The sequence below is a fragment of the Triturus cristatus genome, chromosome 12 (genome assembly GCF_964204655.1).
Source record: "Triturus cristatus chromosome 12, aTriCri1.1, whole genome shotgun sequence".
Taxonomy (NCBI): domain Eukaryota; kingdom Metazoa; phylum Chordata; class Amphibia; order Caudata; family Salamandridae; genus Triturus; species Triturus cristatus.
Window position 1 is genome coordinate 269,007,193 of NC_140595.1, and position 144,179 is coordinate 269,151,371.

The following is a 144,179-nucleotide window of genomic DNA, read 5'->3' on the forward strand; positions in this document are numbered from 1 at the left end:
TGCAACACTGCCTCTGCTGGCCATGCAATATAACCTGCAGATGGAAAAGTCCACCGTTAGTCTATTATTAGAACTTGAATATTTTCAAACTAAAGACAACACTACCAAATAAAATTATTTTCATAAAGCTTTAATAATTAGTACAATAGAGTCTGTAATATTGTGAAATTTCAAAGTTCACTAAAAATTCTATTTTACATTTAATTTCAACCTAGCACACTTCTCTCAATCCTATGCCTCATTTGCTACCACTCTCTACACAACTCTAGCACCTATAGGAGGACGTAGATAGAAAGATCTCTTTACCAGCTAAGTGACAGCGAACCCTTCTCACTAGAATTCTTTTAGGTTATGGTACACCAATAGCAATTCAGTGATCTGGTAAGTTAAGGGAGGAAGGTTTATGCTACAGTTAATGGAAATAATAAAAACTACGAGTAACAGATTCTACCATCTTCATTTCAGCACATCCCTATCAGTTAACCAATATTGCTAACATCTTGAAAAGTTATATTTATGCGGAAGACCCCACTAAAAGGTCTTGAGAGCCATCAGATGTTATGAACTTCTATTATTGAGAGCAAAACGATTAAAAGCGAGTTTAACTTTCCATACAAATTGATAGAGGCATGCAGAAGGCGGATGAGTGATTTCTTTTTTATTTTTTTCGTCTCAGCAACACAGAGAGATTCTCCTCTGCAACACTGCCTCTGCTGGCCATGCAATATAACCTGCAGATGGAAAAGTCCACCGTTAGTCTATTATTAGAACTTGAATATTTTCAAACTAAAGACAACACTACCAAATAAAATTATTTTCATAAAGCTTTAATAATTAGTACAATAGAGTCTGTAATATTGTGAAATTTCAAAGTTCACTAAAAATTCTATTTTACATTTAATTTCAACCTAGCACACTTCTCTCAATCCTATGCCTCATTTGCTACCACTCTCTACACAACTCTAGCACCTATAGGAGGACGTAGATAGAAAGATCTCTTTACCAGCTAAGTGACAGCGAACCCTTCTCACTAGAATTCTTTTAGGTTATGGTACACCAATAGCAATTCAGTGATCTGGTAAGTTAAGGGAGGAAGGTTTATGCTACAGTTAATGGAAATAATAAAAACTACGAGTAACAGATTCTACCATCTTCATTTCAGCACATCCCTATCAGTTAACCAATATTGCTAACATCTTGAAAAGTTATATTTATGCGGAAGACCCCACTAAAAGGTCCTGAGAGCCATCAGATGTTATGAACTTCTATTATTGAGAGCAAAACGATTAAAAGCGAGTTTGACTTACCATATAAATTGATAGAGGCATGAAGAAGGCTGATGAGTTGGATTTCTTTTTTTTTTTCGTCTCAGCAACGCAGAGATATTCTCCTCTGCAACATTGCCTCTGCTGGCCATGCAATATAACCTGCAGATGGAAAAGTCCACCGTTAGTCTATTATTAGAACTTGAATATTTCCAAACTAAAGACAACACTACCAAATAAAATTATTTTCATAAAGCTTTAATAATTAGTACAATAGAGTCTGTAATATTGTGAAATTTCAAAGTTCACTAAAAATTCTATTTTACATTTAATTTCAACCTAGCACACTTCTCTCAATCCTATGCCTCATTTGCTACCACTCTCTACACAACTCTAGCACCTATAGGAGGACGTAGATAGAAAGATCTCTTTACCAGCTAAGTGACAGCGAACCCTTCTCACTAGAATTCTTTTAGGTTATGGTACACCAATAGCAATTCAGTGATCTGATAAGTTAAGGGAGGAAGGTTTATGCTACAGATAATGGAAATAATAAAAACTATGAGTAACAGATTCTAACATCTTCATTTCAGCACATCCCTATCAGTTAACCAATATTGCTAACATCTTGAAAAGTTATATTTATGCGGAAGACCCCACTAAAAGGTCTTGAGAGCCATCAGATGTTATGAACTTCTATTATTGAGAGCAAAACGATTAAAAGCGAGTTTAACTTACCATACAAATTGATAGAGGCATGCAGAAGGCTGATGAGTGATTTCTTTTTTATTTTTTTCGTCTCAGCAACGCAGAGATATTCTCCTCTGCAACATTGCCTCTGCTGGCCATGCAATATAACCTGCAGATGGAAAAGTCCACCGTTAGTCCATTATTAGAACTTGAATATTTCCAAACTAAAGACAACACTACCAAATAAAATTATTTTCATAAAGCTTTAATAATTAGTACAATAGAGTCTGTAATATTGTGAAATTTCAAAGTTCACTAAAAATTCTATTTTACATTTAATTTCAACCTAGCACACTTCTCTCAATCCTATGCCTCATTTGCTACCACTCTCTACACAACTCTAGCACCTATAGGAGGACGTAGATAGAAAGATCTCTTTACCAGCTAAGTGACAGCGAACCCTTCTCACTAGAATTCTTTTAGGTTATGGTACACCAATAGCAATTCAGTGATCTGGTAAGTTAAGGGAGGAAGGTTTATGCTACAGTTAATGGAAATAATAAAAACTACGAGTAACAGATTCTACCATCTTCATTTCAGCACATCCCTATCAGTTAACCAATATTGCTAACATCTTGAAAAGTTATATTTATGCGGAAGACCCCACTAAAAGGTCTTGAGAGCCATCAGATGTTATGAACTTCTATTATTGAGAGCAAAACGATTAAAAGCGAGTTTAACTTTCCATACAAATTGATAGAGGCATGCAGAAGGCGGATGAGTGATTTCTTTTTTATTTTTTTCGTCTCAGCAACACAGAGAGATTCTCCTCTGCAACACTGCCTCTGCTGGCCATGCAATCTAACCTGCAGATGGAAAAGTCCACCGTTAGTCTATTATTAGAACTTGAATATTTTCAAACTAAAGACAACACTACCAAATAAAATTATTTTCATAAAGCTTTAATAATTAGTACAATAGAGTCTGTAATATTGTGAAATTTCAAAGTTCACTAAAAATTCTATTTTACATTTAATTTCAACCTAGCACACTTCTCTCAATCCTATGCCTCATTTGCTACCACTCTCTACACAACTCTAGCACCTATAGGAGGACGTAGATAGAAAGATCTCTTTACCAGCTAAGTGACAGCGAACCCTTCTCACTAGAATTCTTTTAGGTTATGGTACACCAATAGCAATTCAGTGATCTGGTAAGTTAAGGGAGGAAGGTTTATGCTACAGTTAATGGAAATAATAAAAACTACGAGTAACAGATTCTACCATCTTCATTTCAGCACATCCCTATCAGTTAACCAATATTGCTAACATCTTGAAAAGTTATATTTATGCGGAAGACCCCACTAAAAGGTCCTGAGAGCCATCAGATGTTATGAACTTCTATTATTGAGAGCAAAACGATTAAAAGCGAGTTTGACTTACCATATAAATTGATAGAGGCATGAAGAAGGCTGATGAGTTGGATTTCTTTTTTTTTTTCGTCTCAGCAACGCAGAGATATTCTCCTCTGCAACATTGCCTCTGCTGGCCATGCAATATAACCTGCAGATGGAAAAGTCCACCGTTAGTCTATTATTAGAACTTGAATATTTCCAAACTAAAGACAACACTACCAAATAAAATTATTTTCATAAAGCTTTAATAATTAGTACAATAGAGTCTGTAATATTGTGAAATTTCAAAGTTCACTAAAAATTCTATTTTACATTTAATTTCAACCTAGCACACTTCTCTCAATCCTATGCCTCATTTGCTACCACTCTCTACACAACTCTAGCACCTATAGGAGGACGTAGATAGAAAGATCTCTTTACCAGCTAAGTGACAGCGAACCCTTCTCACTAGAATTCTTTTAGGTTATGGTACACCAATAGCAATTCAGTGATCTGATAAGTTAAGGGAGGAAGGTTTATGCTACAGATAATGGAAATAATAAAAACTATGAGTAACAGATTCTAACATCTTCATTTCAGCACATCCCTATCAGTTAACCAATATTGCTAACATCTTGAAAAGTTATATTTATGCGGAAGACCCCACTAAAAGGTCTTGAGAGCCATCAGATGTTATGAACTTCTATTATTGAGAGCAAAACGATTAAAAGCGAGATTGACTTACCATATAAATTGATAGAGGCATGAAGAAGGCTGATGAGTTGGATTTCTTTTTTTTTTCCGTCTCAGCAACGCAGAGATATTCTCCTCTGCAACATTGCCTCTGCTGGCCATGCAATATAACCTGCAGATGGAAAAGTCCACCGTTAGTCCATTATTAGAACTTGAATATTTCCAAACTAAAGACAACACTACCAAATAAAATTATTTTCATAAAGCTTTAATAATTAGTACAATAGAGTCTGTAATATTGTGAAAATTCAAAGTTCACTAAAAATTCTATTTTCCATTTTAATTTCAACCTAGCACACTTCTCTCAATCCTATGCCTCATTTGCTACCACTCTCTACACAACTCTAGCACCTATATGAGGACGTAGATAGAAAGATCTCTTTACCAGCTAAGTGACAGCGAACCCTTCTCACTAGAATTCTTTTAGGTTATGGTACACCAATAGCAATTCAGTGATCTGATAAGTTAAGGGAGGAAGGTTTATGCCACAGTTAATAGAAATAATAAAAACTATGAGTAACAGATTCTAACATCTTCATTTCAGCACATCCCTATCAGTTAACTAATATTGCTACCGTCTTGAAAAGTTATTTTTATGCGGAAGACCCCACTAAAAGGTCCTGAGAGCCATCAGATGTTATGAACTTCTATTATTGAGAGCAAAACGATTAAAAGCGAGTTTGACTTACCATATAAATTGATAGAGGCATGAAGAAGGCTGATGAGTGATTTCTTTTTTATTTTTTTCGTCTCAGCAACACAGAGAGATTCTCCTCTGCAACACTGCCTCTGCTGGCCATGCAATATAACCTGCAGATGGAAAAGTCCACCGTTAGTCTATTATTAGAACTTGAATATTTTCAAACTAAAGACAACACTACCAAATAAAATTATTTTCATAAAGCTTTAATAATTAGTACAATAGAGTCTGTAATATTGTGAAATTTCAAAGTTCACTAAAAATTCTATTTTACATTTAATTTCAACCTAGCACACTTCTCTCAATCCTATGCCTCATTTGCTACCACTCTCTACACAACTCTAGCACCTATAGGAGGACGTAGATAGAAAGATCTCTTTACCAGCTAAGTGACAGCGAACCCTTCTCACTAGAATTCTTTTAGGTTATGGTACACCAATAGCAATTCAGTGATCTGGTAAGTTAAGGGAGGAAGGTTTATGCTACAGTTAATGGAAATAATAAAAACTACGAGTAACAGATTCTACCATCTTCATTTCAGCACATCCCTATCAGTTAACCAATATTGCTAACATCTTGAAAAGTTATATTTATGCGGAAGACCCCACTAAAATGTCTTGAGAGCCATCAGATGTTATGAACTTCTATTATTGAGAGCAAAACGATTAAAAGCGAGTTTAACTTTCCATACAAATTGATAGAGGCATGCAGAAGGCGGATGAGTGATTTCTTTTTTATTTTTTTCGTCTCAGCAACACAGAGAGATTCTCCTCTGCAACACTGCCTCTGCTGGCCATGCAATATAACCTGCAGATGGAAAAGTCCACCGTTAGTCTATTATTAGAACTTGAATATTTTCAAACTAAAGACAACACTACCAAATAAAATTATTTTCATAAAGCTTTAATAATTAGTACAATAGAGTCTGTAATATTGTGAAATTTCAAAGTTCACTAAAAATTCTATTTTACATTTAATTTCAACCTAGCACACTTCTCTCAATCCTATGCCTCATTTGCTACCACTCTCTACACAACTCTAGCACCTATAGGAGGACGTAGATAGAAAGATCTCTTTACCAGCTAAGTGACAGCGAACCCTTCTCACTAGAATTCTTTTAGGTTATGGTACACCAATAGCAATTCAGTGATCTGGTAAGTTAAGGGAGGAAGGTTTATGCTACAGTTAATGGAAATAATAAAAACTACGAGTAACAGATTCTACCATCTTCATTTCAGCACATCCCTATCAGTTAACCAATATTGCTAACATCTTGAAAAGTTATATTTATGCGGAAGACCCCACTAAAAGGTCCTGAGAGCCATCAGATGTTATGAACTTCTATTATTGAGAGCAAAACGATTAAAAGCGAGTTTGACTTACCATATAAATTGATAGAGGCATGAAGAAGGCTGATGAGTTGGATTTCTTTTTTTTTTTCGTCTCAGCAACGCAGAGATATTCTCCTCTGCAACATTGCCTCTGCTGGCCATGCAATATAACCTGCAGATGGAAAAGTCCACCGTTAGTCTATTATTAGAACTTGAATATTTCCAAACTAAAGACAACACTACCAAATAAAATTATTTTCATAAAGCTTTAATAATTAGTACAATAGAGTCTGTAATATTGTGAAATTTCAAAGTTCACTAAAAATTCTATTTTACATTTAATTTCAACCTAGCACACTTCTCTCAATCCTATGCCTCATTTGCTACCACTCTCTACACAACTCTAGCACCTATAGGAGGACGTAGATAGAAAGATCTCTTTACCAGCTAAGTGACAGCGAACCCTTCTCACTAGAATTCTTTTAGGTTATGGTACACCAATAGCAATTCAGTGATCTGATAAGTTAAGGGAGGAAGGTTTATGCTACAGATAATGGAAATAATAAAAACTATGAGTAACAGATTCTAACATCTTCATTTCAGCACATCCCTATCAGTTAACCAATATTGCTAACATCTTGAAAAGTTATATTTATGCGGAAGACCCCACTAAAAGGTCTTGAGAGCCATCAGATGTTATGAACTTCTATTATTGAGAGCAAAACGATTAAAAGCGAGTTTAACTTACCATACAAATTGATAGAGGCATGCAGAAGGCTGATGAGTGATTTCTTTTTTATTTTTTTCGTCTCAGCAACGCAGAGATATTCTCCTCTGCAACATTGCCTCTGCTGGCCATGCAATATAACCTGCAGATGGAAAAGTCCACCGTTAGTCCATTATTAGAACTTGAATATTTCCAAACTAAAGACAACACTACCAAATAAAATTATTTTCATAAAGCTTTAATAATTAGTACAATAGAGTCTGTAATATTGTGAAAATTCAAAGTTCACTAAAAATTCTATTTTCCATTTTAATTTCAACCTAGCACACTTCTCTCAATCCTATGCCTCATTTGCTACCACTCTCTACACAACTCTAGCACCTATATGAGGACGTAGATAGAAAGATCTCTTTACCAGCTAAGTGACAGCGAACCCTTCTCACTAGAATTCTTTTAGGTTATGGTACACCAATAGCAATTCAGTGATCTGATAAGTTAAGGGAGGAAGGTTTATGCCACAGTTAATAGAAATAATAAAAACTATGAGTAACAGATTCTAACATCTTCATTTCAGCACATCCCTATCAGTTAACTAATATTGCTACCGTCTTGAAAAGTTATTTTTATGCGGAAGACCCCACTAAAAGGTCCTGAGAGCCATCAGATGTTATGAACTTCTATTATTGAGAGCAAAACGATTAAAAGCGAGTTTGACTTACCATATAAATTGATAGAGGCATGAAGAAGGCTGATGAGTGATTTCTTTTTTATTTTTTTCGTCTCAGCAACACAGAGAGATTCTCCTCTGCAACACTGCCTCTGCTGGCCATGCAATATAACCTGCAGATGGAAAAGTCCACCGTTAGTCTATTATTAGAACTTGAATATTTTCAAACTAAAGACAACACTACCAAATAAAATTATTTTCATAAAGCTTTAATAATTAGTACAATAGAGTCTGTAATATTGTGAAATTTCAAAGTTCACTAAAAATTCTATTTTACATTTAATTTCAACCTAGCACACTTCTCTCAATCCTATGCCTCATTTGCTACCACTCTCTACACAACTCTAGCACCTATAGGAGGACGTAGATAGAAAGATCTCTTTACCAGCTAAGTGACAGCGAACCCTTCTCACTAGAATTCTTTTAGGTTATGGTACACCAATAGCAATTCAGTGATCTGGTAAGTTAAGGGAGGAAGGTTTATGCTACAGTTAATGGAAATAATAAAAACTACGAGTAACAGATTCTACCATCTTCATTTCAGCACATCCCTATCAGTTAACCAATATTGCTAACATCTTGAAAAGTTATATTTATGCGGAAGACCCCACTAAAAGGTCTTGAGAGCCATCAGATGTTATGAACTTCTATTATTGAGAGCAAAACGATTAAAAGCGAGTTTAACTTTCCATACAAATTGATAGAGGCATGCAGAAGGCGGATGAGTGATTTCTTTTTTATTTTTTTCGTCTCAGCAACACAGAGAGATTCTCCTCTGCAACACTGCCTCTGCTGGCCATGCAATCTAACCTGCAGATGGAAAAGTCCACCGTTAGTCTATTATTAGAACTTGAATATTTTCAAACTAAAGACAACACTACCAAATAAAATTATTTTCATAAAGCTTTAATAATTAGTACAATAGAGTCTGTAATATTGTGAAATTTCAAAGTTCACTAAAAATTCTATTTTACATTTAATTTCAACCTAGCACACTTCTCTCAATCCTATGCCTCATTTGCTACCACTCTCTACACAACTCTAGCACCTATAGGAGGACGTAGATAGAAAGATCTCTTTACCAGCTAAGTGACAGCGAACCCTTCTCACTAGAATTCTTTTAGGTTATGGTACACCAATAGCAATTCAGTGATCTGGTAAGTTAAGGGAGGAAGGTTTATGCTACAGTTAATGGAAATAATAAAAACTACGAGTAACAGATTCTACCATCTTCATTTCAGCACATCCCTATCAGTTAACCAATATTGCTAACATCTTGAAAAGTTATATTTATGCGGAAGACCCCACTAAAAGGTCCTGAGAGCCATCAGATGTTATGAACTTCTATTATTGAGAGCAAAACGATTAAAAGCGAGTTTGACTTACCATATAAATTGATAGAGGCATGAAGAAGGCTGATGAGTTGGATTTCTTTTTTTTTTTCGTCTCAGCAACGCAGAGATATTCTCCTCTGCAACATTGCCTCTGCTGGCCATGCAATATAACCTGCAGATGGAAAAGTCCACCGTTAGTCTATTATTAGAACTTGAATATTTCCAAACTAAAGACAACACTACCAAATAAAATTATTTTCATAAAGCTTTAATAATTAGTACAATAGAGTCTGTAATATTGTGAAATTTCAAAGTTCACTAAAAATTCTATTTTACATTTAATTTCAACCTAGCACACTTCTCTCAATCCTATGCCTCATTTGCTACCACTCTCTACACAACTCTAGCACCTATAGGAGGACGTAGATAGAAAGATCTCTTTACCAGCTAAGTGACAGCGAACCCTTCTCACTAGAATTCTTTTAGGTTATGGTACACCAATAGCAATTCAGTGATCTGATAAGTTAAGGGAGGAAGGTTTATGCTACAGATAATGGAAATAATAAAAACTATGAGTAACAGATTCTAACATCTTCATTTCAGCACATCCCTATCAGTTAACCAATATTGCTAACATCTTGAAAAGTTATATTTATGCGGAAGACCCCACTAAAAGGTCTTGAGAGCCATCAGATGTTATGAACTTCTATTATTGAGAGCAAAACGATTAAAAGCGAGTTTAACTTACCATACAAATTGATAGAGGCATGCAGAAGGCTGATGAGTGATTTCTTTTTTATTTTTTTCGTCTCAGCAACGCAGAGATATTCTCCTCTGCAACATTGCCTCTGCTGGCCATGCAATATAACCTGCAGATGGAAAAGTCCACCGTTAGTCCATTATTAGAACTTGAATATTTCCAAACTAAAGACAACACTACCAAATAAAATTATTTTCATAAAGCTTTAATAATTAGTACAATAGAGTCTGTAATATTGTGAAAATTCAAAGTTCACTAAAAATTCTATTTTCCATTTTAATTTCAACCTAGCACACTTCTCTCAATCCTATGCCTCATTTGCTACCACTCTCTACACAACTCTAGCACCTATATGAGGACGTAGATAGAAAGATCTCTTTACCAGCTAAGTGACAGCGAACCCTTCTCACTAGAATTCTTTTAGGTTATGGTACACCAATAGCAATTCAGTGATCTGATAAGTTAAGGGAGGAAGGTTTATGCCACAGTTAATAGAAATAATAAAAACTATGAGTAACAGATTCTAACATCTTCATTTCAGCACATCCCTATCAGTTAACTAATATTGCTACCGTCTTGAAAAGTTATTTTTATGCGGAAGACCCCACTAAAAGGTCCTGAGAGCCATCAGATGTTATGAACTTCTATTATTGAGAGCAAAACGATTAAAAGCGAGTTTGACTTACCATATAAATTGATAGAGGCATGAAGAAGGCTGATGAGTGATTTCTTTTTTATTTTTTTCGTCTCAGCAACACAGAGAGATTCTCCTCTGCAACACTGCCTCTGCTGGCCATGCAATATAACCTGCAGATGGAAAAGTCCACCGTTAGTCTATTATTAGAACTTGAATATTTTCAAACTAAAGACAACACTACCAAATAAAATTATTTTCATAAAGCTTTAATAATTAGTACAATAGAGTCTGTAATATTGTGAAATTTCAAAGTTCACTAAAAATTCTATTTTACATTTAATTTCAACCTAGCACACTTCTCTCAATCCTATGCCTCATTTGCTACCACTCTCTACACAACTCTAGCACCTATAGGAGGACGTAGATAGAAAGATCTCTTTACCAGCTAAGTGACAGCGAACCCTTCTCACTAGAATTCTTTTAGGTTATGGTACACCAATAGCAATTCAGTGATCTGGTAAGTTAAGGGAGGAAGGTTTATGCTACAGTTAATGGAAATAATAAAAACTACGAGTAACAGATTCTACCATCTTCATTTCAGCACATCCCTATCAGTTAACCAATATTGCTAACATCTTGAAAAGTTATATTTATGCGGAAGACCCCACTAAAAGGTCTTGAGAGCCATCAGATGTTATGAACTTCTATTATTGAGAGCAAAACGATTAAAAGCGAGTTTAACTTTCCATACAAATTGATAGAGGCATGCAGAAGGCGGATGAGTGATTTCTTTTTTATTTTTTTCGTCTCAGCAACACAGAGAGATTCTCCTCTGCAACACTGCCTCTGCTGGCCATGCAATCTAACCTGCAGATGGAAAAGTCCACCGTTAGTCTATTATTAGAACTTGAATATTTTCAAACTAAAGACAACACTACCAAATAAAATTATTTTCATAAAGCTTTAATAATTAGTACAATAGAGTCTGTAATATTGTGAAATTTCAAAGTTCACTAAAAATTCTATTTTACATTTAATTTCAACCTAGCACACTTCTCTCAATCCTATGCCTCATTTGCTACCACTCTCTACACAACTCTAGCACCTATAGGAGGACGTAGATAGAAAGATCTCTTTACCAGCTAAGTGACAGCGAACCCTTCTCACTAGAATTCTTTTAGGTTATGGTACACCAATAGCAATTCAGTGATCTGGTAAGTTAAGGGAGGAAGGTTTATGCTACAGTTAATGGAAATAATAAAAACTACGAGTAACAGATTCTACCATCTTCATTTCAGCACATCCCTATCAGTTAACCAATATTGCTAACATCTTGAAAAGTTATATTTATGCGGAAGACCCCACTAAAAGGTCCTGAGAGCCATCAGATGTTATGAACTTCTATTATTGAGAGCAAAACGATTAAAAGCGAGTTTGACTTACCATATAAATTGATAGAGGCATGAAGAAGGCTGATGAGTTGGATTTCTTTTTTTTTTTCGTCTCAGCAACGCAGAGATATTCTCCTCTGCAACATTGCCTCTGCTGGCCATGCAATATAACCTGCAGATGGAAAAGTCCACCGTTAGTCTATTATTAGAACTTGAATATTTCCAAACTAAAGACAACACTACCAAATAAAATTATTTTCATAAAGCTTTAATAATTAGTACAATAGAGTCTGTAATATTGTGAAATTTCAAAGTTCACTAAAAATTCTATTTTACATTTAATTTCAACCTAGCACACTTCTCTCAATCCTATGCCTCATTTGCTACCACTCTCTACACAACTCTAGCACCTATAGGAGGACGTAGATAGAAAGATCTCTTTACCAGCTAAGTGACAGCGAACCCTTCTCACTAGAATTCTTTTAGGTTATGGTACACCAATAGCAATTCAGTGATCTGATAAGTTAAGGGAGGAAGGTTTATGCTACAGATAATGGAAATAATAAAAACTATGAGTAACAGATTCTAACATCTTCATTTCAGCACATCCCTATCAGTTAACCAATATTGCTAACATCTTGAAAAGTTATATTTATGCGGAAGACCCCACTAAAAGGTCTTGAGAGCCATCAGATGTTATGAACTTCTATTATTGAGAGCAAAACGATTAAAAGCGAGATTGACTTACCATATAAATTGATAGAGGCATGAAGAAGGCTGATGAGTTGGATTTCTTTTTTTTTTCCGTCTCAGCAACGCAGAGATATTCTCCTCTGCAACATTGCCTCTGCTGGCCATGCAATATAACCTGCAGATGGAAAAGTCCACCGTTAGTCCATTATTAGAACTTGAATATTTCCAAACTAAAGACAACACTACCAAATAAAATTATTTTCATAAAGCTTTAATAATTAGTACAATAGAGTCTGTAATATTGTGAAAATTCAAAGTTCACTAAAAATTCTATTTTCCATTTTAATTTCAACCTAGCACACTTCTCTCAATCCTATGCCTCATTTGCTACCACTCTCTACACAACTCTAGCACCTATATGAGGACGTAGATAGAAAGATCTCTTTACCAGCTAAGTGACAGCGAACCCTTCTCACTAGAATTCTTTTAGGTTATGGTACACCAATAGCAATTCAGTGATCTGGTAAGTTAAGGGAGGAAGGTTTATGCTACAGTTAATAGAAATAATAAAAACTATGAGTAACAGATTCTAACATCTTCATTTCAGCACATCCCTATCAGTTAACTAATATTGCTACCGTCTTGAAAAGTTATTTTTATGCGGAAGACCCCACTAAAAGGTCCTGAGAGCCATCAGATGTTATGAACTTCTATTATTGAGAGCAAAACGATTAAAAGCGAGTTTGACTTACCATATAAATTGATAGAGGCATGAAGAAGGCTGATGAGTTGGATTTCTTTTTTTTTTTCGTCTCAGCAACGCAGAGATATTCTCCTCTGCAACATTGCCTCTGCTGGCCATGCAATATAACCTGCAGATGGAAAAGTCCACCGTTAGTCTATTATTAGAACTTGAATATTTCCAAACTAAAGACAACACTACCAAATAAAATTATTTTCATAAAGCTTTAATAATTAGTACAATAGAGTCTGTAATATTGTGAAATTTCAAAGTTCACTAAAAATTCTATTTTACATTTAATTTCAACCTAGCACACTTCTCTCTATCCTATGCCTCATTTGCTACCACTCTCTACACAACTCTAGCACCTATAGGAGGACGTAGATAGAAAGATCTCTTTACCAGCTAAGTGACAGCGAACCCTTCTCACTAGAATTCTTTTAGGTTATGGTACACCAATAGCAATTCAGTGATCTGGTAAGTTAAGAGAGGAAGGTTTATGCTACAGTTAATGGAAATAATAAAAACTACGAGTAACAGATTCTACCATCTTCATTTCAGCACATCCCTATCAGTTAACCAATATTGCTAACATCTTGAAAAGTTATATTTATGCGGAAGACCCCACTAAAAGGTCCTGAGAGCCATCAGATGTTATGAACTTCTATTATTGAGAGCAAAACGATTAAAAGCGAGTTTAACTTTCCATACAAATTGATAGAGGCATGCAGAAGGCGGATGAGTGATTTCTTTTTTATTTTTTGTGTCTCAGCAACACAGAGAGATTCTCCTCTGCAACACTGCCTCTGCTGGCCATGCAATATAACCTGCAGATGGAAAAGTCCACCGTTAGTCTATTATTAGAACTTGAATATTTTCAAACTAAAGACAACACTACCAAATAAAATTATTTTCATAAAGCTTTAATAATTAGTACAATAGAGTCTGTAATATTGTGAAATTTCAAAGTTCACTAAAAATTCTATTTTACATTTAATTTCAACCTAGCACACTTCTCTCAATCCTATGCCTCATTTGCTACCACTCTCTACACAACTCTAGCACCTATAGGAGGACGTAGATAGAAAGATCTCTTTACCAGCTAAGTGACAGCGAACCCTTCTCACTAGAATTCTTTTAGGTTATGGTACACCAATAGCAATTCAGTGATCTGGTAAGTTAAGGGAGGAAGGTTTATGCTACAGTTAATGGAAATAATAAAAACTACGAGTAACAGATTCTACCATCTTCATTTCAGCACATCCCTATCAGTTAACCAATATTGCGAACATCTTGAAAAGTTATATTTATGCGGAAGACCCCACTAAAAGGTCCTGAGAGCCATCAGATGTTATGAACTTCTATTATTGAGAGCAAAACGATTAAAAGCGAGATTGACTTACCATATAAATTGATAGAGGCATGAAGAAGGCTGATGAGTTGGATTTCTTTTTTTTTTCCGTCTCAGCAACGCAGAGATATTCTCCTCTGCAACATTGCCTCTGCTGGCCATGCAATATAACCTGCAGATGGAAAAGTCCACCGTTAGTCCATTATTAGAACTTGAATATTTCCAAACTAAAGACAACACTACCAAATAAAATTATTTTCATAAAGCTTTAATAATTAGTACAATAGAGTCTGTAATATTGTGAAAATTCAAAGTTCACTAAAAATTCTATTTTTCATTTTAATTTCAACCTAGCACACTTCTCTCAATCCTATGCCTCATTTGCTACCACTCTCTACACAACTCTAGCACCTATATGAGGACGTAGATAGAAAGATCTCTTTACCAGCTAAGTGACAGCGAACCCTTCTCACTAGAATTCTTTTAGGTTATGGTACACCAATAGCAATTCAGTGATCTGGTAAGTTAAGGGAGGAAGGTTTATGCTACAGTTAATAGAAATAATAAAAACTATGAGTAACAGATTCTAACATCTTCATTTCAGCACATCCCTATCAGTTAACTAATATTGCTACCGTCTTGAAAAGTTATTTTTATGCGGAAGACCCCACTAAAAGGTCCTGAGAGCCATCAGATGTTATGAACTTCTATTATTGAGAGCAAAACGATTAAAAGCGAGTTTGACTTACCATATAAATTGATAGAGGCATGAAGAAGGCTGATGAGTTGGATTTCTTTTTTTTTTTCGTCTCAGCAACGCAGAGATATTCTCCTCTGCAACATTGCCTCTGCTGGCCATGCAATATAACCTGCAGATGGAAAAGTCCACCGTTAGTCTATTATTAGAACTTGAATATTTCCAAACTAAAGACAACACTACCAAATAAAATTATTTTCATAAAGCTTTAATAATTAGTACAATAGAGTCTGTAATATTGTGAAATTTCAAAGTTCACTAAAAATTCTATTTTACATTTAATTTCAACCTAGCACACTTCTCTCTATCCTATGCCTCATTTGCTACCACTCTCTACACAACTCTAGCACCTATAGGAGGACGTAGATAGAAAGATCTCTTTACCAGCTAAGTGACAGCGAACCCTTCTCACTAGAATTCTTTTAGGTTATGGTACACCAATAGCAATTCAGTGATCTGGTAAGTTAAGAGAGGAAGGTTTATGCTACAGTTAATGGAAATAATAAAAACTACGAGTAACAGATTCTACCATCTTCATTTCAGCACATCCCTATCAGTTAACCAATATTGCTAACATCTTGAAAAGTTATATTTATGCGGAAGACCCCACTAAAAGGTCCTGAGAGCCATCAGATGTTATGAACTTCTATTATTGAGAGCAAAACGATTAAAAGCGAGTTTGACTTACCATATAAATTGATAGAGGCATGAAGAAGGCTGATGAGTTGGATTTCTTTTTTTTTTTCGTCTCAGCAACGCAGAGATATTCTCCTCTGCAACATTGCCTCTGCTGGCCATGCAATATAACCTGCAGATGGAAAAGTCCACCGTTAGTCTATTATTAGAACTTGAATATTTCCAAACTAAAGACAACACTACCAAATAAAATTATTTTCATAAAGCTTTAATAATTAGTACAATAGAGTCTGTAATATTGTGAAATTTCAAAGTTCACTAAAAATTCTATTTTACATTTAATTTCAACCTAGCACACTTCTCTCAATCCTATGCCTCATTTGCTACCACTCTCTACACAACTCTAGCACCTATAGGAGGACGTAGATAGAAAGATCTCTTTACCAGCTAAGTGACAGCGAACCCTTCTCACTAGAATTCTTTTAGGTTATGGTACACCAATAGCAATTCAGTGATCTGATAAGTTAAGGGAGGAAGGTTTATGCTACAGTTAATGGAAATAATAAAAACTATGAGTAACAGATTCTAACATCTTCATTTCAGCACATCCCTATCAGTTAACCAATATTGCTAACATCTTGAAAAGTTATATTTATGCGGAAGACCCCACTAAAAGGTCTTGAGAGCCATCAGATGTTATGAACTTCTATTATTGAGAGCAAAACGATTAAAAGCGAGTTTAACTTTCCATACAAATTGATAGAGGCATGCAGAAGGCTGATGAGTGATTTCTTTATTTTTTTCGTCTCAGCAACACAGAGAGATTCTCCTCTGCAACACTGCCTCTGCTGGCCATGCAATATAACCTGCAGATGGAAAAGTCCACCGTTAGTCTATTATTAGAACTTGAATATTTTCAAACTAAAGACAACACTACCAAATAAAATTATTTTCATAAAGCTTTAATAATTAGTACAATAGAGTCTGTAATATTGTGAAATTTCAAAGTTCACTAAAAATTCTATTTTACATTTAATTTCAACCTAGCACACTTCTCTCAATCCTATGCCTCATTTGCTACCACTCTCTACACAACTCTAGCACCTATAGGAGGACGTAGATAGAAAGATCTCTTTACCAGCTAAGTGACAGCGAACCCTTCTCACTAGAATTCTTTTAGGTTATGGTACACCAATAGCAATTCAATGATCTGGTAAGTTAAGGGAGGAAGGTTTATGCTACAGTTAATGGAAATAATAAAAACTACGAGTAACAGATTCTACCATCTTCATTTCAGCACATCCCTATCAGTTAACCAATATTGCTAACATCTTGAAAAGTTATATTTATGCGGAAGACCCCACTAAAAGGTCTTGAGAGCCATCAGATGTTATGAACTTCTATTATTGAGAGCAAAACGATTAAAAGCGAGTTTAACTTTCCATACAAATTGATAGAGGCATGCAGAAGGCGGATGAGTGATTTCTTTTTTATTTTTTTCGTCTCAGCAACACAGAGAGATTCTCCTCTGCAACACTGCCTCTGCTGGCCATGCAATATAACCTGCAGATGGAAAAGTCCACCGTTAGTCTATTATTAGAACTTGAATATTTTCAAACTAAAGACAACACTACCAAATAAAATTATTTTCATAAAGCTTTAATAATTAGTACAATAGAGTCTGTAATATTGTGAAATTTCAAAGTTCACTAAAAATTCTATTTTACATTTAATTTCAACCTAGCACACTTCTCTCAATCCTATGCCTCATTTGCTACCACTCTCTACACAACTCTAGCACCTATAGGAGGACGTAGATAGAAAGATCTCTTTACCAGCTAAGTGACAGCGAACCCTTCTCACTAGAATTCTTTTAGGTTATGGTACACCAATAGCAATTCAGTGATCTGGTAAGTTAAGGGAGGAAGGTTTATGCTACAGTTAATGGAAATAATAAAAACTACGAGTAACAGATTCTACCATCTTCATTTCAGCACATCCCTATCAGTTAACCAATATTGCTAACATCTTGAAAAGTTATATTTATGCGGAAGACCCCACTAAAAGGTCCTGAGAGCCATCAGATGTTATGAACTTCTATTATTGAGAGCAAAACGATTAAAAGCGAGTTTGACTTACCATATAAATTGATAGAGGCATGAAGAAGGCTGATGAGTTGGATTTCTTTTTTTTTTTCGTCTCAGCAACGCAGAGATATTCTCCTCTGCAACATTGCCTCTGCTGGCCATGCAATATAACCTGCAGATGGAAAAGTCCACCGTTAGTCTATTATTAGAACTTGAATATTTCCAAACTAAAGACAACACTACCAAATAAAATTATTTTCATAAAGCTTTAATAATTAGTACAATAGAGTCTGTAATATTGTGAAAATTCAAAGTTCACTAAAAATTCTATTTTCCATTTTAATTTCAACCTAGCACACTTCTCTCAATCCTATGCCTCATTTGCTACCACTCTCTACACAACTCTAGCACCTATAGGAGGACGTAGATAGAAAGATCTCTTTACCAGCTAAGTGACAGCGAACCCTTCTCACTAGAATTCTTTTAGGTTATGGTACACCAATAGCAATTCAGTGATCTGGTAAGTTAAGAGAGGAAGGTTTATGCTACAGTTAATGGAAATAATAAAAACTACGAGTAACAGATTCTACCATCTTCATTTCAGCACATCCCTATCAGTTAACCAATATTGCTAACATCTTGAAAAGTTATATTTATGCGGAAGACCCCACTAAAAGGTCCTGAGAGCCATCAGATGTTATGAACTTCTATTATTGAGAGCAAAACGATTAAAAGCGAGTTTGACTTACCATATAAATTGATAGAGGCATGAAGAAGGCTGATGAGTTGGATTTCTTTTTTTTTTTCGTCTCAGCAACGCAGAGATATTCTCCTCTGCAACATTGCCTCTGCTGGCCATGCAATATAACCTGCAGATGGAAAAGTCCACCGTTAGTCTATTATTAGAACTTGAATATTTCCAAACTAAAGACAACACTACCAAATAAAATTATTTTCATAAAGCTTTAATAATTAGTACAATAGAGTCTGTAATATTGTGAAATTTCAAAGTTCACTAAAAATTCTATTTTACATTTAATTTCAACCTAGCACACTTCTCTCAATCCTATGCCTCATTTGCTACCACTCTCTACACAACTCTAGCACCTATAGGAGGACGTAGATAGAAAGATCTCTTTACCAGCTAAGTGACAGCGAACCCTTCTCACTAGAATTCTTTTAGGTTATGGTACACCAATAGCAATTCAGTGATCTGATAAGTTAAGGGAGGAAGGTTTATGCTACAGTTAATGGAAATAATAAAAACTATGAGTAACAGATTCTAACATCTTCATTTCAGCACATCCCTATCAGTTAACCAATATTGCTAACATCTTGAAAAGTTATATTTATGCGGAAGACCCCACTAAAAGGTCTTGAGAGCCATCAGATGTTATGAACTTCTATTATTGAGAGCAAAACGATTAAAAGCGAGTTTAACTTTCCATACAAATTGATAGAGGCATGCAGAAGGCTGATGAGTGATTTCTTTTTTATTTTTTTCGTCTCAGCAACACAGAGAGATTCTCCTCTGCAACACTGCCTCTGCTGGCCATGCAATATAACCTGCAGATGGAAAAGTCCACCGTTAGTCTATTATTAGAACTTGAATATTTTCAAACTAAAGACAACACTACCAAATAAAATTATTTTCATAAAGCTTTAATAATTAGTACAATAGAGTCTGTAATATTGTGAAATTTCAAAGTTCACTAAAAATTCTATTTTACATTTAATTTCAACCTAGCACACTTCTCTCAATCCTATGCCTCATTTGCTACCACTCTCTACACAACTCTAGCACCTATAGGAGGACGTAGATAGAAAGATCTCTTTACCAGCTAAGTGACAGCGAACCCTTCTCACTAGAATTCTTTTAGGTTATGGTACACCAATAGCAATTCAGTGATCTGGTAAGTTAAGGGAGGAAGGTTTATGCTACAGTTAATGGAAATAATAAAAACTACGAGTAACAGATTCTACCATCTTCATTTCAGCACATCCCTATCAGTTAACCAATATTGCTAACATCTTGAAAAGTTATATTTATGCGGAAGACCCCACTAAAAGGTCCTGAGAGCCATCAGATGTTATGAACTTCTATTATTGAGAGCAAAACGATTAAAAGCGAGTTTGACTTACCATATAAATTGATAGAGGCATGAAGAAGGCTGATGAGTTGGATTTCTTTTTTTTTTTCGTCTCAGCAACGCAGAGATATTCTCCTCTGCAACATTGCCTCTGCTGGCCATGCAATATAACCTGCAGATGGAAAAGTCCACCGTTAGTCTATTATTAGAACTTGAATATTTCCAAACTAAAGACAACACTACCAAATAAAATTATTTTCATAAAGCTTTAATAATTAGTACAATAGAGTCTGTAATATTGTGAAAATTCAAAGTTCACTAAAAATTCTATTTTCCATTTTAATTTCAACCTAGCACACTTCTCTCAATCCTATGCCTCATTTGCTACCACTCTCTACACAACTCTAGCACCTATATGAGGACGTAGATAGAAAGATCTCTTTACCAGCTAAGTGACAGCGAACCCTTCTCACTAGAATTCTTTTAGGTTATGGTACACCAATAGCAATTCAGTGATCTGGTAAGTTAAGGGAGGAAGGTTTATGCTACAGTTAATGGAAATAATAAAAACTACGAGTAACAGATTCTACCATCTTCATTTCAGCACATCCCTATCAGTTAACCAATATTGCTAACATCTTGAAAAGTTATATTTATGCGGAAGACCCCACTAAAAGGTCTTGAGAGCCATCAGATGTTATGAACTTCTATTATTGAGAGCAAAACGATTAAAAGCGAGATTGACTTACCATATAAATTGATAGAGGCATGAAGAAGGCTGATGAGTTGGATTTCTTTTTTTTTTCCGTCTCAGCAACGCAGAGATATTCTCCTCTGCAACATTGCCTCTGCTGGCCATGCAATATAACCTGCAGATGGAAAAGTCCACCGTTAGTCCATTATTAGAACTTGAATATTTCCAAACTAAAGACAACACTACCAAATAAAATTATTTTCATAAAGCTTTAATAATTAGTACAATAGAGTCTGTAATATTGTGAAAATTCAAAGTTCACTAAAAATTCTATTTTCCATTTTAATTTCAACCTAGCACACTTCTCTCAATCCTATGCCTCATTTGCTACCACTCTCTACACAACTCTAGCACCTATATGAGGACGTAGATAGAAAGATCTCTTTACCAGCTAAGTGACAGCGAACCCTTCTCACTAGAATTCTTTTAGGTTATGGTACACCAATAGCAATTCAGTGATCTGGTAAGTTAAGGGAGGAAGGTTTATGCTACAGTTAATAGAAATAATAAAAACTATGAGTAACAGATTCTAACATCTTCATTTCAGCACATCCCTATCAGTTAACTAATATTGCTAACATCTTGAAAAGTTATATTTATGCGGAAGACCCCACTAAAAGGTCTTGAGAGCCATCAGATGTTATGAACTTCTATTATTGAGAGCAAAACGATTAAAAGCGAGTTTAACTTTCCATACAAATTGATAGAGGCATGCAGAAGGCGGATGAGTGATTTCTTTTTTATTTTTTTCGTCTCAGCAACACAGAGAGATTCTCCTCTGCAACACTGCCTCTGCTGGCCATGCAATATAACCTGCAGATGGAAAAGTCCACCGTTAGTCTATTATTAGAACTTGAATATTTTCAAACTAAAGACAACACTACCAAATAAAATTATTTTCATAAAGCTTTAATAATTAGTACAATAGAGTCTGTAATATTGTGAAATTTCAAAGTTCACTAAAAATTCTATTTTACATTTAATTTCAACCTAGCACACTTCTCTCAATCCTATGCCTCATTTGCTACCACTCTCTACACAACTCTAGCACCTATAGGAGGACGTAGATAGAAAGATCTCTTTACCAGCTAAGTGACAGCGAACCCTTCTCACTAGAATTCTTTTAGGTTATGGTACACCAATAGCAATTCAGTGATCTGGTAAGTTAAGGGAGGAAGGTTTATGCTACAGTTAATGGAAATAATAAAAACTACGAGTAACAGATTCTACCATCTTCATTTCAGCACATCCCTATCAGTTAACCAATATTGCTAACATCTTGAAAAGTTATATTTATGCGGAAGACCCCACTAAAAGGTCCTGAGAGCCATCAGATGTTATGAACTTCTATTATTGAGAGCAAAACGATTAAAAGCGAGTTTGACTTACCATATAAATTGATAGAGGCATGAAGAAGGCTGATGAGTTGGATTTCTTTTTTTTTTTCGTCTCAGCAACGCAGAGATATTCTCCTCTGCAACATTGCCTCTGCTGGCCATGCAATATAACCTGCAGATGGAAAAGTCCACCGTTAGTCTATTATTAGAACTTGAATATTTCCAAACTAAAGACAACACTACCAAATAAAATTATTTTCATAAAGCTTTAATAATTAGTACAATAGAGTCTGTAATATTGTGAAAATTCAAAGTTCACTAAAAATTCTATTTTCCATTTTAATTTCAACCTAGCACACTTCTCTCAATCCTATGCCTCATTTGCTACCACTCTCTACACAACTCTAGCACCTATAGGAGGACGTAGATAGAAAGATCTCTTTACCAGCTAAGTGACAGCGAACCCTTCTCACTAGAATTCTTTTAGGTTATGGTACACCAATAGCAATTCAGTGATCTGGTAAGTTAAGAGAGGAAGGTTTATGCTACAGTTAATGGAAATAATAAAAACTACGAGTAACAGATTCTACCATCTTCATTTCAGCACATCCCTATCAGTTAACCAATATTGCTAACATCTTGAAAAGTTATATTTATGCGGAAGACCCCACTAAAAGGTCCTGAGAGCCATCAGATGTTATGAACTTCTATTATTGAGAGCAAAACGATTAAAAGCGAGTTTGACTTACCATATAAATTGATAGAGGCATGAAGAAGGCTGATGAGTTGGATTTCTTTTTTTTTTTCGTCTCAGCAACGCAGAGATATTCTCCTCTGCAACATTGCCTCTGCTGGCCATGCAATATAACCTGCAGATGGAAAAGTCCACCGTTAGTCTATTATTAGAACTTGAATATTTCCAAACTAAAGACAACACTACCAAATAAAATTATTTTCATAAAGCTTTAATAATTAGTACAATAGAGTCTGTAATATTGTGAAATTTCAAAGTTCACTAAAAATTCTATTTTACATTTAATTTCAACCTAGCACACTTCTCTCAATCCTATGCCTCATTTGCTACCACTCTCTACACAACTCTAGCACCTATAGGAGGACGTAGATAGAAAGATCTCTTTACCAGCTAAGTGACAGCGAACCCTTCTCACTAGAATTCTTTTAGGTTATGGTACACCAATAGCAATTCAGTGATCTGATAAGTTAAGGGAGGAAGGTTTATGCTACAGTTAATGGAAATAATAAAAACTATGAGTAACAGATTCTAACATCTTCATTTCAGCACATCCCTATCAGTTAACCAATATTGCTAACATCTTGAAAAGTTATATTTATGCGGAAGACCCCACTAAAAGGTCTTGAGAGCCATCAGATGTTATGAACTTCTATTATTGAGAGCAAAACGATTAAAAGCGAGTTTAACTTTCCATACAAATTGATAGAGGCATGCAGAAGGCTGATGAGTGATTTCTTTTTTATTTTTTTCGTCTCAGCAACACAGAGAGATTCTCCTCTGCAACACTGCCTCTGCTGGCCATGCAATATAACCTGCAGATGGAAAAGTCCACCGTTAGTCTATTATTAGAACTTGAATATTTTCAAACTAAAGACAACACTACCAAATAAAATTATTTTCATAAAGCTTTAATAATTAGTACAATAGAGTCTGTAATATTGTGAAATTTCAAAGTTCACTAAAAATTCTATTTTACATTTAATTTCAACCTAGCACACTTCTCTCAATCCTATGCCTCATTTGCTACCACTCTCTACACAACTCTAGCACCTATAGGAGGACGTAGATAGAAAGATCTCTTTACCAGCTAAGTGACAGCGAACCCTTCTCACTAGAATTCTTTTAGGTTATGGTACACCAATAGCAATTCAATGATCTGGTAAGTTAAGGGAGGAAGGTTTATGCTACAGTTAATGGAAATAATAAAAACTACGAGTAACAGATTCTACCATCTTCATTTCAGCACATCCCTATCAGTTAACCAATATTGCTAACATCTTGAAAAGTTATATTTATGCGGAAGACCCCACTAAAAGGTCTTGAGAGCCATCAGATGTTATGAACTTCTATTATTGAGAGCAAAACGATTAAAAGCGAGTTTAACTTTCCATACAAATTGATAGAGGCATGCAGAAGGCGGATGAGTGATTTCTTTTTTATTTTTTTCGTCTCAGCAACACAGAGAGATTCTCCTCTGCAACACTGCCTCTGCTGGCCATGCAATATAACCTGCAGATGGAAAAGTCCACCGTTAGTCTATTATTAGAACTTGAATATTTTCAAACTAAAGACAACACTACCAAATAAAATTATTTTCATAAAGCTTTAATAATTAGTACAATAGAGTCTGTAATATTGTGAAATTTCAAAGTTCACTAAAAATTCTATTTTACATTTAATTTCAACCTAGCACACTTCTCTCAATCCTATGCCTCATTTGCTACCACTCTCTACACAACTCTAGCACCTATAGGAGGACGTAGATAGAAAGATCTCTTTACCAGCTAAGTGACAGCGAACCCTTCTCACTAGAATTCTTTTAGGTTATGGTACACCAATAGCAATTCAGTGATCTGGTAAGTTAAGGGAGGAAGGTTTATGCTACAGTTAATGGAAATAATAAAAACTACGAGTAACAGATTCTACCATCTTCATTTCAGCACATCCCTATCAGTTAACCAATATTGCTAACATCTTGAAAAGTTATATTTATGCGGAAGACCCCACTAAAAGGTCCTGAGAGCCATCAGATGTTATGAACTTCTATTATTGAGAGCAAAACGATTAAAAGCGAGTTTGACTTACCATATAAATTGATAGAGGCATGAAGAAGGCTGATGAGTTGGATTTCTTTTTTTTTTTCGTCTCAGCAACGCAGAGATATTCTCCTCTGCAACATTGCCTCTGCTGGCCATGCAATATAACCTGCAGATGGAAAAGTCCACCGTTAGTCTATTATTAGAACTTGAATATTTCCAAACTAAAGACAACACTACCAAATAAAATTATTTTCATAAAGCTTTAATAATTAGTACAATAGAGTCTGTAATATTGTGAAAATTCAAAGTTCACTAAAAATTCTATTTTCCATTTTAATTTCAACCTAGCACACTTCTCTCAATCCTATGCCTCATTTGCTACCACTCTCTACACAACTCTAGCACCTATATGAGGACGTAGATAGAAAGATCTCTTTACCAGCTAAGTGACAGCGAACCCTTCTCACTAGAATTCTTTTAGGTTATGGTACACCAATAGCAATTCAGTGATCTGGTAAGTTAAGGGAGGAAGGTTTATGCTACAGTTAATGGAAATAATAAAAACTACGAGTAACAGATTCTACCATCTTCATTTCAGCACATCCCTATCAGTTAACCAATATTGCTAACATCTTGAAAAGTTATATTTATGCGGAAGACCCCACTAAAAGGTCTTGAGAGCCATCAGATGTTATGAACTTCTATTATTGAGAGCAAAACGATTAAAAGCGAGATTGACTTACCATATAAATTGATAGAGGCATGAAGAAGGCTGATGAGTTGGATTTCTTTTTTTTTTCCGTCTCAGCAACGCAGAGATATTCTCCTCTGCAACATTGCCTCTGCTGGCCATGCAATATAACCTGCAGATGGAAAAGTCCACCGTTAGTCCATTATTAGAACTTGAATATTTCCAAACTAAAGACAACACTACCAAATAAAATTATTTTCATAAAGCTTTAATAATTAGTACAATAGAGTCTGTAATATTGTGAAAATTCAAAGTTCACTAAAAATTCTATTTTCCATTTTAATTTCAACCTAGCACACTTCTCTCAATCCTATGCCTCATTTGCTACCACTCTCTACACAACTCTAGCACCTATATGAGGACGTAGATAGAAAGATCTCTTTACCAGCTAAGTGACAGCGAACCCTTCTCACTAGAATTCTTTTAGGTTATGGTACACCAATAGCAATTCAGTGATCTGGTAAGTTAAGGGAGGAAGGTTTATGCTACAGTTAATAGAAATAATAAAAACTATGAGTAACAGATTCTAACATCTTCATTTCAGCACATCCCTATCAGTTAACTAATATTGCTACCGTCTTGAAAAGTTATTTTTATGCGGAAGACCCCACTAAAAGGTCCTGAGAGCCATCAGATGTTATGAACTTCTATTATTGAGAGCAAAACGATTAAAAGCGAGTTTGACTTACCATATAAATTGATAGAGGCATGAAGAAGGCTGATGAGTTGGATTTCTTTTTTTTTTTCGTCTCAGCAACGCAGAGATATTCTCCTCTGCAACATTGCCTCTGCTGGCCATGCAATATAACCTGCAGATGGAAAAGTCCACCGTTAGTCTATTATTAGAACTTGAATATTTCCAAACTAAAGACAACACTACCAAATAAAATTATTTTCATAAAGCTTTAATAATTAGTACAATAGAGTCTGTAATATTGTGAAATTTCAAAGTTCACTAAAAATTCTATTTTACATTTAATTTCAACCTAGCACACTTCTCTCAATCCTATGCCTCATTTGCTACCACTCTCTACACAACTCTAGCACCTATAGGAGGACGTAGATAGAAAGATCTCTTTACCAGCTAAGTGACAGCGAACCCTTCTCACTAGAATTCTTTTAGGTTATGGTACACCAATAGCAATTCAGTGATCTGGTAAGTTAAGGGAGGAAGGTTTATGCTACAGTTAATGGAAATAATAAAAACTACGAGTAACAGATTCTACCATCTTCATTTCAGCACATCCCTATCAGTTAACCAATATTGCTAACATCTTGAAAAGTTATATTTATGCGGAAGACCCCACTAAAAGGTCCTGAGAGCCATCAGATGTTATGAACTTCTATTATTGAGAGCACAACGATTAAAAGCGAGTTTGACTTACCATATAAATTGATAGAGGCATGAAGAAGGCTGATGAGTTGGATTTCTTTTTTTTTTTCGTCTCAGCAACGCAGAGATATTCTCCTCTGCAACATTGCCTCTGCTGGCCATGCAATATAACCTGCAGATGGAAAAGTCCACCGTTAGTCTATTATTAGAACTTGAATATTTCCAAACTAAAGACAACACTACCAAATAAAATTATTTTCATAAAGCTTTAATAATTAGTACAATAGAGTCTGTAATATTGTGAAATTTCAAAGTTCACTAAAAATTCTATTTTACATTTAATTTCAACCTAGCACACTTCTCTCAATCCTATGCCTCATTTGCTACCACTCTCTACACAACTCTAGCACCTATAGGAGGACGTAGATAGAAAGATCTCTTTACCAGCTAAGTGACAGCGAACCCTTCTCACTAGAATTCTTTTAGGTTATGGTACACCAATAGCAATTCAGTGATCTGATAAGTTAAGGGAGGAAGGTTTATGCTACAGATAATGGAAATAATAAAAACTATGAGTAACAGATTCTAACATCTTCATTTCAGCACATCCCTATCAGTTAACCAATATTGCTAACATCTTGAAAAGTTATATTTATGCGGAAGACCCCACTAAAAGGTCTTGAGAGCCATCAGATGTTATGAACTTCTATTATTGAGAGCAAAACGATTAAAAGCGAGTTTAACTTACCATACAAATTGATAGAGGCATGCAGAAGGCTGATGAGTGATTTCTTTTTTATTTTTTTCGTCTCAGCAACGCAGAGATATTCTCCTCTGCAACATTGCCTCTGCTGGCCATGCAATATAACCTGCAGATGGAAAAGTCCACCGTTAGTCCATTATTAGAACTTGAATATTTTCAAACTAAAGACAACACTACCAAATAAAATTATTTTCATAAAGCTTTAATAATTAGTACAATAGAGTCTGTAATATTGTGAAATTTCAAAGTTCACTAAAAATTCTATTTTACATTTAATTTCAACCTAGCACACTTCTCTCAATCCTATGCCTCATTTGCTACCACTCTCTACACAACTCTAGCACCTATAGGAGGACGTAGATAGAAAGATCTCTTTACCAGCTAAGTGACAGCGAACCCTTCTCACTAGAATTCTTTTAGGTTATGGTACACCAATAGCAATTCAGTGATCTGGTAAGTTAAGGGAGGAAGGTTTATGCTACAGTTAATGGAAATAATAAAAACTACGAGTAACAGATTCTACCATCTTCATTTCAGCACATCCCTATCAGTTAACCAATATTGCTAACATCTTGAAAAGTTATATTTATGCGGAAGACCCCACTAAAAGGTCCTGAGAGCCATCAGATGTTATGAACTTCTATTATTGAGAGCAAAACGATTAAAAGCGAGTTTGACTTACCATATAAATTGATAGAGGCATGAAGAAGGCTGATGAGTTGGATTTCTTTTTTTTTTTCGTCTCAGCAACGCAGAGATATTCTCCTCTGCAACATTGCCTCTGCTGGCCATGCAATATAACCTGCAGATGGAAAAGTCCACCGTTAGTCTATTATTAGAACTTGAATATTTCCAAACTAAAGACAACACTACCAAATAAAATTATTTTCATAAAGCTTTAATAATTAGTACAATAGAGTCTGTAATATTGTGAAAATTCAAAGTTCACTAAAAATTCTATTTTCCATTTTAATTTCAACCTAGCACACTTCTCTCAATCCTATGCCTCATTTGCTACCACTCTCTACACAACTCTAGCACCTATATGAGGACGTAGATAGAAAGATCTCTTTACCAGCTAAGTGACAGCGAACCCTTCTCACTAGAATTCTTTTAGGTTATGGTACACCAATAGCAATTCAGTGATCTGGTAAGTTAAGGGAGGAAGGTTTATGCTACAGTTAATGGAAATAATAAAAACTACGAGTAACAGATTCTACCATCTTCATTTCAGCACATCCCTATCAGTTAACCAATATTGCTAACATCTTGAAAAGTTATATTTATGCGGAAGACCCCACTAAAAGGTCTTGAGAGCCATCAGATGTTATGAACTTCTATTATTGAGAGCAAAACGATTAAAAGCGAGATTGACTTACCATATAAATTGATAGAGGCATGAAGAAGGCTGATGAGTTGGATTTCTTTTTTTTTTCCGTCTCAGCAACGCAGAGATATTCTCCTCTGCAACATTGCCTCTGCTGGCCATGCAATATAACCTGCAGATGGAAAAGTCCACCGTTAGTCCATTATTAGAACTTGAATATTTCCAAACTAAAGACAACACTACCAAATAAAATTATTTTCATAAAGCTTTAATAATTAGTACAATAGAGTCTGTAATATTGTGAAAATTCAAAGTTCACTAAAAATTCTATTTTCCATTTTAATTTCAACCTAGCACACTTCTCTCAATCCTATGCCTCATTTGCTACCACTCTCTACACAACTCTAGCACCTATATGAGGACGTAGATAGAAAGATCTCTTTACCAGCTAAGTGACAGCGAACCCTTCTCACTAGAATTCTTTTAGGTTATGGTACACCAATAGCAATTCAGTGATCTGGTAAGTTAAGGGAGGAAGGTTTATGCTACAGTTAATAGAAATAATAAAAACTATGAGTAACAGATTCTAACATCTTCATTTCAGCACATCCCTATCAGTTAACTAATATTGCTACCGTCTTGAAAAGTTATTTTTATGCGGAAGACCCCACTAAAAGGTCCTGAGAGCCATCAGATGTTATGAACTTCTATTATTGAGAGCAAAACGATTAAAAGCGAGTTTGACTTACCATATAAATTGATAGAGGCATGAAGAAGGCTGATGAGTTGGATTTCTTTTTTTTTTTCGTCTCAGCAACGCAGAGATATTCTCCTCTGCAACATTGCCTCTGCTGGCCATGCAATATAACCTGCAGATGGAAAAGTCCACCGTTAGTCTATTATTAGAACTTGAATATTTCCAAACTAAAGACAACACTACCAAATAAAATTATTTTCATAAAGCTTTAATAATTAGTACAATAGAGTCTGTAATATTGTGAAATTTCAAAGTTCACTAAAAATTCTATTTTACATTTAATTTCAACCTAGCACACTTCTCTCAATCCTATGCCTCATTTGCTACCACTCTCTACACAACTCTAGCACCTATAGGAGGACGTAGATAGAAAGATCTCTTTACCAGCTAAGTGACAGCGAACCCTTCTCACTAGAATTCTTTTAGGTTATGGTACACCAATAGCAATTCAGTGATCTGGTAAGTTAAGGGAGGAAGGTTTATGCTACAGTTAATGGAAATAATAAAAACTACGAGTAACAGATTCTACCATCTTCATTTCAGCACATCCCTATCAGTTAACCAATATTGCTAACATCTTGAAAAGTTATATTTATGCGGAAGACCCCACTAAAAGGTCCTGAGAGCCATCAGATGTTATGAACTTCTATTATTGAGAGCACAACGATTAAAAGCGAGTTTGACTTACCATATAAATTGATAGAGGCATGAAGAAGGCTGATGAGTTGGATTTCTTTTTTTTTTTCGTCTCAGCAACGCAGAGATATTCTCCTCTGCAACATTGCCTCTGCTGGCCATGCAATATAACCTGCAGATGGAAAAGTCCACCGTTAGTCTATTATTAGAACTTGAATATTTCCAAACTAAAGACAACACTACCAAATAAAATTATTTTCATAAAGCTTTAATAATTAGTACAATAGAGTCTGTAATATTGTGAAATTTCAAAGTTCACTAAAAATTCTATTTTACATTTAATTTCAACCTAGCACACTTCTCTCAATCCTATGCCTCATTTGCTACCACTCTCTACACAACTCTAGCACCTATAGGAGGACGTAGATAGAAAGATCTCTTTACCAGCTAAGTGACAGCGAACCCTTCTCACTAGAATTCTTTTAGGTTATGGTACACCAATAGCAATTCAGTGATCTGATAAGTTAAGGGAGGAAGGTTTATGCTACAGATAATGGAAATAATAAAAACTATGAGTAACAGATTCTAACATCTTCATTTCAGCACATCCCTATCAGTTAACCAATATTGCTAACATCTTGAAAAGTTATATTTATGCGGAAGACCCCACTAAAAGGTCTTGAGAGCCATCAGATGTTATGAACTTCTATTATTGAGAGCAAAACGATTAAAAGCGAGTTTAACTTACCATACAAATTGATAGAGGCATGCAGAAGGCTGATGAGTGATTTCTTTTTTATTTTTTTCGTCTCAGCAACGCAGAGATATTCTCCTCTGCAACATTGCCTCTGCTGGCCATGCAATATAACCTGCAGATGGAAAAGTCCACCGTTAGTCCATTATTAGAACTTGAATATTTTCAAACTAAAGACAACACTACCAAATAAAATTATTTTCATAAAGCTTTAATAATTAGTACAATAGAGTCTGTAATATTGTGAAATTTCAAAGTTCACTAAAAATTCTATTTTACATTTAATTTCAACCTAGCACACTTCTCTCAATCCTATGCCTCATTTGCTACCACTCTCTACACAACTCTAGCACCTATAGGAGGACGTAGATAGAAAGATCTCTTTACCAGCTAAGTGACAGCGAACCCTTCTCACTAGAATTCTTTTAGGTTATGGTACACCAATAGCAATTCAGTGATCTGGTAAGTTAAGGGAGGAAGGTTTATGCTACAGTTAATGGAAATAATAAAAACTACGAGTAACAGATTCTACCATCTTCATTTCAGCACATCCCTATCAGTTAACCAATATTGCTAACATCTTGAAAAGTTATATTTATGCGGAAGACCCCACTAAAAGGTCCTGAGAGCCATCAGATGTTATGAACTTCTATTATTGAGAGCAAAACGATTAAAAGCGAGATTGACTTACCATATAAATTGATAGAGGCATGAAGAAGGCTGATGAGTTGGATTTCTTTTTTTTTTCCGTCTCAGCAACGCAGAGATATTCTCCTCTGCAACATTGCCTCTGCTGGCCATGCAATATAACCTGCAGATGGAAAAGTCCACCGTTAGTCCATTATTAGAACTTGAATATTTCCAAACTAAAGACAACACTACCAAATAAAATTATTTTCATAAAGCTTTAATAATTAGTACAATAGAGTCTGTAATATTGTGAAAATTCAAAGTTCACTAAAAATTCTATTTTTCATTTTAATTTCAACCTAGCACACTTCTCTCAATCCTATGCCTCATTTGCTACCACTCTCTACACAACTCTAGCACCTATATGAGGACGTAGATAGAAAGATCTCTTTACCAGCTAAGTGACAGCGAACCCTTCTCACTAGAATTCTTTTAGGTTATGGTACACCAATAGCAATTCAGTGATCTGGTAAGTTAAGGGAGGAAGGTTTATGCTACAGTTAATAGAAATAATAAAAACTATGAGTAACAGATTCTAACATCTTCATTTCAGCACATCCCTATCAGTTAACTAATATTGCTACCGTCTTGAAAAGTTATTTTTATGCGGAAGACCCCACTAAAAGGTCCTGAGAGCCATCAGATGTTATGAACTTCTATTATTGAGAGCAAAACGATTAAAAGCGAGTTTGACTTACCATATAAATTGATAGAGGCATGAAGAAGGCTGATGAGTTGGATTTCTTTTTTTTTTTCGTCTCAGCAACGCAGAGATATTCTCCTCTGCAACATTGCCTCTGCTGGCCATGCAATATAACCTGCAGATGGAAAAGTCCACCGTTAGTCTATTATTAGAACTTGAATATTTCCAAACTAAAGACAACACTACCAAATAAAATTATTTTCATAAAGCTTTAATAATTAGTACAATAGAGTCTGTAATATTGTGAAATTTCAAAGTTCACTAAAAATTCTATTTTACATTTAATTTCAACCTAGCACACTTCTCTCTATCCTATGCCTCATTTGCTACCACTCTCTACACAACTCTAGCACCTATAGGAGGACGTAGATAGAAAGATCTCTTTACCAGCTAAGTGACAGCGAACCCTTCTCACTAGAATTCTTTTAGGTTATGGTACACCAATAGCAATTCAGTGATCTGGTAAGTTAAGAGAGGAAGGTTTATGCTACAGTTAATGGAAATAATAAAAACTACGAGTAACAGATTCTACCATCTTCATTTCAGCACATCCCTATCAGTTAACCAATATTGCTAACATCTTGAAAAGTTATATTTATGCGGAAGACCCCACTAAAAGGTCCTGAGAGCCATCAGATGTTATGAACTTCTATTATTGAGAGCAAAACGATTAAAAGCGAGTTTGACTTACCATATAAATTGATAGAGGCATGAAGAAGGCTGATGAGTTGGATTTCTTTTTTTTTTTCGTCTCAGCAACGCAGAGATATTCTCCTCTGCAACATTGCCTCTGCTGGCCATGCAATATAACCTGCAGATGGAAAAGTCCACCGTTAGTCTATTATTAGAACTTGAATATTTTCAAACTAAAGACAACACTACCAAATAAAATTATTTTCATAAAGCTTTAATAATTAGTACAATAGAGTCTGTAATATTGTGAAATTTCAAAGTTCACTAAAAATTCTATTTTACATTTAATTTCAACCTAGCACACTTCTCTCAATCCTATGCCTCATTTGCTACCACTCTCTACACAACTCTAGCACCTATAGGAGGACGTAGATAGAAAGATCTCTTTACCAGCTAAGTGACAGCGAACCCTTCTCACTAGAATTCTTTTAGGTTATGGTACACCAATAGCAATTCAGTGATCTGGTAAGTTAAGGGAGGAAGGTTTATGCTACAGTTAATGGAAATAATAAAAACTACGAGTAACAGATTCTACCATCTTCATTTCAGCACATCCCTATCAGTTAACCAATATTGCTAACATCTTGAAAAGTTATATTTATGCGGAAGACCCCACTAAAAGGTCCTGAGAGCCATCAGATGTTATGAACTTCTATTATTGAGAGCAAAACGATTAAAAGCGAGTTTGACTTACCATATAAATTGATAGAGGCATGAAGAAGGCTGATGAGTTGGATTTCTTTTTTTTTTTCGTCTCAGCAACGCAGAGATATTCTCCTCTGCAACATTGCCTCTGCTGGCCATGCAATATAACCTGCAGATGGAAAAGTCCACCGTTAGTCTATTATTAGAACTTGAATATTTCCAAACTAAAGACAACACTACCAAATAAAATTATTTTCATAAAGCTTTAATAATTAGTACAATAGAGTCTGTAATATTGTGAAATTTCAAAGTTCACTAAAAATTCTATTTTACATTTAATTTCAACCTAGCACACTTCTCTCAATCCTATGCCTCATTTGCTACCACTCTCTACACAACTCTAGCACCTATAGGAGGACGTAGATAGAAAGATCTCTTTACCAGCTAAGTGACAGCGAACCCTTCTCACTAGAATTCTTTTAGGTTATGGTACACCAATAGCAATTCAGTGATCTGATAAGTTAAGGGAGGAAGGTTTATGCTACAGATAATGGAAATAATAAAAACTATGAGTAACAGATTCTAACATCTTCATTTCAGCACATCCCTATCAGTTAACCAATATTGCTAACATCTTGAAAAGTTATATTTATGCGGAAGACCCCACTAAAAGGTCTTGAGAGCCATCAGATGTTATGAACTTCTATTATTGAGAGCAAAACGATTAAAAGCGAGTTTAACTTACCATACAAATTGATAGAGGCATGCAGAAGGCTGATGAGTGATTTCTTTTTTATTTTTTTCGTCTCAGCAACGCAGAGATATTCTCCTCTGCAACATTGCCTCTGCTGGCCATGCAATATAACCTGCAGATGGAAAAGTCCACCGTTAGTCCATTATTAGAACTTGAATATTTCCAAACTAAAGACAACACTACCAAATAAAATTATTTTCATAAAGCTTTAATAATTAGTACAATAGAGTCTGTAATATTGTGAAAATTCAAAGTTCACTAAAAATTCTATTTTCCATTTTAATTTCAACCTAGCACACTTCTCTCAATCCTATGCCTCATTTGCTACCACTCTCTACACAACTCTAGCACCTATATGAGGACGTAGATAGAAAGATCTCTTTACCAGCTAAGTGACAGCGAACCCTTCTCACTAGAATTCTTTTAGGTTATGGTACACCAATAGCAATTCAGTGATCTGGTAAGTTAAGGGAGGAAGGTTTATGCTACAGTTAATGGAAATAATAAAAACTACGAGTAACAGATTCTACCATCTTCATTTCAGCACATCCCTATCAGTTAACCAATATTGCTAACATCTTGAAAAGTTATATTTATGCGGAAGACCCCACTAAAAGGTCTTGAGAGCCATCAGATGTTATGAACTTCTATTATTGAGAGCAAAACGATTAAAAGCGAGATTGACTTACCATATAAATTGATAGAGGCATGAAGAAGGCTGATGAGTTGGATTTCTTTTTTTTTTCCGTCTCAGCAACGCAGAGATATTCTCCTCTGCAACATTGCCTCTGCTGGCCATGCAATATAACCTGCAGATGGAAAAGTCCACCGTTAGTCCATTATTAGAACTTGAATATTTCCAAACTAAAGACAACACTACCAAATAAAATTATTTTCATAAAGCTTTAATAATTAGTACAATAGAGTCTGTAATATTGTGAAAATTCAAAGTTCACTAAAAATTCTATTTTCCATTTTAATTTCAACCTAGCACACTTCTCTCAGTCCTATGCCTCATTTGCTACCACTCTCTACACAACTCTAGCACCTATATGAGGACGTAGATAGAAAGATCTCTTTACCAGCTAAGTGACAGCGAACCCTTCTCACTAGAATTCTTTTAGGTTATGGTACACCAATAGCAATTCAGTGATCTGGTAAGTTAAGGGAGGAAGGTTTATGCTACAGTTAATAGAAATAATAAAAACTATGAGTAACAGATTCTAACATCTTCATTTCAGCACATCCCTATCAGTTAACTAATATTGCTACCGTCTTGAAAAGTTATTTTTATGCGGAAGACCCCACTAAAAGGTCCTGAGAGCCATCAGATGTTATGAACTTCTATTATTGAGAGCAAAACGATTAAAAGCGAGTTTGACTTACCATATAAATTGATAGAGGCATGAAGAAGGCTGATGAGTTGGATTTCTTTTTTTTTTTCGTCTCAGCAACGCAGAGATATTCTCCTCTGCAACATTGCCTCTGCTGGCCATGCAATATAACCTGCAGATGGAAAAGTCCACCGTTAGTCTATTATTAGAACTTGAATATTTCCAAACTAAAGACAACACTACCAAATAAAATTATTTTCATAAAGCTTTAATAATTAGTACAATAGAGTCTGTAATATTGTGAAATTTCAAAGTTCACTAAAAATTCTATTTTACATTTAATTTCAACCTAGCACACTTCTCTCAATCCTATGCCTCATTTGCTACCACTCTCTACACAACTCTAGCACCTATAGGAGGACGTAGATAGAAAGATCTCTTTACCAGCTAAGTGACAGCGAACCCTTCTCACTAGAATTCTTTTAGGTTATGGTACACCAATAGCAATTCAGTGATCTGGTAAGTTAAGGGAGGAAGGTTTATGCTACAGTTAATGGAAATAATAAAAACTACGAGTAACAGATTCTACCATCTTCATTTCAGCACATCCCTATCAGTTAACCAATATTGCTAACATCTTGAAAAGTTATATTTATGCGGAAGACCCCACTAAAAGGTCCTGAGAGCCATCAGATGTTATGAACTTCTATTATTGAGAGCAAAACGATTAAAAGCGAGTTTGACTTACCATATAAATTGATAGAGGCATGAAGAAGGCTGATGAGTTGGATTTCTTTTTTTTTTTCGTCTCAGCAACGCAGAGATATTCTCCTCTGCAACATTGCCTCTGCTGGCCATGCAATATAACCTGCAGATGGAAAAGTCCACCGTTAGTCTATTATTAGAACTTGAATATTTCCAAACTAAAGACAACACTACCAAATAAAATTATTTTCATAAAGCTTTAATAATTAGTACAATAGAGTCTGTAATATTGTGAAATTTCAAAGTTCACTAAAAATTCTATTTTACATTTAATTTCAACCTAGCACACTTCTCTCAATCCTATGCCTCATTTGCTACCACTCTCTACACAACTCTAGCACCTATAGGAGGACGTAGATAGAAAGATCTCTTTACCAGCTAAGTGACAGCGAACCCTTCTCACTAGAATTCTTTTAGGTTATGGTACACCAATAGCAATTCAGTGATCTGATAAGTTAAGGGAGGAAGGTTTATGCTACAGATAATGGAAATAATAAAAACTATGAGTAACAGATTCTAACATCTTCATTTCAGCACATCCCTATCAGTTAACCAATATTGCTAACATCTTGAAAAGTTATATTTATGCGGAAGACCCCACTAAAAGGTCTTGAGAGCCATCAGATGTTATGAACTTCTATTATTGAGAGCAAAACGATTAAAAGCGAGTTTAACTTACCATACAAATTGATAGAGGCATGCAGAAGGCTGATGAGTGATTTCTTTTTTATTTTTTTCGTCTCAGCAACGCAGAGATATTCTCCTCTGCAACATTGCCTCTGCTGGCCATGCAATATAACCTGCAGATGGAAAAGTCCACCGTTAGTCCATTATTAGAACTTGAATATTTCCAAACTAAAGACAACACTACCAAATAAAATTATTTTCATAAAGCTTTAATAATTAGTACAATAGAGTCTGTAATATTGTGAAAATTCAAAGTTCACTAAAAATTCTATTTTCCATTTTAATTTCAACCTAGCACACTTCTCTCAATCCTATGCCTCATTTGCTACCACTCTCTACACAACTCTAGCACCTATATGAGGACGTAGATAGAAAGATCTCTTTACCAGCTAAGTGACAGCGAACCCTTCTCACTAGAATTCTTTTAGGTTATGGTACACCAATAGCAATTCAGTGATCTGGTAAGTTAAGGGAGGAAGGTTTATGCTACAGTTAATGGAAATAATAAAAACTACGAGTAACAGATTCTACCATCTTCATTTCAGCACATCCCTATCAGTTAACCAATATTGCTAACATCTTGAAAAGTTATATTTATGCGGAAGACCCCACTAAAAGGTCTTGAGAGCCATCAGATGTTATGAACTTCTATTATTGAGAGCAAAACGATTAAAAGCGAGATTGACTTACCATATAAATTGATAGAGGCATGAAGAAGGCTGATGAGTTGGATTTCTTTTTTTTTTCCGTCTCAGCAACGCAGAGATATTCTCCTCTGCAACATTGCCTCTGCTGGCCATGCAATATAACCTGCAGATGGAAAAGTCCACCGTTAGTCCATTATTAGAACTTGAATATTTCCAAACTAAAGACAACACTACCAAATAAAATTATTTTCATAAAGCTTTAATAATTAGTACAATAGAGTCTGTAATATTGTGAAAATTCAAAGTTCACTAAAAATTCTATTTTCCATTTTAATTTCAACCTAGCACACTTCTCTCAATCCTATGCCTCATTTGCTACCACTCTCTACACAACTCTAGCACCTATATGAGGACGTAGATAGAAAGATCTCTTTACCAGCTAAGTGACAGCGAACCCTTCTCACTAGAATTCTTTTAGGTTATGGTACACCAATAGCAATTCAGTGATCTGGTAAGTTAAGGGAGGAAGGTTTATGCTACAGTTAATAGAAATAATAAAAACTATGAGTAACAGATTCTACCATCTTCATTTCAGCACATCCCTATCAGTTAACTAATATTGCTACCGTCTTGAAAAGTTATTTTTATGCGGAAGACCCCACTAAAAGGTCCTGAGAGCCATCAGATGTTATGAACTTCTATTATTGAGAGCAAAACGATTAAAAGCGAGTTTGACTTACCATATAAATTGATAGAGGCATGAAGAAGGCTGATGAGTTGGATTTCTTTTTTTTTTTCGTCTCAGCAACGCAGAGATATTCTCCTCTGCAACATTGCCTCTGCTGGCCATGCAATATAACCTGCAGATGGAAAAGTCCACCGTTAGTCCATTATTAGAACTTGAATATTTCCAAACTAAAGACAACACTACCAAATAAAATTATTTTCATAAAGCTTTAATAATTAGTACAATAGAGTCTGTAATATTGTGAAATTTCAAAGTTCACTAAAAATTCTATTTTACATTTAATTTCAACCTAGCACACTTCTCTCAATCCTATGCCTCATTTGCTACCACTCTCTACACAACTCTAGCACCTATAGGAGGACGTAGATAGAAAGATCTCTTTACCAGCTAAGTGACAGCGAACCCTTCTCACTAGAATTCTTTTAGGTTATGGTACACCAATAGCAATTCAGTGATCTGATAAGTTAAGGGAGGAAGGTTTATGCTACAGTTAATGGAAATAATAAAAACTATGAGTAACAGATTCTAACATCTTCATTTCAGCACATCCCTATCAGTTAACCAATATTGCTAACATCTTGAAAAGTTATATTTATGCGGAAGACCCCACTAAAAGGTCTTGAGAGCCATCAGATGTTATGAACTTCTATTATTGAGAGCAAAACGATTAAAAGCGAGTTTAACTTTCCATACAAATTGATAGAGGCATGCAGAAGGCTGATGAGTGATTTCTTTTTTATTTTTTTCGTCTCAGCAACACAGAGAGATTCTCCTCTGCAACACTGCCTCTGCTGGCCATGCAATATAACCTGCAGATGGAAAAGTCCACCGTTAGTCTATTATTAGAACTTGAATATTTTCAAACTAAAGACAACACTACCAAATAAAATTATTTTCATAAAGCTTTAATAATTAGTACAATAGAGTCTGTAATATTGTGAAATTTCAAAGTTCACTAAAAATTCTATTTTACATTTAATTTCAACCTAGCACACTTCTCTCAATCCTATGCCTCATTTGCTACCACTCTCTACACAACTCTAGCACCTATAGGAGGACGTAGATAGAAAGATCTCTTTACCAGCTAAGTGACAGCGAACCCTTCTCACTAGAATTCTTTTAGGTTATGGTACACCAATAGCAATTCAGTGATCTGGTAAGTTAAGGGAGGAAGGTTTATGCTACAGTTAATGGAAATAATAAAAACTACGAGTAACAGATTCTACCATCTTCATTTCAGCACATCCCTATCAGTTAACCAATATTGCTAACATCTTGAAAAGTTATATTTATGCGGAAGACCCCACTAAAAGGTCTTAAGAGCCATCAGATGTTATGAACTTCTATTATTGAGAGCAAAACGATTAAAAGCGAGTTTAACTTTCCATACAAATTGATAGAGGCATGCAGAAGGCGGATGAGTGATTTCTTTTTTATTTTTTTCGTCTCAGCAACACAGAGAGATTCTCCTCTGCAACACTGCCTCTGCTGGCCATGCAATATAACCTGCAGATGGAAAAGTCCACCGTTAGTCTATTATTAGAACTTGAATATTTTCAAACTAAAGACAACACTACCAAATAAAATTATTTTCATAAAGCTTTAATAATTAGTACAATAGAGTCTGTAATATTGTGAAATTTCAAAGTTCACTAAAAATTCTATTTTACATTTAATTTCAACCTAGCACACTTCTCTCAATCCTATGCCTCATTTGCTACCACTCTCTACACAACTCTAGCACCTATAGGAGGACGTAGATAGAAAGATCTCTTTACCAGCTAAGTGACAGCGAACCCTTCTCACTAGAATTCTTTTAGGTTATGGTACACCAATAGCAATTCAGTGATCTGGTAAGTTAAGGGAGGAAGGTTTATGCTACAGTTAATGGAAATAATAAAAACTACGAGTAACAGATTCTACCATCTTCATTTCAGCACATCCCTATCAGTTAACCAATATTGCTAACATCTTGAAAAGTTATATTTATGCGGAAGACCCCACTAAAAGGTCCTGAGAGCCATCAGATGTTATGAACTTCTATTATTGAGAGCAAAACGATTAAAAGCGAGTTTGACTTACCATATAAATTGATAGAGGCATGAAGAAGGCTGATGAGTTGGATTTCTTTTTTTTTTTCGTCTCAGCAACGCAGAGATATTCTCCTCTGCAACATTGCCTCTGCTGGCCATGCAATATAACCTGCAGATAGAAAAGTCCACCGTTAGTCTATTATTAGAACTTGAATATTTTCAAACTAAAGACAACACTACCAAATAAAATTATTTTCATAAAGCTTTAATAATTAGTACAATAGAGTCTGTAATATTGTGAAATTTCAAAGTTCACTAAAAATTCTATTTTACATTTAATTTCAACCTAGCACACTTCTCTCAATCCTATGCCTCATTTGCTACCACTCTCTACACAACTCTAGCACCTATAGGAGGACGTAGATAGAAAGATCTCTTTACCAGCTAAGTGACAGCGAACCCTTCTCACTAGAATTCTTTTAGGTTATGGTACACCAATAGCAATTCAGTGATCTGGTAAGTTAAGGGAGGAAGGTTTATGCTACAGTTAATGGAAATAATAAAAACTACGAGTAACAGATTCTACCATCTTCATTTCAGCACATCCCTATCAGTTAACCAATATTGCTAACATCTTGAAAAGTTATATTTATGCGGAAGACCCCACTAAAAGGTCCTGAGAGCCATCAGATGTTATGAACTTCTATTATTGAGAGCAAAACGATTAAAAGCGAGTTTGACTTACCATATAAATTGATAGAGGCATGAAGAAGGCTGATGAGTTGGATTTCTTTTTTTTTTTCGTCTCAGCAACGCAGAGATATTCTCCTCTGCAACATTGCCTCTGCTGGCCATGCAATATAACCTGCAGATGGAAAAGTCCACCGTTAGTCTATTATTAGAACTTGAATATTTCCAAACTAAAGACAACACTACCAAATAAAATTATTTTCATAAAGCTTTAATAATTAGTACAATAGAGTCTGTAATATTGTGAAATTTCAAAGTTCACTAAAAATTCTATTTTACATTTAATTTCAACCTAGCACACTTCTCTCAATCCTATGCCTCATTTGCTACCACTCTCTACACAACTCTAGCACCTATAGGAGGACGTAGATAGAAAGATCTCTTTACCAGCTAAGTGACAGCGAACCCTTCTCACTAGAATTCTTTTAGGTTATGGTACACCAATAGCAATTCAGTGATCTGGTAAGTTAAGGGAGGAAGGTTTATGCTACAGTTAATGGAAATAATAAAAACTACGAGTAACAGATTCTACCATCTTCATTTCAGCACATCCCTATCAGTTAACCAATATTGCTAACATCTTGAAAAGTTATATTTATGCGGAAGACCCCACTAAAAGGTCCTGAGAGCCATCAGATGTTATGAACTTCTATTATTGAGAGCAAAACGATTAAAAGCGAGTTTGACTTACCATATAAATTGATAGAGGCATGAAGAAGGCTGATGAGTTGGATTTCTTTTTTTTTTTCGTCTCAGCAACGCAGAGATATTCTCCTCTGCAACATTGCCTCTGCTGGCCATGCAATATAACCTGCAGATAGAAAAGTCCACCGTTAGTCTATTATTAGAACTTGAATATTTTCAAACTAAAGACAACACTACCAAATAAAATTATTTTCATAAAGCTTTAATAATTAGTACAATAGAGTCTGTAATATTGTGAAATTTCAAAGTTCACTAAAAATTCTATTTTACATTTAATTTCAACCTAGCACACTTCTCTCAATCCTATGCCTCATTTGCTACCACTCTCTACACAACTCTAGCACCTATAGGAGGACGTAGATAGAAAGATCTCTTTACCAGCTAAGTGACAGCGAACCCTTCTCACTAGAATTCTTTTAGGTTATGGTACACCAATAGCAATTCAGTGATCTGGTAAGTTAAGGGAGGAAGGTTTATGCTACAGTTAATGGAAATAATAAAAACTACGAGTAACAGATTCTACCATCTTCATTTCAGCACATCCCTATCAGTTAACCAATATTGCTAACATCTTGAAAAGTTATATTTATGCGGAAGACCCCACTAAATGGTCTTGAGAGCCATCAGATGTTATGAACTTCTATTATTGAGAGCAAAACGATTAAAAGCGAGTTTAACTTTCCATACAAATTGATAGAGGCATGCAGAAGGCGGATGAGTGATTTCTTTTTTATTTTTTTCGTCTCAGCAACACAGAGAGATTCTCCTCTGCAACACTGCCTCTGCTGGCCATGCAATATAACCTGCAGATGGAAAAGTCCACCGTTAGTCTATTATTAGAACTTGAATATTTTCAAACTAAAGACAACACTACCAAATAAAATTATTTTCATAAAGCTTTAATAATTAGTACAATAGAGTCTGTAATATTGTGAAATTTCAAAGTTCACTAAAAATTCTATTTTACATTTAATTTCAACCTAGCACACTTCTCTCAATCCTATGCCTCATTTGCTACCACTCTCTACACAACTCTAGCACCTATAGGAGGACGTAGATAGAAAGATCTCTTTACCAGCTAAGTGACAGCGAACCCTTCTCACTAGAATTCTTTTAGGTTATGGTACACCAATAGCAATTCAGTGATCTGGTAAGTTAAGGGAGGAAGGTTTATGCTACAGTTAATGGAAATAATAAAAACTACGAGTAACAGATTCTACCATCTTCATTTCAGCACATCCCTATCAGTTAACCAATATTGCTAACATCTTGAAAAGTTATATTTATGCGGAAGACCCCACTAAAAGGTCCTGAGAGCCATCAGATGTTATGAACTTCTATTATTGAGAGCAAAACGATTAAAAGCGAGTTTGACTTACCATATAAATTGATAGAGGCATGAAGAAGGCTGATGAGTTGGATTTCTTTTTTTTTTTCGTCTCAGCAACGCAGAGATATTCTCCTCTGCAACATTGCCTCTGCTGGCCATGCAATATAACCTGCAGATGGAAAAGTCCACCGTTAGTCTATTATTAGAACTTGAATATTTTCAAACTAAAGACAACACTACCAAATAAAATTATTTTCATAAAGCTTTAATAATTAGTACAATAGAGTCTGTAATATTGTGAAATTTCAAAGTTCACTAAAAATTCTATTTTACATTTAATTTCAACCTAGCACACTTCTCTCAATCCTATGCCTCATTTGCTACCACTCTCTACACAACTCTAGCACCTATAGGAGGACGTAGATAGAAAGATCTCTTTACCAGCTAAGTGACAGCGAACCCTTCTCACTAGAATTCTTTTAGGTTATGGTACACCAATAGCAATTCAGTGATCTGGTAAGTTAAGGGAGGAAGGTTTATGCTACAGTTAATGGAAATAATAAAAACTACGAGTAACAGATTCTACCATCTTCATTTCAGCACATCCCTATGAGTTAACCAATATTGCTAACATCTTGAAAAGTTATATTTATGCGGAAGACCCCACTAAAAGGTCCTGAGAGCCATCAGATGTTATGAACTTCTATTATTGAGAGCAAAACGATTAAAAGCGAGTTTGACTTACCATATAAATTGATAGAGGCATGAAGAAGGCTGATGAGTTGGATTTCTTTTTTTTTTTCGTCTCAGCAACGCAGAGATATTCTCCTCTGCAACATTGCCTCTGCTGGCCATGCAATATAACCTGCAGATGGAAAAGTCCACCGTTAGTCTATTATTAGAACTTGAATATTTCCAAACTAAAGACAACACTACCAAATAAAATTATTTTCATAAAGCTTTAATAATTAGTACAATAGAGTCTGTAATATTGTGAAATTTCAAAGTTCACTAAAAATTCTATTTTACATTTAATTTCAACCTAGCACACTTCTCTCAATCCTATGCCTCATTTGCTACCACTCTCTACACAACTCTAGCACCTATAGGAGGACGTAGATAGAAAGATCTCTTTACCAGCTAAGTGACAGCGAACCCTTCTCACTAGAATTCTTTTAGGTTATGGTACACCAATAGCAATTCAGTGATCTGGTAAGTTAAGGGAGGAAGGTTTATGCTACAGTTAATGGAAATAATAAAAACTACGAGTAACAGATTCTACCATCTTCATTTCAGCACATCCCTATCAGTTAACCAATATTGCTAACATCTTGAAAAGTTATATTTATGCGGAAGACCCCACTAAAAGGTCTTGAGAGCCATCAGATGTTATGAACTTCTATTATTGAGAGCAAAACGATTAAAAGCGAGTTTAACTTTCCATACAAATTGATAGAGGCATGCAGAAGGCGGATGAGTGATTTCTTTTTTATTTTTTTCGTCTCAGCAACACAGAGAGATTCTCCTCTGCAACACTGCCTCTGCTGGCCATGCAATATAACCTGCAGATGGAAAAGTCCACCGTTAGTCTATTATTAGAACTTGAATATTTTCAAACTAAAGACAACACTACCAAATAAAATTATTTTCATAAAGCTTTAATAATTAGTACAATAGAGTCTGTAATATTGTGAAATTTCAAAGTTCACTAAAAATTCTATTTTACATTTAATTTCAACCTAGCACACTTCTCTCAATCCTATGCCTCATTTGCTACCACTCTCTACACAACTCTAGCACCTATAGCAGGACGTAGATAGAAAGATCTCTTTACCAGCTAAGTGACAGCGAACCCTTCTCACTAGAATTCTTTTAGGTTATGGTACACCAATAGCAATTCAGTGATCTGGTAAGTTAAGGGAGGAAGGTTTATGCTACAGTTAATGGAAATAATAAAAACTACGAGTAACAGATTCTACCATCTTCATTTCAGCACATCCCTATCAGTTAACCAATATTGCTAACATCTTGAAAAGTTATATTTATGCGGAAGACCCCACTAAAAGGTCTTGAGAGCCATCAGATGTTATGAACTTCTATTATTGAGAGCAAAACGATTAAAAGCGAGTTTAACTTTCCATACAAATTGATAGAGGCATGCAGAAGGCGGATGAGTGATTTCTTTTTTATTTTTTTCATCTCAGCAACACAGAGAGATTCTCCTCTGCAACACTGCCTCTGCTGGCCATGCAATATAACCTGCAGATGGAAAAGTCCACCGTTAGTCTATTATTAGAACTTGAATATTTTCAAACTAAAGACAACACTACCAAATAAAATTATTTTCATAAAGCTTTAATAAATAGTACAATAGAGTCTGTAATATTGTGAAATTTCAAAGTTCACTAAAAATTCTATTTTACATTTAATTTCAACCTAGCACACTTCTCTCAATCCTATGCCTCATTTGCTACCACTCTCTACACAACTCTAGCACCTATAGGAGGACGTAGATAGAAAGATCTCTTTACCAGCTAAGTGACAGCGAACCCTTCTCACTAGAATTCTTTTAGGTTATGGTACACCAATAGCAATTCAGTGATCTGGTAAGTTAAGGGAGGAAGGTTTATGCTACAGTTAATGGAAATAATAAAAACTACGAGTAACAGATTCTACCATCTTCATTTCAGCACATCCCTATCAGTTAACCAATATTGCTAACATCTTGAAAAGTTATATTTATGCGGAAGACCCCACTAAAAGGTCCTGAGAGCCATCAGATGTTATGAACTTCTATTATTGAGAGCAAAACGATTAAAAGCGAGTTTGACTTACCATATAAATTGATAGAGGCATGAAGAAGGCTGATGAGTTGGATTTCTTTTTTTTTTTCGTCTCAGCAACGCAGAGATATTCTCCTCTGCAACATTGCCTCTGCTGGCCATGCAATATAACCTGCAGATGGAAAAGTCCACCGTTAGTCTATTATTAGAACTTGAATATTTCCAAACTAAAGACAACACTACCAAATAAAATTATTTTCATAAAGCTTTAATAATTAGTACAATAGAGTCTGTAATATTGTGAAATTTCAAAGTTCACTAAAAATTCTATTTTACATTTAATTTCAACCTAGCACACTTCTCTCAATCCTATGCCTCATTTGCTACCACTCTCTACACAACTCTAGCACCTATAGGAGGACGTAGATAGAAAGATCTCTTTACCAGCTAAGTGACAGCGAACCCTTCTCACTAGAATTCTTTTAGGTTATGGTACACCAATAGCAATTCAGTGATCTGATAAGTTAAGGGAGGAAGGTTTATGCTACAGATAATGGAAATAATAAAAACTATGAGTAACAGATTCTAACATCTTCATTTCAGCACATCCCTATCAGTTAACCAATATTGCTAACATCTTGAAAAGTTATATTTATGCGGAAGACCCCACTAAAAGGTCTTGAGAGCCATCAGATGTTATGAACTTCTATTATTGAGAGCAAAACGATTAAAAGCGAGATTGACTTACCATATAAATTGATAGAGGCATGAAGAAGGCTGATGAGTTGGATTTCTTTTTTTTTTCCGTCTCAGCAACGCAGAGATATTCTCCTCTGCAACATTGCCTCTGCTGGCCATGCAATATAACCTGCAGATGGAAAAGTCCACCGTTAGTCCATTATTAGAACTTGAATATTTCCAAACTAAAGACAACACTACCAAATAAAATTATTTTCATAAAGCTTTAATAATTAGTACAATAGAGTCTGTAATATTGTGAAAATTCAAAGTTCACTAAAAATTCTATTTTCCATTTTAATTTCAACCTAGCACACTTCTCTCAATCCTATGCCTCATTTGCTACCACTCTCTACACAACTCTAGCACCTATATGAGGACGTAGATAGAAAGATCTCTTTACCAGCTAAGTGACAGCGAACCCTTCTCACTAGAATTCTTTTAGGTTATGGTACACCAATAGCAATTCAGTGATCTGGTAAGTTAAGGGAGGAAGGTTTATGCTACAGTTAATAGAAATAATAAAAACTATGAGTAACAGATTCTAACATCTTCATTTCAGCACATCCCTATCAGTTAACTAATATTGCTACCGTCTTGAAAAGTTATTTTTATGCGGAAGACCCCACTAAAAGGTCCTGAGAGCCATCAGATGTTATGAACTTCTATTATTGAGAGCAAAACGATTAAAAGCGAGTTTGACTTACCATATAAATTGATAGAGGCATGAAGAAGGCTGATGAGTTGGATTTCTTTTTTTTTTTCGTCTCAGCAACGCAGAGATATTCTCCTCTGCAACATTGCCTCTGCTGGCCATGCAATATAACCTGCAGATGGAAAAGTCCACCGTTAGTCTATTATTAGAACTTGAATATTTCCAAACTAAAGACAACACTACCAAATAAAATTATTTTCATAAAGCTTTAATAATTAGTACAATAGAGTCTGTAATATTGTGAAATTTCAAAGTTCACTAAAAATTCTATTTTACATTTAATTTCAACCTAGCACACTTCTCTCTATCCTATGCCTCATTTGCTACCACTCTCTACACAACTCTAGCACCTATAGGAGGACGTAGATAGAAAGATCTCTTTACCAGCTAAGTGACAGCGAACCCTTCTCACTAGAATTCTTTTAGGTTATGGTACACCAATAGCAATTCAGTGATCTGGTAAGTTAAGAGAGGAAGGTTTATGCTACAGTTAATGGAAATAATAAAAACTACGAGTAACAGATTCTACCATCTTCATTTCAGCACATCCCTATCAGTTAACCAATATTGCTAACATCTTGAAAAGTTATATTTATGCGGAAGACCCCACTAAAAGGTCCTGAGAGCCATCAGATGTTATGAACTTCTATTATTGAGAGCAAAACGATTAAAAGCGAGTTTAACTTTCCATACAAATTGATAGAGGCATGCAGAAGGCGGATGAGTGATTTCTTTTTTTTTTTCGTCTCAGCAACGCAGAGATATTCTCCTCTGCAACATTGCCTCTGCTGGCCATGCAATATAACCTGCAGATGGAAAAGTCCACCGTTAGTCTATTATTAGAACTTGAATATTTCCAAACTAAAGACAACACTACCAAATAAAATTATTTTCATAAAGCTTTAATAATTAGTACAATAGAGTCTGTAATATTGTGAAATTTCAAAGTTCACTAAAAATTCTATTTTACATTTAATTTCAACCTAGCACACTTCTCTCAATCCTATGCCTCATTTGCTACCACTCTCTACACAACTCTAGCACCTATAGGAGGACGTAGATAGAAAGATCTCTTTACCAGCTAAGTGACAGCGAACCCTTCTCACTAGAATTCTTTTAGGTTATGGTACACCAATAGCAATTCAGTGATCTGATAAGTTAAGGGAGGAAGGTTTATGCTACAGATAATGGAAATAATAAAAACTATGAGTAACAGATTCTAACATCTTCATTTCAGCACATCCCTATCAGTTAACCAATATTGCTAACATCTTGAAAAGTTATATTTATGCGGAAGACCCCACTAAAAGGTCTTGAGAGCCATCAGATGTTATGAACTTCTATTATTGAGAGCAAAACGATTAAAAGCGAGATTGACTTACCATATAAATTGATAGAGGCATGAAGAAGGCTGATGAGTTGGATTTCTTTTTTTTTTCCGTCTCAGCAACGCAGAGATATTCTCCTCTGCAACATTGCCTCTGCTGGCCATGCAATATAACCTGCAGATGGAAAAGTCCACCGTTAGTCCATTATTAGAACTTGAATATTTCCAAACTAAAGACAACACTACCAAATAAAATTATTTTCATAAAGCTTTAATAATTAGTACAATAGAGTCTGTAATATTGTGAAATTTCAAAGTTCACTAAAAATTCTATTTTACATTTAATTTCAACCTAGCACACTTCTCTCAATCCTATGCCTCATTTGCTACCACTCTCTACACAACTCTAGCACCTATAGGAGGACGTAGATAGAAAGATCTCTTTACCAGCTAAGTGACAGCGAACCCTTCTCACTAGAATTCTTTTAGGTTATGGTACACCAATAGCAATTCAGTGATCTGGTAAGTTAAGGGAGGAAGGTTTATGCTACAGTTAATGGAAATAATAAAAACTATGAGTAACAGATTCTAACATCTTCATTTCAGCACATCCCTATCAGTTAACCAATATTGCTAACATCTTGAAAAGTTATATTTATGCGGAAGACCCCACTAAAAGGTCTTGAGAGCCATCAGATGTTATGAACTTCTATTATTGAGAGCAAAACGATTAAAAGCGAGATTGACTTACCATATAAATTGATAGAGGCATGAAGAAGGCTGATGAGTTGGATTTCTTTTTTTTTTCCGTCTCAGCAACGCAGAGATATTCTCCTCTGCAACATTGCCTCTGCTGGCCATGCAATATAACCTGCAGATGGAAAAGTCCACCGTTAGTCTATTATTAGAACTTGAATATTTCCAAACTAAAGACAACACTACCAAATAAAATTATTTTCATAAAGCTTTAATAATTAGTACAATAGAGTCTGTAATATTGTGAAATTTCAAAGTTCACTAAAAATTCTATTTTACATTTAATTTCAACCTAGCACACTTCTCTCAATCCTATGCCTCATTTGCTACCACTCTCTACACAACTCTAGCACCTATAGGAGGACGTAGATAGAAAGATCTCTTTACCAGCTAAGTGACAGCGAACCCTTCTCACTAGAATTCTTTTAGGTTATGGTACACCAATAGCAATTCAGTGATCTGATAAGTTAAGGGAGGAAGGTTTATGCTACAGATAATGGAAATAATAAAAACTATGAGTAACAGATTCTAACATCTTCATTTCAGCACATCCCTATCAGTTAACCAATATTGCTAACATCTTGAAAAGTTATATTTATGCGGAAGACCCCACTAAAAGGTCTTGAGAGCCATCAGATGTTATGAACTTCTATTATTGAGAGCAAAACGATTAAAAGCGAGATTGACTTACCATATAAATTGATAGAGGCATGAAGAAGGCTGATGAGTTGGATTTCTTTTTTTTTTCCGTCTCAGCAACGCAGAGATATTCTCCTCTGCAACATTGCCTCTGCTGGCCATGCAATATAACCTGCAGATGGAAAAGTCCACCGTTAGTCCATTATTAGAACTTGAATATTTCCAAACTAAAGACAACACTACCAAATAAAATTATTTTCATAAAGCTTTAATAATTAGTACAATAGAGTCTGTAATATTGTGAAAATTCAAAGTTCACTAAAAATTCTATTTTCCATTTTAATTTCAACCTAGCACACTTCTCTCAATCCTATGCCTCATTTGCTACCACTCTCTACACAACTCTAGCACCTATATGAGGACGTAGATAGAAAGATCTCTTTACCAGCTAAGTGACAGCGAACCCTTCTCACTAGAATTCTTTTAGGTTATGGTACACCAATAGCAATTCAGTGATCTGGTAAGTTAAGGGAGGAAGGTTTATGCTACAGTTAATAGAAATAATAAAAACTATGAGTAACAGATTCTAACATCTTCATTTCAGCACATCCCTATCAGTTAACTAATATTGCTACCGTCTTGAAAAGTTATTTTTATGCGGAAGACCCCACTAAAAGGTCCTGAGAGCCATCAGATGTTATGAACTTCTATTATTGAGAGCAAAACGATTAAAAGCGAGTTTGACTTACCATATAAATTGATAGAGGCATGAAGAAGGCTGATGAGTTGGATTTCTTTTTTTTTTTCGTCTCAGCAACGCAGAGATATTCTCCTCTGCAACATTGCCTCTGCTGGCCATGCAATATAACCTGCAGATGGAAAAGTCCACCGTTAGTCTATTATTAGAACTTGAATATTTCCAAACTAAAGACAACACTACCAAATAAAATTATTTTCATAAAGCTTTAATAATTAGTACAATAGAGTCTGTAATATTGTGAAATTTCAAAGTTCACTAAAAATTCTATTTTACATTTAATTTCAACCTAGCACACTTCTCTCTATCCTATGCCTCATTTGCTACCACTCTCTACACAACTCTAGCACCTATAGGAGGACGTAGATAGAAAGATCTCTTTACCAGCTAAGTGACAGCGAACCCTTCTCACTAGAATTCTTTTAGGTTATGGTACACCAATAGCAATTCAGTGATCTGGTAAGTTAAGAGAGGAAGGTTTATGCTACAGTTAATGGAAATAATAAAAACTACGAGTAACAGATTCTACCATCTTCATTTCAGCACATCCCTATCAGTTAACCAATATTGCTAACATCTTGAAAAGTTATATTTATGCGGAAGACCCCACTAAAAGGTCCTGAGAGCCATCAGATGTTATGAACTTCTATTATTGAGAGCAAAACGATTAAAAGCGAGTTTAACTTTCCATACAAATTGATAGAGGCATGCAGAAGGCGGATGAGTGATTTCTTTTTTTTTTTCGTCTCAGCAACGCAGAGATATTCTCCTCTGCAACATTGCCTCTGCTGGCCATGCAATATAACCTGCAGATGGAAAAGTCCACCGTTAGTCTATTATTAGAACTTGAATATTTCCAAACTAAAGACAACACTACCAAATAAAATTATTTTCATAAAGCTTTAATAATTAGTACAATAGAGTCTGTAATATTGTGAAATTTCAAAGTTCACTAAAAATTCTATTTTACATTTAATTTCAACCTAGCACACTTCTCTCAATCCTATGCCTCATTTGCTACCACTCTCTACACAACTCTAGCACCTATAGGAGGACGTAGATAGAAAGATCTCTTTACCAGCTAAGTGACAGCGAACCCTTCTCACTAGAATTCTTTTAGGTTATGGTACACCAATAGCAATTCAGTGATCTGATAAGTTAAGGGAGGAAGGTTTATGCTACAGATAATGGAAATAATAAAAACTATGAGTAACAGATTCTAACATCTTCATTTCAGCACATCCCTATCAGTTAACCAATATTGCTAACATCTTGAAAAGTTATATTTATGCGGAAGACCCCACTAAAAGGTCTTGAGAGCCATCAGATGTTATGAACTTCTATTATTGAGAGCAAAACGATTAAAAGCGAGATTGACTTACCATATAAATTGATAGAGGCATGAAGAAGGCTGATGAGTTGGATTTCTTTTTTTTTTCCGTCTCAGCAACGCAGAGATATTCTCCTCTGCAACATTGCCTCTGCTGGCCATGCAATATAACCTGCAGATGGAAAAGTCCACCGTTAGTCCATTATTAGAACTTGAATATTTCCAAACTAAAGACAACACTACCAAATAAAATTATTTTCATAAAGCTTTAATAATTAGTACAATAGAGTCTGTAATATTGTGAAATTTCAAAGTTCACTAAAAATTCTATTTTACATTTAATTTCAACCTAGCACACTTCTCTCAATCCTATGCCTCATTTGCTACCACTCTCTACACAACTCTAGCACCTATAGGAGGACGTAGATAGAAAGATCTCTTTACCAGCTAAGTGACAGCGAACCCTTCTCACTAGAATTCTTTTAGGTTATGGTACACCAATAGCAATTCAGTGATCTGGTAAGTTAAGGGAGGAAGGTTTATGCTACAGTTAATGGAAATAATAAAAACTATGAGTAACAGATTCTAACATCTTCATTTCAGCACATCCCTATCAGTTAACCAATATTGCTAACATCTTGAAAAGTTATATTTATGCGGAAGACCCCACTAAAAGGTCTTGAGAGCCATCAGATGTTATGAACTTCTATTATTGAGAGCAAAACGATTAAAAGCGAGATTGACTTACCATATAAATTGATAGAGGCATGAAGAAGGCTGATGAGTTGGATTTCTTTTTTTTTTCCGTCTCAGCAACGCAGAGATATTCTCCTCTGCAACATTGCCTCTGCTGGCCATGCAATATAACCTGCAGATGGAAAAGTCCACCGTTAGTCCATTATTAGAACTTGAATATTTCCAAACTAAAGACAACACTACCAAATAAAATTATTTTCATAAAGCTTTAATAATTAGTACAATAGAGTCTGTAATATTGTGAAAATTCAAAGTTCACTAAAAATTCTATTTTCCATTTTAATTTCAACCTAGCACACTTCTCTCAATCCTATGCCTCATTTGCTACCACTCTCTACACAACTCTAGCACCTATATGAGGACGTAGATAGAAAGATCTCTTTACCAGCTAAGTGACAGCGAACCCTTCTCACTAGAATTCTTTTAGGTTATGGTACACCAATAGCAATTCAGTGATCTGGTAAGTTAAGGGAGGAAGGTTTATGCTACAGTTAATAGAAATAATAAAAACTATGAGTAACAGATTCTAACATCTTCATTTCAGCACATCCCTATCAGTTAACTAATATTGCTACCGTCTTGAAAAGTTATTTTTATGCGGAAGACCCCACTAAAAGGTCCTGAGAGCCATCAGATGTTATGAACTTCTATTATTGAGAGCAAAACGATTAAAAGCGAGTTTGACTTACCATATAAATTGATAGAGGCATGAAGAAGGCTGATGAGTTGGATTTCTTTTTTTTTTTCGTCTCAGCAACGCAGAGATATTCTCCTCTGCAACATTGCCTCTGCTGGCCATGCAATATAACCTGCAGATGGAAAAGTCCACCGTTAGTCTATTATTAGAACTTGAATATTTCCAAACTAAAGACAACACTACCAAATAAAATTATTTTCATAAAGCTTTAATAATTAGTACAATAGAGTCTGTAATATTGTGAAATTTCAAAGTTCACTAAAAATTCTATTTTACATTTAATTTCAACCTAGCACACTTCTCTCAATCCTATGCCTCATTTGCTACCACTCTCTACACAACTCTAGCACCTATAGGAGGACGTAGATAGAAAGATCTCTTTACCAGCTAAGTGACAGCGAACCCTTCTCACTAGAATTCTTTTAGGTTATGGTACACCAATAGCAATTCAGTGATCTGGTAAGTTAAGGGAGGAAGGTTTATGCTACAGTTAATGGAAATAATAAAAACTACGAGTAACAGATTCTACCATCTTCATTTCAGCACATCCCTATCAGTTAACCAATATTGCTAACATCTTGAAAAGTTATATTTATGCGGAAGACCCCACTAAAAGGTCTTGAGAGCCATCAGATGTTATGAACTTCTATTATTGAGAGCAAAACGATTAAAAGCGAGTTTAACTTTCCATACAAATTGATAGAGGCATGCAGAAGGCGGATGAGTGATTTCTTTTTTATTTTTTTCATCTCAGCAACACAGAGAGATTCTCCTCTGCAACACTGCCTCTGCTGGCCATGCAATATAACCTGCAGATGGAAAAGTCCACCGTTAGTCTATTATTAGAACTTGAATATTTTCAAACTAAAGACAACACTACCAAATAAAATTATTTTCATAAAGCTTTAATAATTAGTACAATAGAGTCTGTAATATTGTGAAATTTCAAAGTTCACTAAAAATTCTATTTTACATTTAATTTCAACCTAGCACACTTCTCTCAATCCTATGCCTCATTTGCTACCACTCTCTACACAACTCTAGCACCTATAGGAGGACGTAGATAGAAAGATCTCTTTACCAGCTAAGTGACAGCGAACCCTTCTCACTAGAATTCTTTTAGGTTATGGTACACCAATAGCAATTCAGTGATCTGGTAAGTTAAGGGAGGAAGGTTTATGCTACAGTTAATGGAAATAATAAAAACTACGAGTAACAGATTCTACCATCTTCATTTCAGCACATCCCTATCAGTTAACCAATATTGCTAACATCTTGAAAAGTTATATTTATGCGGAAGACCCCACTAAAAGGTCCTGAGAGCCATCAGATGTTATGAACTTCTATTATTGAGAGCAAAACGATTAAAAGCGAGTTTGACTTACCATATAAATTGATAGAGGCATGAAGAAGGCTGATGAGTTGGATTTCTTTTTTTTTTTCGTCTCAGCAACGCAGAGATATTCTCCTCTGCAACATTGCCTCTGCTGGCCATGCAATATAACCTGCAGATGGAAAAGTCCACCGTTAGTCTATTATTAGAACTTGAATATTTCCAAACTAAAGACAACACTACCAAATAAAATTATTTTCATAAAGCTTTAATAATTAGTACAATAGAGTCTGTAATATTGTGAAATTTCAAAGTTCACTAAAAATTCTATTTTACATTTAATTTCAACCTAGCACACTTCTCTCAATCCTATGCCTCATTTGCTACCACTCTCTACACAACTCTAGCACCTATAGGAGGACGTAGATAGAAAGATCTCTTTACCAGCTAAGTGACAGCGAACCCTTCTCACTAGAATTCTTTTAGGTTATGGTACACCAATAGCAATTCAGTGATCTGATAAGTTAAGGGAGGAAGGTTTATGCTACAGATAATGGAAATAATAAAAACTATGAGTAACAGATTCTAACATCTTCATTTCAGCACATCCCTATCAGTTAACCAATATTGCTAACATCTTGAAAAGTTATATTTATGCGGAAGACCCCACTAAAAGGTCTTGAGAGCCATCAGATGTTATGAACTTCTATTATTGAGAGCAAAACGATTAAAAGCGAGATTGACTTACCATATAAATTGATAGAGGCATGAAGAAGGCTGATGAGTTGGATTTCTTTTTTTTTTCCGTCTCAGCAACGCAGAGATATTCTCCTCTGCAACATTGCCTCTGCTGGCCATGCAATATAACCTGCAGATGGAAAAGTCCACCGTTAGTCCATTATTAGAACTTGAATATTTCCAAACTAAAGACAACACTACCAAATAAAATTATTTTCATAAAGCTTTAATAATTAGTACAATAGAGTCTGTAATATTGTGAAAATTCAAAGTTCACTAAAAATTCTATTTTCCATTTTAATTTCAACCTAGCACACTTCTCTCAATCCTATGCCTCATTTGCTACCACTCTCTACACAACTCTAGCACCTATATGAGGACGTAGATAGAAAGATCTCTTTACCAGCTAAGTGACAGCGAACCCTTCTCACTAGAATTCTTTTAGGTTATGGTACACCAATAGCAATTCAGTGATCTGGTAAGTTAAGGGAGGAAGGTTTATGCTACAGTTAATAGAAATAATAAAAACTATGAGTAACAGATTCTAACATCTTCATTTCAGCACATCCCTATCAGTTAACTAATATTGCTACCGTCTTGAAAAGTTATTTTTATGCGGAAGACCCCACTAAAAGGTCCTGAGAGCCATCAGATGTTATGAACTTCTATTATTGAGAGCAAAACGATTAAAAGCGAGTTTGACTTACCATATAAATTGATAGAGGCATGAAGAAGGCTGATGAGTTGGATTTCTTTTTTTTTTTCGTCTCAGCAACGCAGAGATATTCTCCTCTGCAACATTGCCTCTGCTGGCCATGCAATATAACCTGCAGATGGAAAAGTCCACCGTTAGTCTATTATTAGAACTTGAATATTTCCAAACTAAAGACAACACTACCAAATAAAATTATTTTCATAAAGCTTTAATAATTAGTACAATAGAGTCTGTAATATTGTGAAATTTCAAAGTTCACTAAAAATTCTATTTTACATTTAATTTCAACCTAGCACACTTCTCTCTATCCTATGCCTCATTTGCTACCACTCTCTACACAACTCTAGCACCTATAGGAGGACGTAGATAGAAAGATCTCTTTACCAGCTAAGTGACAGCGAACCCTTCTCACTAGAATTCTTTTAGGTTATGGTACACCAATAGCAATTCAGTGATCTGGTAAGTTAAGAGAGGAAGGTTTATGCTACAGTTAATGGAAATAATAAAAACTACGAGTAACAGATTCTACCATCTTCATTTCAGCACATCCCTATCAGTTAACCAATATTGCTAACATCTTGAAAAGTTATATTTATGCGGAAGACCCCACTAAAAGGTCCTGAGAGCCATCAGATGTTATGAACTTCTATTATTGAGAGCAAAACGATTAAAAGCGAGTTTAACTTTCCATACAAATTGATAGAGGCATGCAGAAGGCGGATGAGTGATTTCTTTTTTTTTTTCGTCTCAGCAACGCAGAGATATTCTCCTCTGCAACATTGCCTCTGCTGGCCATGCAATATAACCTGCAGATGGAAAAGTCCACCGTTAGTCTATTATTAGAACTTGAATATTTCCAAACTAAAGACAACACTACCAAATAAAATTATTTTCATAAAGCTTTAATAATTAGTACAATAGAGTCTGTAATATTGTGAAATTTCAAAGTTCACTAAAAATTCTATTTTACATTTAATTTCAACCTAGCACACTTCTCTCAATCCTATGCCTCATTTGCTACCACTCTCTACACAACTCTAGCACCTATAGGAGGACGTAGATAGAAAGATCTCTTTACCAGCTAAGTGACAGCGAACCCTTCTCACTAGAATTCTTTTAGGTTATGGTACACCAATAGCAATTCAGTGATCTGATAAGTTAAGGGAGGAAGGTTTATGCTACAGATAATGGAAATAATAAAAACTATGAGTAACAGATTCTAACATCTTCATTTCAGCACATCCCTATCAGTTAACCAATATTGCTAACATCTTGAAAAGTTATATTTATGCGGAAGACCCCACTAAAAGGTCTTGAGAGCCATCAGATGTTATGAACTTCTATTATTGAGAGCAAAACGATTAAAAGCGAGATTGACTTACCATATAAATTGATAGAGGCATGAAGAAGGCTGATGAGTTGGATTTCTTTTTTTTTTCCGTCTCAGCAACGCAGAGATATTCTCCTCTGCAACATTGCCTCTGCTGGCCATGCAATATAACCTGCAGATGGAAAAGTCCACCGTTAGTCCATTATTAGAACTTGAATATTTCCAAACTAAAGACAACACTACCAAATAAAATTATTTTCATAAAGCTTTAATAATTAGTACAATAGAGTCTGTAATATTGTGAAAATTCAAAGTTCACTAAAAATTCTATTTTCCATTTTAATTTCAACCTAGCACACTTCTCTCAATCCTATGCCTCATTTGCTACCACTCTCTACACAACTCTAGCACCTATATGAGGACGTAGATAGAAAGATCTCTTTACCAGCTAAGTGACAGCGAACCCTTCTCACTAGAATTCTTTTAGGTTATGGTACACCAATAGCAATTCAGTGATCTGGTAAGTTAAGGGAGGAAGGTTTATGCTACAGTTAATAGAAATAATAAAAACTATGAGTAACAGATTCTAACATCTTCATTTCAGCACATCCCTATCAGTTAACTAATATTGCTACCGTCTTGAAAAGTTATTTTTATGCGGAAGACCCCACTAAAAGGTCCTGAGAGCCATCAGATGTTATGAACTTCTATTATTGAGAGCAAAACGATTAAAAGCGAGTTTGACTTACCATATAAATTGATAGAGGCATGCAGAAGGCGGATGAGTGATTTCTTTTTTATTTTTTTCGTCTCAGCAACACAGAGAGATTCTCCTCTGCAACACTGCCTCTGCTGGCCATGCAATATAACCTGCAGATGGAAAAGTCCACCGTTAGTCTATTATTAGAACTTGAATATTTTCAAACTAAAGACAACACTACCAAATAAAATTATTTTCATAAAGCTTTAATAATTAGTACAATAGAGTCTGTAATATTGTGAAATTTCAAAGTTCACTAAAAATTCTATTTTACATTTAATTTCAACCTAGCACACTTCTCTCAATCCTATGCCTCATTTGCTACCACTCTCTACACAACTCTAGCACCTATAGGAGGACGTAGATAGAAAGATCTCTTTACCAGCTAAGTGACAGCGAACCCTTCTCACTAGAATTCTTTTAGGTTATGGTACACCAATAGCAATTCAGTGATCTGGTAAGTTAAGGGAGGAAGGTTTATGCTACAGTTAATGGAAATAATAAAAACTATGAGTAACAGATTCTAACATCTTCATTTCAGCACATCCCTATCAGTTAACCAATATTGCTAACATCTTGAAAAGTTATATTTATGCGGAAGACCCCACTAAAAGGTCTTGAGAGCCATCAGATGTTATGAACTTCTATTATTGAGAGCAAAACGATTAAAAGCGAGATTGACTTACCATATAAATTGATAGAGGCATGAAGAAGGCTGATGAGTTGGATTTCTTTTTTTTTTCCGTCTCAGCAACGCAGAGATATTCTCCTCTGCAACATTGCCTCTGCTGGCCATGCAATATAACCTGCAGATGGAAAAGTCCACCGTTAGTCCATTATTAGAACTTGAATATTTCCAAACTAAAGACAACACTACCAAATAAAATTATTTTCATAAAGCTTTAATAATTAGTACAATAGAGTCTGTAATATTGTGAAAATTCAAAGTTCACTAAAAATTCTATTTTCCATTTTAATTTCAACCTAGCACACTTCTCTCAATCCTATGCCTCATTTGCTACCACTCTCTACACAACTCTAGCACCTATATGAGGACGTAGATAGAAAGATCTCTTTACCAGCTAAGTGACAGCGAACCCTTCTCACTAGAATTCTTTTAGGTTATGGTACACCAATAGCAATTCAGTGATCTGGTAAGTTAAGGGAGGAAGGTTTATGCTACAGTTAATAGAAATAATAAAAACTATGAGTAACAGATTCTAACATCTTCATTTCAGCACATCCCTATCAGTTAACTAATATTGCTACCGTCTTGAAAAGTTATTTTTATGCGGAAGACCCCACTAAAAGGTCCTGAGAGCCATCAGATGTTATGAACTTCTATTATTGAGAGCAAAACGATTAAAAGCGAGTTTGACTTACCATATAAATTGATAGAGGCATGAAGAAGGCTGATGAGTTGGATTTCTTTTTTTTTTTCGTCTCAGCAACGCAGAGATATTCTCCTCTGCAACATTGCCTCTGCTGGCCATGCAATATAACCTGCAGATGGAAAAGTCCACCGTTAGTCTATTATTAGAACTTGAATATTTCCAAACTAAAGACAACACTACCAAATAAAATTATTTTCATAAAGCTTTAATAATTAGTACAATAGAGTCTGTAATATTGTGAAATTTCAAAGTTCACTAAAAATTCTATTTTACATTTAATTTCAACCTAGCACACTTCTCTCTATCCTATGCCTCATTTGCTACCACTCTCTACACAACTCTAGCACCTATAGGAGGACGTAGATAGAAAGATCTCTTTACCAGCTAAGTGACAGCGAACCCTTCTCACTAGAATTCTTTTAGGTTATGGTACACCAATAGCAATTCAGTGATCTGGTAAGTTAAGAGAGGAAGGTTTATGCTACAGTTAATGGAAATAATAAAAACTACGAGTAACAGATTCTACCATCTTCATTTCAGCACATCCCTATCAGTTAACCAATATTGCTAACATCTTGAAAAGTTATATTTATGCGGAAGACCCCACTAAAAGGTCTTGAGAGCCATCAGATGTTATGAACTTCTATTATTGAGAGCAAAACGATTAAAAGCGAGTTTAACTTTCCATACAAATTGATAGAGGCATGCAGAAGGCGGATGAGTGATTTCTTTTTTATTTTTTTCGTCTCAGCAACACAGAGAGATTCTCCTCTGCAACACTGCCTCTGCTGGCCATGCAATATAACCTGCAGATGGAAAAGTCCACCGTTAGTCTATTATTAGAACTTGAATATTTTCAAACTAAAGACAACACTACCAAATAAAATTATTTTCATAAAGCTTTAATAATTAGTACAATAGAGTCTGTAATATTGTGAAATTTCAAAGTTCACTAAAAATTCTATTTTACATTTAATTTCAACCTAGCACACTTCTCTCAATCCTATGCCTCATTTGCTACCACTCTCTACACAACTCTAGCACCTATAGGAGGACGTAGATAGAAAGATCTCTTTACCAGCTAAGTGACAGCGAACCCTTCTCACTAGAATTCTTTTAGGTTATGGTACACCAATAGCAATTCAGTGATCTGGTAAGTTAAGGGAGGAAGGTTTATGCTACAGTTAATGGAAATAATAAAAACTACGAGTAACAGATTCTACCATCTTCATTTCAGCACATCCCTATCAGTTAACCAATATTGCTAACATCTTGAAAAGTTATATTTATGCGGAAGACCCCACTAAAAGGTCCTGAGAGCCATCAGATGTTATGAACTTCTATTATTGAGAGCAAAACGATTAAAAGCGAGTTTGACTTACCATATAAATTGATAGAGGCATGAAGAAGGCTGATGAGTTGGATTTCTTTTTTTTTTTCGTCTCAGCAACGCAGAGATATTCTTCTCTGCAACATTGCCTCTGCTGGCCATGCAATATAACCTGCAGATGGAAAAGTCCACCGTTAGTCTATTATTAGAACTTGAATATTTCCAAACTAAAGACAACACTACCAAATAAAATTATTTTCATAAAGCTTTAATAATTAGTACAATAGAGTCTGTAATATTGTGAAATTTCAAAGTTCACTAAAAATTCTATTTTACATTTAATTTCAACCTAGCACACTTCTCTCAATCCTATGCCTCATTTGCTACCACTCTCTACACAACTCTAGCACCTATAGGAGGACGTAGATAGAAAGATCTCTTTACCAGCTAAGTGACAGCGAACCCTTCTCACTAGAATTCTTTTAGGTTATGGTACACCAATAGCAATTCAATGATCTGGTAAGTTAAGGGAGGAAGGTTTATGCTACAGTTAATGGAAATAATAAAAACTACGAGTAACAGATTCTACCATCTTCATTTCAGCACATCCCTATCAGTTAACCAATATTGCTAACATCTTGAAAAGTTATATTTATGCGGAAGACCCCACTAAAAGGTCTTGAGAGCCATCAGATGTTATGAACTTCTATTATTGAGAGCAAAACGATTAAAAGCGAGTTTAACTTTCCATACAAATTGATAGAGGCATGCAGAAGGCGGATGAGTGATTTCTTTTTTATTTTTTTCGTCTCAGCAACACAGAGAGATTCTCCTCTGCAACACTGCCTCTGCTGGCCATGCAATATAACCTGCAGATGGAAAAGTCCACCGTTAGTCTATTATTAGAACTTGAATATTTTCAAACTAAAGACAACACTACCAAATAAAATTATTTTCATAAAGCTTTAATAATTAGTACAATAGAGTCTGTAATATTGTGAAATTTCAAAGTTCACTAAAAATTCTATTTTACATTTAATTTCAACCTAGCACACTTCTCTCAATCCTATGCCTCATTTGCTACCACTCTCTACACAACTCTAGCACCTATAGGAGGACGTAGATAGAAAGATCTCTTTACCAGCTAAGTGACAGCGAACCCTTCTCACTAGAATTCTTTTAGGTTATGGTACACCAATAGCAATTCAGTGATCTGGTAAGTTAAGGGAGGAAGGTTTATGCTACAGTTAATGGAAATAATAAAAACTACGAGTAACAGATTCTACCATCTTCATTTCAGCACATCCCTATCAGTTAACCAATATTGCTAACATCTTGAAAAGTTATATTTATGCGGAAGACCCCACTAAAAGGTCCTGAGAGCCATCAGATGTTATGAACTTCTATTATTGAGAGCAAAACGATTAAAAGCGAGTTTGACTTACCATATAAATTGATAGAGGCATGAAGAAGGCTGATGAGTTGGATTTCTTTTTTTTTTTCGTCTCAGCAACGCAGAGATATTCTTCTCTGCAACATTGCCTCTGCTGGCCATGCAATATAACCTGCAGATGGAAAAGTCCACCGTTAGTCTATTATTAGAACTTGAATATTTCCAAACTAAAGACAACACTACCAAATAAAATTATTTTCATAAAGCTTTAATAATTAGTACAATAGAGTCTGTAATATTGTGAAATTTCAAAGTTCACTAAAAATTCTATTTTACATTTAATTTCAACCTAGCACACTTCTCTCAATCCTATGCCTCATTTGCTACCACTCTCTACACAACTCTAGCACCTATAGGAGGACGTAGATAGAAAGATCTCTTTACCAGCTAAGTGACAGCGAACCCTTCTCACTAGAATTCTTTTAGGTTATGGTACACCAATAGCAATTCAGTGATCTGATAAGTTAAGGGAGGAAGGTTTATGCTACAGATAATGGAAATAATAAAAACTATGAGTAACAGATTCTAACATCTTCATTTCAGCACATCCCTATCAGTTAACCAATATTGCTAACATCTTGAAAAGTTATATTTATGCGGAAGACCCCACTAAAAGGTCTTGAGAGCCATCAGATGTTATGAACTTCTATTATTGAGAGCAAAACGATTAAAAGCGAGTTTAACTTACCATACAAATTGATAGAGGCATGCAGAAGGCTGATGAGTGATTTCTTTTTTATTTTTTTCGTCTCAGCAACGCAGAGATATTCTCCTCTGCAACATTGCCTCTGCTGGCCATGCAATATAACCTGCAGATGGAAAAGTCCACCGTTAGTCCATTATTAGAACTTGAATATTTCCAAACTAAAGACAACACTACCAAATAAAATTATTTTCATAAAGCTTTAATAATTAGTACAATAGAGTCTGTAATATTGTGAAATTTCAAAGTTCACTAAAAATTCTATTTTACATTTAATTTCAACCTAGCACACTTCTCTCAATCCTATGCCTCATTTGCTACCACTCTCTACACAACTCTAGCACCTATAGGAGGACGTAGATAGAAAGATCTCTTTACCAGCTAAGTGACAGCGAACCCTTCTCACTAGAATTCTTTTAGGTTATGGTACACCAATAGCAATTCAGTGATCTGGTAAGTTAAGGGAGGAAGGTTTATGCTACAGTTAATGGAAATAATAAAAACTACGAGTAACAGATTCTACCATCTTCATTTCAGCACATCCCTATCAGTTAACCAATATTGCTAACATCTTGAAAAGTTATATTTATGCGGAAGACCCCACTAAAAGGTCCTGAGAGCCATCAGATGTTATGAACTTCTATTATTGAGAGCAAAACGATTAAAAGCGAGTTTGACTTACCATATAAATTGATAGAGGCATGAAGAAGGCTGATGAGTTGGATTTCTTTTTTTTTTTCGTCTCAGCAACGCAGAGATATTCTCCTCTGCAACATTGCCTCTGCTGGCCATGCAATATAACCTGCAGATGGAAAAGTCCACCGTTAGTCTATTATTAGAACTTGAATATTTCCAAACTAAAGACAACACTACCAAATAAAATTATTTTCATAAAGCTTTAATAATTAGTACAATAGAGTCTGTAATATTGTGAAATTTCAAAGTTCACTAAAAATTCTATTTTACATTTAATTTCAACCTAGCACACTTCTCTCAATCCTATGCCTCATTTGCTACCACTCTCTACACAACTCTAGCACCTATAGGAGGACGTAGATAGAAAGATCTCTTTACCAGCTAAGTGACAGCGAACCCTTCTCACTAGAATTCTTTTAGGTTATGGTACACCAATAGCAATTCAGTGATCTGATAAGTTAAGGGAGGAAGGTTTATGCTACAGATAATGGAAATAATAAAAACTATGAGTAACAGATTCTAACATCTTCATTTCAGCACATCCCTATCAGTTAACCAATATTGCTAACATCTTGAAAAGTTATATTTATGCGGAAGACCCCACTAAAAGGTCTTGAGAGCCATCAGATGTTATGAACTTCTATTATTGAGAGCAAAACGATTAAAAGCGAGTTTAACTTACCATACAAATTGATAGAGGCATGCAGAAGGCTGATGAGTGATTTCTTTTTTATTTTTTTCGTCTCAGCAACGCAGAGATATTCTCCTCTGCAACATTGCCTCTGCTGGCCATGCAATATAACCTGCAGATGGAAAAGTCCACCGTTAGTCCATTATTAGAACTTGAATATTTCCAAACTAAAGACAACACTACCAAATAAAATTATTTTCATAAAGCTTTAATAATTAGTACAATAGAGTCTGTAATATTGTGAAAATTCAAAGTTCACTAAAAATTCTATTTTCCATTTTAATTTCAACCTAGCACACTTCTCTCAATCCTATGCCTCATTTGCTACCACTCTCTACACAACTCTAGCACCTATATGAGGACGTAGATAGAAAGATCTCTTTACCAGCTAAGTGACAGCGAACCCTTCTCACTAGAATTCTTTTAGGTTATGGTACACCAATAGCAATTCAGTGATCTGGTAAGTTAAGGGAGGAAGGTTTATGCTACAGTTAATGGAAATAATAAAAACTACGAGTAACAGATTCTACCATCTTCATTTCAGCACATCCCTATCAGTTAACCAATATTGCTAACATCTTGAAAAGTTATATTTATGCGGAAGACCCCACTAAAAGGTCTTGAGAGCCATCAGATGTTATGAACTTCTATTATTGAGAGCAAAACGATTAAAAGCGAGATTGACTTACCATATAAATTGATAGAGGCATGAAGAAGGCTGATGAGTTGGATTTCTTTTTTTTTTCCGTCTCAGCAACGCAGAGATATTCTCCTCTGCAACATTGCCTCTGCTGGCCATGCAATATAACCTGCAGATGGAAAAGTCCACCGTTAGTCCATTATTAGAACTTGAATATTTCCAAACTAAAGACAACACTACCAAATAAAATTATTTTCATAAAGCTTTAATAATTAGTACAATAGAGTCTGTAATATTGTGAAAATTCAAAGTTCACTAAAAATTCTATTTTCCATTTTAATTTCAACCTAGCACACTTCTCTCAATCCTATGCCTCATTTGCTACCACTCTCTACACAACTCTAGCACCTATAGGAGGACGTAGATAGAAAGATCTCTTTACCAGCTAAGTGACAGCGAACCCTTCTCAGTAGAATTCTTTTAGGTTATGGTACACCAATAGCAATTCAATGATCTGGTAAGTTAAGGGAGGAAGGTTTATGCTACAGTTAATGGAAATAATAAAAACTACGAGTAACAGATTCTACCATCTTCATTTCAGCACATCCCTATCAGTTAACCAATATTGCTAACATCTTGAAAAGTTATATTTATGCGGAAGACCCCACTAAAAGGTCTTGAGAGCCATCAGATGTTATGAACTTCTATTATTGAGAGCAAAACGATTAAAAGCGAGTTTAACTTTCCATACAAATTGATAGAGGCATGCAGAAGGCGGATGAGTGATTTCTTTTTTATTTTTTTCGTCTCAGCAACACAGAGAGATTCTCCTCTGCAACACTGCCTCTGCTGGCCATGCAATATAACCTGCAGATGGAAAAGTCCACCGTTAGTCTATTATTAGAACTTGAATATTTTCAAACTAAAGACAACACTACCAAATAAAATTATTTTCATAAAGCTTTAATAATTAGTACAATAGAGTCTGTAATATTGTGAAATTTCAAAGTTCACTAAAAATTCTATTTTACATTTAATTTCAACCTAGCACACTTCTCTCAATCCTATGCCTCATTTGCTACCACTCTCTACACAACTCTAGCACCTATAGGAGGACGTAGATAGAAAGATCTCTTTACCAGCTAAGTGACAGCGAACCCTTCTCACTAGAATTCTTTTAGGTTATGGTACACCAATAGCAATTCAGTGATCTGGTAAGTTAAGGGAGGAAGGTTTATGCTACAGTTAATGGAAATAATAAAAACTACGAGTAACAGATTCTACCATCTTCATTTCAGCACATCCCTATCAGTTAACCAATATTGCTAACATCTTGAAAAGTTATATTTATGCGGAAGACCCCACTAAAAGGTCCTGAGAGCCATCAGATGTTATGAACTTCTATTATTGAGAGCAAAACGATTAAAAGCGAGTTTGACTTACCATATAAATTGATAGAGGCATGAAGAAGGCTGATGAGTTGGATTTCTTTTTTTTTTTCGTCTCAGCAACGCAGAGATATTCTTCTCTGCAACATTGCCTCTGCTGGCCATGCAATATAACCTGCAGATGGAAAAGTCCACCGTTAGTCTATTATTAGAACTTGAATATTTCCAAACTAAAGACAACACTACCAAATAAAATTATTTTCATAAAGCTTTAATAATTAGTACAATAGAGTCTGTAATATTGTGAAATTTCAAAGTTCACTAAAAATTCTATTTTACATTTAATTTCAACCTAGCACACTTCTCTCAATCCTATGCCTCATTTGCTACCACTCTCTACACAACTCTAGCACCTATAGGAGGACGTAGATAGAAAGATCTCTTTACCAGCTAAGTGACAGCGAACCCTTCTCACTAGAATTCTTTTAGGTTATGGTACACCAATAGCAATTCAATGATCTGGTAAGTTAAGGGAGGAAGGTTTATGCTACAGTTAATGGAAATAATAAAAACTACGAGTAACAGATTCTACCATCTTCATTTCAGCACATCCCTATCAGTTAACCAATATTGCTAACATCTTGAAAAGTTATATTTATGCGGAAGACCCCACTAAAAGGTCTTGAGAGCCATCAGATGTTATGAACTTCTATTATTGAGAGCAAAACGATTAAAAGCGAGATTGACTTACCATATAAATTGATAGAGGCATGAAGAAGGCTGATGAGTTGGATTTCTTTTTTTTTTCCGTCTCAGCAACGCAGAGATATTCTCCTCTGCAACATTGCCTCTGCTGGCCATGCAATATAACCTGCAGATGGAAAAGTCCACCGTTAGTCCATTATTAGAACTTGAATATTTCCAAACTAAAGACAACACTACCAAATAAAATTATTTTCATAAAGCTTTAATAATTAGTACAATAGAGTCTGTAATATTGTGAAAATTCAAAGTTCACTAAAAATTCTATTTTCCATTTTAATTTCAACCTAGCACACTTCTCTCAATCCTATGCCTCATTTGCTACCACTCTCTACACAACTCTAGCACCTATAGGAGGACGTAGATAGAAAGATCTCTTTACCAGCTAAGTGACAGCGAACCCTTCTCACTAGAATTCTTTTAGGTTATGGTACACCAATAGCAATTCAATGATCTGGTAAGTTAAGGGAGGAAGGTTTATGCTACAGTTAATGGAAATAATAAAAACTACGAGTAACAGATTCTACCATCTTCATTTCAGCACATCCCTATCAGTTAACCAATATTGCTAACATCTTGAAAAGTTATATTTATGCGGAAGACCCCACTAAAAGGTCTTGAGAGCCATCAGATGTTATGAACTTCTATTATTGAGAGCAAAACGATTAAAAGCGAGTTTAACTTTCCATACAAATTGATAGAGGCATGCAGAAGGCGGATGAGTGATTTCTTTTTTATTTTTTTCGTCTCAGCAACACAGAGAGATTCTCCTCTGCAACACTGCCTCTGCTGGCCATGCAATATAACCTGCAGATGGAAAAGTCCACCGTTAGTCTATTATTAGAACTTGAATATTTTCAAACTAAAGACAACACTACCAAATAAAATTATTTTCATAAAGCTTTAATAATTAGTACAATAGAGTCTGTAATATTGTGAAATTTCAAAGTTCACTAAAAATTCTATTTTACATTTAATTTCAACCTAGCACACTTCTCTCAATCCTATGCCTCATTTGCTACCACTCTCTACACAACTCTAGCACCTATAGGAGGACGTAGATAGAAAGATCTCTTTACCAGCTAAGTGACAGCGAACCCTTCTCACTAGAATTCTTTTAGGTTATGGTACACCAATAGCAATTCAGTGATCTGGTAAGTTAAGGGAGGAAGGTTTATGCTACAGTTAATGGAAATAATAAAAACTACGAGTAACAGATTCTACCATCTTCATTTCAGCACATCCCTATCAGTTAACCAATATTGCTAACATCTTGAAAAGTTATATTTATGCGGAAGACCCCACTAAAAGGTCCTGAGAGCCATCAGATGTTATGAACTTCTATTATTGAGAGCAAAACGATTAAAAGCGAGTTTGACTTACCATATAAATTGATAGAGGCATGAAGAAGGCTGATGAGTTGGATTTCTTTTTTTTTTTCGTCTCAGCAACGCAGAGATATTCTTCTCTGCAACATTGCCTCTGCTGGCCATGCAATATAACCTGCAGATGGAAAAGTCCACCGTTAGTCTATTATTAGAACTTGAATATTTCCAAACTAAAGACAACACTACCAAATAAAATTATTTTCATAAAGCTTTAATAATTAGTACAATAGAGTCTGTAATATTGTGAAATTTCAAAGTTCACTAAAAATTCTATTTTACATTTAATTTCAACCTAGCACACTTCTCTCAATCCTATGCCTCATTTGCTACCACTCTCTACACAACTCTAGCACCTATAGGAGGACGTAGATAGAAAGATCTCTTTACCAGCTAAGTGACAGCGAACCCTTCTCACTAGAATTCTTTTAGGTTATGGTACACCAATAGCAATTCAGTGATCTGATAAGTTAAGGGAGGAAGGTTTATGCTACAGATAATGGAAATAATAAAAACTATGAGTAACAGATTCTAACATCTTCATTTCAGCACATCCCTATCAGTTAACCAATATTGCTAACATCTTGAAAAGTTATATTTATGCGGAAGACCCCACTAAAAGGTCTTGAGAGCCATCAGATGTTATGAACTTCTATTATTGAGAGCAAAACGATTAAAAGCGAGTTTAACTTACCATACAAATTGATAGAGGCATGCAGAAGGCTGATGAGTGATTTCTTTTTTATTTTTTTCGTCTCAGCAACGCAGAGATATTCTCCTCTGCAACATTGCCTCTGCTGGCCATGCAATATAACCTGCAGATGGAAAAGTCCACCGTTAGTCCATTATTAGAACTTGAATATTTCCAAACTAAAGACAACACTACCAAATAAAATTATTTTCATAAAGCTTTAATAATTAGTACAATAGAGTCTGTAATATTGTGAAATTTCAAAGTTCACTAAAAATTCTATTTTACATTTAATTTCAACCTAGCACACTTCTCTCAATCCTATGCCTCATTTGCTACCACTCTCTACACAACTCTAGCACCTATAGGAGGACGTAGATAGAAAGATCTCTTTACCAGCTAAGTGACAGCGAACCCTTCTCACTAGAATTCTTTTAGGTTATGGTACACCAATAGCAATTCAGTGATCTGGTAAGTTAAGGGAGGAAGGTTTATGCTACAGTTAATGGAAATAATAAAAACTACGAGTAACAGATTCTACCATCTTCATTTCAGCACATCCCTATCAGTTAACCAATATTGCTAACATCTTGAAAAGTTATATTTATGCGGAAGACCCCACTAAAAGGTCCTGAGAGCCATCGGATGTTATGAACTTCTATTATTGAGAGCAAAACGATTAAAAGCGAGTTTGACTTACCATATAAATTGATAGAGGCATGAAGAAGGCTGATGAGTTGGATTTCTTTTTTTTTTTCGTCTCAGCAACGCAGAGATATTCTCCTCTGCAACATTGCCTCTGCTGGCCATGCAATATAACCTGCAGATGGAAAAGTCCACCGTTAGTCTATTATTAGAACTTGAATATTTCCAAACTAAAGACAACACTACCAAATAAAATTATTTTCATAAAGCTTTAATAATTAGTACAATAGAGTCTGTAATATTGTGAAATTTCAAAGTTCACTAAAAATTCTATTTTACATTTAATTTCAACCTAGCACACTTCTCTCAATCCTATGCCTCATTTGCTACCACTCTCTACACAACTCTAGCACCTATAGGAGGACGTAGATAGAAAGATCTCTTTACCAGCTAAGTGACAGCGAACCCTTCTCACTAGAATTCTTTTAGGTTATGGTACACCAATAGCAATTCAGTGATCTGATAAGTTAAGGGAGGAAGGTTTATGCTACAGATAATGGAAATAATAAAAACTATGAGTAACAGATTCTAACATCTTCATTTCAGCACATCCCTATCAGTTAACCAATATTGCTAACATCTTGAAAAGTTATATTTATGCGGAAGACCCCACTAAAAGGTCTTGAGAGCCATCAGATGTTATGAACTTCTATTATTGAGAGCAAAACGATTAAAAGCGAGTTTAACTTACCATACAAATTGATAGAGGCATGCAGAAGGCTGATGAGTGATTTCTTTTTTATTTTTTTCGTCTCAGCAACGCAGAGATATTCTCCTCTGCAACATTGCCTCTGCTGGCCATGCAATATAACCTGCAGATGGAAAAGTCCACCGTTAGTCCATTATTAGAACTTGAATATTTCCAAACTAAAGACAACACTACCAAATAAAATTATTTTCATAAAGCTTTAATAATTAGTACAATAGAGTCTGTAATATTGTGAAAATTCAAAGTTCACTAAAAATTCTATTTTCCATTTTAATTTCAACCTAGCACACTTCTCTCAATCCTATGCCTCATTTGCTACCACTCTCTACACAACTCTAGCACCTATATGAGGACGTAGATAGAAAGATCTCTTTACCAGCTAAGTGACAGCGAACCCTTCTCACTAGAATTCTTTTAGGTTATGGTACACCAATAGCAATTCAGTGATCTGGTAAGTTAAGGGAGGAAGGTTTATGCTACAGTTAATGGAAATAATAAAAACTACGAGTAACAGATTCTACCATCTTCATTTCAGCACATCCCTATCAGTTAACCAATATTGCTAACATCTTGAAAAGTTATATTTATGCGGAAGACCCCACTAAAAGGTCTTGAGAGCCATCAGATGTTATGAACTTCTATTATTGAGAGCAAAACGATTAAAAGCGAGATTGACTTACCATATAAATTGATAGAGGCATGAAGAAGGCTGATGAGTTGGATTTCTTTTTTTTTTCCGTCTCAGCAACGCAGAGATATTCTCCTCTGCAACATTGCCTCTGCTGGCCATGCAATATAACCTGCAGATGGAAAAGTCCACCGTTAGTCCATTATTAGAACTTGAATATTTCCAAACTAAAGACAACACTACCAAATAAAATTATTTTCATAAAGCTTTAATAATTAGTACAATAGAGTCTGTAATATTGTGAAAATTCAAAGTTCACTAAAAATTCTATTTTCCATTTTAATTTCAACCTAGCACACTTCTCTCAATCCTATGCCTCATTTGCTACCACTCTCTACACAACTCTAGCACCTATATGAGGACGTAGATAGAAAGATCTCTTTACCAGCTAAGTGACAGCGAACCCTTCTCACTAGAATTCTTTTAGGTTATGGTACACCAATAGCAATTCAGTGATCTGGTAAGTTAAGGGAGGAAGGTTTATGCTACAGTTAATAGAAATAATAAAAACTATGAGTAACAGATTCTAACATCTTCATTTCAGCACATCCCTATCAGTTAACTAATATTGCTACCGTCTTGAAAAGTTATTTTTATGCGGAAGACCCCACTAAAAGGTCCTGAGAGCCATCAGATGTTATGAACTTCTATTATTGAGAGCAAAACGATTAAAAGCGAGTTTGACTTACCATATAAATTGATAGAGGCATGAAGAAGGCTGATGAGTTGGATTTCTTTTTTTTTTTCGTCTCAGCAACGCAGAGATATTCTCCTCTGCAACATTGCCTCTGCTGGCCATGCAATATAACCTGCAGATGGAAAAGTCCACCGTTAGTCTATTATTAGAACTTGAATATTTCCAAACTAAAGACAACACTACCAAATAAAATTATTTTCATAAAGCTTTAATAATTAGTACAATAGAGTCTGTAATATTGTGACATTTCAAAGTTCACTAAAAATTCTATTTTACATTTAATTTCAACCTAGCACACTTCTCTCAATCCTATGCCTCATTTGCTACCACTCTCTACACAACTCTAGCACCTATAGGAGGACGTAGATAGAAAGATCTCTTTACCAGCTAAGTGACAGCGAACCCTTCTCACTAGAATTCTTTTAGGTTATGGTACACCAATAGCGATTCAGTGATCTGGTAAGTTAAGGGAGGAAGGTTTATGCTACAGTTAATGGAAATAATAAAAACTACGAGTAACAGATTCTACCATCTTCATTTCAGCACATCCCTATCAGTTAACCAATATTGCTAACATCTTGAAAAGTTATATTTATGCGGAAGACCCCACTAAAAGGTCCTGAGAGCCATCAGATGTTATGAACTTCTATTATTGAGAGCAAAACGATTAAAAGCGAGTTTGACTTACCATATAAATTGATAGAGGCATGAAGAAGGCTGATGAGTTGGATTTCTTTTTTTTTTTCGTCTCAGCAACGCAGAGATATTCTCCTCTGCAACATTGCCTCTGCTGGCCATGCAATATAACCTGCAGATGGAAAAGTCCACCGTTAGTCTATTATTAGAACTTGAATATTTCCAAACTAAAGACAACACTACCAAATAAAATTATTTTCATAAAGCTTTAATAATTAGTACAATAGAGTCTGTAATATTGTGAAATTTCAAAGTTCACTAAAAATTCTATTTTACATTTAATTTCAACCTAGCACACTTCTCTCAATCCTATGCCTCATTTGCTACCACTCTCTACACAACTCTAGCACCTATAGGAGGACGTAGATAGAAAGATCTCTTTACCAGCTAAGTGACAGCGAACCCTTCTCACTAGAATTCTTTTAGGTTATGGTACACCAATAGCAATTCAGTGATCTGATAAGTTAAGGGAGGAAGGTTTATGCTACAGATAATGGAAATAATAAAAACTATGAGTAACAGATTCTAACATCTTCATTTCAGCACATCCCTATCAGTTAACCAATATTGCTAACATCTTGAAAAGTTATATTTATGCGGAAGACCCCACTAAAAGGTCTTGAGAGCCATCAGATGTTATGAACTTCTATTATTGAGAGCAAAACGATTAAAAGCGAGTTTAACTTACCATACAAATTGATAGAGGCATGCAGAAGGCTGATGAGTGATTTCTTTTTTATTTTTTTCGTCTCAGCAACGCAGAGATATTCTCCTCTGCAACATTGCCTCTGCTGGCCATGCAATATAACCTGCAGATGGAAAAGTCCACCGTTAGTCCATTATTAGAACTTGAATATTTCCAAACTAAAGACAACACTACCAAATAAAATTATTTTCATAAAGCTTTAATAATTAGTACAATAGAGTCTGTAATATTGTGAAAATTCAAAGTTCACTAAAAATTCTATTTTCCATTTTAATTTCAACCTAGCACACTTCTCTCAATCCTATGCCTCATTTGCTACCACTCTCTACACAACTCTAGCACCTATATGAGGACGTAGATAGAAAGATCTCTTTACCAGCTAAGTGACAGCGAACCCTTCTCACTAGAATTCTTTTAGGTTATGGTACACCAATAGCAATTCAGTGATCTGGTAAGTTAAGGGAGGAAGGTTTATGCTACAGTTAATGGAAATAATAAAAACTACGAGTAACAGATTCTACCATCTTCATTTCAGCACATCCCTATCAGTTAACCAATATTGCTAACATCTTGAAAAGTTATATTTATGCGGAAGACCCCACTAAAAGGTCTTGAGAGCCATCAGATGTTATGAACTTCTATTATTGAGAGCAAAACGATTAAAAGCGAGATTGACTTACCATATAAATTGATAGAGGCATGAAGAAGGCTGATGAGTTGGATTTCTTTTTTTTTTTCGTCTCAGCAACGCAGAGATATTCTCCTCTGCAACATTGCCTCTGCTGGCCATGCAATATAACCTGCAGATGGAAAAGTCCACCGTTAGTCTATTATTAGAACTTGAATATTTCCAAACTAAAGACAACACTACCAAATAAAATTATTTTCATAAAGCTTTAATAATTAGTACAATAGAGTCTGTAATATTGTGAAATTTCAAAGTTCACTAAAAATTCTATTTTACATTTAATTTCAACCTAGCACACTTCTCTCTATCCTATGCCTCATTTGCTACCACTCTCTACACAACTCTAGCACCTATAGGAGGACGTAGATAGAAAGATCTCTTTACCAGCTAAGTGACAGCGAACACTTCTCACTAGAATTCTTTTAGGTTATGGTACACCAATAGCAATTCAGTGATCTGGTAAGTTAAGGGAGGAAGGTTTATGCTACAGTTAATGGAAATAATAAAAACTACGAGTAACAGATTCTACCATCTTCATTTCAGCACATCCCTATCAGTTAACCAATATTGCTAACATCTTGAAAAGTTATATTTATGCGGAAGACCCCACTAAAAGGTCCTGAGAGCCATCAGATGTTATGAACTTCTATTATTGAGAGCAAAACGATTAAAAGCGAGTTTGACTTACCATATAAATTGATAGAGGCATGAAGAAGGCTGATGAGTTGGATTTCTTTTTTTTTTTCGTCTCAGCAACGCAGAGATATTCTCCTCTGCAACATTGCCTCTGCTGGCCATGCAATATAACCTGCAGATGGAAAAGTCCACCGTTAGTCTATTATTAGAACTTGAATATTTCCAAACTAAAGACAACACTACCAAATAAAATTATTTTCATAAAGCTTTAATAATTAGTACAATAGAGTCTGTAATATTGTGAAATTTCAAAGTTCACTAAAAATTCTATTTTACATTTAATTTCAACCTAGCACACTTCTCTCAATCCTATGCCTCATTTGCTACCACTCTCTACACAACTCTAGCACCTATAGGAGGACGTAGATAGAAAGATCTCTTTACCAGCTAAGTGACAGCGAACCCTTCTCACTAGAATTCTTTTAGGTTATGGTACACCAATAGCAATTCAGTGATCTGATAAGTTAAGGGAGGAAGGTTTATGCTACAGATAATGGAAATAATAAAAACTATGAGTAACAGATTCTAACATCTTCATTTCAGCACATCCCTATCAGTTAACCAATATTGCTAACATCTTGAAAAGTTATATTTATGCGGAAGACCCCACTAAAAGGTCTTGAGAGCCATCAGATGTTATGAACTTCTATTATTGAGAGCAAAACGATTAAAAGCGAGTTTAACTTACCATACAAATTGATAGAGGCATGCAGAAGGCTGATGAGTGATTTCTTTTTTATTTTTTTCGTCTCAGCAACGCAGAGATATTCTCCTCTGCAACATTGCCTCTGCTGGCCATGCAATATAACCTGCAGATGGAAAAGTCCACCGTTAGTCCATTATTAGAACTTGAATATTTCCAAACTAAAGACAACACTACCAAATAAAATTATTTTCATAAAGCTTTAATAATTAGTACAATAGAGTCTGTAATATTGTGAAAATTCAAAGTTCACTAAAAATTCTATTTTCCATTTTAATTTCAACCTAGCACACTTCTCTCAATCCTATGCCTCATTTGCTACCACTCTCTACACAACTCTAGCACCTATATGAGGACGTAGATAGAAAGATCTCTTTACCAGCTAAGTGACAGCGAACCCTTCTCACTAGAATTCTTTTAGGTTATGGTACACCAATAGCAATTCAGTGATCTGGTAAGTTAAGGGAGGAAGGTTTATGCTACAGTTAATGGAAATAATAAAAACTACGAGTAACAGATTCTACCATCTTCATTTCAGCACATCCCTATCAGTTAACCAATATTGCTAACATCTTGAAAAGTTATATTTATGCGGAAGACCCCACTAAAAGGTCTTGAGAGCCATCAGATGTTATGAACTTCTATTATTGAGAGCAAAACGATTAAAAGCGAGATTGACTTACCATATAAATTGATAGAGGCATGAAGAAGGCTGATGAGTTGGATTTCTTTTTTTTTTCCGTCTCAGCAACGCAGAGATATTCTCCTCTGCAACATTGCCTCTGCTGGCCATGCAATATAACCTGCAGATGGAAAAGTCCACCGTTAGTCCATTATTAGAACTTGAATATTTCCAAACTAAAGACAACACTACCAAATAAAATTATTTTCATAAAGCTTTAATAATTAGTACAATAGAGTCTGTAATATTGTGAAATTTCAAAGTTCACTAAAAATTCTATTTTACATTTAATTTCAACCTAGCACACTTCTCTCAATCCTATGCCTCATTTGCTACCACTCTCTACACAACTCTAGCACCTATAGGAGGACGTAGATAGAAAGATCTCTTTACCAGCTAAGTGACAGCGAACCCTTCTCACTAGAATTCTTTTAGGTTATGGTACACCAATAGCAATTCAGTGATCTGGTAAGTTAAGGGAGGAAGGTTTATGCTACAGTTAATGGAAATAATAAAAACTACGAGTAACAGATTCTACCATCTTCATTTCAGCACATCCCTATCAGTTAACCAATATTGCTAACATCTTGAAAAGTTATATTTATGCGGAAGACCCCACTAAAAGGTCCTGAGAGCCATCAGATGTTATGAACTTCTATTATTGAGAGCAAAACGATTAAAAGCGAGTTTGACTTACCATATAAATTGATAGAGGCATGAAGAAGGCTGATGAGTTGGATTTCTTTTTTTTTTTCGTCTCAGCAACGCAGAGATATTCTTCTCTGCAACATTGCCTCTGCTGGCCATGCAATATAACCTGCAGATGGAAAAGTCCACCGTTAGTCTATTATTAGAACTTGAATATTTCCAAACTAAAGACAACACTACCAAATAAAATTATTTTCATAAAGCTTTAATAATTAGTACAATAGAGTCTGTAATATTGTGAAATTTCAAAGTTCACTAAAAATTCTATTTTACATTTAATTTCAACCTAGCACACTTCTCTCAATCCTATGCCTCATTTGCTACCACTCTCTACACAACTCTAGCACCTATAGGAGGACGTAGATAGAAAGATCTCTTTACCAGCTAAGTGACAGCGAACCCTTCTCACTAGAATTCTTTTAGGTTATGGTACACCAATAGCAATTCAATGATCTGGTAAGTTAAGGGAGGAAGGTTTATGCTACAGTTAATGGAAATAATAAAAACTACGAGTAACAGATTCTACCATCTTCATTTCAGCACATCCCTATCAGTTAACCAATATTGCTAACATCTTGAAAAGTTATATTTATGCGGAAGACCCCACTAAAAGGTCTTGAGAGCCATCAGATGTTATGAACTTCTATTATTGAGAGCAAAACGATTAAAAGCGAGATTGACTTACCATATAAATTGATAGAGGCATGAAGAAGGCTGATGAGTTGGATTTCTTTTTTTTTTCCGTCTCAGCAACGCAGAGATATTCTCCTCTGCAACATTGCCTCTGCTGGCCATGCAATATAACCTGCAGATGGAAAAGTCCACCGTTAGTCCATTATTAGAACTTGAATATTTCCAAACTAAAGACAACACTACCAAATAAAATTATTTTCATAAAGCTTTAATAATTAGTACAATAGAGTCTGTAATATTGTGAAAATTCAAAGTTCACTAAAAATTCTATTTTCCATTTTAATTTCAACCTAGCACACTTCTCTCAATCCTATGCCTCATTTGCTACCACTCTCTACACAACTCTAGCACCTATAGGAGGACGTAGATAGAAAGATCTCTTTACCAGCTAAGTGACAGCGAACCCTTCTCACTAGAATTCTTTTAGGTTATGGTACACCAATAGCAATTCAATGATCTGGTAAGTTAAGGGAGGAAGGTTTATGCTACAGTTAATGGAAATAATAAAAACTACGAGTAACAGATTCTACCATCTTCATTTCAGCACATCCCTATCAGTTAACCAATATTGCTAACATCTTGAAAAGTTATATTTATGCGGAAGACCCCACTAAAAGGTCTTGAGAGCCATCAGATGTTATGAACTTCTATTATTGAGAGCAAAACGATTAAAAGCGAGTTTAACTTTCCATACAAATTGATAGAGGCATGCAGAAGGCGGATGAGTGATTTCTTTTTTATTTTTTTCGTCTCAGCAACACAGAGAGATTCTCCTCTGCAACACTGCCTCTGCTGGCCATGCAATATAACCTGCAGATGGAAAAGTCCACCGTTAGTCTATTATTAGAACTTGAATATTTTCAAACTAAAGACAACACTACCAAATAAAATTATTTTCATAAAGCTTTAATAATTAGTACAATAGAGTCTGTAATATTGTGAAATTTCAAAGTTCACTAAAAATTCTATTTTACATTTAATTTCAACCTAGCACACTTCTCTCAATCCTATGCCTCATTTGCTACCACTCTCTACACAACTCTAGCACCTATAGGAGGACGTAGATAGAAAGATCTCTTTACCAGCTAAGTGACAGCGAACCCTTCTCACTAGAATTCTTTTAGGTTATGGTACACCAATAGCAATTCAGTGATCTGGTAAGTTAAGGGAGGAAGGTTTATGCTACAGTTAATGGAAATAATAAAAACTACGAGTAACAGATTCTACCATCTTCATTTCAGCACATCCCTATCAGTTAACCAATATTGCTAACATCTTGAAAAGTTATATTTATGCGGAAGACCCCACTAAAAGGTCCTGAGAGCCATCAGATGTTATGAACTTCTATTATTGAGAGCAAAACGATTAAAAGCGAGTTTGACTTACCATATAAATTGATAGAGGCATGAAGAAGGCTGATGAGTTGGATTTCTTTTTTTTTTTCGTCTCAGCAACGCAGAGATATTCTTCTCTGCAACATTGCCTCTGCTGGCCATGCAATATAACCTGCAGATGGAAAAGTCCACCGTTAGTCTATTATTAGAACTTGAATATTTCCAAACTAAAGACAACACTACCAAATAAAATTATTTTCATAAAGCTTTAATAATTAGTACAATAGAGTCTGTAATATTGTGAAATTTCAAAGTTCACTAAAAATTCTATTTTACATTTAATTTCAACCTAGCACACTTCTCTCAATCCTATGCCTCATTTGCTACCACTCTCTACACAACTCTAGCACCTATAGGAGGACGTAGATAGAAAGATCTCTTTACCAGCTAAGTGACAGCGAACCCTTCTCACTAGAATTCTTTTAGGTTATGGTACACCAATAGCAATTCAGTGATCTGATAAGTTAAGGGAGGAAGGTTTATGCTACAGATAATGGAAATAATAAAAACTATGAGTAACAGATTCTAACATCTTCATTTCAGCACATCCCTATCAGTTAACCAATATTGCTAACATCTTGAAAAGTTATATTTATGCGGAAGACCCCACTAAAAGGTCTTGAGAGCCATCAGATGTTATGAACTTCTATTATTGAGAGCAAAACGATTAAAAGCGAGTTTAACTTACCATACAAATTGATAGAGGCATGCAGAAGGCTGATGAGTGATTTCTTTTTTATTTTTTTCGTCTCAGCAACGCAGAGATATTCTCCTCTGCAACATTGCCTCTGCTGGCCATGCAATATAACCTGCAGATGGAAAAGTCCACCGTTAGTCCATTATTAGAACTTGAATATTTCCAAACTAAAGACAACACTACCAAATAAAATTATTTTCATAAAGCTTTAATAATTAGTACAATAGAGTCTGTAATATTGTGAAATTTCAAAGTTCACTAAAAATTCTATTTTACATTTAATTTCAACCTAGCACACTTCTCTCAATCCTATGCCTCATTTGCTACCACTCTCTACACAACTCTAGCACCTATAGGAGGACGTAGATAGAAAGATCTCTTTACCAGCTAAGTGACAGCGAACCCTTCTCACTAGAATTCTTTTAGGTTATGGTACACCAATAGCAATTCAGTGATCTGGTAAGTTAAGGGAGGAAGGTTTATGCTACAGTTAATGGAAATAATAAAAACTACGAGTAACAGATTCTACCATCTTCATTTCAGCACATCCCTATCAGTTAACCAATATTGCTAACATCTTGAAAAGTTATATTTATGCGGAAGACCCCACTAAAAGGTCCTGAGAGCCATCGGATGTTATGAACTTCTATTATTGAGAGCAAAACGATTAAAAGCGAGTTTGACTTACCATATAAATTGATAGAGGCATGAAGAAGGCTGATGAGTTGGATTTCTTTTTTTTTTTCGTCTCAGCAACGCAGAGATATTCTCCTCTGCAACATTGCCTCTGCTGGCCATGCAATATAACCTGCAGATGGAAAAGTCCACCGTTAGTCTATTATTAGAACTTGAATATTTCCAAACTAAAGACAACACTACCAAATAAAATTATTTTCATAAAGCTTTAATAATTAGTACAATAGAGTCTGTAATATTGTGAAATTTCAAAGTTCACTAAAAATTCTATTTTACATTTAATTTCAACCTAGCACACTTCTCTCAATCCTATGCCTCATTTGCTACCACTCTCTACACAACTCTAGCACCTATAGGAGGACGTAGATAGAAAGATCTCTTTACCAGCTAAGTGACAGCGAACCCTTCTCACTAGAATTCTTTTAGGTTATGGTACACCAATAGCAATTCAGTGATCTGATAAGTTAAGGGAGGAAGGTTTATGCTACAGATAATGGAAATAATAAAAACTATGAGTAACAGATTCTAACATCTTCATTTCAGCACATCCCTATCAGTTAACCAATATTGCTAACATCTTGAAAAGTTATATTTATGCGGAAGACCCCACTAAAAGGTCTTGAGAGCCATCAGATGTTATGAACTTCTATTATTGAGAGCAAAACGATTAAAAGCGAGTTTAACTTACCATACAAATTGATAGAGGCATGCAGAAGGCTGATGAGTGATTTCTTTTTTATTTTTTTCGTCTCAGCAACGCAGAGATATTCTCCTCTGCAACATTGCCTCTGCTGGCCATGCAATATAACCTGCAGATGGAAAAGTCCACCGTTAGTCCATTATTAGAACTTGAATATTTCCAAACTAAAGACAACACTACCAAATAAAATTATTTTCATAAAGCTTTAATAATTAGTACAATAGAGTCTGTAATATTGTGAAAATTCAAAGTTCACTAAAAATTCTATTTTCCATTTTAATTTCAACCTAGCACACTTCTCTCAATCCTATGCCTCATTTGCTACCACTCTCTACACAACTCTAGCACCTATATGAGGACGTAGATAGAAAGATCTCTTTACCAGCTAAGTGACAGCGAACCCTTCTCACTAGAATTCTTTTAGGTTATGGTACACCAATAGCAATTCAGTGATCTGGTAAGTTAAGGGAGGAAGGTTTATGCTACAGTTAATGGAAATAATAAAAACTACGAGTAACAGATTCTACCATCTTCATTTCAGCACATCCCTATCAGTTAACCAATATTGCTAACATCTTGAAAAGTTATATTTATGCGGAAGACCCCACTAAAAGGTCTTGAGAGCCATCAGATGTTATGAACTTCTATTATTGAGAGCAAAACGATTAAAAGCGAGATTGACTTACCATATAAATTGATAGAGGCATGAAGAAGGCTGATGAGTTGGATTTCTTTTTTTTTTCCGTCTCAGCAACGCAGAGATATTCTCCTCTGCAACATTGCCTCTGCTGGCCATGCAATATAACCTGCAGATGGAAAAGTCCACCGTTAGTCCATTATTAGAACTTGAATATTTCCAAACTAAAGACAACACTACCAAATAAAATTATTTTCATAAAGCTTTAATAATTAGTACAATAGAGTCTGTAATATTGTGAAAATTCAAAGTTCACTAAAAATTCTATTTTCCATTTTAATTTCAACCTAGCACACTTCTCTCAATCCTATGCCTCATTTGCTACCACTCTCTACACAACTCTAGCACCTATATGAGGACGTAGATAGAAAGATCTCTTTACCAGCTAAGTGACAGCGAACCCTTCTCACTAGAATTCTTTTAGGTTATGGTACACCAATAGCAATTCAGTGATCTGGTAAGTTAAGGGAGGAAGGTTTATGCTACAGTTAATAGAAATAATAAAAACTATGAGTAACAGATTCTAACATCTTCATTTCAGCACATCCCTATCAGTTAACTAATATTGCTACCGTCTTGAAAAGTTATTTTTATGCGGAAGACCCCACTAAAAGGTCCTGAGAGCCATCAGATGTTATGAACTTCTATTATTGAGAGCAAAACGATTAAAAGCGAGTTTGACTTACCATATAAATTGATAGAGGCATGAAGAAGGCTGATGAGTTGGATTTCTTTTTTTTTTTCGTCTCAGCAACGCAGAGATATTCTCCTCTGCAACATTGCCTCTGCTGGCCATGCAATATAACCTGCAGATGGAAAAGTCCACCGTTAGTCTATTATTAGAACTTGAATATTTCCAAACTAAAGACAACACTACCAAATAAAATTATTTTCATAAAGCTTTAATAATTAGTACAATAGAGTCTGTAATATTGTGACATTTCAAAGTTCACTAAAAATTCTATTTTACATTTAATTTCAACCTAGCACACTTCTCTCAATCCTATGCCTCATTTGCTACCACTCTCTACACAACTCTAGCACCTATAGGAGGACGTAGATAGAAAGATCTCTTTACCAGCTAAGTGACAGCGAACCCTTCTCACTAGAATTCTTTTAGGTTATGGTACACCAATAGCGATTCAGTGATCTGGTAAGTTAAGGGAGGAAGGTTTATGCTACAGTTAATGGAAATAATAAAAACTACGAGTAACAGATTCTACCATCTTCATTTCAGCACATCCCTATCAGTTAACCAATATTGCTAACATCTTGAAAAGTTATATTTATGCGGAAGACCCCACTAAAAGGTCCTGAGAGCCATCAGATGTTATGAACTTCTATTATTGAGAGCAAAACGATTAAAAGCGAGTTTGACTTACCATATAAATTGATAGAGGCATGAAGAAGGCTGATGAGTTGGATTTCTTTTTTTTTTTCGTCTCAGCAACGCAGAGATATTCTCCTCTGCAACATTGCCTCTGCTGGCCATGCAATATAACCTGCAGATGGAAAAGTCCACCGTTAGTCTATTATTAGAACTTGAATATTTCCAAACTAAAGACAACACTACCAAATAAAATTATTTTCATAAAGCTTTAATAATTAGTACAATAGAGTCTGTAATATTGTGAAATTTCAAAGTTCACTAAAAATTCTATTTTACATTTAATTTCAACCTAGCACACTTCTCTCAATCCTATGCCTCATTTGCTACCACTCTCTACACAACTCTAGCACCTATAGGAGGACGTAGATAGAAAGATCTCTTTACCAGCTAAGTGACAGCGAACCCTTCTCACTAGAATTCTTTTAGGTTATGGTACACCAATAGCAATTCAGTGATCTGATAAGTTAAGGGAGGAAGGTTTATGCTACAGATAATGGAAATAATAAAAACTATGAGTAACAGATTCTAACATCTTCATTTCAGCACATCCCTATCAGTTAACCAATATTGCTAACATCTTGAAAAGTTATATTTATGCGGAAGACCCCACTAAAAGGTCTTGAGAGCCATCAGATGTTATGAACTTCTATTATTGAGAGCAAAACGATTAAAAGCGAGTTTAACTTACCATACAAATTGATAGAGGCATGCAGAAGGCTGATGAGTGATTTCTTTTTTATTTTTTTCGTCTCAGCAACGCAGAGATATTCTCCTCTGCAACATTGCCTCTGCTGGCCATGCAATATAACCTGCAGATGGAAAAGTCCACCGTTAGTCCATTATTAGAACTTGAATATTTCCAAACTAAAGACAACACTACCAAATAAAATTATTTTCATAAAGCTTTAATAATTAGTACAATAGAGTCTGTAATATTGTGAAAATTCAAAGTTCACTAAAAATTCTATTTTCCATTTTAATTTCAACCTAGCACACTTCTCTCAATCCTATGCCTCATTTGCTACCACTCTCTACACAACTCTAGCACCTATATGAGGACGTAGATAGAAAGATCTCTTTACCAGCTAAGTGACAGCGAACCCTTCTCACTAGAATTCTTTTAGGTTATGGTACACCAATAGCAATTCAGTGATCTGGTAAGTTAAGGGAGGAAGGTTTATGCTACAGTTAATGGAAATAATAAAAACTACGAGTAACAGATTCTACCATCTTCATTTCAGCACATCCCTATCAGTTAACCAATATTGCTAACATCTTGAAAAGTTATATTTATGCGGAAGACCCCACTAAAAGGTCTTGAGAGCCATCAGATGTTATGAACTTCTATTATTGAGAGCAAAACGATTAAAAGCGAGATTGACTTACCATATAAATTGATAGAGGCATGAAGAAGGCTGATGAGTTGGATTTCTTTTTTTTTTTCGTCTCAGCAACGCAGAGATATTCTCCTCTGCAACATTGCCTCTGCTGGCCATGCAATATAACCTGCAGATGGAAAAGTCCACCGTTAGTCTATTATTAGAACTTGAATATTTCCAAACTAAAGACAACACTACCAAATAAAATTATTTTCATAAAGCTTTAATAATTAGTACAATAGAGTCTGTAATATTGTGAAATTTCAAAGTTCACTAAAAATTCTATTTTACATTTAATTTCAACCTAGCACACTTCTCTCTATCCTATGCCTCATTTGCTACCACTCTCTACACAACTCTAGCACCTATAGGAGGACGTAGATAGAAAGATCTCTTTACCAGCTAAGTGACAGCGAACACTTCTCACTAGAATTCTTTTAGGTTATGGTACACCAATAGCAATTCAGTGATCTGGTAAGTTAAGGGAGGAAGGTTTATGCTACAGTTAATGGAAATAATAAAAACTACGAGTAACAGATTCTACCATCTTCATTTCAGCACATCCCTATCAGTTAACCAATATTGCTAACATCTTGAAAAGTTATATTTATGCGGAAGACCCCACTAAAAGGTCCTGAGAGCCATCAGATGTTATGAACTTCTATTATTGAGAGCAAAACGATTAAAAGCGAGTTTGACTTACCATATAAATTGATAGAGGCATGAAGAAGGCTGATGAGTTGGATTTCTTTTTTTTTTTCGTCTCAGCAACGCAGAGATATTCTCCTCTGCAACATTGCCTCTGCTGGCCATGCAATATAACCTGCAGATGGAAAAGTCCACCGTTAGTCTATTATTAGAACTTGAATATTTCCAAACTAAAGACAACACTACCAAATAAAATTATTTTCATAAAGCTTTAATAATTAGTACAATAGAGTCTGTAATATTGTGAAATTTCAAAGTTCACTAAAAATTCTATTTTACATTTAATTTCAACCTAGCACACTTCTCTCAATCCTATGCCTCATTTGCTACCACTCTCTACACAACTCTAGCACCTATAGGAGGACGTAGATAGAAAGATCTCTTTACCAGCTAAGTGACAGCGAACCCTTCTCACTAGAATTCTTTTAGGTTATGGTACACCAATAGCAATTCAGTGATCTGATAAGTTAAGGGAGGAAGGTTTATGCTACAGATAATGGAAATAATAAAAACTATGAGTAACAGATTCTAACATCTTCATTTCAGCACATCCCTATCAGTTAACCAATATTGCTAACATCTTGAAAAGTTATATTTATGCGGAAGACCCCACTAAAAGGTCTTGAGAGCCATCAGATGTTATGAACTTCTATTATTGAGAGCAAAACGATTAAAAGCGAGTTTAACTTACCATACAAATTGATAGAGGCATGCAGAAGGCTGATGAGTGATTTCTTTTTTATTTTTTTCGTCTCAGCAACGCAGAGATATTCTCCTCTGCAACATTGCCTCTGCTGGCCATGCAATATAACCTGCAGATGGAAAAGTCCACCGTTAGTCCATTATTAGAACTTGAATATTTCCAAACTAAAGACAACACTACCAAATAAAATTATTTTCATAAAGCTTTAATAATTAGTACAATAGAGTCTGTAATATTGTGAAAATTCAAAGTTCACTAAAAATTCTATTTTCCATTTTAATTTCAACCTAGCACACTTCTCTCAATCCTATGCCTCATTTGCTACCACTCTCTACACAACTCTAGCACCTATATGAGGACGTAGATAGAAAGATCTCTTTACCAGCTAAGTGACAGCGAACCCTTCTCACTAGAATTCTTTTAGGTTATGGTACACCAATAGCAATTCAGTGATCTGGTAAGTTAAGGGAGGAAGGTTTATGCTACAGTTAATGGAAATAATAAAAACTACGAGTAACAGATTCTACCATCTTCATTTCAGCACATCCCTATCAGTTAACCAATATTGCTAACATCTTGAAAAGTTATATTTATGCGGAAGACCCCACTAAAAGGTCTTGAGAGCCATCAGATGTTATGAACTTCTATTATTGAGAGCAAAACGATTAAAAGCGAGATTGACTTACCATATAAATTGATAGAGGCATGAAGAAGGCTGATGAGTTGGATTTCTTTTTTTTTTCCGTCTCAGCAACGCAGAGATATTCTCCTCTGCAACATTGCCTCTGCTGGCCATGCAATATAACCTGCAGATGGAAAAGTCCACCGTTAGTCCATTATTAGAACTTGAATATTTCCAAACTAAAGACAACACTACCAAATAAAATTATTTTCATAAAGCTTTAATAATTAGTACAATAGAGTCTGTAATATTGTGAAAATTCAAAGTTCACTAAAAATTCTATTTTCCATTTTAATTTCAACCTAGCACACTTCTCTCAATCCTATGCCTCATTTGCTACCACTCTCTACACAACTCTAGCACCTATATGAGGACGTAGATAGAAAGATCTCTTTACCAGCTAAGTGACAGCGAACCCTTCTCACTAGAATTCTTTTAGGTTATGGTACACCAATAGCAATTCAGTGATCTGGTAAGTTAAGGGAGGAAGGTTTATGCTACAGTTAATAGAAATAATAAAAACTATGAGTAACAGATTCTAACATCTTCATTTCAGCACATCCCTATCAGTTAACTAATATTGCTACCGTCTTGAAAAGTTATTTTTATGCGGAAGACCCCACTAAAAGGTCCTGAGAGCCATCAGATGTTATGAACTTCTATTATTGAGAGCAAAACGATTAAAAGCGAGTTTGACTTACCATATAAATTGATAGAGGCATGAAGAAGGCTGATGAGTTGGATTTCTTTTTTTTTTTCGTCTCAGCAACGCAGAGATATTCTCCTCTGCAACATTGCCTCTGCTGGCCATGCAATATAACCTGCAGATGGAAAAGTCCACCGTTAGTCTATTATTAGAACTTGAATATTTCCAAACTAAAGACAACACTACCAAATAAAATTATTTTCATAAAGCTTTAATAATTAGTACAATAGAGTCTGTAATATTGTGAAATTTCAAAGTTCACTAAAAATTCTATTTTACATTTAATTTCAACCTAGCACACTTCTCTCTATCCTATGCCTCATTTGCTACCACTCTCTACACAACTCTAGCACCTATAGGAGGACGTAGATAGAAAGATCTCTTTACCAGCTAAGTGACAGCGAACCCTTCTCACTAGAATTCTTTTAGGTTATGGTACACCAATAGCAATTCAGTGATCTGGTAAGTTAAGAGAGGAAGGTTTATGCTACAGTTAATGGAAATAATAAAAACTACGAGTAACAGATTCTACCATCTTCATTTCAGCACATCCCTATCAGTTAACCAATATTGCTAACATCTTGAAAAGTTATATTTATGCGGAAGACCCCACTAAAAGGTCCTGAGAGCCATCAGATGTTATGAACTTCTATTATTGAGAGCAAAACGATTAAAAGCGAGTTTGACTTACCATATAAATTGATAGAGGCATGAAGAAGGCTGATGAGTTGGATTTCTTTTTTTTTTTCGTCTCAGCAACGCAGAGATATTCTCCTCTGCAACATTGCCTCTGCTGGCCATGCAATATAACCTGCAGATGGAAAAGTCCACCGTTAGTCTATTATTAGAACTTGAATATTTCCAAACTAAAGACAACACTACCAAATAAAATTATTTTCATAAAGCTTTAATAATTAGTACAATAGAGTCTGTAATATTGTGAAATTTCAAAGTTCACTAAAAATTCTATTTTACATTTAATTTCAACCTAGCACACTTCTCTCAATCCTATGCCTCATTTGCTACCACTCTCTACACAACTCTAGCACCTATAGGAGGACGTAGATAGAAAGATCTCTTTACCAGCTAAGTGACAGCGAACCCTTCTCACTAGAATTCTTTTAGGTTATGGTACACCAATAGCAATTCAGTGATCTGATAAGTTAAGGGAGGAAGGTTTATGCTACAGTTAATGGAAATAATAAAAACTATGAGTAACAGATTCTAACATCTTCATTTCAGCACATCCCTATCAGTTAACCAATATTGCTAACATCTTGAAAAGTTATATTTATGCGGAAGACCCCACTAAAAGGTCTTGAGAGCCATCAGATGTTATGAACTTCTATTATTGAGAGCAAAACGATTAAAAGCGAGTTTAACTTTCCATACAAATTGATAGAGGCATGCAGAAGGCTGATGAGTGATTTCTTTTTTATTTTTTTCGTCTCAGCAACACAGAGAGATTCTCCTCTGCAACACTGCCTCTGCTGGCCATGCAATATAACCTGCAGATGGAAAAGTCCACCGTTAGTCTATTATTAGAACTTGAATATTTTCAAACTAAAGACAACACTACCAAATAAAATTATTTTCATAAAGCTTTAATAATTAGTACAATAGAGTCTGTAATATTGTGAAATTTCAAAGTTCACTAAAAATTCTATTTTACATTTAATTTCAACCTAGCACACTTCTCTCAATCCTATGCCTCATTTGCTACCACTCTCTACACAACTCTAGCACCTATAGGAGGACGTAGATAGAAAGATCTCTTTACCAGCTAAGTGACAGCGAACCCTTCTCACTAGAATGCTTTTAGGTTATGGTACACCAATAGCAATTCAGTGATCTGGTAAGTTAAGGGAGGAAGGTTTATGCTACAGTTAATGGAAATAATAAAAACTACGAGTAACAGATTCTACCATCTTCATTTCAGCACATCCCTATCAGTTAACCAATATTGCTAACATCTTGAAAAGTTATATTTATGCGGAAGACCCCACTAAAAGGTCTTGAGAGCCATCAGATGTTATGAACTTCTATTATTGAGAGCAAAACGATTAAAAGCGAGTTTAACTTACCATACAAATTGATAGAGGCATGCAGAAGGCTGATGAGTGATTTCTTTTTTATTTTTTTCGTCTCAGCAACGCAGAGATATTCTCCTCTGCAACATTGCCTCTGCTGGCCATGCAATATAACCTGCAGATGGAAAAGTCCACCGTTAGTCCATTATTAGAACTTGAATATTTCCAAACTAAAGACAACACTACCAAATAAAATTATTTTCATAAAGCTTTAATAATTAGTACAATAGAGTCTGTAATATTGTGAAAATTCAAAGTTCACTAAAAATTCTATTTTCCATTTTAATTTCAACCTAGCACACTTCTCTCAATCCTATGCCTCATTTGCTACCACTCTCTACACAACTCTAGCACCTATATGAGGACGTAGATAGAAAGATCTCTTTACCAGCTAAGTGACAGCGAACCCTTCTCACTAGAATTCTTTTAGGTTATGGTACACCAATAGCAATTCAGTGATCTGGTAAGTTAAGGGAGGAAGGTTTATGCTACAGTTAATGGAAATAATAAAAACTACGAGTAACAGATTCTACCATCTTCATTTCAGCACATCCCTATCAGTTAACCAATATTGCTAACATCTTGAAAAGTTATATTTATGCGGAAGACCCCACTAAAAGGTCTTGAGAGCCATCAGATGTTATGAACTTCTATTATTGAGAGCAAAACGATTAAAAGCGAGATTGACTTACCATATAAATTGATAGAGGCATGAAGAAGGCTGATGAGTTGGATTTCTTTTTTTTTTCCGTCTCAGCAACGCAGAGATATTCTCCTCTGCAACATTGCCTCTGCTGGCCATGCAATATAACCTGCAGATGGAAAAGTCCACCGTTAGTCCATTATTAGAACTTGAATATTTCCAAACTAAAGACAACACTACCAAATAAAATTATTTTCATAAAGCTTTAATAATTAGTACAATAGAGTCTGTAATATTGTGAAAATTCAAAGTTCACTAAAAATTCTATTTTCCATTTTAATTTCAACCTAGCACACTTCTCTCAATCCTATGCCTCATTTGCTACCACTCTCTACACAACTCTAGCACCTATATGAGGACGTAGATAGAAAGATCTCTTTACCAGCTAAGTGACAGCGAACCCTTCTCACTAGAATTCTTTTAGGTTATGGTACACCAATAGCAATTCAGTGATCTGGTAAGTTAAGGGAGGAAGGTTTATGCTACAGTTAATAGAAATAATAAAAACTATGAGTAACAGATTCTAACATCTTCATTTCAGCACATCCCTATCAGTTAACTAATATTGCTACCGTCTTGAAAAGTTATTTTTATGCGGAAGACCCCACTAAAAGGTCCTGAGAGCCATCAGATGTTATGAACTTCTATTATTGAGAGCAAAACGATTAAAAGCGAGTTTGACTTACCATATAAATTGATAGAGGCATGAAGAAGGCTGATGAGTTGGATTTCTTTTTTTTTTTCGTCTCAGCAACGCAGAGATATTCTCCTCTGCAACATTGCCTCTGCTGGCCATGCAATATAACCTGCAGATGGAAAAGTCCACCGTTAGTCTATTATTAGAACTTGAATATTTCCAAACTAAAGACAACACTACCAAATAAAATTATTTTCATAAAGCTTTAATAATTAGTACAATAGAGTCTGTAATATTGTGAAATTTCAAAGTTCACTAAAAATTCTATTTTACATTTAATTTCAACCTAGCACACTTCTCTCTATCCTATGCCTCATTTGCTACCACTCTCTACACAACTCTAGCACCTATAGGAGGACGTAGATAGAAAGATCTCTTTACCAGCTAAGTGACAGCGAACCCTTCTCACTAGAATTCTTTTAGGTTATGGTACACCAATAGCAATTCAGTGATCTGGTAAGTTAAGAGAGGAAGGTTTATGCTACAGTTAATGGAAATAATAAAAACTACGAGTAACAGATTCTACCATCTTCATTTCAGCACATCCCTATCAGTTAACCAATATTGCTAACATCTTGAAAAGTTATATTTATGCGGAAGACCCCACTAAAAGGTCCTGAGAGCCATCAGATGTTATGAACTTCTATTATTGAGAGCAAAACGATTAAAAGCGAGTTTGACTTACCATATAAATTGATAGAGGCATGAAGAAGGCTGATGAGTTGGATTTCTTTTTTTTTTTCGTCTCAGCAACGCAGAGATATTCTCCTCTGCAACATTGCCTCTGCTGGCCATGCAATATAACCTGCAGATGGAAAAGTCCACCGTTAGTCTATTATTAGAACTTGAATATTTCCAAACTAAAGACAACACTACCAAATAAAATTATTTTCATAAAGCTTTAATAATTAGTACAATAGAGTCTGTAATATTGTGAAATTTCAAAGTTCACTAAAAATTCTATTTTACATTTAATTTCAACCTAGCACACTTCTCTCAATCCTATGCCTCATTTGCTACCACTCTCTACACAACTCTAGCACCTATAGGAGGACGTAGATAGAAAGATCTCTTTACCAGCTAAGTGACAGCGAACCCTTCTCACTAGAATTCTTTTAGGTTATGGTACACCAATAGCAATTCAGTGATCTGATAAGTTAAGGGAGGAAGGTTTATGCTACAGTTAATGGAAATAATAAAAACTATGAGTAACAGATTCTAACATCTTCATTTCAGCACATCCCTATCAGTTAACCAATATTGCTAACATCTTGAAAAGTTATATTTATGCGGAAGACCCCACTAAAAGGTCTTGAGAGCCATCAGATGTTATGAACTTCTATTATTGAGAGCAAAACGATTAAAAGCGAGTTTAACTTTCCATACAAATTGATAGAGGCATGCAGAAGGCTGATGAGTGATTTCTTTTTTATTTTTTTCGTCTCAGCAACACAGAGAGATTCTCCTCTGCAACACTGCCTCTGCTGGCCATGCAATATAACCTGCAGATGGAAAAGTCCACCGTTAGTCTATTATTAGAACTTGAATATTTTCAAACTAAAGACAACACTACCAAATAAAATTATTTTCATAAAGCTTTAATAATTAGTACAATAGAGTCTGTAATATTGTGAAATTTCAAAGTTCACTAAAAATTCTATTTTACATTTAATTTCAACCTAGCACACTTCTCTCAATCCTATGCCTCATTTGCTACCACTCTCTACACAACTCTAGCACCTATAGGAGGACGTAGATAGAAAGATCTCTTTACCAGCTAAGTGACAGCGAACCCTTCTCACTAGAATGCTTTTAGGTTATGGTACACCAATAGCAATTCAGTGATCTGGTAAGTTAAGGGAGGAAGGTTTATGCTACAGTTAATGGAAATAATAAAAACTACGAGTAACAGATTCTACCATCTTCATTTCAGCACATCCCTATCAGTTAACCAATATTGCTAACATCTTGAAAAGTTATATTTATGCGGAAGACCCCACTAAAAGGTCTTGAGAGCCATCAGATGTTATGAACTTCTATTATTGAGAGCAAAACGATTAAAAGCGAGTTTAAATTTCCATACAAATTGATAGAGGCATGCAGAAGGCGGATGAGTGATTTCTTTTTTATTTTTTTCGTCTCAGCAACACAGAGAGATTCTCCTCTGCAACACTGCCTCTGCTGGCCATGCAATATAACCTGCAGATGGAAAAGTCCACCGTTAGTCTATTATTAGAACTTGAATATTTTCAAACTAAAGACAACACTACCAAATAAAATTATTTTCATAAAGCTTTAATAATTAGTACAATAGAGTCTGTAATATTGTGAAATTTCAAAGTTCACTAAAAATTCTATTTTACATTTAATTTCAACCTAGCACACTTCTCTCAATCCTATGCCTCATTTGCTACCACTCTCTACACAACTCTAGCACCTATAGGAGGACGTAGATAGAAAGATCTCTTTACCAGCTAAGTGACAGCGAACCCTTCTCACTAGAATTCTTTTAGGTTATGGTACACCAATAGCAATTCAGTGATCTGGTAAGTTAAGGGAGGAAGGTTTATGCTACAGTTAATGGAAATAATAAAAACTACGAGTAACAGATTCTACCATCTTCATTTCAGCACATCCCTATCAGTTAACCAATATTGCTAACATCTTGAAAAGTTATATTTATGCGGAAGACCCCACTAAAAGGTCCTGAGAGCCATCAGATGTTATGAACTTCTATTATTGAGAGCAAAACGATTAAAAGCGAGTTTGACTTACCATATAAATTGATAGAGGCATGAAGAAGGCTGATGAGTTGGATTTCTTTTTTTTTTTCGTCTCAGCAACGCAGAGATATTCTCCTCTGCAACATTGCCTCTGCTGGCCATGCAATATAACCTGCAGATGGAAAAGTCCACCGTTAGTCTATTATTAGAACTTGAATATTTCCAAACTAAAGACAACACTACCAAATAAAATTATTTTCATAAAGCTTTAATAATTAGTACAATAGAGTCTGTAATATTGTGAAATTTCAAAGTTCACTAAAAATTCTATTTTACATTTAATTTCAACCTAGCACACTTCTCTCAATCCTATGCCTCATTTGCTACCACTCTCTACACAACTCTAGCACCTATAGGAGGACGTAGATAGAAAGATCTCTTTACCAGCTAAGTGACAGCGAACCCTTCTCACTAGAATTCTTTTAGGTTATGGTACACCAATAGCAATTCAGTGATCTGGTAAGTTAAGGGAGGAAGGTTTATGCTACAGTTAATGGAAATAATAAAAACTACGAGTAACAGATTCTACCATCTTCATTTCAGCACATCCCTATCAGTTAACCAATATTGCTAACATCTTGAAAAGTTATATTTATGCGGAAGACCCCACTAAAAGGTCTTGAGAGCCATCAGATGTTATGAACTTCTATTATTGAGAGCAAAACGATTAAAAGCGAGTTTAACTTTCCATACAAATTGATAGAGGCATGCAGAAGGCGGATGAGTGATTTCTTTTTTATTTTTTTCGTCTCAGCAACACAGAGAGATTCTCCTCTGCAACACTGCCTCTGCTGGCCATGCAATATAACCTGCAGATGGAAAAGTCCACCGTTAGTCTATTATTAGAACTTGAATATTTTCAAACTAAAGACAACACTACCAAATAAAATTATTTTCATAAAGCTTTAATAATTAGTACAATAGAGTCTGTAATATTGTGAAATTTCAAAGTTCACTAAAAATTCTATTTTACATTTAATTTCAACCTAGCACACTTCTCTCAATCCTATGCCTCATTTGCTACCACTCTCTACACAACTCTAGCACCTATAGGAGGACGTAGATAGAAAGATCTCTTTACCAGCTAAGTGACAGCGAACCCTTCTCACTAGAATTCTTTTAGGTTATGGTACACCAATAGCAATTCAGTGATCTGGTAAGTTAAGGGAGGAAGGTTTATGCTACAGTTAATGGAAATAATAAAAACTACGAGTAACAGATTCTACCATCTTCATTTCAGCACATCCCTATCAGTTAACCAATATTGCTAACATCTTGAAAAGTTATATTTATGCGGAAGACCCCACTAAAAGGTCCTGAGAGCCATCAGATGTTATGAACTTCTATTATTGAGAGCAAAACGATTAAAAGCGAGTTTGACTTACCATATAAATTGATAGAGGCATGAAGAAGGCTGATGAGTTGGATTTCTTTTTTTTTTTCGTCTCAGCAACGCAGAGATATTCTCCTCTGCAACATTGCCTCTGCTGGCCATGCAATATAACCTGCAGATAGAAAAGTCCACCGTTAGTCTATTATTAGAACTTGAATATTTTCAAACTAAAGACAACACTACCAAATAAAATTATTTTCATAAAGCTTTAATAATTAGTACAATAGAGTCTGTAATATTGTGAAATTTCAAAGTTCACTAAAAATTCTATTTTACATTTAATTTCAACCTAGCACACTTCTCTCAATCCTATGCCTCATTTGCTACCACTCTCTACACAACTCTAGCACCTATAGGAGGACGTAGATAGAAAGATCTCTTTACCAGCTAAGTGACAGCGAACCCTTCTCACTAGAATTCTTTTAGGTTATGGTACACCAATAGCAATTCAGTGATCTGGTAAGTTAAGGGAGGAAGGTTTATGCTACAGTTAATGGAAATAATAAAAACTACGAGTAACAGATTCTACCATCTTCATTTCAGCACATCCCTATCAGTTAACCAATATTGCTAACATCTTGAAAAGTTATATTTATGCGGAAGACCCCACTAAAAGGTCTTGAGAGCCATCAGATGTTATGAACTTCTATTATTGAGAGCAAAACGATTAAAAGAGAGTTTAACTTTCCATACAAATTGATAGAGGCATGCAGAAGGCGGATGAGTGATTTCTTTTTTATTTTTTTCGTCTCAGCAACACAGAGAGATTCTCCTCTGCAACACTGCCTCTGCTGGCCATGCAATATAACCTGCAGATGGAAAAGTCCACCGTTAGTCTATTATTAGAACTTGAATATTTTCAAACTAAAGACAACACTACCAAATAAAATTATTTTCATAAAGCTTTAATAATTAGTACAATAGAGTCTGTAATATTGTGAAATTTCAAAGTTCACTAAAAATTCTATTTTACATTTAATTTCAACCTAGCACACTTCTCTCAATCCTATGCCTCATTTGCTACCACTCTCTACACAACTCTAGCACCTATAGGAGGACGTAGATAGAAAGATCTCTTTACCAGCTAAGTGACAGCGAACCCTTCTCACTAGAATTCTTTTAGGTTATGGTACACCAATAGCAATTCAGTGATCTGGTAAGTTAAGAGAGGAAGGTTTATGCTACAGTTAATGGAAATAATAAAAACTACGAGTAACAGATTCTACCATCTTCATTTCAGCACATCCCTATCAGTTAACCAATATTGCTAACATCTTGAAAAGTTATATTTATGCGGAAGACCCCACTAAAAGGTCCTGAGAGCCATCAGATGTTATGAACTTCTATTATTGAGAGCAAAACGATTAAAAGCGAGTTTGACTTACCATATAAATTGATAGAGGCATGAAGAAGGCTGATGAGTTGGATTTCTTTTTTTTTTTCGTCTCAGCAACGCAGAGATATTCTCCTCTGCAACATTGCCTCTGCTGGCCATGCAATATAACCTGCAGATGGAAAAGTCCACCGTTAGTCTATTATTAGAACTTGAATATTTTCAAACTAAAGACAACACTACCAAATAAAATTATTTTCATAAAGCTTTAATAATTAGTACAATAGAGTCTGTAATATTGTGAAATTTCAAAGTTCACTAAAAATTCTATTTTACATTTAATTTCAACCTAGCACACTTCTCTCAATCCTATGCCTCATTTGCTACCACTCTCTACACAACTCTAGCACCTATAGGAGGACGTAGATAGAAAGATCTCTTTACCAGCTAAGTGACAGCGAACCCTTCTCACTAGAATTCTTTTAGGTTATGGTACACCAATAGCAATTCAGTGATCTGGTAAGTTAAGGGAGGAAGGTTTATGCTACAGTTAATGGAAATAATAAAAACTACGAGTAACAGATTCTACCATCTTCATTTCAGCACATCCCTATCAGTTAACCAATATTGCTAACATCTTGAAAAGTTATATTTATGCGGAAGACCCCACTAAAAGGTCCTGAGAGCCATCAGATGTTATGAACTTCTATTATTGAGAGCAAAACGATTAAAAGCGAGTTTGACTTACCATATAAATTGATAGAGGCATGAAGAAGGCTGATGAGTTGGATTTCTTTTTTTTTTTCGTCTCAGCAACGCAGAGATATTCTCCTCTGCAACATTGCCTCTGCTGGCCATGCAATATAACCTGCAGATGGAAAAGTCCACCGTTAGTCTATTATTAGAACTTGAATATTTCCAAACTAAAGACAACACTACCAAATAAAATTATTTTCATAAAGCTTTAATAATTAGTACAATAGAGTCTGTAATATTGTGAAATTTCAAAGTTCACTAAAAATTCTATTTTACATTTAATTTCAACCTAGCACACTTCTCTCAATCCTATGCCTCATTTGCTACCACTCTCTACACAACTCTAGCACCTATAGGAGGACGTAGATAGAAAGATCTCTTTACCAGCTAAGTGACAGCGAACCCTTCTCACTAGAATTCTTTTAGGTTATGGTACACCAATAGCAATTCAGTGATCTGATAAGTTAAGGGAGGAAGGTTTATGCTACAGTTAATGGAAATAATAAAAACTATGAGTAACAGATTCTAACATCTTCATTTCAGCACATCCCTATCAGTTAACCAATATTGCTAACATCTTGAAAAGTTATATTTATGCGGAAGACCCCACTAAAAGGTCTTGAGAGCCATCAGATGTTATGAACTTCTATTATTGAGAGCAAAACGATTAAAAGCGAGTTTGACTTTCCATACAAATTGATAGAGGCATGCAGAAGGCTGATGAGTGATTTCTTTTTTATTTTTTTCGTCTCAGCAACACAGAGAGATTCTCCTCTGCAACACTGCCTCTGCAATATAACCTGCAGATGGAAAAGTCCACCGTTAGTCTATTATTAGAACTTGAATATTTTCAAACTAAAGACAACACTACCAAATAAAATTATTTTCATAAAGCTTTAATAATTAGTACAATAGAGTCTGTAATATTGTGAAATTTCAAAGTTCACTAAAAATTCTATTTTACATTTAATTTCAACCTAGCACACTTCTCTCAATCCTATGCCTCATTTGCTACCACTCTCTACACAACTCTAGCACCTATAGGAGGACGTAGATAGAAAGATCTCTTTACCAGCTAAGTGACAGCGAACCCTTCTCACTAGAATTCTTTTAGGTTATGGTACACCAATAGCAATTCAGTGATCTGGTAAGTTAAGGGAGGAAGGTTTATGCTACAGTTAATGGAAATAATAAAAACTACGAGTAACAGATTCTACCATCTTCATTTCAGCACATCCCTATCAGTTAACCAATATTGCTAACATCTTGAAAAGTTATATTTATGCGGAAGACCCCACTAAATGGTCTTGAGAGCCATCAGATGTTATGAACTTCTATTATTGAGAGCAAAACGATTAAAAGCGAGTTTAACTTTCCATAAAAATTGATAGAGGCATGCAGAAGGCGGATGAGTGATTTCTTTTTTATTTTTTTCGTCTCAGCAACACAGAGAGATTCTCCTCTGCAACACTGCCTCTGCTGGCCATGCAATATAACCTGCAGATGGAAAAGTCCACCGTTAGTCTATTATTAGAACTTGAATATTTTCAAACTAAAGACAACACTACCAAATAAAATTATTTTCATAAAGCTTTAATAATTAGTACAATAGAGTCTGTAATATTGTGAAATTTCAAAGTTCACTAAAAATTCTATTTTACATTTAATTTCAACCTAGCACACTTCTCTCAATCCTATGCCTCATTTGCTACCACTCTCTACACAACTCTAGCACCTATAGGAGGACGTAGATAGAAAGATCTCTTTACCAGCTAAGTGACAGCGAACCCTTCTCACTAGAATTCTTTTAGGTTATGGTACACCAATAGCAATTCAGTGATCTGGTAAGTTAAGGGAGGAAGGTTTATGCTACAGTTAATGGAAATAATAAAAACTACGAGTAACAGATTCTACCATCTTCATTTCAGCACATCCCTATCAGTTAACCAATATTGCTAACATCTTGAAAAGTTATATTTATGCGGAAGACCCCACTAAAAGGTCCTGAGAGCCATCAGATGTTATGAACTTCTATTATTGAGAGCAAAACGATTAAAAGCGAGTTTGACTTACCATATAAATTGATAGAGGCATGAAGAAGGCTGATGAGTTGGATTTCTTTTTTTTTTTCGTCTCAGCAACGCAGAGATATTCTCCTCTGCAACATTGCCTCTGCTGGCCATGCAATATAACCTGCAGATGGAAAAGTCCACCGTTAGTCTATTATTAGAACTTGAATATTTCCAAACTAAAGACAACACTACCAAATAAAATTATTTTCATAAAGCTTTAATAATTAGTACAATAGAGTCTGTAATATTGTGAAATTTCAAAGTTCACTAAAAATTCTATTTTACATTTAATTTCAACCTAGCACACTTCTCTCAATCCTATGCCTCATTTGCTACCACTCTCTACACAACTCTAGCACCTATAGGAGGACGTAGATAGAAAGATCTCTTTACCAGCTAAGTGACAGCGAACCCTTCTCACTAGAATTCTTTTAGGTTATGGTACACCAATAGCAATTCAGTGATCTGGTAAGTTAAGGGAGGAAGGTTTATGCTACAGTTAATGGAAATAATAAAAACTACGAGTAACAGATTCTACCATCTTCATTTCAGCACATCCCTATCAGTTAACCAATATTGCTAACATCTTGAAAAGTTATATTTATGCGGAAGACCCCACTAAAAGGTCTTGAGAGCCATCAGATGTTATGAACTTCTATTATTGAGAGCAAAACGATTAAAAGCGAGTTTAACTTTCCATACAAATTGATAGAGGCATGCAGAAGGCGGATGAGTGATTTCTTTTTTATTTTTTTCGTCTCAGCAACACAGAGAGATTCTCCTCTGCAACACTGCCTCTGCTGGCCATGCAATATAACCTGCAGATGGAAAAGTCCACCGTTAGTCTATTATTAGAACGTGAATATTTTCAAACTAAAGACAACACTACCAAATAAAATTATTTTCATAAAGCTTTAATAATTAGTACAATAGAGTCTGTAATATTGTGAAATTTCAAAGTTCACTAAAAATTCTATTTTACATTTAATTTCAACCTAGCACACTTCTCTCAATCCTATGCCTCATTTGCTACCACTCTCTACACAACTCTAGCACCTATAGGAGGACGTAGATAGAAAGATCTCTTTACCAGCTAAGTGACAGCGAACCCTTCTCACTAGAATTCTTTTAGGTTATGGTACACCAATAGCAATTCAGTGATCTGGTAAGTTAAGGGAGGAAGGTTTATGCTACAGTTAATGGAAATAATAAAAACTACGAGTAACAGATTCTACCATCTTCATTTCAGCACATCCCTATCAGTTAACCAATATTGCTAACATCTTGAAAAGTTATATTTATGCGGAAGACCCCACTAAAAGGTCCTGAGAGCCATCAGATGTTATGAACTTCTATTATTGAGAGCAAAACGATTAAAAGCGAGTTTGACTTACCATATAAATTGATAGAGGCATGAAGAAGGCTGATGAGTTGGATTTCTTTTTTTTTTTCGTCTCAGCAACGCAGAGATATTCTCCTCTGCAACATTGCCTCTGCTGGCCATGCAATATAACCTGCAGATGGAAAAGTCCACCGTTAGTCTATTATTAGAACTTGAATATTTTCAAACTAAAGACAACACTACCAAATAAAATTATTTTCATAAAGCTTTAATAATTAGTACAATAGAGTCTGTAATATTGTGAAATTTCAAAGTTCACTAAAAATTCTATTTTACATTTAATTTCAACCTAGCACACTTCTCTCAATCCTATGCCTCATTTGCTACCACTCTCTACACAACTCTAGCACCTATAGGAGGACGTAGATAGAAAGATCTCTTTACCAGCTAAGTGACAGCGAACCCTTCTCACTAGAATTCTTTTAGGTTATGGTACACCAATAGCAATTCAGTGATCTGGTAAGTTAAGGGAGGAAGGTTTATGCTACAGTTAATGGAAATAATAAAAACTACGAGTAACAGATTCTACCATCTTCATTTCAGCACATCCCTATCAGTTAACCAATATTGCTAACATCTTGAAAAGTTATATTTATGCGGAAGACCCCACTAAAAGGTCCTGAGAGCCATCAGATGTTATGAACTTCTATTATTGAGAGCAAAACGATTAAAAGCGAGTTTGACTTACCATATAAATTGATAGAGGCATGAAGAAGGCTGATGAGTTGGATTTCTTTTTTTTTTTCGTCTCAGCAACGCAGAGATATTCTCCTCTGCAACATTGCCTCTGCTGGCCATGCAATATAACCTGCAGATGGAAAAGTCCACCGTTAGTCTATTATTAGAACTTGAATATTTCCAAACTAAAGACAACACTACCAAATAAAATTATTTTCATAAAGCTTTAATAATTAGTACAATAGAGTCTGTAATATTGTGAAATTTCAAAGTTCACTAAAAATTCTATTTTACATTTAATTTCAACCTAGCACACTTCTCTCAATCCTATGCCTCATTTGCTACCACTCTCTACACAACTCTAGCACCTATAGGAGGACGTAGATAGAAAGATCTCTTTACCAGCTAAGTGACAGCGAACCCTTCTCACTAGAATTCTTTTAGGTTATGGTACACCAATAGCAATTCAGTGATCTGGTAAGTTAAGAGAGGAAGGTTTATGCTACAGTTAATGGAAATAATAAAAACTACGAGTAACAGATTCTACCATCTTCATTTCAGCACATCCCTATCAGTTAACCAATATTGCTAACATCTTGAAAAGTTATATTTATGCGGAAGACCCCACTAAAAGGTCCTGAGAGCCATCAGATGTTATGAACTTCTATTATTGAGAGCAAAACGATTAAAAGCGAGTTTGACTTACCATATAAATTGATAGAGGCATGAAGAAGGCTGATGAGTTGGATTTCTTTTTTTTTTTCGTCTCAGCAACGCAGAGATATTCTCCTCTGCAACATTGCCTCTGCTGGCCATGCAATATAACCTGCAGATGGAAAAGTCCACCGTTAGTCTATTATTAGAACTTGAATATTTCCAAACTAAAGACAACACTACCAAATAAAATTATTTTCATAAAGCTTTAATAATTAGTACAATAGAGTCTGTAATATTGTGAAATTTCAAAGTTCACTAAAAATTCTATTTTACATTTAATTTCAACCTAGCACACTTCTCTCAATCCTATGCCTCATTTGCTACCACTCTCTACACAACTCTAGCACCTATAGGAGGACGTAGATAGAAAGATCTCTTTACCAGCTAAGTGACAGCGAACCCTTCTCACTAGAATTCTTTTAGGTTATGGTACACCAATAGCAATTCAGTGATCTGGTAAGTTAAGGGAGGAAGGTTTATGCTACAGTTAATGGAAATAATAAAAACTACGAGTAACAGATTCTACCATCTTCATTTCAGCACATCCCTATCAGTTAACCAATATTGCTAACATCTTGAAAAGTTATATTTATGCGGAAGACCCCACTAAAAGGTCCTGAGAGCCATCAGATGTTATGAACTTCTATTATTGAGAGCAAAACGATTAAAAGCGAGTTTGACTTACCATATAAATTGATAGAGGCATGAAGAAGGCTGATGAGTTGGATTTCTTTTTTTTTTTCGTCTCAGCAACGCAGAGATATTCTCCTCTGCAACATTGCCTCTGCTGGCCATGCAATATAACCTGCAGATGGAAAAGTCCACCGTTAGTCTATTATTAGAACTTGAATATTTTCAAACTAAAGACAACACTACCAAATAAAATTATTTTCATAAAGCTTTAATAATTAGTACAATAGAGTCTGTAATATTGTGAAATTTCAAAGTTCACTAAAAATTCTATTTTACATTTAATTTCAACCTAGCACACTTCTCTCAATCCTATGCCTCATTTGCTACCACTCTCTACACAACTCTAGCACCTATAGGAGGACGTAGATAGAAAGATCTCTTTACCAGCTAAGTGACAGCGAACCCTTCTCACTAGAATTCTTTTAGGTTATGGTACACCAATAGCAATTCAGTGATCTGGTAAGTTAAGGGAGGAAGGTTTATGCTACAGTTAATGGAAATAATAAAAACTACGAGTAACAGATTCTACCATCTTCATTTCAGCACATCCCTATCAGTTAACCAATATTGCTAACATCTTGAAAAGTTATATTTATGCGGAAGACCCCACTAAAAGGTCCTGAGAGCCATCAGATGTTATGAACTTCTATTATTGAGAGCAAAACGATTAAAAGCGAGTTTGACTTACCATATAAATTGATAGAGGCATGAAGAAGGCTGATGAGTTGGATTTCTTTTTTTTTTTCGTCTCAGCAACGCAGAGATATTCTCCTCTGCAACATTGCCTCTGCTGGCCATGCAATATAACCTGCAGATGGAAAAGTCCACCGTTAGTCTATTATTAGAACTTGAATATTTCCAAACTAAAGACAACACTACCAAATAAAATTATTTTCATAAAGCTTTAATAATTAGTACAATAGAGTCTGTAATATTGTGAAATTTCAAAGTTCACTAAAAATTCTATTTTACATTTAATTTCAACCTAGCACACTTCTCTCAATCCTATGCCTCATTTGCTACCACTCTCTACACAACTCTAGCACCTATAGGAGGACGTAGATAGAAAGATCTCTTTACCAGCTAAGTGACAGCGAACCCTTCTCACTAGAATTCTTTTAGGTTATGGTACACCAATAGCAATTCAGTGATCTGGTAAGTTAAGGGAGGAAGGTTTATGCTACAGTTAATGGAAATAATAAAAACTACGAGTAACAGATTCTACCATCTTCATTTCAGCACATCCCTATCAGTTAACCAATATTGCTAACATCTTGAAAAGTTATATTTATGCGGAAGACCCCACTAAAAGGTCCTGAGAGCCATCAGATGTTATGAACTTCTATTATTGAGAGCAAAACGATTAAAAGCGAGTTTGACTTACCATATAAATTGATAGAGGCATGAAGAAGGCTGATGAGTTGGATTTCTTTTTTTTTTTCGTCTCAGCAACGCAGAGATATTCTCCTCTGCAACATTGCCTCTGCTGGCCATGCAATATAACCTGCAGATGGAAAAGTCCACCGTTAGTCTATTATTAGAACTTGAATATTTCCAAACTAAAGACAACACTACCAAATAAAATTATTTTCATAAAGCTTTAATAATTAGTACAATAGAGTCTGTAATATTGTGAAATTTCAAAGTTCACTAAAAATTCTATTTTACATTTAATTTCAACCTAGCACACTTCTCTCAATCCTATGCCTCATTTGCTACCACTCTCTACACAACTCTAGCACCTATAGGAGGACGTAGATAGAAAGATCTCTTTACCAGCTAAGTGACAGCGAACCCTTCTCACTAGAATTCTTTTAGGTTATGGTACACCAATAGCAATTCAGTGATCTGGTAAGTTAAGAGAGGAAGGTTTATGCTACAGTTAATGGAAATAATAAAAACTACGAGTAACAGATTCTACCATCTTCATTTCAGCACATCCCTATCAGTTAACCAATATTGCTAACATCTTGAAAAGTTATATTTATGCGGAAGACCCCACTAAAAGGTCCTGAGAGCCATCAGATGTTATGAACTTCTATTATTGAGAGCAAAACGATTAAAAGCGAGTTTGACTTACCATATAAATTGATAGAGGCATGAAGAAGGCTGATGAGTTGGATTTCTTTTTTTTTTTCGTCTCAGCAACGCAGAGATATTCTCCTCTGCAACATTGCCTCTGCTGGCCATGCAATATAACCTGCAGATGGAAAAGTCCACCGTTAGTCTATTATTAGAACTTGAATATTTCCAAACTAAAGACAACACTACCAAATAAAATTATTTTCATAAAGCTTTAATAATTAGTACAATAGAGTCTGTAATATTGTGAAATTTCAAAGTTCACTAAAAATTCTATTTTACATTTAATTTCAACCTAGCACACTTCTCTCAATCCTATGCCTCATTTGCTACCACTCTCTACACAACTCTAGCACCTATAGGAGGACGTAGATAGAAAGATCTCTTTACCAGCTAAGTGACAGCGAACCCTTCTCACTAGAATTCTTTTAGGTTATGGTACACCAATAGCAATTCAGTGATCTGGTAAGTTAAGAGAGGAAGGTTTATGCTACAGTTAATGGAAATAATAAAAACTACGAGTAACAGATTCTACCATCTTCATTTCAGCACATCCCTATCAGTTAACCAATATTGCTAACATCTTGAAAAGTTATATTTATGCGGAAGACCCCACTAAAAGGTCCTGAGAGCCATCAGATGTTATGAACTTCTATTATTGAGAGCAAAACGATTAAAAGCGAGTTTGACTTACCATATAAATTGATAGAGGCATGAAGAAGGCTGATGAGTTGGATTTCTTTTTTTTTTTCGTCTCAGCAACGCAGAGATATTCTCCTCTGCAACATTGCCTCTGCTGGCCATGCAATATAACCTGCAGATGGAAAAGTCCACCGTTAGTCTATTATTAGAACTTGAATATTTCCAAACTAAAGACAACACTACCAAATAAAATTATTTTCATAAAGCTTTAATAATTAGTACAATAGAGTCTGTAATATTGTGAAATTTCAAAGTTCACTAAAAATTCTATTTTACATTTAATTTCAACCTAGCACACTTCTCTCAATCCTATGCCTCATTTGCTACCACTCTCTACACAACTCTAGCACCTATAGGAGGACGTAGATAGAAAGATCTCTTTACCAGCTAAGTGACAGCGAACCCTTCTCACTAGAATTCTTTTAGGTTATGGTACACCAATAGCAATTCAGTGATCTGATAAGTTAAGGGAGGAAGGTTTATGCTACAGATAATGGAAATAATAAAAACTATGAGTAACAGATTCTAACATCTTCATTTCAGCACATCCCTATCAGTTAACCAATATTGCTAACATCTTGAAAAGTTATATTTATGCGGAAGACCCCACTAAAAGGTCTTGAGAGCCATCAGATGTTATGAACTTCTATTATTGAGAGCAAAACGATTAAAAGCGAGTTTAACTTACCATACAAATTGATAGAGGCATGCAGAAGGCTGATGAGTGATTTCTTTTTTATTTTTTTCGTCTCAGCAACGCAGAGATATTCTCCTCTGCAACATTGCCTCTGCTGGCCATGCAATATAACCTGCAGATGGAAAAGTCCACCGTTAGTCCATTATTAGAACTTGAATATTTCCAAACTAAAGACAACACTACCAAATAAAATTATTTTCATAAAGCTTTAATAATTAGTACAATAGAGTCTGTAATATTGTGAAAATTCAAAGTTCACTAAAAATTCTATTTTCCATTTTAATTTCAACCTAGCACACTTCTCTCAATCCTATGCCTCATTTGCTACCACTCTCTACACAACTCTAGCACCTATATGAGGACGTAGATAGAAAGATCTCTTTACCAGCTAAGTGACAGCGAACCCTTCTCACTAGAATTCTTTTAGGTTATGGTACACCAATAGCAATTCAGTGATCTGGTAAGTTAAGGGAGGAAGGTTTATGCTACAGTTAATGGAAATAATAAAAACTACGAGTAACAGATTCTACCATCTTCATTTCAGCACATCCCTATCAGTTAACCAATATTGCTAACATCTTGAAAAGTTATATTTATGCGGAAGACCCCACTAAAAGGTCCTGAGAGCCATCAGATGTTATGAACTTCTTTTAGTGAGAGCAAAACGATTAAAAGCGAGTTTGACTTACCATATAAATTGATAGAGGCATGCAGAAGGCTGATGAGCTTCATTTATTTATTTTTTTTCGCCTCAGCAAGGCAGAGAGATTCTCCTCTGCAACACTGCCTCTGCTGGCCATGCAATATAACCTGCAGATGGAAAAGTACACCTTTAGTCTATTATTAGAACTTGAATATTTCCAAACTAAAGACAACACTACCAAATAAAATTATTTCCATAAAGCTTTAATAATTAGTACAATAGAGTCTGTAATATTGTGAAAATTCAAAGTTCACTAAAAATTCTATTTTCCATTTTAATTTCAACCTAGCACAAATCTCTCAATCCTATGCCTCATTTGCTACCACTCTCTACACAACTCTAGAACCTATATGAGGACGTAGATAGAAAGATCTCTTTACCAGCTAAGTGACAGCGAACCCTTCCCATTAGAATTCGTTTAGGTTATGATACACCAATAGCAATTCAGTGATCAGATAAGTTAAGGGAGGAAGGTTCATGCTACAGTTAATGGAAATAATAAAAACTATGAGTAACAGATTCTAACATCTTCATTTTAGCACATCCCTATCAGTTAACCAATATTGCTAACATCTTGAAAAGTTATATTTATGCGGAAGACCCCACTAAAAGGTCCTGAGAGCCATCAGATGTTATGAACTTCTTTTAGTGAGAGCAAAACGATTAAAAGCGAGTTTGACTTACCATATAAATTGATAGAGGCATGCAGAAGGCTGATGAGCTTCATTTCTTTTTTTTTTTTCGCCTTAGCAACGCAGAGAGATTCTCCTCTGCAACACTGCTTCTGCTGGCCATGCAATATAACCTGCAGATGGAAAAGTCCACCGTTAGTCCATTATTAGAACTTGAATATTTCCAAACTAAAGACAACACTACCAAATAAAATTATTTTCATAAAGCTTTAATAATTAGTACAATAGAGTCTGTAATATTGTGAAAATTCAAAGTTCACTAAAAATTCTATTTTCCATTTTAATTTCAACCTAGCACACTTCTCTCAATCCTATGCCTCATTTGCAACCACTCTCTACACAACTCTAGCACCTATATGAGGACATAGATAGAAAGATCTCTTTACCAGCTATGTGACATCGAACCCTTCTCACTAGAATTCTTTTAGGTTATGGTACACCAATAGCAATTCAGTGATCTGATAAGTTAAGGGAGGAAGGTTTATGCTACAGTTAATGGAAATAATAAAAACTATGAGTAACAGATTCTAACATCTTCACTTTAGCACATCCCTATCAGTTAACCAATATTGCTACCGTCTTGAAAAGTTATATTTATGCGGAAGACCCCACTAAAAGGTCTTGAGAGCCATCAGATGTTATGAACTTCTTTTAGTGAGAGCAAAACGATTAAAAGAGAGTTTGACTTACCATATAAATAGATAGAGGCATGCAGAAGGCTGATGAGCTTCATTTCTTTTTTTTTTTTTTTGCCTCAGCAACGCAGAGAGATTCTCCTCTGCAACACTGCCTCTGCTGGCCATGCAATATAACCTGCAGATGGAAAAGTACACCTTTAGTCCATTATTAGAACTTGAATATTTCCAAACTAAAGACAACACTACCAAATAAAATCATTTCCATAAAGCTTTAATAATTAGTACAATAGAGTCTGTAATATTGTGAAAATTTAAAGATCACTAAAAATTCTATTTTCCATTTTAATTTCAACCTAGCACACTTCTCTCAATCCTATGCGTCATTTGCTACCACACTCTACACAACTCTAGCACCTATATGAGGACGTAGATAGAAAGATCTCTTTACCAGCTAAGTGACAGCGAACCCTTCTCACTAGAATTCTTTTAGGTTATGATACACCAATAGCAATTCAGTGATCTGATAAGTTAAGGGAGGAAGGTTTATGCTACAGTTAATGGAAATAATGAAAACTATGAGTAACAGATTCTAACATCTTCATTTCAGCACATCCCTATCAGTTAACCAATATTGCTAACATCTTGAAAAGTTATATTTATGCGGAAGACCCCACTAAAAGGTCCTGAGAGCCATCAGATGTTATGAACTTCTTTTAGTGAGAGCAAAACGATTAAAAGCGAGTTTGACTTACCATATAAATTGATAGAGGCATGAAGAAGGCTGATGAGTTGGATTTCTTTTTTTTTTTCGTCTCAGCAACGCAGAGATATTCTCCTCTGCAACATTGCCTCTGCTGGCCATGCAATATAACCTTCAGATGGAAAAGGCCACCGTTAGTCCATTATTAGAACTTGAATATTTCCAACCTAAAGACAACACTACCAAAATAAAATTATTTTCATAAAGCTTTAATAATTAGTACAATAGAGTCTGTAATATTGTGAAAATTCAAAGTTCACTAAAAATTCTATTTTCCATTTTAATTTCAACCTAGCACACTTCTCTCAATCCTATGCCTCATTTGCTACCACTCTCTACACAACTCTAGCACCTATATGAGGACGTAGATAGAAAGATCTCTTTACCAGCTAAGTGACAGTGAATCCTTCAAACTAGAATTCTTTTAGGTTATGGTACACCAATAGCAATTCAGTGATCTGATAAGTTAAGGGAGGAAGGTTTATGCTACATTTAATGGAAATAATAAAAACTACAAGTAATAGATTCTACCATATTCATTTTAGCACATCCCTATCAGTTAACCAATATTGCTACCGTCTTGAAAAGTTATATTTATGCGGAAGACCCCACTAAAAGGTCCCGAGAGCCATCAGATGTTATGAACTTCTTTTAGTGAGAGCAAAACGATTAAAAGAAAGTTTGACTTACCATATAAATTGATAGAGGCATGCAGAAGGCTGATGAGCTTCATTTCTTTTTTTTTTTCGCCTCAGCAACGCAGAGAGATTCTCCTCTGCAACACTGCCTCTGCTGGCCATGCAATATAACCTGCAGATGGAAAAGTACACCTTTAGTCCATTATTAGAACTTGAATATTTCCAAACTAAAGGCAACACTACCAAATAAAATTATTTCCATAAAGCTTTAATAATTAGTACAATAGAGTCTGTAATATTGTGAAAATTCAAAGTGAACCAAAAATCCTATTTTCCATTTTAATTTCAACCTAGCACAATTCTCTCAATCCTATGCCTCATTTGCTACCACTCTCTACACAACTCTAGCACCTATATGAGGACGTAGATAGAAAGATCTCTTTACCAGCTAAGTGACAGTGAATCCTTCAAACTAGAATTCTTTTAGGTTATGGTACACCAATAGCAATTCAGTGATCTGATAAGTTAAGGGAGGAAGGTTTATGCTACATTTAATGGAAATAATAAAAACTACAAGTAACAGATTCTACCATATTCATTTTAGCACATCCCTATCAGTTAACCAATATTGCTACCGTCTTGAAAAGTTATATTTATGCGGAAGACCCCACTAAAAGGTCTTGAGAGCCATCAGATGTTATGAACTTCTTTTAGTGAGAGCAAAACGATTAAAAGCGAGTTTGACTTACCATATAAATTGATAGAGGCATGCAGAAGGCTGATGAGCTTCATTTCTTTTTTTTTTTCGCCTCAGCAACGCAGAGAGATTCTCCTCTGCAACACTGCCTCTGCTGGCCATGCAATATAACCTGCAGATGGAAAAATACACCTTTAGTCCATTATTAGAACTTGAATATTTCCAAACTAAAGACAAGAATACCAAATAAAATTATTTTCATAAAGCTTTAATAATTAGTACAATAGAGTCTGTAATATTGTGAAAATTCAAAGTTCACCAAAAATTCTATTTTCCATTTTAATTTCAACCTAGCACAATTCTCTCAATCCTATGCCTCATTTGCTACCACTCTCTACACAACTCTAGCACCTATAGGAGGACGTAGATAGAAAGATCTCTTTACCAGCTAAATTACAGTGAATCCTTCAAACTAGAATTCTTTTAGGTTATGGTACACCAATAGCAATTCAGTGATCTGATAAGTTAAGGGAGGAAGGTTTATGCTACATTTAATGGAAATAATAAAAACTACGAGTAACAGATGCTACCATATTCATTTTAGCACATCCCTATCAGTTAACCAATATTGCTCCCGTCTTGAAAAGTTATATTTATGTGGAAGACCCCACTAAAAGGTCCTGAGAGCCATCAGATGTTATGAACTTCTTTTAGTGAGAGCAAAACGATTAAAAGCGAGTTTGACTTACCATATAAATTGATAGAGGCATGCAGAAGGCTGATGAGCTTCATTTCTTTTTTTTTTCGCCTCAGCAACGCAGAGAGATTCTCCTCTGCAACACTGCCTCTGCTGGCCATGCAATATAACCTGCAGATGGAAAAGTACACCTTTAGTCCATTATTAGAACTTGAATATTTCCAAACTAAAGACAACAATACCAAATAAAATTATTTTCATAAAGCTTTAATAATTAGTACAATAGAGTCTGTAATATTGTGAAAATTCAAAGTTCACCAAAAATTCTATTTTCCATTTTAATTTCAACCTAGCACAATTCTCTCAATCCTATGCCTCATTTGCTACCACTCTCTACACAACTCTAGCACCTATATGAGGACGTAGATAGAAAGATCTCTTTACCAGCTAAGTGACAGTGAATCCTTCAAACTAGAATTATTTTAGGTTATGGTACACCAATAGCAATTCAGTGATCTGATAAGTTAAGGGAGGAAGGTTTATGCTACATTTAATGGAAATAATAAAAACTACGAGTAACAGATTCTACCATATTCATTTTAGCACATCCCCATCAGTTAACCAATATTGCTACCGTCTTGAAAAGTTATATTTATGCGGAACACCCCACTAAAAGGTCCTGAGAGCCATCAGATGTTATGAACTTCTTTTAGTGAGAGCAAAACGATTAAAAGCGAGTTTGACTTACCATATAAATTGATAGAGGCATGCATAAGGCTGATGAGTTTGATTTCTTTTTTTTTTTTTCGTCTCAGCAACGCAGAGAGATTCTCCTCTGCAACACTGCCTCTGCTGGCCATGCAATATAACCTGCAGATGGAAAAGTACACCTTTAGTCCATTATTAGAACTTGAATATTTCCAAACTAAAGACAACACTACCAAATAAAATTATTTTCATAAAGCTTTAATAATTAGTACAATAGAGTCTGTAATATTGTGAAAATTCAAAGTACACTAAAAATTCTATTTTCCATTTTAATTTCAACCTAGCACACTTCTCTCAATCCTATGCCTCATTTGCTACCACTCTCTACACAACTCTAGCACCTATATGAGGACGTAGATAGAAAGATCTCTTTACCAGCTAAGTGACAGTGAATCCTTCAAACTAGAATTCTTTTAGGTTATGGTACACCAATAGCAATTCAGTGATCTGATAAGTTAAGGGAGGAAGGTTTATGCTACATTTAATGGAAATAATAAAAACTACAAGTAACAGATTCTACCATCGTCATTTTAGCACATCCCTATCAGTTAATCAATATTGCTACCCTCTTGAAAAGTTATATTTATGCGGAAGACCCCACAAAAAGGTCCTGAGAGCCATCAGATGTTATGAACTTCTTTTAGTGAGAGCAAAACGATTAAAAGCGAGTTTGACTTACCATATAAATTCATAGAGGCATGCAGAAGGCTGATGAGCTTCATTTCTTTTTTTTTTTCGCCTCAGCAACGCAGAGAGATTCTCCTCTGCAACACTGCCTCTGCTGGCCATGCAATATAACCTGCAGATGGAAAAGTACACCTTTAGTCCATTATTAGAACTTGAATATTTCCAAACTAAAGACAACACTACCAAATAAAATTATTTCCATAAAGCTTTAATAATTAGTACAATAGAGTCTGTAATATTGTGAAAATTCAAAGATCACTAAAAATTCTATTTTCCATTTTAATTTCAACCTAGCACACTTCTCTCAATCCTATGCCTCATTTGCTACCACTCTCTACACAACTCTAGCACCTATATGAGGACGTAGATAGAAAGATCTGTTTACCAGCTAAGTGACAGTGAATCCTTCAAACTAGAATTCTTTTAGGTTATGGTACACCAATAGCAATTCAGTGATCTGATAAGTTAAGGGAGGAAGGTTTATGCTACATTTAATGGAAATAATAAAAACTACAAGTAATAGATTCTACCATATTCATTTTAGCACATCCCTATCAGTTAACCAATATTGCTACCGTCTTGAAAAGTTATATTTATGCGGAAGACCCCACTAAAAGGTCCTGAGAGCCATCAGATGTTATGAACTTCTTTTAGTGAGAGCAAAACGATTAAAAGAAAGTTTGACTTACCATATAAATTGATAGAGGCATGCAGAAGGCTGATGAGCTTCATTTCTTTTTTTTTTCGCCTCAGCAACGCAGAGAGATTCTCCTCTGCAACACTGCCTCTGCTGGCCATGCAATATAACCTGCAGATGGAAAAGTACACCTTTAGTCCATTATTAGAACTTGAATATTTCCAAACTAAAGGCAACACTACCAAATAAAATTATTTCCATAAAGCTTTAATAATTAGTACAATAGAGTCTGTAATATTGTGAAAATTCAAAGTGAACCAAAAATCCTATTTTCCATTTTAATTTCAACCTAGCACAATTCTCTCAATCCTATGCCTCATTTGCTACCACTCTCTACACAACTCTAGCACCTATATGAGGACGTAGATAGAAAGATCTCTTTACCAGCTAAGTGACAGTGAATCCTTCAAACTAGAATTCTTTTAGGTTATGGTACACCAATAGCAATTCAGTGATCTGATAAGTTAAGGGAGGAAGGTTTATGCTACATTTAATGGAAATAATAAAAACTACAAGTAACAGATTCTACCATATTCATTTTAGCACATCCCTATCAGTTAACCAATATTGCTACCGTCTTGAAAAGTTATATTTATGCGGAAGACCCCACTAAAAGGTCTTGAGAGCCATCAGATGTTATGAACTTCTTTTAGTGAGAGCAAAACGATTAAAAGCGAGTTTGACTTACCATATAAATTGATAGAGGCATGCAGAAGGCTGATGAGCTTCATTTCTTTTTTTTTTTCGCCTCAGCAACGCAGAGAGATTCTCCTCTGCAACACTGCCTCTGCTGGCCATGCAATATAACCTGCAGATGGAAAAGTACACCTTTAGTCCATTATTAGAACTTGAATATTTCCAAACTAAAGACAACAATACCAAATAAAATTATTTTCATAAAGCTTTAATAATTAGTACAATAGAGTCTGTAATATTGTGAAAATTCAAAGTTCACCAAAAATTCTATTTTCCATTTTAATTTCAACCTAGCACAATTCTCTCAATCCTATGCCTCATTTGCTACCACTCTCTACACAACTCTAGCACCTATAGGAGGACGTAGATAGAAAGATCTCTTTACCAGCTAAATTACAGTGAATCCTTCAAACTAGAATTCTTTTAGGTTATGGTACACCAATAGCAATTCAGTGATCTGATAAGTTAAGGGAGGAAGGTTTATGCTACATTTAATGGAAATAATAAAAACTACGAGTAACAGATGCTACCATATTCATTTTAGCACATCCCTATCAGTTAACCAATATTGCTCCCGTCTTGAAAAGTTATATTTATGTGGAAGACGCCACTAAAAGGTCCTGAGAGCCATCAGATGTTATGAACTTCTTTTAGTGAGAGCAAAACGATTAAAAGCGAGTTTGACTTACCATATAAATTGATAGAGGCATGCAGAAGGCTGATGAGCTTCATTTCTTTTTTTTTTCGCCTCAGCAACGCAGAGAGATTCTCCTCTGCAACACTGCCTCTGCTGGCCATGCAATATAACCTGCAGATGGAAAAGTACACCTTTAGTCCATTATTAGAACTTGAATATTTCCAAACTAAAGACAACAATACCAAATAAAATTATTTTCATAAAGCTTTAATAATTAGTACAATAGAGTCTGTAATATTGTGAAAATTCAAAGTTCACCAAAAATTCTATTTTCCATTTTAATTTCAACCTAGCACAATTCTCTCAATCCTATGCCTCATTTGCTACCACTCTCTACACAACTCTAGCACCTATATGAGGACGTAGATAGAAAGATCTCTTTACCAGCTAAGTGACAGCGAACCCTTCTCACTAGAATTCTTTTAGGTTATGGTACACCAATAGCAATTCAGTGATCTGGTAAGTTAAGGGAGGAAGGTTTATGCTACAGTTAATGGAAATAATAAAAACTACGAGTAACAGATTCTACCATCTTCATTTCAGCACATCCCTATCAGTTAACCAATATTGCTAACATCTTGAAAAGTTATATTTATGCGGAAGACCCCACTAAAAGGTCCTGAGAGCCATCAGATGTTATGAACTTCTATTATTGAGAGCAAAACGATTAAAAGCGAGTTTGACTTACCATATAAATTGATAGAGGCATGAAGAAGGCTGATGAGTTGGATTTCTTTTTTTTTTTCGTCTCAGCAACGCAGAGATATTCTCCTCTGCAACATTGCCTCTGCTGGCCATGCAATATAACCTGCAGATGGAAAAGTCCACCGTTAGTCTATTATTAGAACTTGAATATTTCCAAACTAAAGACAACACTACCAAATAAAATTATTTTCATAAAGCTTTAATAATTAGTACAATAGAGTCTGTAATATTGTGAAATTTCAAAGTTCACTAAAAATTCTATTTTACATTTAATTTCAACCTAGCACACTTCTCTCAATCCTATGCCTCATTTGCTACCACTCTCTACACAACTCTAGCACCTATAGGAGGACGTAGATAGAAAGATCTCTTTACCAGCTAAGTGACAGCGAACCCTTCTCACTAGAATTCTTTTAGGTTATGGTACACCAATAGCAATTCAGTGATCTGGTAAGTTAAGGGAGGAAGGTTTATGCTACAGTTAATGGAAATAATAAAAACTACGAGTAACAGATTCTACCATCTTCATTTCAGCACATCCCTATCAGTTAACCAATATTGCTAACATCTTGAAAAGTTATATTTATGCGGAAGACCCCACTAAAAGGTCTTGAGAGCCATCAGATGTTATGAACTTCTATTATTGAGAGCAAAACGATTAAAAGCGAGTTTAACTTTCCATACAAATTGATAGAGGCATGCAGAAGGCGGATGAGTGATTTCTTTTTTATTTTTTTCGTCTCAGCAACACAGAGAGATTCTCCTCTGCAACACTGCCTCTGCTGGCCATGCAATATAACCTGCAGATGGAAAAGTCCACCGTTAGTCTATTATTAGAACTTGAATATTTCCAAACTAAAGACAACACTACCAAATAAAATTATTTTCATAAAGCTTTAATAATTAGTACAATAGAGTCTGTAATATTGTGAAATTTCAAAGTTCACTAAAAATTCTATTTTACATTTAATTTCAACCTAGCACACTTCTCTCAATCCTATGCCTCATTTGCTACCACTCTCTACACAACTCTAGCACCTATAGGAGGACGTAGATAGAAAGATCTCTTTACCAGCTAAGTGACAGCGAACCCTTCTCACTAGAATTCTTTTAGGTTATGGTACACCAATAGCAATTCAGTGATCTGGTAAGTTAAGGGAGGAAGGTTTATGCTACAGTTAATGGAAATAATAAAAACTACGAGTAACAGATTCTACCATCTTCATTTCAGCACATCCCTATCAGTTAACCAATATTGCTAACATCTTGAAAAGTTATATTTATGCGGAAGACCCCACTAAAAGGTCCTGAGAGCCATCAGATGTTATGAACTTCTATTATTGAGAGAAAAACGATTAAAAGCGAGTTTGACTTACCATATAAATTGATAGAGGCATGAAGAAGGCTGATGAGTTGGATTTCTTTTTTTTTTTCGTCTCAGCAACGCAGAGATATTCTCCTCTGCAACATTGCCTCTGCTGGCCATGCAATATAACCTGCAGATGGAAAAGTCCACCGTTAGTCTATTATTAGAACTTGAATATTTCCAAACTAAAGACAACACTACCAAATAAAATTATTTTCATAAAGCTTTAATAATTAGTACAATAGAGTCTGTAATATTGTGAAATTTCAAAGTTCACTAAAAATTCTATTTTACATTTAATTTCAACCTAGCACACTTCTCTCAATCCTATGCCTCATTTGCTACCACTCTCTACACAACTCTAGCACCTATAGGAGGACGTAGATAGAAAGATCTCTTTACCAGCTAAGTGACAGCGAACCCTTCTCACTAGAATTCTTTTAGGTTATGGTACACCAATAGCAATTCAGTGATCTGGTAAGTTAAGGGAGGAAGGTTTATGCTACAGTTAATGGAAATAATAAAAACTACGAGTAACAGATTCTACCATCTTCATTTCAGCACATCCCTATCAGTTAACCAATATTGCTAACATCTTGAAAAGTTATATTTATGCGGAAGACCCCACTAAAAGGTCTTGAGAGCCATCAGATGTTATGAACTTCTATTATTGAGAGCAAAACGATTAAAAGCGAGTTTAACTTTCCATACAAATTGATAGAGGCATGCAGAAGGCGGATGAGTGATTTCTTTTTTATTTTTTTCGTCTCAGCAACACAGAGAGATTCTCCTCTGCAACACTGCCTCTGCTGGCCATGCAATATAACCTGCAGATGGAAAAGTCCACCGTTAGTCTATTATTAGAACTTGAATATTTCCAAACTAAAGACAACACTACCAAATAAAATTATTTTCATAAAGCTTTAATAATTAGTACAATAGAGTCTGTAATATTGTGAAATTTCAAAGTTCACTAAAAATTCTATTTTACATTTAATTTCAACCTAGCACACTTCTCTCAATCCTATGCCTCATTTGCTACCACTCTCTACACAACTCTAGCACCTATAGGAGGACGTAGATAGAAAGATCTCTTTACCAGCTAAGTGACAGCGAACCCTTCTCACTAGAATTCTTTTAGGTTATGGTACACCAATAGCAATTCAGTGATCTGGTAAGTTAAGGGAGGAAGGTTTATGCTACAGTTAATGGAAATAATAAAAACTACGAGTAACAGATTCTACCATCTTCATTTCAGCACATCCCTATCAGTTAACCAATATTGCTAACATCTTGAAAAGTTATATTTATGCGGAAGACCCCACTAAAAGGTCCTGAGAGCCATCAGATGTTATGAACTTCTATTATTGAGAGAAAAACGATTAAAAGCGAGTTTGACTTACCATATAAATTGATAGAGGCATGAAGAAGGCTGATGAGTTGGATTTCTTTTTTTTTTTCGTCTCAGCAACGCAGAGATATTCTCCTCTGCAACATTGCCTCTGCTGGCCATGCAATATAACCTGCAGATGGAAAAGTCCACCGTTAGTCTATTATTAGAACTTGAATATTTCCAAACTAAAGACAACACTACCAAATAAAATTATTTTCATAAAGCTTTAATAATTAGTACAATAGAGTCTGTAATATTGTGAAATTTCAAAGTTCACTAAAAATTCTATTTTACATTTAATTTCAACCTAGCACACTTCTCTCAATCCTATGCCTCATTTGCTACCACTCTCTACACAACTCTAGCACCTATAGGAGGACGTAGATAGAAAGATCTCTTTACCAGCTAAGTGACAGCGAACCCTTCTCACTAGAATTCTTTTAGGTTATGGTACACCAATAGCAATTCAGTGATCTGATAAGTTAAGGGAGGAAGGTTTATGCTACAGATAATGGAAATAATAAAAACTATGAGTAACAGATTCTAACATCTTCATTTCAGCACATCCCTATCAGTTAACCAATATTGCTAACATCTTGAAAAGTTATATTTATGCGGAAGACCCCACTAAAAGGTCTTGAGAGCCATCAGATGTTATGAACTTCTATTATTGAGAGCAAAACGATTAAAAGCGAGTTTAACTTACCATACAAATTGATAGAGGCATGCAGAAGGCTGATGAGTGATTTCTTTTTTATTTTTTTCGTCTCAGCAACGCAGAGATATTCTCCTCTGCAACATTGCCTCTGCTGGCCATGCAATATAACCTGCAGATGGAAAAGTCCACCGTTAGTCCATTATTAGAACTTGAATATTTCCAAACTAAAGACAACACTACCAAATAAAATTATTTTCATAAAGCTTTAATAATTAGTACAATAGAGTCTGTAATATTGTGAAAATTCAAAGTTCACTAAAAATTCTATTTTCCATTTTAATTTCAACCTAGCACACTTCTCTCAATCCTATGCCTCATTTGCTACCACTCTCTACACAACTCTAGCACCTATAGGAGGACGTAGATAGAAAGATCTCTTTACCAGCTAAGTGACAGCGAACCCTTCTCACTAGAATTCTTTTAGGTTATGGTACACCAATAGCAATTCAGTGATCTGGTAAGTTAAGGGAGGAAGGTTTATGCTACAGTTAATGGAAATAATAAAAACTACGAGTAACAGATTCTACCATCTTCATTTCAGCACATCCCTATCAGTTAACCAATATTGCTAACATCTTGAAAAGTTATATTTATGCGGAAGACCCCACTAAAAGGTCCTGAGAGCCATCAGATGTTATGAACTTCTATTATTGAGAGAAAAACGATTAAAAGCGAGTTTGACTTACCATATAAATTGATAGAGGCATGAAGAAGGCTGATGAGTTGGATTTCTTTTTTTTTTTCGTCTCAGCAACGCAGAGATATTCTCCTCTGCAACATTGCCTCTGCTGGCCATGCAATATAACCTGCAGATGGAAAAGTCCACCGTTAGTCTATTATTAGAACTTGAATATTTCCAAACTAAAGACAACACTACCAAATAAAATTATTTTCATAAAGCTTTAATAATTAGTACAATAGAGTCTGTAATATTGTGAAATTTCAAAGTTCACTAAAAATTCTATTTTACATTTAATTTCAACCTAGCACACTTCTCTCAATCCTATGCCTCATTTGCTACCACTCTCTACACAACTCTAGCACCTATAGGAGGACGTAGATAGAAAGATCTCTTTACCAGCTAAGTGACAGCGAACCCTTCTCACTAGAATTCTTTTAGGTTATGGTACACCAATAGCAATTCAGTGATCTGATAAGTTAAGGGAGGAAGGTTTATGCTACAGATAATGGAAATAATAAAAACTATGAGTAACAGATTCTAACATCTTCATTTCAGCACATCCCTATCAGTTAACCAATATTGCTAACATCTTGAAAAGTTATATTTATGCGGAAGACCCCACTAAAAGGTCTTGAGAGCCATCAGATGTTATGAACTTCTATTATTGAGAGCAAAACGATTAAAAGCGAGTTTAACTTACCATACAAATTGATAGAGGCATGCAGAAGGCTGATGAGTGATTTCTTTTTTATTTTTTTCGTCTCAGCAACGCAGAGATATTCTCCTCTGCAACATTGCCTCTGCTGGCCATGCAATATAACCTGCAGATGGAAAAGTCCACCGTTAGTCCATTATTAGAACTTGAATATTTCCAAACTAAAGACAACACTACCAAATAAAATTATTTTCATAAAGCTTTAATAATTAGTACAATAGAGTCTGTAATATTGTGAAAATTCAAAGTTCACTAAAAATTCTATTTTCCATTTTAATTTCAACCTAGCACACTTCTCTCAATCCTATGCCTCATTTGCTACCACTCTCTACACAACTCTAGCACCTATATGAGGACGTAGATAGAAAGATCTCTTTACCAGCTAAGTGACAGCGAACCCTTCTCACTAGAATTCTTTTAGGTTATGGTACACCAATAGCAATTCAGTGATCTGGTAAGTTAAGGGAGGAAGGTTTATGCTACAGTTAATGGAAATAATAAAAACTACGAGTAACAGATTCTACCATCTTCATTTCAGCACATCCCTATCAGTTAACCAATATTGCTAACATCTTGAAAAGTTATATTTATGCGGAAGACCCCACTAAAAGGTCCTGAGAGCCATCAGATGTTATGAACTTCTTTTAGTGAGAGCAAAACGATTAAAAGCGAGTTTGACTTACCATATAAATTGATAGAGGCATGCAGAAGGCTGATGAGCTTCATTTATTTATTTTTTTTCGCCTCAGCAAGGCAGAGAGATTCTCCTCTGCAACACTGCCTCTGCTGGCCATGCAATATAACCTGCAGATGGAAAAGTACACCTTTAGTCTATTATTAGAACTTGAATATTTCCAAACTAAAGACAACACTACCAAATAAAATTATTTCCATAAAGCTTTAATAATTAGTACAATAGAGTCTGTAATATTGTGAAAATTCAAAGTTCACTAAAAATTCTATTTTCCATTTTAATTTCAACCTAGCACAAATCTCTCAATCCTATGCCTCATTTGCTACCACTCTCTACACAACTCTAGAACCTATATGAGGACGTAGATAGAAAGATCTCTTTACCAGCTAAGTGACAGCGAACCCTTCCCATTAGAATTCGTTTAGGTTATGATACACCAATAGCAATTCAGTGATCAGATAAGTTAAGGGAGGAAGGTTCATGCTACAGTTAATGGAAATAATAAAAACTATGAGTAACAGATTCTAACATCTTCATTTTAGCACATCCCTATCAGTTAACCAATATTGCTAACATCTTGAAAAGTTATATTTATGCGGAAGACCCCACTAAAAGGTCCTGAGAGCCATCAGATGTTATGAACTTCTTTTAGTGAGAGCAAAACGATTAAAAGCGAGTTTGACTTACCATATAAATTGATAGAGGCATGCAGAAGGCTGATGAGCTTCATTTCTTTTTTTTTTTTCGCCTTAGCAACGCAGAGAGATTCTCCTCTGCAACACTGCTTCTGCTGGCCATGCAATATAACCTGCAGATGGAAAAGTCCACCGTTAGTCCATTATTAGAACTTGAATATTTCCAAACTAAAGACAACACTACCAAATAAAATTATTTTCATAAAGCTTTAATAATTAGTACAATAGAGTCTGTAATATTGTGAAAATTCAAAGTTCACTAAAAATTCTATTTTCCATTTTAATTTCAACCTAGCACACTTCTCTCAATCCTATGCCTCATTTGCAACCACTCTCTACACAACTCTAGCACCTATATGAGGACATAGATAGAAAGATCTCTTTACCAGCTATGTGACATCGAACCCTTCTCACTAGAATTCTTTTAGGTTATGGTACACCAATAGCAATTCAGTGATCTGATAAGTTAAGGGAGGAAGGTTTATGCTACAGTTAATGGAAATAATAAAAACTATGAGTAACAGATTCTAACATCTTCACTTTAGCACATCCCTATCAGTTAACCAATATTGCTACCGTCTTGAAAAGTTATATTTATGCGGAAGACCCCACTAAAAGGTCTTGAGAGCCATCAGATGTTATGAACTTCTTTTAGTGAGAGCAAAACGATTAAAAGAGAGTTTGACTTACCATATAAATAGATAGAGGCATGCAGAAGGCTGATGAGCTTCATTTCTTTTTTTTTTTTTTTGCCTCAGCAACGCAGAGAGATTCTCCTCTGCAACACTGCCTCTGCTGGCCATGCAATATAACCTGCAGATGGAAAAGTACACCTTTAGTCCATTATTAGAACTTGAATATTTCCAAACTAAAGACAACACTACCAAATAAAATCATTTCCATAAAGCTTTAATAATTAGTACAATAGAGTCTGTAATATTGTGAAAATTCAAAGATCACTAAAAATTCTATTTTCCATTTTAATTTCAACCTAGCACACTTCTCTCAATCCTATGCGTCATTTGCTACCACACTCTACACAACTCTAGCACCTATATGAGGACGTAGATAGAAAGATCTCTTTACCAGCTAAGTGACAGCGAACCCTTCTCACTAGAATTCTTTTAGGTTATGATACACCAATAGCAATTCAGTGATCTGATAAGTTAAGGGAGGAAGGTTTATGCTACAGTTAATGGAAATAATGAAAACTATGAGTAACAGATTCTAACATCTTCATTTCAGCACATCCCTATCAGTTAACCAATATTGCTAACATCTTGAAAAGTTATATTTATGCGGAAGACCCCACTAAAAGGTCCTGAGAGCCATCAGATGTTATGAACTTCTTTTAGTGAGAGCAAAACGATTAAAAGCGAGTTTGACTTACCATATAAATTGATAGAGGCATGAAGAAGGCTGATGAGTTGGATTTCTTTTTTTTTTTCGTCTCAGCAACGCAGAGATATTCTCCTCTGCAACATTGCCTCTGCTGGCCATGCAATATAACCTTCAGATGGAAAAGGCCACCGTTAGTCCATTATTAGAACTTGAATATTTCCAACCTAAAGACAACACTACCAAAATAAAATTATTTTCATAAAGCTTTAATAATTAGTACAATAGAGTCTGTAATATTGTGAAAATTCAAAGTTCACTAAAAATTCTATTTTCCATTTTAATTTCAACCTAGCACACTTCTCTCAATCCTATGCCTCATTTGCTACCACTCTCTACACAACTCTAGCACCTATATGAGGACGTAGATAGAAAGATCTCTTTACCAGCTAAGTGACAGTGAATCCTTCAAACTAGAATTCTTTTAGGTTATGGTACACCAATAGCAATTCAGTGATCTGATAAGTTAAGGGAGGAAGGTTTATGCTACATTTAATGGAAATAATAAAAACTACAAGTAATAGATTCTACCATATTCATTTTAGCACATCCCTATCAGTTAACGCATATATTGCTACCGTCTTGAAAAGTTATATTTATGCGGAAGACCCCACTAAAAGGTCCCGAGAGCCATCAGATGTTATGAACTTCTTTTAGTGAGAGCAAAACGATTAAAAGAAAGTTTGACTTACCATATAAATTGATAGAGGCATGCAGAAGGCTGATGAGCTTCATTTCTTTTTTTTTTTCGCCTCAGCAACGCAGAGAGATTCTCCTCTGCAACACTGCCTCTGCTGGCCATGCAATATAACCTGCAGATGGAAAAGTACACCTTTAGTCCATTATTAGAACTTGAATATTTCCAAACTAAAGGCAACACTACCAAATAAAATTATTTCCATAAAGCTTTAATAATTAGTACAATAGAGTCTGTAATATTGTGAAAATTCAAAGTGAACCAAAAATCCTATTTTCCATTTTAATTTCAACCTAGCACAATTCTCTCAATCCTATGCCTCATTTGCTACCACTCTCTACACAACTCTAGCACCTATATGAGGACGTAGATAGAAAGATCTCTTTACCAGCTAAGTGACAGTGAATCCTTCAAACTAGAATTCTTTTAGGTTATGGTACACCAATAGCAATTCAGTGATCTGATAAGTTAAGGGAGGAAGGTTTATGCTACATTTAATGGAAATAATAAAAACTACAAGTAACAGATTCTACCATATTCATTTTAGCACATCCCTATCAGTTAACCAATATTGCTACCGTCTTGAAAAGTTATATTTATGCGGAAGACCCCACTAAAAGGTCTTGAGAGCCATCAGATGTTATGAACTTCTTTTAGTGAGAGCAAAACGATTAAAAGCGAGTTTGACTTACCATATAAATTGATAGAGGCATGCAGAAGGCTGATGAGCTTCATTTCTTTTTTTTTTTCGCCTCAGCAACGCAGAGAGATTCTCCTCTGCAACACTGCCTCTGCTGGCCATGCAATATAACCTGCAGATGGAAAAATACACCTTTAGTCCATTATTAGAACTTGAATATTTCCAAACTAAAGACAAGAATACCAAATAAAATTATTTTCATAAAGCTTTAATAATTAGTACAATAGAGTCTGTAATATTGTGAAAATTCAAAGTTCACCAAAAATTCTATTTTCCATTTTAATTTCAACCTAGCACAATTCTCTCAATCCTATGCCTCATTTGCTACCACTCTCTACACAACTCTAGCACCTATAGGAGGACGTAGATAGAAAGATCTCTTTACCAGCTAAATTACAGTGAATCCTTCAAACTAGAATTCTTTTAGGTTATGGTACACCAATAGCAATTCAGTGATCTGATAAGTTAAGGGAGGAAGGTTTATGCTACATTTAATGGAAATAATAAAAACTACGAGTAACAGATGCTACCATATTCATTTTAGCACATCCCTATCAGTTAACCAATATTGCTCCCGTCTTGAAAAGTTATATTTATGTGGAAGACCCCACTAAAAGGTCCTGAGAGCCATCAGATGTTATGAACTTCTTTTAGTGAGAGCAAAACGATTAAAAGCGAGTTTGACTTACCATATAAATTGATAGAGGCATGCAGAAGGCTGATGAGCTTCATTTCTTTTTTTTTTCGCCTCAGCAACGCAGAGAGATTCTCCTCTGCAACACTGCCTCTGCTGGCCATGCAATATAACCTGCAGATGGAAAAGTACACCTTTAGTCCATTATTAGAACTTGAATATTTCCAAACTAAAGACAACAATACCAAATAAAATTATTTTCATAAAGCTTTAATAATTAGTACAATAGAGTCTGTAATATTGTGAAAATTCAAAGTTCACCAAAAATTCTATTTTCCATTTTAATTTCAACCTAGCACAATTCTCTCAATCCTATGCCTCATTTGCTACCACTCTCTACACAACTCTAGCACCTATATGAGGACGTAGATAGAAAGATCTCTTTACCAGCTAAGTGACAGTGAATCCTTCAAACTAGAATTATTTTAGGTTATGGTACACCAATAGCAATTCAGTGATCTGATAAGTTAAGGGAGGAAGGTTTATGCTACATTTAATGGAAATAATAAAAACTACGAGTAACAGATTCTACCATATTCATTTTAGCACATCCCCATCAGTTAACCAATATTGCTACCGTCTTGAAAAGTTATATTTATGCGGAACACCCCACTAAAAGGTCCTGAGAGCCATCAGATGTTATGAACTTCTTTTAGTGAGAGCAAAACGATTAAAAGCGAGTTTGACTTACCATATAAATTGATAGAGGCATGCATAAGGCTGATGAGTTTGATTTCTTTTTTTTTTTTTCGTCTCAGCAACGCAGAGAGATTCTCCTCTGCAACACTGCCTCTGCTGGCCATGCAATATAACCTGCAGATGGAAAAGTACACCTTTAGTCCATTATTAGAACTTGAATATTTCCAAACTAAAGACAACACTACCAAATAAAATTATTTTCATAAAGCTTTAATAATTAGTACAATAGAGTCTGTAATATTGTGAAAATTCAAAGTACACTAAAAATTCTATTTTCCATTTTAATTTCAACCTAGCACACTTCTCTCAATCCTATGCCTCATTTGCTACCACTCTCTACACAACTCTAGCACCTATATGAGGACGTAGATAGAAAGATCTCTTTACCAGCTAAGTGACAGTGAATCCTTCAAACTAGAATTCTTTTAGGTTATGGTACACCAATAGCAATTCAGTGATCTGATAAGTTAAGGGAGGAAGGTTTATGCTACATTTAATGGAAATAATAAAAACTACAAGTAACAGATTCTACCATCGTCATTTTAGCACATCCCTATCAGTTAATCAATATTGCTACCCTCTTGAAAAGTTATATTTATGCGGAAGACCCCACAAAAAGGTCCTGAGAGCCATCAGATGTTATGAACTTCTTTTAGTGAGAGCAAAACGATTAAAAGCGAGTTTGACTTACCATATAAATTCATAGAGGCATGCAGAAGGCTGATGAGCTTCATTTCTTTTTTTTTTTCGCCTCAGCAACGCAGAGAGATTCTCCTCTGCAACACTGCCTCTGCTGGCCATGCAATATAACCTGCAGATGGAAAAGTACACCTTTAGTCCATTATTAGAACTTGAATATTTCCAAACTAAAGACAACACTACCAAATAAAATTATTTCCATAAAGCTTTAATAATTAGTACAATAGAGTCTGTAATATTGTGAAAATTCAAAGATCACTAAAAATTCTATTTTCCATTTTAATTTCAACCTAGCACACTTCTCTCAATCCTATGCCTCATTTGCTACCACTCTCTACACAACTCTAGCACCTATATGAGGACGTAGATAGAAAGATCTGTTTACCAGCTAAGTGACAGTGAATCCTTCAAACTAGAATTCTTTTAGGTTATGGTACACCAATAGCAATTCAGTGATCTGATAAGTTAAGGGAGGAAGGTTTATGCTACATTTAATGGAAATAATAAAAACTACAAGTAATAGATTCTACCATATTCATTTTAGCACATCCCTATCAGTTAACCAATATTGCTACCGTCTTGAAAAGTTATATTTATGCGGAAGACCCCACTAAAAGGTCCTGAGAGCCATCAGATGTTATGAACTTCTTTTAGTGAGAGCAAAACGATTAAAAGAAAGTTTGACTTACCATATAAATTGATAGAGGCATGCAGAAGGCTGATGAGCTTCATTTCTTTTTTTTTTCGCCTCAGCAACGCAGAGAGATTCTCCTCTGCAACACTGCCTCTGCTGGCCATGCAATATAACCTGCAGATGGAAAAGTACACCTTTAGTCCATTATTAGAACTTGAATATTTCCAAACTAAAGGCAACACTACCAAATAAAATTATTTCCATAAAGCTTTAATAATTAGTACAATAGAGTCTGTAATATTGTGAAAATTCAAAGTGAACCAAAAATCCTATTTTCCATTTTAATTTCAACCTAGCACAATTCTCTCAATCCTATGCCTCATTTGCTACCACTCTCTACACAACTCTAGCACCTATATGAGGACGTAGATAGAAAGATCTCTTTACCAGCTAAGTGACAGTGAATCCTTCAAACTAGAATTCTTTTAGGTTATGGTACACCAATAGCAATTCAGTGATCTGATAAGTTAAGGGAGGAAGGTTTATGCTACATTTAATGGAAATAATAAAAACTACAAGTAACAGATTCTACCATATTCATTTTAGCACATCCCTATCAGTTAACCAATATTGCTACCGTCTTGAAAAGTTATATTTATGCGGAAGACCCCACTAAAAGGTCTTGAGAGCCATCAGATGTTATGAACTTCTTTTAGTGAGAGCAAAACGATTAAAAGCGAGTTTGACTTACCATATAAATTGATAGAGGCATGCAGAAGGCTGATGAGCTTCATTTCTTTTTTTTTTTCGCCTCAGCAACGCAGAGAGATTCTCCTCTGCAACACTGCCTCTGCTGGCCATGCAATATAACCTGCAGATGGAAAAGTACACCTTTAGTCCATTATTAGAACTTGAATATTTCCAAACTAAAGACAACAATACCAAATAAAATTATTTTCATAAAGCTTTAATAATTAGTACAATAGAGTCTGTAATATTGTGAAAATTCAAAGTTCACCAAAAATTCTATTTTCCATTTTAATTTCAACCTAGCACAATTCTCTCAATCCTATGCCTCATTTGCTACCACTCTCTACACAACTCTAGCACCTATAGGAGGACGTAGATAGAAAGATCTCTTTACCAGCTAAATTACAGTGAATCCTTCAAACTAGAATTCTTTTAGGTTATGGTACACCAATAGCAATTCAGTGATCTGATAAGTTAAGGGAGGAAGGTTTATGCTACATTTAATGGAAATAATAAAAACTACGAGTAACAGATGCTACCATATTCATTTTAGCACATCCCTATCAGTTAACCAATATTGCTCCCGTCTTGAAAAGTTATATTTATGTGGAAGACGCCACTAAAAGGTCCTGAGAGCCATCAGATGTTATGAACTTCTTTTAGTGAGAGCAAAACGATTAAAAGCGAGTTTGACTTACCATATAAATTGATAGAGGCATGCAGAAGGCTGATGAGCTTCATTTCTTTTTTTTTTCGCCTCAGCAACGCAGAGAGATTCTCCTCTGCAACACTGCCTCTGCTGGCCATGCAATATAACCTGCAGATGGAAAAGTACACCTTTAGTCCATTATTAGAACTTGAATATTTCCAAACTAAAGACAACAATACCAAATAAAATTATTTTCATAAAGCTTTAATAATTAGTACAATAGAGTCTGTAATATTGTGAAAATTCAAAGTTCACCAAAAATTCTATTTTCCATTTTAATTTCAACCTAGCACAATTCTCTCAATCCTATGCCTCATTTGCTACCACTCTCTACACAACTCTAGCACCTATATGAGGACGTAGATAGAAAGATCTCTTTACCAGCTAAGTGACAGTGAATCCTTCAAACTAGAATTATTTTAGGTTATGGTACACCAATAGCAATTCAGTGATCTGATAAGTTAAGGGAGGAAGGTTTATGCTACATTTAATGGAAATAATAAAAACTACGAGTAACAGATTCTACCATATTCATTTTAGCACATCCCCATCAGTTAACCAATATTGCTACCGTCTTGAAAAGTTATATTTATGCGGAACACCCCACTAAAAGGTCCTGAGAGCCATCAGATGTTATGAACTTCTTTTAGTGAGAGCAAAACGATTAAAAGCGAGTTTGACTTACCATATAAATTGATAGAGGCATGCATAAGGCTGATGAGTTTGATTTCTTTTTTTTTTTTTCGTCTCAGCAACGCAGAGAGATTCTCCTCTGCAACACTGCCTCTGCTGGCCATGCAATATAACCTGCAGATGGAAAAGTACACCTTTAGTCCATTATTAGAACTTGAATATTTCCAAACTAAAGACAACACTACCAAATAAAATTATTTTCATAAAGCTTTAATAATTAGTACAATAGAGTCTGTAATATTGTGAAAATTCAAAGTACACTAAAAATTCTATTTTCCATTTTAATTTCAACCTAGCACACTACTCTCAATCCTATGCCTCATTTGCTACCACTCTCTACACAACTCTAGCGTCTATATGAGGACGTAGATAGAAAGGTCTCTTTACCAGCTAAGTGACAGTGAATCCTTCAAACTAGAATTCTTTTAGGTTATGGTACACCAATAGCAATTCAGTGATCTGATAAGTTAAGGGAGGAAGGTTTATGCTACATTTAATGGAAATAATAAAAACTACAAGTAACAGATTCTACCATATTCATTTTAGCACATCCCTATCAGTTAACCAATATTGCTAACATTTTGAAAAAGTTATATTTATGCGGAAGACCCCACTAAAAGGTCCTGAGAGCCATCAGATGTTATGAACTTCTTTTAGTGAGAGCAAAACGATTAAAAGCGAGTTTGACTTACCATATAAATTGATAGAGGCATGCAGAAGGCTGATGAGCTTCATTTCTTTTTTCGCCTCAGCAACGCAGAGAGATTCTCCTCTGCAACACTGCCTCTGCTGGCCATGCAATATAACCTGCAGATGGAAAAGTACACCTTTAGTCCATTATTAGAACTTGAATATTTCCAAACTAAAGACAACACTACCAAATAAAATTATTTTCATAAAGCTTTAATAATTAGTACAATAGAGACTGTAATATTGTGAAATTTCAAAGTTCACTAAAAATTCTATTTTCCATTTTAATTTCAACCTAGCACACTTCTTTCAATCCTATGCCTCATTTGCTACCACTCTCTACACAACTCTAGCACCTATATGAGGACGTAGATAGAAAGATCTCTTTAAAAGCTAAGTGACAGCGAACCCTTCTCACTAGAATTCTTTTAGGTTATGGTACACCAATAGCAATTCAGTGATCTGATAAGTTAAGGGAGGAAGGTTTATGCTACAGTTAATGGAAATAATAAAAACTATGAGTAACAGATTCTAACATCTTCATTTCAGCACATCCCTATCAGTTAACCAATATTGCTACCGTCTTGAAAAGTTATAGTTATGCGGAAGACCCCACTAATAGGTCCTGAGAGCCATGAGATGATATGAACTTCTATTATTGAGAGCAAAACGATTAAAAGCGAGTTTGACTTACCATACAAATTGATAGAGGCATGCAGAAGGCTGATGAGTTTGATTTCTTTTTTTTTTTTCGTCTCAGCAACGCAGAGAGATTCTCCTCTGCAACACTGCCTCTGCTGGCCATGCAATATAAACCTTCAGATGGAAAAGTACACCTTTAGTCTATTATTAGAACTTGGATATTTTCAAACTAAAGGCAACACTACCAAATAAAATGATTTCCATAAAGCATTAATAATTAGTACAATAGAGTCTGTAATATTGTGAAAATTCAAAGTTCACTAAAAATTCTATTTTCCATTTTAATTTCAACCTAGCACTCTTCTCTCAATCCTATGCCTCATTTGCTACCACTCTCTACACAACTCTAGCGTCTATATGAGGACGTAGATAGAAAGGTCTCTTTACCAGCTAAGTGACAGTGAATCCTTCAAACTAGAATTCTTTTAGGTTATGGTACACCAATAGCAATTCAGTGATCTGAAAAGTTAAGGGAGGAAGGTTTATGCTACATTTAATGGAAATAATAAAAACTACGAGTAACAGATTCTACCATCTTCATTTTAGCACATCCCTATCAGTTAACCAATATTGCTACCGTCTTGAAAAGTTATATTTATGCGGAAGACCCCACTAAAAGGTCTTGAGAGCCATCAGATGTTATAAACTTCTTTTAGTGAGCAAAATGATTAAAAGTGAGTTTGACTTACCATACAAATTGATAGAGGCATGCAGAAGGCTGATAAGTTTGATTTCTTTTTTTTTTCGTCTCAGCAACGCAGAGAGATAATCCTCTGCAACATTGCCTCTGCTGGCCATGCAATATAATCTGCAGATGGAAAAGTGCACCGTTAGTCCATTAGACAGGAGGACCAGACATCCGCAATCACGCACTAGGGATCTATCTGCGATTATTACTGCAAGGCAAGCTGGAGGTGTAATGGGAAAGTACTCTGCACCATTGAAAACATTAGGCTCCTATTTAAAGTGGGCTGGAGTTAGAAGAACACAGTTTCTATACAGCAGTCCCTCGAGTATCAGAGTCCCACACATAGAGTGCAGGGAAACCGATTAAATAGCTTCCCTCCATGTGAAAGTAATTCTAATCTCAATTTTAATTTCAATCTAGCACACCTCTCTCAATCCTATGCCTCATTTGCTACCACTCTCTACACAACTCTAGCACCTATAGGAGGACGTAGATAGAAAGATCTCTTCAGCAACCTCTCCCTCCACTCCGAACCTAGCATCTCAGTGACACATTACTATATCCCCCTGAGGTGAAACATAAGGTTTTGAAGACATTACAAGACTACTTGTCGACAAATTACACTACTGAGACCCCCATAGTTACCCTTTTGGATACCATGAAGGAGGTGGTTAGAGGGGAATTTTTTGCATTTGCCTCCTCGGATAATAAGATCCTTAGAAACAAGAGGGACATCCGGACGAAACAGGTACAGGAGCTAGAGTGCATACACCAGAGGACTAGCGCACCCTTTTCTGGGAACAGCTAGAGACAACAAAGGCGCAACTGACCAGCCTAGACCTAGATAGGGCAGAGTACGCAGTGCTTAGACTTCGCCACACTTTATACAACTGGAGGACAGATGCAAGAGATTGCTGGCCAATAGGCTAAGAGTACAGAGACAAACATCTGGAATCACACCGGTGCTTACCTCGACGGGAGAGGTACAGGTCCACCTCCCCCTTTCCGATTCAAAGCCTCTGAGATCATCTGCGGCGTACCCCAGGGTTCCTCCCTCAGCCCGACACTGTTCAACATCTACATGACCCCGCTTGCACACGTCGCCTGACAGCACGACCTCAACATAATCTCCTACGCCGATGACACTCAACTGATACTCTTCCTCACCAAGGACCCCATCACCACCAAAGCCAACCTCCATGAAGGAATGAAGGCAGTCGCCGACTGGATGAAGACCAGCCGCCTGAAGCTGAACTTGGACAAGACCAGCCGCCTGAAGCTGAACTTGGACAAGACTCAGGTCCTCATCCTCGGCTCCAACCCTTCAGCCTTGGACAACTCCTTGTGGCCGACGGCACTGGGGACAGCCCCGACACCCACAGACCACGCACGCAACATGGGATTCATCCTAGACTCAACGCTCTCAATGACCAAGCAAGTCAACAACATCTCCTCCTCCTGCTTCAACACCCTCTGCATGCTCCGCAAAATCTACAAATGGATCCCAACAGATACAAGAAAGACAGTCACCCAGGCCCTCGTCAGCAGCAGACTCGACTACGGAAACTCCCTCTACGTGGGAGCCCCGACCAAGTTCATCAAACAACTACAACGCATCCAAAATGCCTCGGCGCAACTGAACCTCAACGTACCGTGCCAAAGCCACATGATCCCCCACCTGAGAAACCTGCACTGGCTCCCCGTCAACAAGAGGATATCCTTCAAGCTCCTCATCCACGCACACAAGGCACTCCACAAGACCGGCCCTGCCTACCGCAACAGATGTCTCTCATTCTACATCCCCAACCGCCAGCTCCGCTCCGCCGTCCTCTCACTAGCCACCATCTTGCGCATCCAAAGAACTACCAATGGCGGGAGATCCTTCTCCCACCTCGCCGCCAAAACATGGAACACCCTCCCACTGAGCCTACGACAGACCCAAGACCTGCTGACCTTCAGTAGAACACTCAAGACCTGGCTGTTCGATCAGTAGCAGCCCCCCCAGTGCCTTGAGACCCTCGCGGGTATGTAGTGTGCTTTACAAATGATTGATTGAGGTCACAGACCCGCAGATTGCTGAAATGTTTCGCCAATATTACGCTGGGATCTACGAGTTGCAAGATCTCCCCCTGACACCCCAGCCCAATACGTTCGAGAAGCAGCCACTAATAAAATAACACAAGACCAGGCTGAGTCATTAGAGTCCCCTATCAGGATAGGGGAGGTGATATTTGCCATCTCAAAACAGATTTTTTTTTTAATTTTTTTTATTTTAAGACCTTTTGCTCCATTGTGGCCCTTGTCCCCACTAGAGTATACAATGCCGTTAGAACCTCTTCACCACTTCGAACAACGATGCTGGAAGTCTCAGTGGTCTTAATACCCAAGTCCAGTAAGGACAGATGCTAATGTGCCTCCTACAAGCCAATCTCTCTCCTTGACGTTTACCTAAAACTGTTCACTGGGATTCTAGCATCACAACTATCCCCCCTCCTTCCTGGATTGATAGACCCAGACCAGGTGGGATTTGTGCCCACTCATCAATGCGCTTCTAACACTAAGCCACTACTCCATATCATTGATAAAGCACAGCGCTTTGACACCGATCACATGCTCCTCTCTATCAATGCAGAAAAAGTGTTCATTAGGGTACATTGGCCTTATCTAAGAGAACTTGCAACATTTTGGCCTCCCCACTAGATTAATAAAATTAGTCTTAAATAGTGACATTAGGCCAATGACAACGCATGGCTTCACCTCCACCTCTACCCCTTTCCCCATCCAGTGAGGTACGAGCAGGGGTGCCCAATTTCCCTCCTTCGCTTCCTTCTATACACGGAGCCAAAAGGACTCATAACAACCCTCTTATTGCTGGGGTGCACTTCAGGAGGGGACGAACACACACTTAACTTATATGCGGATGATGTAGTGGCAACATTAGAAGACACACAGACTTCCCTTCTGGCCTTTTTGGCTGAATTGAAGCAAATTACCCAACCAGCAGGTTTCAAGATCAATATCCATAAATCCCAAACTATCAGCCTATCCGTTACAGTTTCCACACTGGTGGTATTGCAACACACCGACCCCATTCATTGGGCGCCACCTGTAATACCTTATCCTGTGGATAAAACTCACTGCGAATACACAACGCATAAGATCATTGAATTACACCACATTATGCCAACGAATACAAACAGACCAACGCCGCTGCAGCCCACACATGCTGTCTTGGCTTGGTCGAGTAGAGGCAGTAAACAATACTACCAAAGATACTATTTTTCTTCCAAACCCTCCCGCTGGAACCCCCCAGGTATAATACACCCCTTGCAGCATAAGGTGGAATGTTTCATATGTTCAGACAAGAGACCTCGCTTGCACAAAGAACAGTGCTATACATCGCCGAATGAGGGAGGCTTGGGGGTGCTGAACTTACGGGAGAACTTCTGGGCGTTACAGCTAAAGACATTTGTGTAGTGGTCACGCCCTGAATCCGAAAAGCATCGGCTTTTTGTGAATAGAGCAGTAACGGGACAATCTCTGTTGAAGATCCCCTTCCTTCCCAGGTCGATATGCCCCAAAAAAGTCTCTCTCTCTCGCCTGTCATGCAGGTCCCTCTGGTGGTGTAGGAGGGGCCGTAGAGAAAAGAGTTAACATTTCCATCACCACTAACACCCAAAGTGGGTGACCCAGAATTCAAGAGCAGTGAATTTACCACCGGTCTCGACTCTTATTCAGGGGACCCAGGAAGGCCAGAGGTCTAGTTGACACTTCTTTAATGAGTCCAGCCCCTTGTCTTTCGAGGACTTCCGCCCACAACAGTAGCTCCTGAAAAATTAACATTATCGATATAAGCAGATCAGACACTAGATGACCCATCCTGGGGTTTGACGCCAGGTGCAACACCTTATAACTACATTTGAGAGGTGGTTGCTGTCTAAATCCTCAAAACACTCGCCTCACACCTGAACTATACAGCCTACCTTGACCACCTCCAGAGGTTAATAAATCCCTGAGTCAGAGGAGATGGGATTCAGAACTGAGCCACACATTTACACAATGGGAACGGGAGGACATTTACTATAGAGCCCGACACACTGCACACAATGTAGCAAGTATAGAGACAACTACTAAAATAGCCACTTATTGGTACTTCACACCCCCTAGACTTAATGGGGGAAACCTGCTAGAGACCCCCTATGTTGGCACAACTGTGGTTTCCTGGGTAGATTGAAACACTTATTATGGGAATGCCTTAAAATCTCTAACTATTGGACTCACGTGCTCGATGATATCGACACTCACTTTGATGCACAGCTCCCCCACTTCACAGCCTACATACTACTAGGGCTGCCCTACTCTCTCACATTCCTCTTATATCACGCAGAAACCATCAGATTGGTCTGCCAATGGGAGCGGCCCTTCAGAATATTCTGGCTCAATGGGGGGGTTGCGATGACTTTGCACCCATCTGGGCTGGCTACATCGTATATGGTTTATTCTGGGTATTGAATGCATCCCTTGCAAACTAAGGAGCCTCATTCCCTGACCTCTGGAAACCATTTCTATCAATTCTCACCTATGAATTCCAAGAACTCACTTGTCCTAAGTACTTACAGCTTCTAAGACTTACTGGGCCCCTACCGGCAGCACCGTGAGTTGCAGTGGTGGCTTACAATAACGGTTGGGATGGGGGGGTTCTGCTCTGGCAATTTCATATGCTCTCCTACGATTAGTAGGGTTCCAGATTTGTATGTGATTTCTTTGTTTTCCCCACTGTATTTCCTGTAAATCAATAAACATCAGGTCTATCAAGCCTCAGAATAGAATAATCCGGGGGAATGTTGGGTGTTGTGGCCTGCAGCCAGGTTTTCCAAGAGGAACGTGCAACCGACTGGTGGCTGAAAATGAGGTCAACACCTTCGGCGTTGTGCTTTAGAAGAGATCACCGGTTGAGTTAAAAAAAAAAAAAAAACAACCACTGAGCGGACTTAGGGCTATTCCCCTCGGGCTTCATCATCGATATTGCAGAGAGGGTGGAGTGGCACTTACCTCAAGAAGTCATACCAGTAGACAGGTCCATAGTGTTGTGGCAGCTTTCCATAAATGCAGGGGTGAGGGATAGATGCTCAGTCACCCAGTAGCACAAGATAGGTGGAGCGGAACCGCCAGGGAGCCTGGCCCCTGGCACCATCCAGGCAGAGACAGGAGCAGACGGACTTGCCTTTGGCGTTATTTCGGCAGCTGCCATGCATTTATAGCCTGCCTCCACAGAGGCTGTGGCTAAAATGCCAGGAATCGGTGGGACATTAAAATACGAACTGGAGCCAAGAAACTACGCTCCAAGCTAATTATGTGCTCATTGCAAGGGTTAATCTTCCCCGCCCTCCACACACTTGCCTCTACCTTGGGGGTGGCTTGGCTTTCCAGAAAACCCCGGCGCGGTGGTGGACAGACTTTGTTAACTGTGATTGGAAGAGGTACTAGCATGCTGACGTCTCCATGCGTGTAACTCTTCCGATCACAAGTTTGAATTCTAATGTGTTTTTTTCTTTTACAGCCCAGAGGCACAGTCTAACCTGAATATCTCCCAACCCCCTGAGCCCTAAATGTTGAAGGACAACCCGTCACATCCAGTAAGTGTTATTTCTAACTGATCTCTTTCTGCACCACATCAGAACACATTTCAGCGAGGATAAGTGGAACTGCATGCTATCTAGTCAAATTACAACCGTCACGCCTTCTTTTACCACACCAGTCATGCTCAATTGCAAGTCTGAGCCTTAAACATCCATGAATGAAGTGGCGATTGAATACAGTACGGCCTTCTTAGTAAACCATGCATGTACCTGCATATTTAAAACTGTGGAACGTATTAAAATGTGTATATTTGCAAGTTTGTTTTTTGTCCAGTACAGCCCATCACAACAGATCAACCTTAGGCCATCCTCACATCCCCACGTCAAGCCGACAGACTTCCACATTTTGAAAGTGATTAAAACATGCAGTTTAGGAAAGGTAGGCATTCCTTACAGGGACGGACTGGGAACCAAAACCGGCCCTGGCAAAGTGCTTGGCTGCCCCCCCCCCCCCCTCCCGGGGGGTAGGGGGTGCGACCGAGCTATTTGCCAGGGCTGGTTATGGCCTTTTTTGTTACAGGGCTGATATTTCAGCTATGCTGCAAAAACATCGCTGAAACAAAAACGGCTCCCAGGGCCCCAAAACCGGCCCCCACCCTAGCGGCCCACCGGGGAAATGCCCGGTGCAGCCAGTCCGGCCCGAATTCCTTAACTCAAATGATACCCTGTGTATACAACTGGAGACAAGCTATAATTTGTGCTGGACTACATAAACATTGGCGAGGTGGGTGCCCTTTTTAAATTCCTGTCTCGTTACATTTCTTATCCTGTCTGTTGCCCTGTCCCAATAAAAAAAATCTAAACATTGAGTTGGGTGGAGTCTGGAACGTACCGCACCTTCATAGGCTGCCAGGTTTCTGTTAGCTTCTGACTCCAGTCCTCTTCTGGGTAATTTCTCAAGGTTTCCTCCTCTCAGCTGGGTATCTAGGCCTAACTACATGCACCGTTTAATGTATACTTGGCACAGTGAATAACACCCTGCCTTCTATAACTTCTGCTGCTGTTCCGCCATCTCCAGAGCGAACGGTGCTTCCTGGAACCAAGGGCTCATTTTTATGCTCCTAAAATTGCCAGTGCGCCGGGCTATTTACATTCACTGAACATAGTGTACAGCTGAGCAGTTATTACCGGTTTATTCAGTGTAAGCTGCTGCTAAGAACTTTGTTTTCTGTACTCTCTACCTACCTCCCCTGCAATGCGCAAGCCTGCACAACTAATATTTCTTGCAAACATTATGGCCGTCACCCCATTTTTACCAAATAGGTCACTTTTGACCCGTAAACATTTCGGAGGTCAAAAATATGTTTGCCCTATCTGTTCTAAACAGGAGTTAGATGAGCATGCTGGTGGGCCCCAGGCCTACTGCAGTGATGCTGCTGACTGCCTTTTCAAGGGTATATAACAATATATTTTTTTTTTTTAACATGTTTCGTTCTGCATAAAAAAAGACTAAACGGACCCCTTAAATCTCCCCACCGCCCAGTCTTTCTAGGCACTCACAACACCTACAACTAAAAGGGTCCGTTTTTTAAGATCCTTGTGGTTGCATGCACATTCAGATAACTGACATATGCTAATTTATACACTGGATACCTTTCAAACAATTTAATTGTGGCATGCTTTCATTCTTTTAGACTTGCAGCCAGAGAACATGCTGCATTACTCTCAGGGCTGCGTCATCTTGACTGACTTTGAACTGTGCAAAGAAAACCTCCAACACATCAGCACAACATCCACCTTCTGCGGCACACCAGAAGTAAGCAAAGATGGCATTTCACTCAGTCAGTCAGTCAAAGTACTTTATTTCGATAAATAAATATCATAAAAAGACATAGGAACAATACAATGCACATTCATAAAAAGACATTATTTCATTAGACAACTTAATCATTAAAAATATTAAAATATTAAAAAAGAGGTCAGTCAAATAAAACCATCTATTTACATCCATCTAAAAATTACATTTACATTTCACTCAATATCATGGGGCCACTGGCAAGCTCGGATAACAAAATTATATTATATAAAAATAGCCACGCTCAAGGTAGAGTTGTTTTAAGTAGAAGTGTTTCACATGTCATTTAATCCTTTGGACCGCTACGTTTCACTGGACTTAGTACTTTAATCACATTTGCAGTGCAACATAAATGTGTCACTCTCTTGCGGTCATAAAACTGAACCACCTGAAGCACCCCACCCAATTAAAATCCACTACATAACACTCCACAATATACCATTCCACATATTTAAACTCCATTACACACAATCCCACTCCACATAATTCCTCCACACTCAAAACCACAAAATTACCATGCACATAATTTAACAGCACACCATGCCACATAATTCCCACTATACAGATCCACTCCACACAATTCCACCCCACGTAATTACACAGCTAACCCAATCCAAACCGCATAATTCCACTACACACATACATTCACTCCATGAGAGAGATAAAAATACATTGCCATTTACAATCTGACTAGCTCAAACAAATGCGAGACCGATTGCATTTCCAATGCGGGTTTGTATTTAGCACGATCTACCCCAGTAATGGACTCGTAGCGCTGCAGGTGATTAAAAGGCAAAGGCAGTGAACTGACAAGCAGATCTCAACTCTATGGCTTACAGGTTGTGTCCCGGTACCAGTTGCACGCCTTGGCCACTTCTTTAAAATTAAAATGCTACATCAACCCCATCCGACGTGGGCTTTTCACACATTCCACTACCTTTTGTAAAGTCCCCTCCTGCCCCCAACCCCCACCCAGGAGTACTCGCATATCTCAGTGCTAATTGAGTATGAGATCAATCGCGTCCATTAAAAAGGCGCATTTGTGTGAAAGGCACTGCTAAGAAGTTGTTTTTTGCTTCAATGTGTTCTTTATCCCTACCCCGCTATAAAACTATTTAAAACATCACCAGAACTAGCTCCCCTCTTTTTAACCCACCAACAAAAATGTAACTTTCTCTAGTCTTTTACAAACACTGAATTATTGGAGTAAGTACCCTGTGCAGTCAGAAAGGAAATGTTTATTTTCCCTAAGACATCGCATATCTTCTGGAGCACCTAGAACATCACCCACCCTGCTTCAAGCGACTAAAGCACTTAAAAGAAAATACATGTTTAGAAAGCGAAATGCGCGAGAGGTTACCCTTCATAAATTGCGGTTCCGCAGTACACCAGTGACTACTAACTGCCTTGTGTGAAACCTGACCCGAAACACCTGACTGACTACGTTTTAACATTTTTACAAAAATAGTGTGTGCAATTAAGTGTGCCATTAACTTTTCTGCCGGGGTTTTGTGCCCCGTGGAGTAGTTGAAAAACCTCTGCTCCATTCACGACAGCAGAAGTCAATAAATCTCCCTTCAAATCAGAAAGCCATTATTACCCGGCTCGTCCTACTGGAAAAGATGAGAATCTGATCTCCGCGTACTTAAATGTGTTAGCAACCACGAACGTAAGCTCTGTCTGCTCACATAACACGAAAAGCACAAGAAACGCCATGCCGCGCTTTCACGGCCCACAACAGCTGTCTGCCATTTCGCTTTCGTACTTACCCCCAAACAAAAGACTTTGCGGATGACGTACCTTCCGGCGCCACCTGAAGTGCGTAGGAGTTATGCATTCCGACCAGTTCCCGTTTTTGAAGTCGAATTGATCCAGAAGTAACACAACCAAATGCATCCATGGCAAATGAAATGCTAATAGGGAAAGATTCAACATTTGAATGTCTGGTTGGTGCAGTAAATTAGATATTTGCTTGGAAGCATCTTCAACAGGTTTTCTTTCCTATCAGGCATTGCATTCTGGAACATGTAGTTAGATTTACTCTCAACATCAAATTCCATGAGGAAAAAGCACAAGAAAGGTGCAGAGTAAAATAATTGGTGCCTTGCATAGCACAGAAGTCGTAGTAGCCTTTTCAGAATATACACTTTTTTATAGAAATATAATGCTTTCAGCAACATTTGCATAGCCCTATGTAAAAATATTTACATAGCTCTACCTTTAGCCACATCTTTGGTCCGGAAATGGGTCTAAAATTCAATTGAAACAGCCTTACTGCAAACATATAAAAAACAAACATTGAGAAATGCATTAGGTTTTGCCTTGTGATTATCAATACATTTTTTAAAATTGGAATTTGTACTTTTGTAGTTGCGCAATAGAAGTTACTTTTAGTCCATTAAAGTGTTATGAGTTGTTTATTGATAAAGTTAATATATTTAGCTTTTACTGGTGGTATTATTAAATTGTGATATTAAGTAAAGGGTAGAGGTTAATTTTCTAATTAAAATGTACCGTATAAGTACAGTTTAAGCATGTGCAGCTATCAGCAGACTAATGAAAGGGGTGGGGGATTAAAAACAAAACAAGCAGAATGAGGAGATAGATGTGCAGGGAGAATAAAGAGTAGAGAAGCACTGGTTATCCTTCAAGTTCATTCCATCCCAGAGAACCACTGGGTTGGGTAATAATCAACGCTTGTTATCAGAGACTAGGCATACAGTGTAAGTGTGCTTTATAAGTGTATCGCTCTAAAGAAGCTGATAGTTACAGTCCCCAGTCCACCCACAAGTCTTGCTTAATAGTTAAATGTAACGCAAAATAAATGGTTATGATATATCCTACATTAAAAAACAAGAATTGGTAATGCATCGGTTTCGCCTATGTAATGAATAAAAAGCAGTTTTTATCAATCATCGTATAGGACGAAGGAAAGAGGTCCCTGACAACTAACACAGGAGTCGAGAGGATGTGGCTGCAGCGGCCAGATCTTCTGACTTGAGAGCTCGGGATCACGGTTTGAGTTCGGTGGTGCAACATCCTACGATTATGGGCAAATCACTTAATCTCGCTGGATGATAAGCTGCTATATAAATCTGCTGCAAGACAAAAAAGCAAAAAGAGGCAAAAATGTATGAAAAAATTGTTCCACCAAAGTGGATGTTAACAGTATTTCGACTATGGGAAACTGATAAGAGAAGCAGATGAGGAACAATCTTTGGTAAATGTAGGAAAATATGCTACAGCCAATAGAAATCTAGGCAAAGCAAGTGGCAAGTACATGAACCAATGAAAAGCCAGGAAAGAGAGGAGGCAGGATGTAACCCCCTTTTAAGTTTATATTAAAACAATATAATAAGCTCTGTGCTTGCGAAACCTAAAACATTAATAAGTGGCAGAGTAGAACAGAGAAAATATTGATCTACAATAGCAAGTAGAAGAACTTCAGAAACCTAAAATATTTTCAATCGTTTCTCAAAGTTGCACATCAACATGTCCTAATACACCTTGCATTAGAAATCTGTGCAATATCTGCTAAAGTATAAATGTAAAACACCCTTAAATGACTCGGGGCACAGTTTCAAAGGCCACAGTCACTAGAACCAATCCAATTAGAATTAAATAGAGATGTGATAAACAGACCTGCCAATTACCATGCATCAGGGGTTAGACTAACACATTTTAGTGCTAAAATGCATTAGTCACCCAATTGTAGCGCCCCACGGACCACCCCAAGGCACACTCTATGAGGGGAGGCCGAAACGCGTTCAAAACAGTGAGCTTGCTGTACTGTCCAGCTCTGTGATCTGCTGTCATAACTGTAGCTGCCTCAATCTTAATGTACACATTTTCACTAGATTGTATTAGTTGATGCACTGCGCAGTGGGCCAGAAAACTAATTACCTCCCATTTGCAAGGTAGTTGAAGTTGAGCTGTCCCGCCTAGTTGAGCTGCCCCATAATTTCATACTCCATTGCTGCTGAATTCCATTGGGCCTTCCTACATCTAATCAATTGAAATAAAAATTAACATGTTTTGAACATTGTATCACAATATACTTGTTAATACTGATTTTTATAAATAAAAATGATGTAAAATAAAAAAACTCAAAAAATATTTACCTGTGAATGTTATTACTTAGCTTATGAAGCACACTGTATGCTAATTTGCAATTAAACTCTTTTAATACCTAAATAGTGTTCACTGAGTAGTAAGGCACAAATAATTCTAAAATCACACAGCAGGTTGGACCTTTCTGACACAAAATTAAACCAAAATAGTGGGTGTATTGTTGGAGTAATCAGCAATCATTCTCAAAACATCAGGAGCAATGTCATCATGATAAAAAGAAATTATGCTTGTGGAGTTTTAGATGTTTTATTTTAAAATCATCTAGAACAATTGGATCTTATGAAGCAATCAGATACTGTTTAAAGGCATGAATGCTGATTCAATATTTAAGGTTTTCCTTGA